The sequence below is a fragment of the Globicephala melas genome, chromosome 15 (genome assembly GCF_963455315.2).
Source record: "Globicephala melas chromosome 15, mGloMel1.2, whole genome shotgun sequence".
Classification (NCBI taxonomy): Eukaryota; Metazoa; Chordata; class Mammalia; order Artiodactyla; family Delphinidae; genus Globicephala; species Globicephala melas.
The window spans coordinates 80794149-80936155 of record NC_083328.1 but is presented as its reverse complement, the minus strand read 5'-3'; the positions used below and the strand labels follow the sequence as shown (position 1 = coordinate 80936155).

Here is a 142007-nt window from a genome sequence, read left to right as displayed (position 1 = left end):
ACTCCACAGGAACAGAAGCTCCTTTATAATAAACCAGCAAATGTAAGTAGTCCTTGAGTTCTGTGAACAGTTATAGCAGATTACTGAACCTGAGGAGAGGGGTCATGGGAACCCCCAATTTATAGCTGGTTGGTCAGAAGTGCAGGAGGTCCAGGACTTGTGTTTGATATCTAATGTCAGGTTAGTCTTTTGGGACTCAGCCCTTAACCTGTGGGGTCTAACTCCAGGTCGTTAGTGTCAGAATTGAATTGAATTGTAGGATACACAATTGGTATCCAGAGAGTTGGAGAATTGGTTGGTGCAGGGAAAAACCCACACACACATTTGGTGTCAGAAGTGTTGGGAGTAGAAACGGAGCATATAGTTGGTGTCAGAAGTGGGATTTGTTAGAACAGCCCTGGCTCATGGAAACATGTGGCTTGAGAAGAGAGAGGATGGAAGGGTGGGGGATGAGGAACTTTTGATTCCTGGGTGGCCACGTGGTCACCCACGGTGTGGAACAGCAGGAATGCTGCAGTCAGTTACTAAAGATAAAAGTTGCTCATGGAATTCAGAGTTGTATCCAACTCCTAGGGAGTTTGTTCACTGGATGCATCAGGAAATGTAAACTAATAAGAAAAAAAGCAAAATATATTCAATATAATGCTTTGGTTATTGTTGTCTGTAAGAGCTAAAATGAAATTAAAAGAGAATGCTGGGCTGGACCTTGATGCAAGACAAAGCTCAGATTTCAGTCAGTCTGTGCTTGGCTACCACCCTCAAAGCCACCCATAAAAGGAAAAATTATGTGGGGGCCACAGAGAGTACCCCCAAGGCCTCTAGTCACCAAAAAAGGAGTCCATGTGAGGGGAGGGAAGAGTCAAGAAACTTTTGAAACCAAGGGGGATAGTGTGAAGGAGTTGTCTCATTTTGTGGATCAGTGTCACCAGATTCCTGAAGAACCTTAACTAAAATGAATTTCGAGAGTGATTACCTCAGGGGCAGTAGCCTCAGTTTGTAACACTGCAGAGTAGAAGAGGCTCTTCTGATGGGTGGTCTGGGTGCTGATATTGGAGGAGGCCAGGGTGGCTGGGACATCTGGAATGGAGTAAGAGCAGTAAGGGCGGCCAGAGAGGCAGAGCAACTGTGAACCGTGGCCTGGGCTTCTGGAGGAGGCCAGGGCCACCATCCAGGCAGAGGTGACGGGGGCCTGGGTCTGGGTGCAGGCGTGAGAGGTGGGTGGAGTCAGAATATACCTTGAAGGTAGAGGGGGCAGCACCTGCTGATAGACTAGGTGTGTGAGAGAGAAAGAGAAGGCTGTTGTTTTGTTATTCCAAGTCCACAGCTAATAACTTGCAGAGGGGGGACTAGAGGTCCAGGCTCTTGACATTGGTCAAATGTTGTCCACCGTTCATTCATTTCACAAGCATTGATTGAGTGCTTGCTGTGTGCCTGTGCCTGGCGCCGAGTCAGACCTGCTCTGCTCTCATACAGCTTACGTTCTCGAGGGGAAGGCAGATTCCAAGTCACAAGTGTCCTAATGGCTACTATAATCACGTGGATGTAGAGAGGTGGGGGGTGCCCCAGGAATACAGAGGGAACCTCCTTACCCCAGGCTCCCCTGGACCTGCCGAAGGACAAAGCTGGACCAGAAAGATAGCCAGCGTCTCCTGACCTCCTCCCAAGGGCTGGGGAGTATGCAGAGCAGCTTGCATCCGGGATCTCATTTTAATCTTGGTAAGAACCCTAGGAGAAAGGAATTATGTTTATTCCCCTTTTATAGATGAGAAAGCCCAGGGTTCGGGGGAGCAGCGCAGGTAGCTCAAGGTCACACAGCTGGCCGCGCCGAGACTCAAATCTCGAGATCTGGATCCTAGGTTTCACTGTCTTCTCTGCTCAGCGTTCTCTGATATCAGCCCCTTCCCATTACTTCTTGGAGCAAAAGGGAAGTGATTAATAAATCAATATGTCACATAATAAGCATGGTTTACCTCCAGACAGTCCCCTGTGATAGAAGCAGGTGTGTTTTTTTGGGAGGGGGTGAGCATGAGGGAAACTTGATGAAAGTCCAGAATTTTCCCCACAAAGTCCACATGACCTTTAATTACTTACAGATTTAATAGAATATCATTCCACATGATTTATTCCACTGGAAGATTGATTAGTAATATAACTTGAATTGTATTGCATTTCCCCATGCAATTTAAGATGATTTAGTGCCAAATAAAGACTAACCTCAAAGCCCTTGCTTCAAAGAACAGCAGTCCCCCTTCCTGTCCGAATGCATGTGGGAGGGAGAAATTGTGCCTTCCCCCACCCCCATCCCCCCACCCCCACCCCTCCCACCCCCACCCCCCACCCCTCCCACCCCCCCACCCCCCACCCCTCCCACCCCACCCCCCCACCCCCCCCCCACCCCCCCCCACCCCCATCAGAAAGCAATTCCATCTCTCCTAACCTTTAACTAAGTGAGGATCCGGATCCTTGCAATCTTGGCCGTGGATCTGGGTCACTTTCTCTTAGCCCAGGGTTTCTCAGCCTCGGTACTGTGGACATTTGGGTCCGTTCCTTCTCTGCTGTGGCCTGTCCTGTGCACTGTAGGGCGGTGAGCAGCACTCCTGGCCTCTGCCCACCAGGTGCCAGGAGCACCCCCTGCAGTTGTGAATAACTAAAAATGTCCCCAGGGCTTCCCTGGTGGCGCAGTGGTTGGCAGTCCACCTGCCGATGCAGGGGACACGGGTTCGTGCCCCGGTCCGGGAAGATCCCACATGCCGCGGAGCGGCTGGGCCCGTGAGCCATGGCCGCTGAGCCTGTGCGTCCGGAGCCTGTGGTCCGCAACGGGAGAGGCCACAACAGTGAGAGGCCCGCGTACCGCCAAAAAAAATAAATAAAAATGTCCCCAGACATTGACACCTGTCCCCTGGGAGCAGAATCTTCACCCCTGGCTGGGAACGACCGATCCAGACTTCACTGATGTGGGGAGAACCAAAGTATGTTCTTTAGAAAAGAACAAATGAGCACAGTTAAAATCTCACTTGCACATGTATAATTAAAAGAGGGGAAACTCTCTCGGAGGGATAAATCACACCTTTTGTTTCTTGTCTCTCTGGTCCCTGTTGTTACATAGACAACATCCTTCAGGTCCACCTGGGAGACCCTCAGAGGACACTCAGGTGGACCTCAGGTTTTAACAGGGGTGTTGAGCAGGCAGCACGTTGTGACATGTGAGTGGCTGGTACATTTCAGTCTGTTTCTTCCCTTCTATGTCAGATCCTGCGGGAACCAATGGGACCCCGAGGCCTCCACATGAAAGCACAGTGGTCAGAATGTGGCTCCCCCAGTGCAGGCTGAGTTCTCGGGCCAGGGAAACACATGTTGCACTTAGTACATTGGCTCTACCAGCTCCTGGGTTTTCAGCTTTTGGGAACCCCTGTCCCTCTGGGATGACATTTGATGTTACTGTGTGTGTGTGTGTGTGTGTGTGTGTGTGCGCGTGTGTGTGCGTGCACGCATGTTTGAGTCTCTTAACACGTTGCAGACACTAATTATGGAAATTTGTGGGACAGTCCGCCTCACACCAGCCCCCTTCCCTTTTCCATTTTAGACAACAAATAAAACAGCCCTGTTCTCCTTTGCGGCAGGACCACCAAGGCTGAGCAAAGGGCCGCCAGCCCCTCCCAACGGTTCCCTTGTGCTCTGCCCCGCTTGGCTCTTTCAAGGACGGCTCAATGAGTGGCCTTGTTGAGACTTCCACTAAGGCCCGGCCTAGAAGGGACCATTAAAAACAGTTTAATCAGAACAAAAGAAGTTCTGTTCTTATTGTCCCCCTGGTTGCAGTTTGGATGCAGCAGCTGAAAATCTATCTGCACTAAGCCACAAATCCGGACCCAGCCATGCCTCGAAGTTCGCCCTCCACAGAGATTTCTGGGTGGATCTTTGGAGCAGATAATTTACAACGAAAGCAAAATGCAAGGAGAAGCCTTTTTATTTGGCACAAATGTTTCCCATTAAAAGCCTTCGAAAGCCCCTGGTAACTGGAGTGCTCCTTTCGCTGCCCCAGCTCAAGGTGATCATGTTTATGCGTACAGAGCACCTTAAAAGAATTCCTGGCTTGGATGCCCATCCTGTCTGCGAGGAACAGTGTGGAACCCGATTGTGAAAAAGTATACAGAGGCAGAGGCATGTGAAAGGGAGTGTCTTTCGGTTGATTTTAAATGCCTGCCCTGGAAGCTTTGCGGTCAGTGATTTTCTGCTGCTGAGAAGTTCCAAACAGGTAGGGGCATTTGTGGTAAACTTCCTGAACCGTCCGGAAACAGGGAGAATTGCCCCGAAGTGGAGCCGCTTGTGTGTCGTGAGGGGATGGGAATTTTTGTGGCCGGCTTTCTGGGACACAAAAGAAGCTCAGTGCTGCCTATTCTTTGGAATAGACCATCTAAAAGAGGTTATTTTTAAATTTTTGGTTTTCTAAAATTCGTTTTTAATTCTATTTTTTTTTCTGTATCAGCAAAGATGAAATTCCTAGGGAGACAAGGTTCAGAAGCTCATCTTATTTGACCTCGAGGTTCCTCGTCCAGATTTTTCCAGAATGGGCAGCTCGTGGGGTTGTGGGCTCTTTTTGCTGTGCAGGGCCTAATGCAGCTCAGAACCGTTTTCATCCCAGCTCATGAGTAGCTCTGAACAAAAGGAGTCAAAGGAACAAGTCTTACTGTTTGGGCCTCAACTTGGGGGAAAATGTGTCTGTTAAGGCCCGAGGAGGACCCTCCTGTGCAGACATCAAAGAACTAGCCAGGAAGCAACACGGGAACGGCTGGGTGGAAGCATTTCCGTGTGATGTCGAATAAAAGCCCCAAAGGGAATTCAATGCCAGGTGGATGTTTCTCTCCTGGTGCCCAGCAGCCCCAGAGTCCAGGCCCCTGTCATTCTTTATCCCCCGTGGAATTCCTATGTGCCCATCTTGGGCAGTGAGGGTTATGAGGCTGTCATGAGACCAGTACTTGTGATTAGTCACCATTTCTGGTTTTTTTTAATAAATGTATTTATTGTATTTATTTATTATTTTTGGCCGCATTGGGCCTTTGTTGCTGCGCGCGGGGGCTACTCTTCGTCGCGGTGCGTGGGCTTCTCATTGTGGTGGTTTCTCTTCTTGTGGAGCACGGGCTCTAGGTGCGTGGGCTTCAGTAGTTGTGGCACGTGGGCTGAGTAGTTGTGGCTTGCGGGCTCTAGAGCGCAGGCTCAGTAGTTGTGGCACATGGGCTTAGTTGCTCCGTGGCATGTGGGATCTTCCCGGACCAGGGCTCAAACCCCTGTCCCCTGCACTGGCAGGTGGATTCTTAACCACTGCGCCACCAGGGAAGCCCTAGTCACCATTTCTTTTTTTTTTTTTTTTTTTATTTATTTTATCTATTTATTTTTGGCTGTGTTGGGTCTTCGTTGCTGCGTGCAGGCTTTCTCTAGTTGCGGCAAGCGGGGGCTACTCTTCGTTGTGGTGTGCGGGCTTCTCATTGCGGTGGCTTCTCTTGTTGCGGAGCACGGGCTCTAGGCACTTGGGCTTCAGTAGTTTGGGCATGAGGGCTCAGTAGTTGTGGCACGAGCGCTCAATAGTTGTGGCTCACGGGCTCTAGAGTGCAGGCTCAGTAGTTGCGGTACACGGGCTTAGTTGCTCCGCGGCATGTGGAATCTTCCCGGGCCAGGGCTCGAACCTGTGTCCCCTGCATTGGCAGGCGGATTCTTAACCACTGTGCCACCAGGGAAGTCCCTTAGTCACCATTTCTTAAGTAATTAGCATATGATGGGCACTTTCCATGGATTTTCTCGCTGACTCTTCCTGGCAACATGGGGGAGATAAATGAGAGAAGTAAGTCTCCCCATTTTACAGATGGGAGAATGGAGACTCGGCAAGGGTCAGTAAACTGTGCAGGCCCCCACGGTGAGCAGGTGGACGGTTCTGACCAGCAGGCCTGGGTGGGCTTGAGGTTCTGCTCCCAGTGATGCCGGTGCTACTGGCCCACCAACCACACGTTGAGAATCAAGGGTTTAATGCAGGACCCGGTCAATGTTTTCTGTAAAGTGTGGTTTACAGATTGTAAATATTTTTGACTCTGCAGACCATATGGTCTCTGTCCCAGCTATTCAACTCTGCTGTGTAGCATGAAAACAGCCATAGATAATACGTAAACAACTGGCGTAGCTGTGTTCCAGTACAACTTTATTAACTAAAATAGGTGACTGAATGTGGTCTGTGGGCCTTAGTTTGCTGACCCCTGACCTAGTCCCTAGACTAGATGCATAGTCTGCACTTCACAGAGATGTAGGGAGGCTGAAATGAGTTCGGCCTGTGATGTGCTGAGGCAGATGCTGCTGGTTGCTGGCCCTGTATCCCTTCTTCCCTCCTTCCTTTCTACCAGAACCAACATGATGCCAATTAAAAATACCCGCTGATTAGCCTCTGTTGCAGCTAAGGATGGCTGTGTGGCCCTGCGATGGCTGATGAGATGTGAGGATGAGATATGTTGCTATCAGGAAAGGCTGTTGTTTCCCCTTGTCCCCCTCCTTCTTCCGTTCATCCTGCCTGGAAGACTGATGTGATGGCTGGAGCTGGGCAACCGGGAGGACACTGAAACCATGAGGAAGCAAACTACAGGCTTCGGACAGCAGGGCAGGAAGCTTAAGAAGAAGAAGGTACTTTTCTGAGAAGCTACATCAACCTTGGACTTCCTACCTGTACACTTCCAGTATGGGAGAAAACCACACCCTCTTTTGGTCAAGCCATTATGGGCAGGTTTCTGTTAATACAGCCACGTGCAATCCTACCAGTCCAGTTCTGGATGAATAGTGAGTATTTAATAAGTGATTGATATTCAGTGTTGGTAATGTCAGAAGTGAAATCTTTGACCTCTTGGGCATCTTGAATGATGGGTAGGGTGGTAAGGTGGCATGTTTTGTCATGGTATCAATTTTAATGCCTTTTTTCCCCTTTAATTCAGTGAGCAGTTAGGAGGTTGGGTAAAGAAGTGGAAAGAACAATGCCTTTGTATTTTTCATGCTGTCATAATGTGCCTGTTTCTCTCCTTTCCCCAAAGACACAGTTGACCTCTGTCTGAATCATCCCTGTGCCCCTGGGTACTGGTACCTGCAACTCACCCACCACATGCTTGTAGAGGCTCGGGGGTGGAGACTTCTTGCCCAATGTGATGGTTAATTTTAAGTGTCAACTTGACTGGGCTAAAAGATGCCCAGACAGCTGGTTAAACGTTATTTCTGGGTGTGTCTGTAAGAGTGTTTCTGGAAGAGATTAGTATTTGAGTTGGTCAACTGAGTAGAGATGATCACCCTCACCAGTGGGGTTGGGCATCATCTGACCCATTGAGGGTCTGAATAGGGTGAAATATGGCGGAAGTGCCAATTCAGTCTCTGCCTGTGCTGGGACATCCATCTCCTGCCCTTGGACATCCTCACTCCTGGTTCTCAGGCCTTCAGACTCAGACTGAATTACACCACCAGGGTTCCTGTTTCTTTAGCTTTCAGAGGGTAGATTGTGGGACTTTTTGACCTCCATCATTGCATGAGCCAATTCCTACAATAAATATCGATAAATATTGGTTCTGTTTCTCTGGAGAACCCTGAATAATACACTCCTATGGCATCACTGTTGTTTGTCCTTCCAGCAGTCCCTCTCCACCTGCTTCTTACAACAGCACAGGAGCCAAACCTCATACTTATTTTCCCAGCCTCCCTTGCAGCCAGGTGTGGCCACGTGACCTGCTCTGACCAATGGGATGAAAGGGAGGTCCACTGGGGACTTCTGGGAAAATCTTCAGTCCCAATAAAAAGAGAGAGGGGCAGAGGAGAGGTTTCCATGCCCAATCCCTTCTATCTTTGGCACAGGTTGTGTGAGGGCATAATACCTGGATCTGTGGCAGCCATTTGTGACCTTAAGGTAACAAGTCAGAGAAAGAAAAGCCAACCCGATGAGGAGGGCAGAGAAGGGAGATGGAGACAGCCTGAGTCCTTGGTGACTCTGTTGAATTTCTGAGCCAATTCTAAAACCATTTTCCTCCTTACCTGTTGTTCTTTGAGATCATATAATAGCTGTATCATTTAAGACACCAGCCAGGGTTTCCCTACAGCCAAACACATCCCAAACACATCACCTTCCATGCGGTACCTTTTTAAGTTTAGTAAGCGGAGCTCTTCACAGAGTCCCCCACCCCCCAACCTCTTCTTCCTCCCCGTTCCCCACCTCAGTCCATGACACCACCCTTTACCTGGTAATTCAGGCCAAAAACCTTGACATCATCCTTAGTCTCTCTTTCCCCCATGCCCTACATCCAGTCCATCTGGAAATCCTGTTATCTGTCTTCAAAAGGAAACCAGAATCCAATCAGTTCAACATTCTTACAAACTTAGTGACTTAAAATAACACATGTTTATTATCTTTTAGTTTCTGTGAGTCAGGAGTCTCTGTTAGCCTAGCTGGGTCCTTTGCGGGACGGCAGTAAAGGTATTGGCCGGGGCTGGGTTCTCATCTGAAGGCTCAACTGTGGAAAGATCTGCTTCCAAGTTTATGTGGTTGTTGACAGGACACAGTTCCTTGCTGACCGTTAGCCAAAGACCACCCTCCAACTTTGTTCCCTAATGCTCCAGCCACAGAGACCTCTGGCTACCTTCAACACATAAGCATGTCTTGCTTCAAGGCCTTTGCACTTTCTGTTCCCTTGACCTAGAATGCTTTTCCGCAGGGATGTGAGCAGCTCCCTCCCCACTGCCTTCAGCAGGCTCTGGTCAGACACATGTCCTCCAGGAGGGTTTACCTGACCACTGTAGCTAAAGTAGCACTCTTGTCTCTCTCTGAACCCACGCTCTGCCTCACTGGGTCTTCTGTCTGACAGCCCCATTAGGATAGAAGGTCAACAAATCAGGAATTGTATTTGCTCCTTGTTGTTCACCCTGTACCCACCATTCTCAGGAGAGCGCCTGCTGGGCACACAGTTATGCTCCATAAATATTTATTGCATGCAAACAGGCTGAACCTCTAGAAGGATGAACCCTTGCTCTTGAAGAAGAGGAAGAAAAGAGTTTTAAGGTGCAAGGTAGGAGCAAAGACAGGGAAAAGCCAACCAACACACAAGCAAAAACCACTGGCACATGACATCCGCCCCTAATTAGCATCTCCGACCATGTGCCAGGCGCTGTCCTCAGAGCTCAAGGCAGGTGGACTCTGCTGTTTTAGCGAGGGAGGTGGACAAGAGACCAGGAGCTGCACTGAAGCGAGCTGAGTTAGGCTGTGGCAGAAAAAGCGCAGGGGGCTCTGCATCTCCTCTGTCAAGCAGGTATTTATGGAGCACTGACTGTGCAGGGTCCCTAGTTAGACACAGAAAGTATAAAACAACGGGATCCAGTGTGCCTCTGGGACCTCAGAAAGCAATGGGCGCGAGGCGTCCACCCCTAACGTTCGGCCAGCAGTCAAGCAGGGCTGGGATTTGGAGGATGGAGAGACCACGTGGCAGTGATAATTCTGGCTCCCCAGGGTGTCTGTCTGTCTGCAAAACCCCAGCTCAGCTGGATGCTTGACCAGAGAGGGGATTCTTTGATCAAAGGTGGTGCTGGTATCTGCTCTTTCATTTTCACCCACCTGGCATCCCTTCCCCGCTTTTTCTAGTGACAGCATCCCCTTGTTTTGGAGGGAGAGCTGCTGCCCCACGGCAGGCACGGGTCTCTGTTGAGGCTTTCAGTACCTTGATCCCCACCCTGACCCAGGGGCAGTCAGGTGACCCAAGTCAGGAAATCCAGGTGCTCCACTAACTGGTCCACAAGGTGAGCCAAGATCTGGACATCCTCTCCTGGGAGTGGATCCCCCCGCCCCGCCCCCAGGGTCACCAGCCAACACTGTATGGTGGCTGAGACCCCCTGCCATGCAAAGAAAGCTTGTCTGTGGTAGGAAAAAATGAACATTCAGACAGATGCTGAATCAACAGAGAGAGACAGAGAGAAACTAAGCCACAGAGAAGAAAGCACGGTAAGCCCCAGTACAGCCCAGACAGAGCTCCCTTTAGCGGCTCCACTTGGATTTGGGCTGATACCACTGGGACTTGAGAGACCCCCCGACTTACTGTAACAGCTCAGGGAAACTCTGCACTTTAATTAAAGACCGAGGAGGCCCGCAGTGAAGAAACCTGTTTATCTTTCTTGAGCTCATCATTTCTTAAACTTACTTGACCAGAAATTCCTTTTTCCGCAGGACACGTGCGGACATTTTGATGACCAGGGAGAAAGAGACAGCATATTCCAGGTGATGAGACAGCAGAGGTGTGGAGGTAACATTTGCAACATAAAAACTCATCTGGGCAATGGGGCTTTGAGGTAGCTTCTTGAAGCCAGAAGTAGGGAATTATCTAAATCCCCCCAAACCTTCCTGCCTCTTGTAGGGTTCACTTCCCGAGTGAAGAGATCTGTGTCCACATGGGACCATTTTTACAAGATGACTTCTCTGAGTCACATTCCGTTGTTTTATCTATAAAAATTCTGCCTCGGAGACAGACCAGCTTTTTAAACACAGGATGGTTTTATCTCCTTGGCCTGTTTATTGCTTAATTCCAAGAAGGCTTTCTGAAGACACAGATGGCTTGAACTAACCTCCGAGCAAGGGGGACTCAGTGTGGTCACGCTCAAAGGATTTTTTTTTTTTTCCTCTTTCAAAAATGGAAATGAAAGAACCGAAAGTCTGTAAATTAAATTTTCTGGTTATAATAATGCTTTTGAACCACTGTAAATCATCCTTTTGTTTCTCGGGTTCCCACCTCCCAGCCCCAGCAAATTCCCACAAGGCATCTGGGAATCAAAGAATATTACCCCATAAAAACAAAATCAGGGCCATAGTGCCAGAGACATGGAGGGACGTGGGAGCCACAGATGACGGTGGGGATGGGGGTGGCTGGAGGCACCAGCAGCTTCTACCCTTCACCGGAGCCTAAAGAAAACACGTCAGACTCAGTGTCTAAACAGCAGCTGCAGGAAAAGGTCTGGCTCTGAGGTGACTGCAGTCTCTGTAACCTCTTTGATGTCTGGGAACATCATGCTTCCTGGCTTTGCAACTGCAGATCGCTAACTGGGAACACGGTCTTCAGACGTGGCTGGGCAGGGTCTGGCTGGTGAGGATGCTCAGCTTCAGACCAGAAGAAATGGACGAGCACCCAGCAACACCGAGTCTGAACTCTGCTTGGGGACAGAGGCCCAGGCTGGTTTGGGCTGAGTTCTCTTGGCTCTAAGAATTAGGCATCTGCTTAAGTCAACCCAGGGAATATGTTGGTATCGTAAAGACACTCGTGTCCGGGGATCTGGGCACAGGGAACCATCAGACCCCAGGAAAAACTGGAGTTAGAAGTTATTTCTGGAGTTAAGCAGCCCAGATGCTCTTGAGATTCACCTCAGGGCCTTTGCACTGGCTGTTGCCGCTACCAGGAGCAACTGTTCCCTGTTTGTCACATGCCTGACTTCTTCTCAGACATCTGCTTTTCAGACAGGTCTCCCCCTTCTGTTTCCCTCAGCCTCTCTCTTGGCTCTGTTTTCCTCTTTGGAACTTCTCACTCACTCGTTTCTCGTCTGAGCCCCCCCAACTAGAATATAAGAAATTTTGAATGTCTTTCCACAGCTGCTACCTCAGGGCCTGTATAGAGACTGCCACATGGTAGAAACTAAATACATATATGCGAATGAATCATGAATAAATAAAGTCTCAGGGCTGCCAGGTACAGTCACTCAGGGTGTGCACTGCACAAGTCCAGAGGTCACCACTCGCAGACAAGGATGGGCATGGTGATCCAAGGGAATGTAGTGCACAACCTCTACCTCTGGACATGGAGGCCCAGAGCTCCTTTGCAATGCCGGCTTGCTCACAGCCCATCATGGCTGTGTTCACTTCACTTTCTACCTCCTGACCTGGACTCACTCCCATTTTCTCATGATAGGCCTCATTTTTCTGGAATTTTCTACTTTGAATACTCAAGAGAGTGAATCTGATAAGCCTGGCTAGTGTCTTGCTCTAAGCCATGTCATTGATCACTCTGGCCAGCATGGAATGGTGGCCCTTAGGTGGCCTCCTCTAGCCTAATCATCTCTGGCTAGAGAAGGGACAGGGTTGCCTGTGGTGGGCACTCGGGCCCATGGAGGTACTTCACACAACATCCCAGCCAGGTGGTACTGTTATTAAACCTATTTTACAGGTGAGGAAGTGGGCTCAGAGCCTGATATCGGGCCATCTGAGCTCATGTTTGATTTTATTGCTTTGTGGTAGTGCAACCCTGGGAAAACTGCTTACCCTCTCTGAACCTCAGTTTCCTCATCTGTAAAAAGGACTGATTTCAGAATACTGATTTCCAAAGTGCTATGACGACTAAATGCGGACATGCAGGCAAAGTGCCTGGAAACCTAGACTATTTAGCTATTGTCGATAAGAATGTCTGGAAGTGTGTTTTCCTTCCATCGGACACGGAAGTGCTTCACACTCTTGTCTGCAGTGCTGCTGGGGGCGGGCAGCTTGTACACACTCAGAACATTGGGTAAAAATGGGAAAAGTTGGCTTTTAGGGTTTGTGTCTCCAGGACTCAGTTGTCTGGGGACACGAGCCCTTGGATGAGAAAAGGAAACCGCACTCGAATACTTGAACATGTTGCTTTTCTAATGTGTAGCCACTGTTGAGGTGGTTTTGTCACCTGACCTCCCCTGTGATGCTGGGCTATAAGGTGACATTAAGGACGGTGCCTCGGGGACAGGGTACCAGTGACAATGCCAGCTCCTGATTCTGAGTCCGGCAGTGTTCCTGACAGAAACCAAGAATTGCTCTCAGGGAGTGCATTCATTTACTCAGCAACTATTTGTGAGTGTCAACTATATACGAGACGCTCTTCTGGGGTCTAGTGAACAAATCAGACCAAAATCTGCACCCACATTCCAGTGGGGGAGAGAAACAATAAACATGTGACTATATAATATTTCTGGTGGTGGTAAGTGTTATAGAGAAGAAGCCTTGAGAGGAGGAAAGGAAGGCAGGAGTGGGGAGAGATTGATTCTGGTAGGGTGGGCGGGGAAGGCTTCCATGACATTTGAGCAGAGACTTCTTAAAAATATTTTTTCCATTTCTGTAGTTTTATTTAAATTAAATTAAATTAATTTATTTTTTGGTCTGCGTTGGGTCTTCGCCGCTGCGTGCGGGTTTTCTCTGGTTGCAGCGAGTGGGAGCTACTCTTCGTTGCGGTGTGCGGGCTTCTCATTGCGGTGGCTTCTCTTTGTTGCAGAGCATGGGTTCTAGGCCTACGGGCTTCAGTAGTTGCAGCACGTGGGCTCAGTAGTTGTGGTGCACTGGCTCAGCTGCTCTGTGGCATGTGGGATCCTCCCAGACGAGGACTCGAACCTGTGGCCCCTGCATTGGCAGGCGGATTCTTAACCACTGCGCCACCAGGGAAGTCCTTTGAGCAGAGACTTGAAGGAGGCGAAGGAGGGAGCCGTGGGGATATTGGCAGATGAGCCTTCCAGGCAGATGGTGCAGCAAGTGCAAAGGCCCTGAGGTGGGCATTTTACTACAAGGCAGAACCTCGGACACAACTGATGCTTCTTGCTTTACCCAGAAGAGCCCCTTAGTGTAGAATTGGCAGACATAAAATACGAAATGTCCAGTTATATTTGAATTTCAGATACTCAATGACTAAGTTTTCGTATAAGTATGTCCCACAGAGTTTGGGACATATTTATATTTTAAAATTAATCATGTGTATCTGAAATTCAAATCTAACTGGGCGACCTATATTTTTATTTGCTAAATCTGGCAACCTTACTCAGCGGTCAGTCATTGTGTGAGCTATGGAAATAAAAGTAGTGGGCTGGCTCTATGGAGAGGTATGGCTGGAAGAAATAAGGGCGTCAGAATCAGGCTGCCCGGGATTTGAATGCTGGCTTTGGCCTTCACTAGCCATGTGGTCTTGGCCAAGGTCTTTGATGTCGGTGCCTCCGCATCTTCATCTGTGAAATGGGAGACACGCATCTAATTTCAGGGCCATTCGAAGATTCAAGATAACCTGTAATAGGAATTCCCTGGCGGTCCAGCGGTTAAGACTGGTGCTCCATGGCAGGGGGCGTGGGTTCATTCACTGGTCGGGGAACTAAGATCCAGCACGAAGTGCGGCGTGGCCAGAAAAAAGAGATAATCTGTAATGTGCTCAATTAATGTCATTAATGTAACTCTCGTTAGTGTTAGCTGTGTCATTAATGTTACTCTCATTAGTCTCACTGTGTGATAGATGAGCTGAAATCTGTTAATCTTCCCAAATTATCTTTTTACATGAGTCAGGACTAACCTATTTAGAGTGAGGCTGTGCCTGGTAGGGGAGATAATAAAGATAAAACCCAAAGTAGAAGACAGAATAATTAAAAAACAAAAAAGGGGGGTCAGAAACAGAGTGAGGGAGGGAAGAGAAGGAAGAAGAAACAGGGACGGAGAGAAGCATGGTGCGGGGCAGTGAAGAGCTCCCAGGACCCTGAAGGCCAGGGGCCCCAGTTCGAATCCCAGCTCTGCCCTGACTTGCTATAGGGTTTTCAGCCCCACAGTTTTCTTCTGGGTCTCAATTTCTCTATCTTCAGGATGAAGGAAATGAACCCCACACCGGGAGGACTTTGGTTGTAACTTACTGGAAACTCAGTATACAGCGGCTTAAACTATCAAATGTCTTTTTCAATAAACAAAGAAATAAACTTCCAGCATAAGTACGTCCCAAATAACACATAGGACATACTTAAACTAAAAATTATTCCTTGTTTATCTGAAATTCAAATTTAACTGGGCATCCTATATTTTTATTTGCTAAGTATAGCAACCCTAGACCCCTTTCTTGCTCTATTGAACCAGAGAAGCTCTGTTTCTGTTTTCTGTGTTGAGCATCTGTGAAAAGCTTCTTGACCAAAAGTTTCAGCTGCTGAAAAAAAGAGAAGGTCTGTAAGCTTTAGATCAGCATGATTTCCACGGCCCCTCCCAGCTCCCTGATGCTGTATTCTGCAGGGTTCATAGCTGTGGGCAACAGAAACCATCTGGGGCTAACTGGTGCAGAAAAAGTGCTCAACAAAGGATCATGAGAGGCTTACAGGAGGCCCAGAAAGGCCAGGGAACCAGGCTTGGGGGCTCTGCAGCTGGGAAGATGCCCCCCAAATGCTCTGCAGGATAATAGCTTCTGGGGTGGGTGCCTCTGACTGGCTGAGACTTGGTCACATGCCAATGCTCTGTCTGCAAAGCAAGCTGGGGCAGTGCATGTCAGGGTGTTCAGCTCCTATTTGGGGATGGGGGGGCAGGGGCTGCTTCCCAAGATGGGGAATTCCCAAATATAAGAAAAGGTTCAGGGACTTCCCTGGTGGCGCAGTGGTTAAGAATCCGCCTGCCAGTGCAGGGGACACGGGTTCGAGCCCTGGTCCAGGAAGATCCCACATGCCACGGAGCAACGAAGCCCGTGCGTCACAACTACTGAGGCTGCGCTCTAGAGCCCGTGAGCCACAACTACTGAGCCCACGCACCACAACTACTGATGCCCGCGCGTCTAGAGCCTGTGCTCCACAACAAGAGAAGCCACCGCAATGAGAAGCCCGTGCACCACAATAAAGAGTAGCCCTCGCTCGCTGCAACTAGAGAAAGCCCATGCGCAGCAAAAAAGACCCAACACAGACAAAAATAAATAAAAAAATTTTTAAAAAAGGGTTCAGATGTAGCTGGTAGGAGGGAGGTGCTTGGAAGCAACAATGACCAACACTCTTGCTCCTAAAGAAAGAATTCTGAGTTTTGATGTTTCTGGGTGAATTTTCTGACCTGGGCGGGAGGGTGAGTTTATCCAAAAATCAGTTAGAGCGGGAGTGCCAGGGGGAAGCGACTCTGGAGAGGGTGAGGGTCTGACTTTGCCTGGAGGTGAGGGAGTGGCAGGTTCTGTCCTTTCCGCCTCTCACTCAGTGTTCCTGGAACAGTGAGTTAAATGGAGCTGCTTAGAGATGCCCCAGCCTCGGTGGTCCTTTGACTTGGGGCAAGGGGAAGGCTGGGTTAGCCCTTCAAATCCAGCAGAGCCCGTTATAAGGCCAGAAGCAAACTGGGTTCCTGAATCAGACTGGTAGATGGGTTTTCTTTGGTCTAACAGTTCAAAAACAAGTGGAATTAGTTGCCAACAAATGCACATTGAGAGTTTTCACATACAAACCCAGATTTCCAGCTTCTCTTGAGAATTAGGACTATCTGGTAACATTGGGATCCAATTCCTGGATGGCATCACCCATGGTAATGTGGTTTCCAGTTCACCTTGGTCCCTACCCCTCCCCTGTTGTATCGGGGCCCCGGGTCCCTCGCCACCTGTCAGTATGTCTGTGCTTATGGTCCCCTTTAGAGGAAAGTTAGCTGTAACTTCAGACATGTACAGCCTTGCCCCTCAGTGTAGAATCCTCAGACCAGCAGCATCGGTCCCCCCTGGGGACTGGGTCAAAGTGCAGAATCTCAGGCACCACTGGGACTGGCCGTGTGGGAATCTGCATTTTGACAGCTCCCCAGGGGTGTGTGTACAGTCCGGATGGAGAAGTGTGGCTTTAGGATCAAGCAGGGGGGAAAAGATCACGAAACCACCAGACGGTGAGGAGTCTGGGCTGTGTAGACGGATGTGGCTTTGGATAAGGGTTCCGTCGTAGATGAGCTGTGTGACTTTGGGCAAGGCGCTCTCGGAGTCTCGATCTCCTTCCTGCGGTCTGAGAAGCCGAATGGGGCCCTCTGTGCCGGAAGGTGACATGAGCTAAGGCAGCACTGGGCTTAGCAGGTGCCTGGCAGAAGGGAAAGCCCTGGACTTGTCAGCAGCTCTTATTCATGTCTGGGAGGGAGGAAAGGGCTCCCTCTAAAGCCGAATTGAGAATCGTTAAGTTCTCAAAACCAAATCAGGTTTCCTCCAATCGGAAGAACTAACAGCCATGCTGGTAATAAACAAAACCGCAGCTTCCCACTAGCTGTTTGGGAGACCCTGAAATCCCTCCTTGGGCATCAGCTTTCTCTGGAGGTGTGTGTGTGTGTGCGTGTGTGTGTGTGTGTGTGTGTGTGTGTGTGTGTGTGTGTGTGTGTGTCTTTGTTGCCTGTGTTTTCCATTTGGAGCGGTGGCTACTGCCACGTGTATTTAAGACTGATAAAAACTGTTTAGTATCTTACTCCTCTGTTTAAAAAATTGTGCAGAGCAAGTCCCAGCATGAGCGAGCATGAGTTTATCTCCAGTGCAATGAGGGATTTGCACGGAAAGCAACATTGAATTATAGGTGTGCTAAAATCATTTCCTCTCTAGGGTAGGTCTCTTTGCACACAAGGATTTTAAAGCCTGTGCGTGAGAAGGCTCTCGGCCCCTCTTCCCTACTGGGGTCTGAGGCCGAGGTCGTCAGGCCTTGGCCAGGTGGGTGGACAGAGGGAGCAGCCCTCAGGCTCCCTTGGCTGTGTAAGGCGCCCCCAGGGAGCCCTCAGGCCTGCTGCGCTTCCTCCAGGGCAGATGGTATAAGAGTTCTGCCCATGAAGATGAGGTCCCTATCTCCCGCTGAATGTGCGTGTCAGCAGAATTCTTTTCTTCTTTTTATTGCTTTGGAGACATATGCTGACTTGGTCAAAATCGCTTCAGCAAGATGTGACTGATGATGTATGAAATGAAAACTGCTTACCCAGTGCTGGGAGGCCGGCGAGTGAGGGCTGTGGACACTCGGCCGGGGCTGGCCAGACACAATAACACCCCTCACGTTTCCAGGCCATCTTTCATCTGGGAGAAGCTGGCCCTGGGGTGGAGCAGATTGGGGAGATCGGGTTACCGCCCAGGAGTCCAGTGCTGGGTGCCCCGGCTTGGGGAACCACAGCTGGGGTCGGGTGGCTGGGGGCTGTCTGCTGGGGAAATGAGATAGGCCCCAGGGAAGTTCCTGGGCCCCGGATGGCATGGGGCAGGAGGAGGGGGGAGCTGGGGGACAATGAGACGGATCAGAATGCGGGGATCCCCCTTTCATCTCTGATCCCTTCTCCCTCTCTGCCCTGCTCTCTCCTGCTCTCACGCTCTTGCCCCTGCCCTGGATCTCTCCTAGTCAGGATACATTTGCTTTCCTCTGTTTGGCCAAAAAACAGACCATCATGAAAAGTTGCATTGTTATTTTTAAGCTTAGGAGGCTTTCCTGTTAACATATTTTCCTTTTCATCCAGATGGTAACTAACATCTATCAAATGCTTTCTCTGTGCCCCAGGCACCTTGCGAAGTCCTTTACATGAGTTGAATTAACTTCTGAATCCTCCCAGCAACCCTAGGAAACAGGTGCTATTTGTCCCCCCATTATACAGATGGGGGAACTGAGGCACAGAGAGGTTAAACCCCTGGTACATGGCTGCAAGTGGCAGGGCTGACGTGTGAACCCAGGCTGCCAGCTCCCACCCAAGACTTTCTCTAAACAATCTCGAAGCCTTTGCTGGTGGCCTCCGCTCCCAAACCAGCATCTGATGTGCTTCCAGGCAGATATTCTTGTTTGCATGAGTGCATTCATTCATTCAGCGATCAAGCAAGCATTCAGTGGGGGCCTGGTGCAGCCTGGGGGACTCCTTTAAGGGAGGAAGCAGGGAAAATAAAGAGCCCCCCAACCCCCGGCGTGAATCACAGGAAAAATCAGGTTAAATAGGGGGTGGTGGGAGTTCAGAGGGAACCTGGTCTCTTCCGGGTCTCAGATATGGAAAGCGTATCGTCTCCGTCTCGCAGGGGAAAAGATGGCATAGCAGAGCAAGGGGGTGGGGTGAGGGCTCACAAGATGCCTTAGCCTGGTGCCTGCGCAGTCAGCCCTCAGTCCCCTGTGCTCTTCAGGTATTGGCTGTGCTTCCTGCTCTTCACTCAACAGGTACTTCCTGAGCGCCTGCTGTGTGCCAGGCTCGGGTGAGAGGCACAGAAGGCCTTCCCCTGACCGAGGGCGAACAGCGCAGACGCCAGCCAATCAGTTGTTTTCGTTGTAGACTGGTAGCACCAATACCTGCGGCCTCCACCCCCAGCCTCACTTGCTTGTTAAAATCCCCCCCAAGAGATTTGACAGTGGATTAAAAAGCAGAGAAGGCTGCTGCAGAGGAGTAGTATTTCAGACTGGACGAAAGTAACCTACTTCATCCCAGCTGGCATTGGAGGTGGCAGAGCAGTTGCAGTGGCTTTGCCCCGGGGGCACAGGGAGCTCTGGGGAGACAGCCTGGTGGCCGCTCCTCGCTCTGCAGGGCCTGTGTTGCACTTGCTGCTCTCCCTGCCTGGGGTGCCTCTCCCTGGCAGAGCCGTGTCTTTCTCATCCTTCCAGGACTCAGGTCAATGGCATCTCCTCCAGGAGATCCCCTTCCCACCTCCCTCCACCTCTCCCTGTTTATTCACTCCTTCACTCTATCACAGGCTGACATGATCTGGGTTGCATATGCTCTGGTGGACACTGGACCAGCCAGTGCCCCTCTGACTGCCTCAGCAGGTCCCTGTGTTGGTTCTCACTCTCCACAGTGCCCACCCGGGGCTCTCCCCCTCGACCCTCCTGTGTGCCCCGCTTGGCCTGGCTCCAGCAGGTGAGCGCACTGCATCCTGCCTGAGAGAACCAATGGCCCAGCATAGCCTCCCCTCCCACCCCTAAACCATGTATCAGCTTCCCGCTTTGTCTCCCCTGGCCTGAAAGCCAGCTTCGTGGTGGAGGCCACTGGGTGAGCTCACTCTCTCCTGTCCCCTCCAGCCCAGCACTGTGCTGGCACTGGGATGGGCCACATAATTTGCAGGGCCCAGTGCAAAATGAAAGCGGGGACCCTTTATTCGTAGATCACGAAGAGCTGCAATGTGGCCATAGCAGAGCATTAAGCCAGGTGTGAGCGTGGGGGCCTGGGCACCTACCGGGTCACACGCCCGTGGAGCCCACCCTGTGTGACGCCCAGGAAGTGCTCAACAAACCTTTGTTGAAGGAAGGCGGCAGTGGAAGAAGGCAGGTGGAGGGGGCTTTCACAGTGCCTTGATTGACAGGTGGGCAGAGGCCCAGCCCTGGGCCGGGGGCCCAGGACCCGCTCCACCTCACAACCTGGAGCCTGTGTAACAGGGCCGGGATGTGATTGAAATGGCTAGGACCCACAGCCTTGCATCTCTCTTCTCCTCACCTGGCCTCTGGCCTCTCCTGTCTCCACCCATGTGGACCCTCAGGCTGCCATCTTGTCCAGAAGCCCCCAAAAGGCTGCATGGCAGAACCACCTATGCTGCAGAAAACTCCAGAAGATCAGGTTCCTCTTTACCAGCCCTGGAGCTTCTGCCTCCCCCAAGTGAGGCTTAGCCAGATCCTTCCCCCTAAAGGACACCCCTGTCCCCAAACTCAGCCCTTCACCTTTCATCCCAGAGTCCCTCTGGTCACCCTTCATCTAGCCCATCATCGGGCAACCACTGGTTTGTGGGTTTGCCTCCTTGGGGCGGGAAAGGGCGGAGGCAAGATTGAACTTGATCACGGTACTCACTGCCACTCTGAGTCAAGTGTTATTTTGCTCCCAGTTTTACAATGAAACTGAGGCTCTGAAGAGCAGTAGTTTACTCAAGGTCCCACAGCGGGTTCTGGGTTGTCTGGGGCGCCTGTGTGCCATGCCCGGTGTGAGCTGGGCCCCAAGTGGGCAGCTCAGTGTCATTCGTGGGATGAATGAATGAGGGGACGGAAGAAAGGAGGCCAGGAGCATCTGGTGAGGTCTCAGGCACAGACACTCAGAGGTGAACTGGATGCAAGGCCAGCTGTGCGCTTCTCAGGTGTGGCCAGGCAGGGGCTGGTGGAGAAGGTCAGACAGTGACCGAGGGAGTTCCGTGGTGGTCCAGTGGGTAAGACTCCACGCTCCCAATGCAGGGGGCCCGGGTTTGATCCCTGATCGGAGAACTAGATTCCACATCCGCGTGCATACCGCAACTGAGAGTCCACATGCTGCAACTAAGAGTTCGCATGCCGCAACTAAGAAGTCCGCACGCCACAGCTAAAGATCCTGCATGCTGCAACTAAGACCCGGCGCAACCAAAATAAATAGATAAATTAATAAATAAATAAGTATTTTTTAAAAAAAGAGGCAGTGCCGGGCCGGGATATCTGGTCTCAGGCTGAGGAATGGTTGGGCCCCCAAGGAGGGAGGTGGGGAGGAATTCTCCAGCTCACACAATTTCAGTCATCCAACAAATAACGACTGTGCAGCCACAGTGGCTACCAGGCCCTGGGCTCAAGGACATCTGAGAGAGTCCCACCTCGGCCCCCAGGGAGCTCTGTTTCTAGTGGGAAGGCAAGACAATAAAGAAGGTACGAATAACTCAGTAATGCCAGACGGTGGGAGGAGGAGTTAAGGAAAATAGAACAGGTGTGCGCGGGGGTGACGAGGGGAAGGGACCTTATCTCCGACGGTCTGGGAGGAAGTGGCACCTGAGTGGCACCTGGAGGTGGAGGCTTGGCCAGATGGCAGGGGTGGGGAGGGAGACTGGGAGGGGAGAGAGTTCCAGGCAGAAGGGCTGGCAAGTGCAAGAACAAGCTGGCAACAAGTTCGGGGAGGGATCCGCGTGTCTGGAGTAAGGCGGGGAAGGGGGGGCAAAAGGCGAGAGGGGCTCGGGTGCCACCTCCGCCAGGAAGCCTTCTCGTATCGCCGCGCTTCCTCCACGCTCCCCCAGCTTGCTCTACCGCAGCGCAAATCCCATGGGTGCCGCTCAGGCCTCCTTCCCTGTCCGGACTACGAGTGCGGAGAAAGCAGGGCCGGCTCGGATTCCTCTCTCCGCATCCCCGCGGCGCCCGGCCCGGCGCTGGGCACCCTGTGGGCACTGGGTAAATATTTGCAGAGCGCACTAGAAGGAATGAATGAACCCATTGGGCGCCGCTGGGGGGAGGGCGGGGCCGAGGGCAGGTGGGAGGCCGCCGACGCGGGAGGGGCCCTCGGAAGCCCGTCCTCCTCCTCCCCCTCCCCCTCCCAGGCCCCAGCGCGCACCACTCTGGGGCTCCCGAGGCGGCCTCTCGTGCGATCAAGGGCGCGCAGGGCTGGGAGAGCGACCTGGGGCCCCTCTTCTGGGCGCCGGAGTTCGGAAGAGGGTGGGTCCCCGCCGCCCAAGAGCAAGAGCGCGAGAAGAGCCGGAGGAAGGAGCGCCCGCTCGCCCGCCGCCTCGCTGCCACCCCGGCGCTCGCTCTCCCGGCTCCTAGGTTTGCTGGCTGCTCCTCCCACCCGCGCCCGCCTCTTTGCTCGCGCTCTCGCTCGCTCAAGCCGGTTTCCGAGCCCCACGGTGCGCCCGGGCGAGTGCGGGGCGAGGGGCCCCGGGGCCAGCGCCGAGCCGGGGGCGGGGGTCCGGGCAGAGCGCAGCCGGCCGGGGAGGGGCCATGTCCGGCGCGGGCGCAGAGGGGCCCGTCTACAGCAAGTGACCGAGCGGCGTGGACGGCCGCCTGCCCCGCTCCGTCACCTGGGGCGGCTCGGGCCCCGGTGCCGGGTGCCCGGAGCCCGGGTCGCGCGTAGAGCCGGCGCGATGCACGTGCGCTCGCTGCGCGTCGCGGCGCCCCACAGCTTCGTGGCGCTCTGGGCGCCCCTGTTCCTACTGCGCTCCGCCCTGGCCGACTTCAGCCTGGACAACGAGGTGCACTCAAGCTTCATCCACCGGCGCCTCCGCAGCCAGGAGCGGCGGGAGATGCAGCGCGAGATCCTCTCCATCTTGGGCTTGCCCCATCGCCCGCGTCCCCACCTCCAGGGCAAGCACAACTCGGCGCCCATGTTCATGCTGGACCTGTACAATGCCATGGCGGTGGAGGAGGGCGGCGGGCCCGACGGCCAGGGCTTCTCCTACCCCTACAAGGCCGTCTTCAGTACCCAAGGCCCCCCTCTGGCCAGCCTGCAAGACAGCCACTTTCTCACCGACGCCGACATGGTCATGAGCTTCGTCAACCTCGGTGAGTGAAGGCGGGAGGGAGGGGTGCGCGTCTCGGCCAGGAGTCGCTTTGGGACAGGGAGGGCGCCGCGTCTTGCATCCAGCCCGCCCATCTTTCCACTCCCGGTAGTTTTCAAAACGGCAGTGCCTGGCCGAGGGTCTCCCACCCCCCTGCCTTAGTGGACCCCAAGCTGCGCGCGCCCCAGGTAGGGCGAGCCGGGCTCATCTGGCCTGTGGGAGTGCGGGGGAAGTAAGGACCGGTCTGAAGCCTGCTCTGGGTTTAGTCGGCGACTGCACCTCTGGGGCGGGAGGCGCCGGGCGGGCCGCGGCTCAGTTCAAAGCGCGGGGCTCGGTCATGTGAGCTGTGCCTGTACGGCTGGGCCCGCGCTACCTGGATTTAAAGGGCCCTGCTCCGCGAAGCTGACTTCCCGCCCTTTCTGAGCCCCTCTCTGCCCTGCCTGGCCCTGGCATCGCGGGCGTTGCGCTCCCTTCCCCGCCCTGGCAAGCCCTACCTGTCCCCTCGCGGTGCGCCCGCCGTAGCGTGCTGCGCGCCCCGAGCGCCTCGGGGCCCCTTTCCTGACCGCTGGGCGCCCCTCTCGCGCTCAGCTCTCCTGGCTGGAGCTGGGGGAAAAAACGTTGCCATTGCGACCTTTCTATTTTAAATATTTAATGATAGGTCCCGGACTGGCAGAATCCATTTTCAGCGTTTATCACGTGTGGCGCGCAAACCACGGCTTCTGGCTATTGGGTGGCGAGGGATCTCCCAGCAGACGCCGCCGGGGGAGGCTAGGGGACCCGGCTTCCGACTGGAGCCGCGACGGCCCCGGGGATCGGAGGCTGGCGCTGCGGCGGGGGTGGTGCCCTCGCTCCATCTGTGCACATTCACCAGACTTGCTCAGACTAACCCCCGACTGCGCGCTATAGAGCTCATGATCAAATATTTGGTTTCTGAGATAACACGCCCCGATAGCGCTGTTTCCCGAGCCGCTTTCATTCTACAAGTGTCACTTGCTGCGAAAATGCGAACGAAGTCAAGACAGCAAACTCACGCCCACCGGCGCTGTGTCAACAGGGAAATAATGATCCTGAAGCCCCCCGCGGGGCACCTGGGGCGTGGATGGAGGGCGCCGGGAAGCGCGGATCAACCTTAATGCTTCCCGCGCCAGATAAGGTCCCTGGAGTTCCCGGGACGCCATTGTCTGTCCTTAATAATAGCCCAAAATCAAATAGTGAAACGAGTTTCAGCGAGCAAGGGGTGGGAGGTTTAGATGCCAAAATGACTTCAAGAAAGTTTAAATTATACTAGGCAGCCTGTTAGAATGAGACAGCTCCATATGTCCTGATTTAGAACAATCTCCAAGATGTATGGGGTGGAAAAAAGCAAGGTGCAGATCAGTGAGGTTACATACGTGCTTGTATATCATGCTTTCCCACTGCAGGAAGACGCCATGGATTGGAAATAGATTTTATGGGGGCAGGGCAGAACTGGGGCTGGGGCCTTAGGGATTTGGGAGCTGGGGCCTGATTTTTCATTGTCTGCAGTTTTGTGTATGATTTTTTTTTCCATGTGTATTTGTGACCTAAACTAGAAGCTAAAGAAAAATCCCAAATACGTACATATAAATAAATTAATTAAAGCAGAGCTGTGTCTCCATCCTGAAGCCAGGGGTTAACCAGGCCCTTTCTCTGGCTGGGGATTTATGGTATCTTCTGTTCTGTCGGATACCTGTGACTCCCAGTGAATGCCAGCAGGTCCCAGTGGCGGCCTTCAGAGCCTGGCTGAGGTCATTAAAAAGGTATTTGTAAGCCCTGGCTTCTGTGGAGGGCTCTGCAAACGCAGTGCAGAAAGCACCCCGCTGCTTATGGACCAACCGCGTGGCCAGACACGGGCTCCTCCCATGCCCGAAAAGGACCAGGTTGCCAACTGGGCACCTCTGGGAAACTTGGGGCAGGGCTGTTTGCTGCCCCTTGGTAGGGGGGAGCAAGCTGGGACTTGTTTGGGAAGACCACAGCTGGGTGGTTTTCCTCCTCTGGCTGTACACACACCTTTCAACCCGTTAGTCCCATTTCTTTCATCTTGAAAAGACAAAGACCGGCTTGTCTGAGCCTCTTAATCAGTCAGGCTGGCTTTGGGCTTTGTGGGACAGTCCTGACTTTCTCAGGTCTTGCTTTCTGGAGCATCACTCCAAATTAGATGGCAGAGTGGCTTTTAACAGAGAGCACTGACCTTGTTTGCTTTCTTTCTCAGTCCCTAAAACTTTCTCGGTAATTAGTTGGGTGAAGACCTGGACCGCAGTTGGGCAAGACTCTTCCTGTAGATGTTTCTAAGGTTGCCCTTTAATTTCTGCTCGGCAGCAGCATGGGAATAAACCGCCTGTCCCTTCCATTTTGTGGGGTTCTGGGATTTTGCCGCAGGAGGGGCCGGGGGGTAGCAGTGGGGTTGGAGGGGGCGTGTAGGAGACCTGCTTGGAAGCTGAGAAAAAGCACACGATTTTTCCTTGGATTGCAGATCATACTGACCTGTAACATACAAAGTTTTCTAAAGATGCGTTTAGTCTCACACTTTTACTAAGAGTGAGAAAAACGTCGTTTGTTCATATGCAGCTATTACTTGTTACCTTGCAGGGGACCTGGGGGAGACCTTGAAGGGAGACTGACTTTCTCCACCACCCTCTCCTCCCCTCAAAGCCCCCTCCTCCTTCCACCACCCCCTACTCCCTCATTGCATACCGCTGCTGTCCTGCAGTGCTCTGGGGGACTTCGGCCTGAAGTCTGAAGGCTTTTGCAGAGCTGGTGCGTTTATTCTTCCGTCTGCAGCCAAACTGGTTTTTGTTCCTCTAAGTCGTTCTCCTCAGAATTCAAGCTTTTTGCCAGGCTGAGTGGGATCTAAACTAGAGAGGGAACTAGAGGAGAATTTATGACAAAACCAGGTGCTGAGAATGAGGACCTCAGACCGCACCTTGTGACAAAGACCAGCCTGTACAATAAAGCCCCTGTAATGCTAGCTGAGCTGCCGGAGGGAGACTTACATCTTCCCAGGCTGGGCCTCTTAAGTTCAATGGCCAGATTTGTAAACTGGTTTGGATTAACAAGCCCCCAACTCCTCTGTGCAGACTTAAGTTTGGAATTCAAAACAGGCTACCCTCTCTTAAACTGTCCCCAGGCAATGTGAGTTCTGCAGACTGAATCCTGAAGATAGTTGCCCTCCCCCCGCTTCTTTCTTTGGAGAAGTCCAGCAGCTCCTTTTGGGATCTTCTAAAGAAGCCCCTGGCACTGGGGGTGTGCGATCCACATTTATCTCTGGTCCAGGTTCTGAAGGAACCAAATTTGTTTAATCTTTGAAGCTAAATTGAAAAGAGGGGAAGTTAGAAACCTATCCTTATTGGGCTCAGTGTCTAAAAGTGGCTTTTGTTAATGTAGTCGAGGAGTGGGGAGAAGGCCGTTCAGTTTTACTTTTATTTTATACCATCTGGCGATCCTTTTTGTTGACAAGTGTTTGGCATTAAGATCTCTCCTTTTGCCCCTTCAGAACAGGCCCTACCACTGTAGAGTATTAGAAAAAGATTCTGTTACAGTTTAAAAATTTCCTTCAGGGAGTGCTTGCCGAGGGAGCACAGGCTGCAGGCGCTCGCAGCTGTAACCTGGCTTGTGTTAAAATTTGGAAGGGGCTGCCCCACATTCCAGCACTGGAGTGCCGGCCCTCACTGGTGAGCAGCCAGAGGTTAATATAGATGTCACACAGCCTTCCCTCCTTCTTTCTTTCTTTCTCTCTTTCTGCAGTGTCTTCGCTATAGGAGTGCACCAACAGCTGTGTTTTTAGTAACCCTTTCAACATCACTTCTTTTAAACCTCATTTTCCTGCTTATATAAATCAAAGATCTTCTCCCCCCTCCCCCCAAGGATATATGTGACCCAGGTTTGAACTTTGGGGGGGTCTTTGTATTTCCCTTCTGGAATCAGAGCAGGTTAAGGCCGAAGCCTGGATGCCAGCTCGCGTGGCCAACAGTTTTGGTGTTTATTCCAGAGTTGTCACTTGGTTGTGGGGCGGCCCTTGAAGGGGTAAGGGAGGAGGCCAAGGGAAGCGAAGGGGGGGCTTCTCTGAACGCACAGAGAGAGGAAACAGCTTCTGAGATGCAGCTCCTGCGAGCTTCGGGTCGGGGCCTTCCGTAGCGTCGTAGCCTGTCAAGCCTCTGCCGGGATAAACACAGCTGGCCCGCGAACCCTTGACCAGCAGCGTGCCTGCGATGTGAGCGAATATCACGTGTCCACTGAGCTCGGAGAGGATGATGACTTCATTCCAGGGAGAGCCTCATCTAAGTTGATTGATCACCCCTATCGCTTTAATATCTTTTTTTTCCCCTATTGGGTAAGGTCATATTTGGCCCATTGCAAGAATCAGAGTGTCCTAACACTCCCCCAGTCTCCACCCTTCCCCAGCCTGCCCATCCATTTCACCAGCTGACTATTTTGAATGGAGAGCCCTTTGCACCAAGTGGCTGGCCACGTTCATTCTTTGGCGATCACTCTTCAGACCTAGCTGGGGGCTGTCGGCACGGCTGCTTTTTGGCCGGCCTCTGCGTTAATGCACTCTGGCAGTGTCACCGGGCTTAGGGCACAGGCAGGGATGTGTGGGACCTGTCACGTTATTGTCAGAAGGAATGCACGGATTAGCCTGTAAAACGTGGCGGTGGGAGAGCGCTGCAGCTGTGTACACTTATTATAAAAGATTTAAGTCCCACTGGTAAAATCAGTACGTTGAATTGCATGACCCTCTGCTTTTAATTAGTTTAAGTCAAATGCGCCGGTGCCGTTTTGCCCCCTCTCGCCTTCGTGGGGTGAGGAAATACCAATATTTACATAGAAACTCTTAATTTGTGGTAAAAATGATAACACATTTAGCTTTGCACACCCAAAGTGCTCCAACTTGATGGATCCCGGATCAATGTGGAGTCGTGGGGTGATGTCACCTGGGCGAGGGGGCAGGGCGGCCACATCAGTGATGTTTGTCGCCTGGACCCAGGACCCAGGATGTGGTCGCAGGTGCCTGTACCGGTGGGTGCAGTGCGTGAAGAGGCTGGTCTTTCAAGAAACTAGCCGACTCTGTCTTTGCAAGCCAGATACGTTGCGATTCAACCCCATGATGTAAAATCTTTTAAGCATTCTTACAAAATTGTGAAGCGAAGCGGCAGTTGCCTTTCTGGTTGTTTTGCGTCTGTTCTCCCAGCATGCTGGGTCCTTTGTACTGGGCAGCTCAAGGCACAGTACTTTATTTATTCCAGAGCTTCAGATGCTTTTCTTTCCAATTCCTGAAACAGTTTATAGAGGAAGGGGGGTGCTTTCACTGCAAATGATCCCATGTACAACCACAGCTATTATGTGAACCGTTCGGTATTAGCTGTGTGTTCAGCTGCACTTGAAATCTGGGTTTTGCAGCAAATGGCATTTGACAAATAATATTTGACAAAAAATGTGACTTGGTATTTCTTAATATGGAACAGATATTTCCCAGTTAACCTTCTGCGGGGAAAAATTGCTCTAACCCGATGTGAAATGGCAGTGCCGATGAATACCAGGGCTGCCGCTGTGTGCTTCCCCCGCTCTCCAAAGTGGAGTGTTTATGATTTGGGGGCATATTAGCAGTGCATGAGGCTTGACACTTACTTATGTGAAACTCAGAGTAGCATGTGCGATGCCGTCCTTTCAACATTTGTGTCGGGAGGCATTGCTGGGAGCCGAGAAAAGCCTTTGCTGATCCGCGTGGAGTGGATTGAATTAATGACAACTCCAAGAGCACCAGTTTTAGGGTAAATTGCTTTATTGTTTTGGAGCCAGGGTGCTTATAATCCGGTTCCTGTACAAACATGTTTAACGTGTGTTAATGCATTTGCAAACCAGGGCCTCTCAGCACAACCCTGCTTTTCATTAATTGATGTCGGTAGCATGGTACAGTATTTCAAAGAGCTGGCCAAGTATAAACTGTGTTTCCAATTTCCTTCCTTTCCTGTGTTTGGAATGCCAATGTTAATTTGTTCCCATGCAGGAGCAGGGGCTGCCAACTGCGGCTTTCTATAAAGGGCTTCACGGTGAAGGCTTCCAGCCCTCGCTGATGCTTGGGCCTGCCTGGCCAAGTTTCCTGACACTTTGCAGCTAATTCTGGGTGATATATGGAGTGGGGGGTTGGGGGGCTTCACTGCCGTGTAACGGAAGTTCTCGGTGACAGCAGAGGGTGTGACTTGGCAAGAGAGAACAGAATGGCATCCACACTGATTCTCTTTAGACACAGCTTCAACCCATGTGTCTGTTTCCACTATGGTTGCCTATTAGCTGTGTGACCTTGAGCAAGTTACTTAACGTCTCTGAGTTTGTTTCTTCGTCTTAGAAATCTGGTTAAGAATCCGCTCCTCCACAGACTCTCATGAAGACAAAATCATATCTCTCTTGGGTAGAGTCGGGCACCAAGTAGGTGCACAATAAATGGTAAACCTTGTTTGTATTTTGGTGGCCAGATCACTATTCACTTCGGTATCATAGTCCAAATTTCCCTTAAGTACTTGATCTTAAAGTACCAAGATTAAGCCACCCATGTTGTTTTAGAGATACGAAGAAAATGACCCCAAAGATGTATATCTTTGTATATATGTGTATCCCCCGCTCCCCAACGACACATGCATTTTCCTCCTCTTCAGAGATCAGTGACATTTGAGCACACCAAAGTCATTTGAGGATAAGTAGAGTCTAATGCTGACTTTCTCTTGATTTTAAGCATCTATGGCTATTTAAAAACTTTCCTACTAGGGAACCTAAAACTCGTATGAGGGGTGTACAGGAACTCTCTACTATCCTTGCAACTTCTCTCTGAATCGAAAATTATTCCAGAATAAAAACTTTTAATTTCAGAAACTCGCATTACTGACATATTTCTTTCCACCCCTTCCTGGAAGGTGGTCAAAGTACAAATTGTCTTTTCCTTGATTCAAGGGAGTGACAAGCCCAAAGCATTCATTAACAGACCAGCACAACTTCCCCACTTTTTATGGGAGCAGGTGCAAGACTGCCCGCCCCCCGCTCTCCCAGCTGCGGTTGGGATAACAAAGTCCCAAGTGGATTCAGTGCCTTTAGAAGCCTCTGGAGACCAGAGGATGGTGAAGGCCTCCGGGGCCCGAGTCTCGGGGTGGGCTTTCTCACACAAGGTTTCCCATAAATTCTCTTCAGCTCTTTCTGTACCGTTAGAAAACTCTGACTTAGCGAGTATTAAGGTTCCCACATCTTTGAGGTCACGTGTTATTCTTTCACATCTTTATCTCCCCAGAGTAGCTTTCAAGTTTCACTCTTTTGTTGTCTGGCTTAATTAAATTTGGCTGTGAATAAAAACTTGCACTGTTTCCAAAATTGCGGACTTGCATGTTTTTAAACATTGGAGTTAGGCCTGTACCGTCTTGTAATGCCAGCCTCTCTCTTGCCTTCATGTAGTTTGAAGAAAAAAAAAGAATCCAAGCAGTTAGCATGACCATCTACCTAGAATGGCCCCGGGGCTCGTCTGCCCAGCAATTTAACAACTCACTCAAAGGCAGGAGGGTTTTTCTGTGGTTTCGATGGCTTGTGTTTTGGCCTTTGATAAAGGACTTTTTCTTGACTATTTTCTCAGACATTCTCCCGGTCCCGCTCTAGCACTGCCTTGCAGAATTCTCATGGCACAGAAGGTACTCGCACACTGGCAGCTTGCGTGCGTGCAAGGGGTGAGGATGTTCCACGGCAGCGTCTTCAAGTGTGTTTTGAACTTGCATCCCCGCTAGGAAACCTTTGAGTACACACCCTAAACAGAAATAGATCGTTTAACTACTCCTGTTTTAGGATGGTGTGCACTTTATAAAACAAAGACTAAAATAGAAGTTTAAGTAGGAGGCACTAAAGATAAAAAAATACAAAATTCTGATGTTCATTAATACACATTTTAACTCATGCATCATTAGTAATTAAGGCAAAGATTACAAGTTTAATTCATTAGCAAGACAAATGTAATTTTGCTGTCCCTAAGATTTTCAATGTGATGGAATTTGATCTTTCACAGCTCATGGTTCAACAGTTTGGGGTCAGCGAGCTAAAGGTCTGGTCCTAAATTTTGATTATTTTGATCCTTCGTCTAGTCAGCATCAAGAGTTCACAAAGAGCCCCACAATCTCGGTAGCTTGAAACCACAGAGCTTTGTTGTTCTTTTGTTATGGCTGCATCGTGGGTTGGCAGGGGGCTCTGCACACTGGCCGGGCGGGAGGGTGTTCAGATCTCCAGGCCGATGGAGCTGCCGCCCTCTTGAAAGTCACCAGTTATGGTCCCAAAGGGAAAGACAGTGTGGCTTGTGCACGGGCTTTTCATCTTGCCAGCAGGAAGCTACACGGGCGCTTCTGCCTGCATTGCATTGGTCACAGCCTGTCACATGGTCAGACCTGACCCAAGGAGGCAGGAGATGACAGTCCCACCCCAAGCTTGGAAAGGGGAGCACCAGAAAGCGCCTGGGAAGTGGCACTCATGACGACCACACTGTCGCAGGCGAAGGCTCTCTCACGGGGTAAAACGATGGAAACAGAACAGGTGAATTGCTGGCTGCGTTACTGAAAACAAGGTCTGTGCTTTTCAGTCTCATCCATCAGTTATGCAGAGACGCTTGTTGAAGCCCAGCCAGGAAGTCCCCATCTTCCCTGACGCCCGTCAGTCCTTGAAATTTACTTAGTTGCGATTATAATCTTTCCCGCCCCACGTCCCAGTGGATCCCTCTTGCCCCCCCTAGGTGCTTGCACCCCATTTTGGAGACCAGTGTTTCTAGAATCTTCCTGATCACTGAGGTATTCACGTGGTTCAACAAGAATAACCACTTCTCTCCATTCCTACTTGTAAAATGACTCGCCTCTTTAGGACTTGTCTTTCAGCAAAAGCACGCTTCGGCGGCACTCGGGTTCACTACCCAGAGAATTAAGGAGCCTGACTCTGGCCCCAGCTCAAGAGGCCCTTGCCCTAGCCGGGGTCTGTCCGGGCTGTGCAGGTGACTGTCTTGTCATGAGGTCTTGCTTTTTCTTCCTGGGCTTCAGAGGCACTTCCTCGTCCAGGCAGGATCTTGCAAGGCTGAACCTAGAAACTGAATTCAGAGACTCCTTCATTATCTAAATGCATCGCTGAAGTAAATCACAGTGATCACGTGGGAGGGTTGTGCTCTTTCTGTAGCACTAATGGATTTATAACAGCCTCCCTTATCAGGCTCCTTATTTAATTCTCTCAGGTTCTGCAAAGCAAGTCGTAGCATTTCCATTTTAAGGAGGAAGAGACGGAAGGGCCCCGAACTTGCAGAGCTAGGAAGCGGTGGGGTTGGCATTTGAAACCAGCTCTTGCTGAATGTAAACCCATTCACTCTTCCTCCCGGCCCCGTGGAGGTGCGTGAATGGGGGAGACGGGGCACAAGGGCAGCGGTGATGAGACCACCAGAACAGCCTCCAAGCCCTTGACCTTGACTTTGTGGTTCTGTGCTCTGAAGAGGAAGATAAAGATAAGTTATCCATCCTGCTTGTGGAAACTCCCCTCTGCTCTGTCTCTATGGCTTAAGAATTATCGACGGGGCAAAGGGCCCCGAGTGCCCATGTACTGGGGCTCCTGCATGCACCCCACACCTACTTGATGGGAAAATTCCAGAGGCAGCTAGGGACTGGTATTTTAATAGCGATACCTCAAGACACTGTATTGAAAAGATCATGGAGGTGGTTTTTACCATATGTACTGGAATAAATATTGCATATTGTTTGTAATAGCATCGTCACCACCAGCCTAAATGTCCACGAGCAGGGGATTGGAGAAATACATTTGTAATAAATTTATTTATAAATGTGTAAGAAACCAGAAGGGAATGCAAGAATTTCTTTTTTATGTATCCACTTAGACTCGGACGGAATGTCAAGAGGGAGAAAGCCAGTTGTAGGAGGATGTTTAGGGTGTAAGCGTTTGTCGTTGTGTCAAAACAGACACACACAAGAGCATCAGATAATACTGTGTATCGTTTGTGGGCTCATATATGTGTGGTAACACTATGGAAACATGGCGGTAGGACTCACACCAACCGCCTTTGGGGAGGGAGGCAAGGGATGGGATTGGGGAGAAATTTTAAATAAATTCCAACTGTTCTGGTCAAGTTTCCTTTATTTTAATAATAAGAAACCATTCGGAAGTGCAGTGTGGTATCCTGGACTGGATCTTGGAACAGAACAAGGGCAATAGTGGAAAAACTGGTGCAATCTGAAAAAAAAATCAGGAGTCTGGTTAATAGTAACCCATCGATATCAAATACTTATTTTTGACAAGTGTCCCACGGTTATGGAAGATGTGAACCTTGGGGGAATCTGGGTGAGGGTCCACGGGAACTTTATACTGTCTTTGCAACTTTTCTATAAAGTTATTCTAAAATAAAAAGTTTATGGGAAAACCAGGAAGCAACCGTGATATTAACTCCTGCAAATTCTTAGTTTTGTGGGTACCTGGATATGAGTTACATTTTCCTCTGCATTCTTCTTTGTGATTACATTTTTCCAAGCACCGGTGAATCAGAAATCTCTCCTACTGGAGACAAGAGAGTCTTGGCCGGAAGCTCAGCCCTGAGGTGGCTCTTGGTGGTGTGGCCCCAGGGAACCCGTCTTAGAGTGTATTCAGGGTATCATGCCCCAAAGGCCAATAACTCATCAATCCACAGACCCATTAACATGACGGGGCCTCAGCCGGCAAATGAAAACCCCACGTGGCAGTGTCCCGAGACCTTCAAAACTCTCCCTGCCTCGGTTCACGAGGTGCCCCGTGTAAGGCAGTCCTCCGTTTATAAGCAAGAAAGAGAGGGGAGGGGGTCGTTTTAGGTCTTTCAGTTTTCCTCTTGGTCCTGAACTTTGTGAAATGTCCCCCCACCCTCTTCCGTCTTCTCAGGTTCCATTTTCTGACTCACTTGACCTAACATTTGTTGAGGGAGAAGCCCTTAAAAATGGCAGTGGGGCCTCAGAACCTTCCAGGGCTAGTAAACGTTTATGGGGTGGAGGCACCCGTTGGTCATTTCCTTTAGGAGGAGACAGTAAATGAAGCCACTTGCCTTATACCTGCTCAAACCTGGGGCTCCTAATTGTCTTAATATACTGGGGGGGGGGGGTGAGGGTGCGGGGGGATGGGAGAGGAGATCCAGAAATCTCTGGTTCTCATGTGCCTCAAACACCCTAGGAACTTGGAAGTGGCCCTTTCACGTAGGTGTAGAGCAGGGTTTCCCAGCTGCAGCGCTGTTGACATTTTCAGCCCGACTCTTCTCTGCCGGGGGGCATCCTGGGCGCTGTAGAATGTTGAGGAGCATCGCTGAGCTCCACGCATGAGCGGCCAGGAGTGGCCTCCAGTTTGACAACCACAGTGTCTCCAGACATAGCCAGATGTGCCCTGAGGGGCAGAGGAGCCCCCGGCGGAGAACCACTGGTTTGGGGTAACTCTCCTCCAACTGGGAAATTGACTTGGGAGCCTGTGCTTCAAACCCATTGGCCCATGGCCGTGAGCGGGGAAAGCGGCATTTTCGGATGGATGGATCGTTTTCCGGTTGAAAGGAAGACAGAGTGCAAGCAAAACGTGAGCCCTCTCCTGGGGACCCAGCTCTGCCTGGATTTGAAACAGCCTGGAGACGAAAAGGAGGTCAGATCTCTCAAGAGCAGGCATTGTCTCCCGGGAACCAAAATATTTTTACAGCACCTTTTGCCCGATGATACTAAAAACTTATTAAACACACACTTAGAACTGGTCTCTCTTTATTCCCCTCCGCCAGCTTCTCAGGAGGAAATAGGGCAAACCTCTCTCTTACCTTGTTCCCCTCCAGCAGGTAACCTGCTGGGGGGAGGGGCGTGAGCCAGGAAGCTGCATTTTCCATTTCTCACTGCAGCTCAGAGCTACGATAAATAAAGCAGGGAGACCCGCTGATTTTTGTGCAGACTGTGAGCCAGAATGGCTTTTACATTTTTCAAAAAGGATGATTAAAGAAGAGTATTCCATGATGTGAAAATGAGATGAAATCCAGACTCCAGTGTCTATAAAGCTTTATCGGAACTCGTTTTGTTTGCGTCTTCTCTGTGGCTGCTTTCATGCTCCATCCACAGAGCTGAGTGGTTGCAACAGAGACGGTGCGGTCTCCAAAGCCTAGAATATTTATTATCTGGCCTGCTATAGAAGTTTGCTGACTCCTGCTTTAGACTGCCCATGCCCTCTACCTGGGGAAGGGTAAATAGTAAAAAAAAGTCTGAGTTTTATCTGACCCCTCTGTCCTCTGCAGACGTCCAGTGACACATAGACAACCCTCTCTCTTCCCGGATGTGGGAGGGCCTCCTCTGAGTTTGCACAAACTCTTAGTTAAACAGATTGCTCCTCTGAAGACTTCCTGGCATCCTTCATGTGGGTCGTGCGTCACAAGTTCCCACCAAAGCGATCAGGTAGACTGCACAGCTTTTCCTAAATTCGCTTCATCCCAGCAGCCCCGTCCCATGTTCTCTTTTTAAAAAAATTGTCCTAAGACGTCTCAGGTGATAGTTAAGACTGGCTCTGGGGTCGGACCTGAGTCTAAATCCCACCTCTGCTACTTGTTAGCTCTGTGACCTTGGGCAGGTTATGAAACTCTGGGTCCCCATTTCCTCCTCTGGGTTCGTGTTGGTGCCTGCCACCTGGGCTGCTGTGAGGATCCGTCCCCTCCGCGGTGGCGGGAGGAGAGCTGAGCATGGTGCCCACGTGGCAGCTGGTGCCCCATACGTAACGTTAGTGGCCGGCAGCAACGCTGTCACTTGCCTGGCCAAAACTCGGACCACTCTGGGCGTGGCCTGCCTGTGCAGGTCCTCCGTGCAGGTCTCCGTGTAGGGCAGTGGGATGCACCGCCCGGCACCTTCTGGGGATGGGAACGGCGTGGGCACGTGTCCCACGAACTGAGTGCTGTGGGATTTGGGTCGGGGTGGTCCTCCCTTAGCCGGGATGCCCCGTGATGAAGCTGGAAGCTGGCCTCTGTTGACTGGGCACGAGGCAAAGCAGGAAGCTGGTTTTGTTATTACGAGTCCTGTTATACTAGAAAGTTACCTCTTGCTGATTATAATCTGTGTTTATCTGTGCAGAGGTTTAAGGAAACACCAGATCATCAGGACTAACCCTCCGCGCGTCCGCCAGCTTAGGGCACAGACAGCCCCTCAGATTTAGACACTTGTCTATGGGCGGGCCTACTCTTAAAAAAATGAATAACAAAAATTTCACAGTAAAATTGTACCCTTTTCTCTCTTTTTTTTTTCCCCCTGAACTCTGTTTATGTCAGACTTAGTAGCATTTCCTGTGCCTGACTTTTTTTTTTTTTTTTTTTTTTTTTTTTTTGCGGTACGCGGGCCTCTCACTGTTGTGGCCTCTCCCGTTGCGGAGCACAGGCTCAGGACGCACAGGCCCAGCGGCCATGGTTCACGGGCCCAGCCGCTCCGCGGCACGTGGGATCTTCCTGGACCGGGGCACGAACCCGCGTCCCCTGCATCGGCAGGTGGACTCTCAACCACTGCGCCACCAGGGAAGCCCCCGACATTTTTTGGTATGGGCAACTGACCTCCACCTGAAGTGAGGACCCACCCATGCCGGTCATTCTTCAAATAGCACGATTTCCACATTTATTCTTATGTGTGAGGAAACTGGGACGCAGGGGTGACGAGTCATTTGCCCAGCTTTGGGGACAGCAGGTCTGTCTGGCTTTGAGTCCCGGGTCACTGGTGTGTGACCTCATGCAGGTGACCGGAGGCATTCAAGTGCTCTGGGACCCAGCTTCTGTCTTGGTCAGCTTGGGCTCCCGTAACAAAACACCATTTTCTGGGTAGCTGAAACATCAGACGTTTATTTCTTGTAGTTTTGGAGGCTGGAAGTCCGAGATCAGGGTGCGTGCATGGCTGGGTTCTGTTCTCTCTGGCTTGCAGACGGCTGCCCTCTCGCTGTGTCCTCACATGATGGGGAGAGGGGTCAAGTCTCTTCCTCTTCTTATACGGGCGCTAATCCCATCGCTTCATGACCTCATCTATACCTGATCACCTCCCAAAGACCGCACCTCCTAATACCATCGTGTTGGAGGTTAGGGTTCAACACATGAATCTGGGGGACCCAATTTAGTTCATAGCAGTTCCCCTCTCATATGGTGTGGCTTAGGGCCCAGGGCAGCTGGGATTAAATGGGGTGATGGCAGCCATCTCTCAGTAAACAGGGGCTGCCCCGGTACTGCCTTTGGAGCCCAGTCTGGCTGCGGAATCTCTTTGAGGTCCTTCTGTAAACACGGGTGTGGCCCGATGTCCTGACTTGTCCTCACTGGGGATGCCTGTAAGTTCCTCTCCAGGTCCTCACACTTAAGACCCAGCATTTTCCTAAGTAGCTTCACGTTTGAAAAACCGTATTTATATTATTTATTCAAATCCCATTCTAGATTTTGACGAGGCCTGGACATTTTAAGAGCAGTGTGATGCGGCATCTGCCCCTTTTTGGGGGCAGTGGGTCAGACAGAAACTGGGCAGAGTGGACATGACCTTTGGAATCCCTTAGGAAGCTGCCGTGTTGGAGATGGACACACTCCGTGTAAGTCCCTGCTGCTGGTTTTGCTTCCAGCATTGGGGTAGTTTGCCACTTCTTCCGTGGCCCATGAGATGAAACAGTTGGCTTAAGTTTAGTGCCATATTATACCAAAATACCTTTTTTTTTAAAAAAAAAAAACATATTATTTATTTATTTATTGGCTGCATCGAGTCTTGGTTGCAGCACACGGGATCTTTCGTTGGGGCTCGCGGGCTTCTCTCTCGTTGGGGCTTGCGGGCTTAGTTGCCCCGCGGCATGCGGGCTCTTAGTTCCGTGACCAGGCATCGAACCCACGTCCTCTGTAGTGGAAGGCAGATTCTTAACCACTGGACCGCCAGGGAAGTCCCCGAAAATACTTATTTTTAAACACTAGCACCACTCTCATGAACAGGAAGTGCTGTAAGATATATACGTCCCAAAGCCTGCTCCTTGTTTCTGTGGAGAGGAATGATGTCTCATTTAGGACTTGTTCTAAGTCACAGTATACCTGCCTAACAGTGGCTTCAGCATTAAAAACATGTCAGTATCTCCCATAACAGCAATTCTGCGAAGTGATTCCAAGTTTGGAGTAGCAGCTCAGTAATATCATCCAGCTATCCATGAGCTTTCCCCCTTGCCTTCACCGTCCTCTAATGTCTTATGTCTGTTACCTCACGGTTACAGGATGGCTGCTACAGCCCCAGACATCACATCTTCATATAATCTCACGTTCAAGGCAAGAGAAAGGGAAAGGGTCCAAAGAGCTCTCCTTGCTTATCTGTCTCCTGGCTTCCTAGACATTCCCTAGAAGTCTTCTCTGTAAGTCCCCTGGCCCAAACTGGTTCACAAGGCCAGATCTTGCTACAAGGAAGGATGGAAAGGAATGAAACTGGCTTCTGGCCCACACAGTAGGAGGGAAAACTTGGGGAAGGAAAGTGCATTGGAAGTGTTCGTTATGTAGCCACATTCAAATAATCTAAGTTGTTTCTCTCTCCCTCTTTGTCGTTGTTGCCTATGTGGTGTATAGGTGGATTTACAGAAGTTATTTGCACATGTGATTTGACTCAACTCTTCACTATGCCCAGATAAATGGGGACCCTGAGCTAGTTTCCAAAGTCTCCAAATAATAGCGTGCCGCAGTGAATATATGCAGAAGTTGGGTTGCATGTTGGCATTAATTCAACCAGACCCTCTGCAGCCCATGGAGGGACTTCAGTTCCTCTTTAAACTCGAACCTGTGAGTAGGTATACCTCTCGCCCTGACTTTGAAGACTGCGTGGGATTCTGGCCAACAGCCAGTTGCCTGCTGAAAACTATCTATTTTATCACCATCTCCTTAGACAAGTGGCAAAACTTCTTGAAAATGATCTGAAAAGGTCAGAATCATTGTCCCATGGAAGAAAACAGAGGCCAGGTCTGAGCTCTGCTTGTGGGACAGGTGGCTCCTGTTTCCCTCTGGGTAGAGGATGAACAGATCAAGATACTCAAGGCATGTTAAGAATCTGTGTCTTTGTTGGTAAGCCGAGGGTGGAGAGCTACTTGGATGGAAGCCCTGCTATCCTGGTAGAACCTTGTTTGTACCCTGAAAGCCTGTAAGAACTTTTTCCAGTAAGTGGGTTCTGGGCACATGGGTTACTACTGCTTGTTTCCAAGAGAGACCGATGTGAGAGGGTCTGGGTATATCCCTAGGCCCACTGGTTGGAAGAGATGATCAGTGGAAAAGGAGGTAGAAGGTGTTTTCAGGTATTATTTCTGTGCAGTGTGTGTCTGGTGTGAACAAAATTATATGTAACAGAATTTTTGGGTTGCAGGCAAGAAAATATATTCAAACTAGTGTAAGGAGAATAAATAGGAAATCGATGCATCCCCAAGACCTGGGAAAGGACATAACAGCGACTAGAATGTCCTTAGAGAGTCCAGGGGTTATTCTCTCCATGTCCCTCACTGAATAGCTTCCCTCTGACCTCTCTGTCCCACTGGATTCCTCTGCTACCTTGCCTATTGGGAGAAAGATGGCCGCCCACAGCAACTTGTAGTCACAGCTCTCTGGCTAGCCACATACTTGCCTTACCAGCTTCCCTAGCAGGATGGAATGGACATGGGATGGTGTTCTAACCCGTGAAGCGCCAGAGGAAATCTGCTGGGAGTAGAAAGGGATGGGAGATGGTTCTGAAAAATATTTTGCTTCCTGATGAGTGACAGATGAACAAACAGAACAGTGTATCCTTTTCTCCCTTTTCTTACCTTGCATGTGGTTCTGTGAAGATGTGATGTCTGGAGCTGTGGCAGCCATCTTGTGACCATTAGGCAACAAGCGTAAGGACTGAACATCAATGTGCAGGCGATGGCAGAGCAAAAAGGTGGAAGAAACTTGAGTTCTTGATGACTTGGTTGAGCTACTGCACCCAAATAAAATTCCTCGGGAGGGACTCTTAGCTTGAATTACATGTTCAGTCATGAATCGGTTGGGTCTAGAAGGTAGATCATGCTTCATAAATAAGGTTTCTGAGAGTCAGCCTTTGGCCCCCTGTGGCTGGGTTGGGGAGTTGGGGGTGTGTATACGATCTAATTATCGCTAAGTTAGCCGTAAAAATAATAATAATCTTTGTAGCTAACACTTGTGAAGGGCTTACTATGTGCTAAGTACCCTTTATCCTCTTTACCTATATTACTAATTTAATTCTCATAACAGCTGTTTCAGGTGGGAGCTATTACTATCCTCCTTATTTTAGAGATGGGAAAACTGAGCACAGAGAAGTGAGTAGCTGGCCCAGAAAGTGTATTTGAATTTGGAGGTCCAGTTACTGAGCCCTCCCTCTTAAACTTGATCCCGAGCTGCTCCTCAGGCTTGAAGGATGGGTTTGGAGCAGGTGAATAAACAGCCTTGCTAACGGGAGGGTCATAGGTCAGGGCAGTAGGATGCCACATACACGTTTCCCAATTAGGTGCTTTAGGCATAACATCCCATTTCTTTGATTATCGATGCTTCTGAAACCAAGCTGTCTTAAAATTGATAAAGGTGTTAGTATCTTTTCCCCAAACAGCTGGCATGAAATTGCTCTTACTATAGGGGGACTATGGTGACAGATACTTCTTGAGTACAACTGGAGATGGATAAAGCCAGCCAGTACGTATTGTTGATAAAACTGTTTATTGAAGTTTAACTTGTGTACAGAACAGTGCACGAATCTAGAACAGTTAGGAATTTCCACAAAGTGAACACACCCAGGTACCAGTGCCCAGAACAAGAAACAGAACGTGACCAGCTGCCAGAAGCCCCCTCACAGCCTCACCCAAGGGCGACTGCCATCCTGTCTTCTAACGCCATAGACTAGTGTTGCCTGTTTTAAAACTTTATCCATTTAATTGTACAAGTGTTCCCTTAAATCACTACCCATCATTTCCAATTATTTGGAAAGATGACTCCATTTAGACCTGTTTCAAGTAAACCAGAGGAGACTCACTTTGGAAATCTGTTTGCCGCTCTGCCGGTTACATTCAACAGAGGATCCAAACCGTAATTTCAGAACCATTGTTTGGTTTGACCTCGGATTCTCCTTCACTTACCAGAAATAGGTTCAAGGGACAAAAATGCAGTTTTAAGGGTGTTTTGATAGTTCAGCTTGGGAAGTCAAGTTCAGTTTGTTGCAGTGTGAGCGTGAAACGAATGAAGGTCTTGAAGTTTGCTGGTTTCCACCAAACTCCCCCCTGCAAGCCCCCGGGGCGGCTTCTGAGCATCTCTTTACAGTCCTACTTGCAGAAGTGGACGCTGATGCCTCTGTGATGAGTGTTTTGCTCCATGTAGGGGGTTTAGAGGAGACTCTTATTGTGAAAGGGAGATGGGAGTCCAGCATGAAGGAAACGCAGAACAATCTCTTCCTTAGCTGCACCTGCACTGCTCTGGCCTAATGAGTTTAGGTTGATGGAACCCAGACCTCAGGAAGGATTATAAATTCTCATTTGATTTGATTTGCTTCTAAAATACCTTAAACCAGCTGTGCCTGCCCAGCTGACCCAGGAGTCTCTGGCTGCTTTGGGGGAAGGTCTGAGCAGGCACCCTCCTGTCCTGGGGAGGGGCCCGTGGGCTGCCACACTGCCCCTCCCACCCCCGGCCGCTCCCGGGGCCTCCTCTGGGTCTGGCGCTTGTCCTTGTCATGTCCCATGATCGCTGGCCTCTGTCTTCTTGAATTCTCATGACGGCCCCATATAACTGGGGACCTCTTCGTGTCCCCATTTTATTGAAGGGGAAGCTAAGCCTCCCAGAGATGGGTTAACTTGTCCTGAGTCACTGCTGGTGATTGGCAGAGTCCGAGTCTGAACCCAGGCCATAGGGCCCCATCTCAACCCCAATTCTCTGCTGCTTCTAGAGCTGAGTGAGACCGAGAGGGGCTTTTCTGCCCTCCCAAGGGAACCCGGGGGGAAAGTTTCCAAAGACTGTTCACTGAGATACTTGAGAACCTGCCCAGGGCCACGCAAGTGAGTATGGTGGGTGGGACAGTGGAGAACCACAAAACAATCAGAGCTGACATCGTTCAAGACTCTTCTGCGCGCCAGGGACTCCACGGACGGGCTCTATTCTGGCGGTTCTCAAAGTGGGGTCCCTGGACCGGCGGCATCGGCATCTCCTGACAACCTGTTAGAAGTGCAAGTTCTTGGGCCCCACCCCAGATCTCCCACGTTACAAATACTGGGAGCCGGTCCAGTGGTCTGTGTTTTGACAGGCTCCCCGGTGGTTCTGGAACACGCCGAAGCCTGAGGATCCCTGGTCTGTTTTAATCCTACACCGACCCAGTGAAGTCAGTGTTATTCTCATCGTCCTCGCATTTGACAGATGAAGAGTAACTTGCCCCAGCGCCCCGTGGGTGGCAGGGCCGGGACTCCCCCCCCCCCCCCAGCCTGGCTCCACGTTCAAGCCTCTTACGTTCTGTACCTGACTTCTCTCAGGTCTTACTCTGGGAGTTAAAACCTAGAAAAGAAGATGGTTAATAAACAGGTCAACGGGCCAATCAATCAATTCCTTAAGCCCTAGGAAGGACATGAACGGGGAGGGGCGGCTGGGAGGGAGTAAACGGCCCAGCTCAGCCAGCCGAGGGGAAGGGGTCTCGGGGCCGGGTGCGCCTGAAGCAGAGCCCCTGAACTTGCTGGGTCTGATGATTACCCAGCCTGATGTCACTCAGCAAGTGACAAACTCCCAGGTGGCCCTGTGACCGGGGCAGGGGTCGTCATTCCTATTTTACAGACGGAACCGAGAGCCCAGGGGCCACCAGCGTCCGACGCAGGCCTCTCCCACAGCTCCGGGATTAAGTTCTCCCTACTTCCATGGAATTTCTCACACTGGGAACCTGTTTCTGAGGAAGAACCTCCCCGTCTCTCTGAGAACACGTATTTGGACCCTGGTTTGTGAGAAGCTCTTTATGTCGTCACGCTGCTATCAGAAACCAGCGCGCCGATGCTGCAGAGCAGCGCTGTCCAATAGCACGTTCCCCGGTGATGGAAACGTTCTGTGTCTGCCGTCCAGTACGGGCGCCCCTGGGCACGTTTAAACTGATGACACTGAAATCAATGGAAACACTGCCACACCGGCCACACTTCAAGTGCTCTGTAGACACATGCAGTTAGTGGCTGCCATACTGGACCGTGCAGATGTAGAATTCAAGTTTAGGTCGAACTACATATAGGTCAAAATTGGTGGAAATTTCACAACTTTTTATGGTACAACCTAACAGAAGTGAAAGGGGACTTCAGGCCAATTAAATCCATTCTCTTGTTACTGAGGGAAGAACTGAGGCCCACGGAGCTCAGGTCCCATGCAGCCGATTGAGACCCCAGGTGGGACCCAAACTGCCTGGGTCTCAAGAGGCTTGTGTGTCTGTTAGCTCCCGGATTCTCAACTCGGCGTGGTTGACAGTTGAGGCTGGACCACCCCCTGTAGTCGGGGGCTGTCCTGTGCACTGTAGGATGCTTAGCAGTGTCCTGGCCATTACCCACCAGACTCCAGTAGCACATGCTCCCTAAGCTGTGACAAACAAAAAGGAATGCAGGCATTGCCCAAGAGCCCCTGGGGAGGGGAGGGGAGAACAAAATTGCCCCGGCTAAGAATCACTAGTTTAGCTGAAATAGTAACTAGTTTCCATTCTGTCCCCTCATTTTCAATTAGCTAAGGACGGGGTGGGGACCCAGAGGTCCCTAAGGGCTGGGCTCCCCCGCTCTGGGGAGACGGGTACCCCTGGATGAAGGATGACTGCCTCGATTTATGGCGGAAAGGTTGATGTAAGCTCACAGCCTGTTTTTCTTTTCAGCTCTACCAGCGTCTGGGGCTTTTTAGGCAAACAACTGGCTTTGGCCCTAGAGATAATTAAACCCATCTTTTCTCCGTCTCCCCGCCCCATCCCCTAAACCCTTTGGTCCATTCAATTCACAATGATAACATTGTTCAGGCAACAGCGCACACATGTTGACGCCGGGGTGTTTAATCTCGCGGGGCAGCAATTCTCCGCTCCACCCCCTCCACATCTGCGCGGCTGCCACGCTTATGACAAAGCGCCTGGCCGCCAGCGGGCTCGCCTCCGCACCCGCGGCTCGGGACGCGGCCCCCTGCGTCTAACAAGGAGGCAGTGTCTCGGAAGACCCTCTCGGAGCGCCCGGCGCTGGGGCTCCAGGTGGTCTCGCTGGCAGCCAAAGCATTTGGTGGAAAGTTCGAGAGTTGAAGCGGCAGTTCAGGGGAGACAATGCCGCTTGTGTGCCCTCTGCCGGGCGGGGCCCCGCCCCCTGATTTGGGGGGCTGGGGAGGGAGGATGGGGAGATGGGTTAAGGCTACACCACCTTCAAGCGGTCGGCCTCCCTCGGGGCGACTCTAGCACCAGCAGGAGCAGTATTTACAAACCAGAGGGACCTGAGAGGAATGCGGAGTCCTCGCTCTCTGAGTTTAGCGTTTAAGGAGATTAATGTTGTGACCGCGTCGTGTGTGCTGAGAGCTTGGTGTGTACTTCAGGGATGTCTTTATTTAATCGTCTCCATGGCTAAGAGGTTGGCGGTGGCTCCCGGCATGAGGGAGAGAGTGCGGCTAAGTGGTGAAGCATTCAGACCAGCTGTGTGGCCGTGGGCAAGTGACTTTACCTCTCTGAGCCTCAGTGTACTCCTCTGTAGAATGGACACGATGCACGTGCTTACTTCTGAGTGGGGGGTTTTATAAGGATTCGAGGAAATGATGTGTGTGTGACACATGTGATGGGGTATCCAGGCCAGTGGGAGGGCTTTGATGATGGTACCCGTCCTCCTCATATCGTTAGGATGGCTGCTATCAAAACAAAACAAATCGTCAGAAAATAACAAGCGTTGGGGTGAGAGAATGTGGACCAATTGGAACTTCTGTGTGCTGTTGGTGGGAATGTAAAACGGTACAGCCTCTATGGAAAACAGTATGATAAGTCCTCAAAAAATTAAAAGTAGAAGTACCATGTGATCCAGGAATTCTGTTTCTGGGCATATATCCAAAAGGATGGAAAGCAGGGTCTCAAAGAGAGATCTGCACACCCGTATCTGTAGCTGCATTATTCACAAGAGCCAAAAGGTGGAAGCAAGCCAGGTGTTCCCTGACAGATGACTGGATAAACAAAACGTAGGGTATCCACACAATGGAGTATTATTCAGCCTTGAAAATGAAACAAATTCTGAAGCATGCTACAACATAGATGAACCTGGAAGATATTGGGCACGGTGAACTAAGCCAGTCACAAAAGCGTGGTTCCACTGTATGAGGTACAGAGGGCTGTCAGAGTCCTAGAGACCGAAAGTAGACTGGTGGATGCCAGGGGATGGGGTGGGTGCAGATGGGGAGGCGTGTAACGGGGCCAGAGTTTCAGTTCTGCAAGAGCAAGAGTTCTGCGTATTGCTTGCGCAGCCATGTGAATGGACTTAACGCAACTGAACCGTACACTTTAAAATGGTTAAGATGGCAGATTTTATGTTGTGTGTATTTTTACCACAATTAAAAATAAAACTTTTAAAACGGTGGCTGTTACCTAGCTCAGAGGTTGGGTAGGTGACAGAGCTGCAATCCAAGTGAGCTTTTATCCACCTCTCACCTCTAGCAGGTCAACAGAGGGCTCTTTCCCCCAGAGCGGGCGGTCAAGAAACACTTGTAGAATGAATACAGTGGGGGTGAGGAGACACCGAAATATTTTCTTGGCAGTGTTTATCATGTTAGACTTTGATGCAGTTTTCCTCTTCTCTGTGTTTAGGACCGTCTCCCTTCTTCTGTAAGAGCAGCACAGTGTATCAACGCTCATGTTATTAAGAGAACATTTTCCTGTTAGGGTCATTGGTATGTCTCTTCAGTTCTCTAGGACTCCCAATTTATGGCATGCCTCTGGCGGCTTTTTCAAGCTCCTTAATCTAGCCGTGTAAATCTTGGAATGAATGAAGAACCATCATCAAATTTCACATCCCTGAAGCTGCACAGCCATAAATCGCCGAGTGACAGCAGCCTTGGTAACATCAGCTCCAGTGAATTCTGGCGTGGGCCAGAACCTTCTGGATGAATTGTATCCCCGTAGGACAGGAAGGAGCCTGGGGTGAAAGTTTCAGAGTGAAATCGGGGTGGGGGGATGCTGGGCCACAGGATCCTAAGAAGTCAAGGGTCTTTGAAAACTCAGCTCTAGTTTCTGGTTATATTTTGGACTTTGGTTGGTTCTCAGAGCCTCGTGAAAGGCGTCCAGGGGTCTGCCCCCAGCCCATAACTGGAGCTCGTGGTCCAGTCTAAGCTCAGGGAAACCGGACGCTGAGTAAAGAGCAGACTTCCAATGCTGGACTTGCAGTTTTTACTTGGAAAGTGTCACTTTGCTTATAAAATATTTAAGTCCTCTCTCATAGTTTGGTGGCATCCTTTGGGGACAGTCAGAGGACCACATAGTCTGGAAAGTTAACTAAGCTTTTTCTAAAAACCATGAAATTTTGGAAGGAACAGTTGGGCCATTAACTTGCTTACTACTATTTATCAGGTCTTCCTAGCCCTAGCCGGGAGACCGGCTCAAGGAGGGAATGAAGGCAGCTTTGTACGGGCTGACAGTCCCCCCTCCACGATGCAAATGTCTGTCCTCTGCAACTGGCCATCTCTTCGCTTCTTTGCCTTCTGTGCACGGCTGTCTCCACCATTACCACGTCCTGGGGTCTCTAAGCAGCTGATGATCAAACCCCGTGCGTGGCCTCCGTATCCCTGTTACCTGACGCTGGCCACCACCTGGTCATCTTATCCTGCCTGTCTCTGGTCCTGTTCCTTCCCCTGGACCGAGGTCTTGCGGTGGCCGTGTCTTCCATCTCCCGCACAGCCCCCCAGTAGTGGTCCGAGGCGGTGCTCATCTTTCTCATTGGATGTGCATTTTTCCCACAAAACTAGATGCATAAGTGCAATTCAGCAGCCCCCAACTGGACATTCAATTGTCCAGTCAAATTTCCCACTTGGATTTCCCACAGGTCGCCTCAAGTTTAGCTTTCTGCATCTACACGTGTTTCCTTCTCTCCTACTTCACCTGTGGAGCTCTTCCTCCTGCGCTTATATCCACCACTGGCATTATTGCCCACGAGGCGTTCCTAGCCAGCACTGGGTAGCCCTTCTCCATCTCCCTCTCTTCAAAATGCTTGCCCTTGACCAGTCTTTGGCTTCTGTCCATTCCCACTCCTGCTTCGAGGTGTTTACCCAATAGAATTGTGTTCACCAACAGGAAGGATGTTCACTGTAGCCCGATTTGTAATAGTCCCAAACTGGAAACTCCCCAAATGCCCATAGAAAAATCAGCAGTGGCCTATTCATACAGTGGGGTCCAGTACAGCAGTGGAAATGAGTGAATAACCGCTCCGCATAGCCACGGAGGGTGCGCGCGGACACAGTTAAGTGAAGGAAGCAGAGGCAGAAGGGGAAGCCCCAGGCAGGCAGGGTGAGTCTGCGGTGTTGGGTGTTCGGATGGTGGTCACCTTTGGGGATGAGCAAGGGGCTGGTGTTTGGGAGGGGCCCGGGAGGGGCCCGGGGGGGTGTCTTTGGTGCTAGTAACGAATGTGCCGTGTCCTGCTCTGGGTGCGTTTGCATTGAGAAATTTCACCAAACTTCATGAACATGTAGGATCTGTGTGCTTTACTGCATGTATGTTATCAATAAAATAGTTGACTTAAAGACTAGAAGAGGATTACACGAAGTAATATATTGAATCCAATAGACTAATGGAGCCCTACTAACCATCAGGCTGTGCGGGGCACTGGAGGCTCACGATCGAGACGTCATTGCCCCTGTTCCCAGAGCTCCGTCAGGGGGTCATCTTGTACTTGGAAATTATCCACATCTGAAGAAAGCAGCTTTCACGGCAAGTGGTCACCTGGGCATCCCCACTATTACCTGGGTGTGTTTCCTGCCCATCCATTTCTGGGTGTGTATATAATTGGGCTCGATTGTTTTGCTCAGAACTGCCTTGGTTGCAAAGGACAGCAACCTGACTCTAAGTAGCTTACACGGGACTTGTCTGAAGGGTCTCCACGTGACTCACGAATTAGAAGAACTGAAACCTCAAACTTCAGGGAGGATGGGGACCACCAGGCCAGGGGATCAAGCCTGGAAGGCTTCCCCCTTAATTCTGAGCTCTGTCCTCCTTGCCTGGAGTCTTCTCACCGGCCAGCTTTCTCTGTGCGGTGATGGTGTGAGGCTGCCCAGAGTGCCACATTACATCCTTAGGGTTTAAGGCAGAGAAAACAAACAGGGCTCTTTCCCACCAGGTGCCAGTAAAAATAAAAGAAATCTTGTGTTGGGCCCAGCTTGGGGCTCGTTCCCTCCCATCCCTCAGCTCTGGGGAAGTAGGTCATGGGACAAGGTGGTGGCTCCCTTGGGACCACTTGGCTCGATTGCAAGAGCCACGATGAAGCTCTCCCAGAGAAGGAGATGGCGTGAACGTGGCACCCACGGGTGACATCACAGTGAGCTGTGTCTCAGCACGAAATGAACCCTTAGGGAGCAGGAGGAATATTGCATCTTCTAGAGCTCTTTTCCCAAGAGTTTATTGTATTCATTTATCTTTGTGTATTATTGTGTATGCACATCAGTATGTGTATATCGGGGGGCATACCCCTAATTTTTAGGGTGTTAAATACAGTTCTATAAAGTGTGGCTCTGGAAACCTCCACCTAGGTACCCTTTATTTATTTATTTTTAAATTTTATTTATTTTTGGCTGCGTTGGGTCTTCGTTGCCGCTCACAGGCTTTCTCTAGTTGTGGAGAGCAGGGGCTACTCTTCGTTGCGGTGCGCGGGCTCCTCATTGCTGCGGAGCACAGGCTCAGGTGTGCGGGCTTCAGTAGTTGCAGCACGTGGGCTCAGTAGTTGTGGCTCACGGGCTTAGTTGCTCCATGGCATGTGGGGTCTTCCTGGACCAGGGCTTGAACCCGTGTCCCCTGCACTGGCAGGTGGATTCTTAACCACTGCGCCACCAGGGAAGCCCCACTTAGGTACCCTTTAAATGCCTGCTGCCCTCTGCAAGTCTGCATGGCAAGCTGCCTTTGGTTATCGTAATCCGCTTGTGCAGAGGACCCTAACTTAGTGAGGGGCACACTTGTACGTATCGTGTGACTGTAAATGGGAGGAGAACCCCTAGGTGCTGAGAGGAGGCAAACGCGCTTGGGTGATGCTTGGGGATCAGGCTTGACCTGTATGTGGGGCAGAGGTCTTGCCTGACATGTCAGAGGGTCATGAGAGGGGATACCGCCTCCTGTTCCACCTGCCTCTACCCTTCATTGGCACCCTCCAGCCCAAAATTTGCCCTCCCGGGGCCAGCTTTGGGGTTATCATTTCAGGCTTTTGTGAAAGAAGGACATCAGAATCGGCTTTGGGGACAGTCGTGAAGCTGGTTGCTGTCAGGATGGTTTTTCTGGAATCTATTTTCTTTGGACTTAGCTTTTGGTTCTCAGGGGTTTGGACTTTTTTAATCTTTTGAAGATGAAGGTCCTTTGTTCATTCCTGTGAGTTCACTCAGTCAGTGGTGTTCTAGACTATAAAGGGCAGTGGGAGAAAAAGCCGGTTTCCTAGGTTCTGGGTTTCCTTGGGTTGCTTTTCTTAATGGGCTCAGGGAGATATCAACTCTAAACATTTATTTTAAAACTCGAGTCTTGGGTAATCAACTACAGTAATTTAACAACAAAGTGTGAAGACAGTTTTCTCCCTAAAATGCATGCATGTTTCCATCTGCTTTAGTGGTGACTGTTAAGCCATCTTTTTTTTTTTAATTAATGTATTTATTTGTTTATTTTTGGCTGCATTGGGTCTTCGTTGCTGCGCGCGGGCTTTCTCTAGTTGTGGCGAGAGGGGGCTACTCTTCGTTGCGGTGCGCGGGCTTCTCATTGCAGAGGCTTCTCTTGTTGCAGAGCACAGGCTCTAGGCACACGGGCTTCAGTAGTTGTGGCACACAGGCTCAGTAGTTGTGGCTCACGGGCTCTAGAGCGCAAGCTCAGTAGTTGTGGCACACGGGCTTAGTTGCTCCGTGGCATGTGGGATCTTCCCAGACCAGGGATTGAACCCGTGTCCCCTGCATTGGCAGGCAGATTCTCAACCACTGAGCCACCAGGGAAGCCCTGTTAAGCCATCTTGATCCCTGAGACTGAAATGGTGTAGACTCCACACGGTGGAGCGGTTTCCATATTAAATGGAAACCTTGGGAAGAGGAGATTTGGGATTTGCTTTGAACTTTGAATTAGTCGCTGCTCTTCTTTTAAAAAATGACTGTTTTTTCTTTGATAAATCACAAGATTATGTAGGTTTCAGGAAGAACAGAATAATGACATGGTTCATCCCTCTCATTGTCTTAAAATGATTAATGAAAAAATTTCACTTAGGAAGCCATGCCAAAGAGCCTGTAAATGTTTGCAAGAAATTTAGTTGGACACTTTATCCATTTATCTTTTTTTAAAAAAGAAACCTTATAACCCTGATATCTTAATTGTCTTAGCAGTTAAGATACGTTTTATCTTACACGTTAAAAAAAGTTACATATACACCTGCTGCAACAAACTATATTTGTGATTATATATCAGTGTTTTCTTTCTTCATTGCCTGTGACATTAGTGACTGTACCTGTGTTAATGTCATGCTTATCCAAACATTTCTTTTCTGTTTGATCTATTGTAATTTTTTTCAAATAAAGTTATCATAGCTGAACTATGTAAATACCCACACGCACATATTATTTTTTCTGTACTGACTGTCACTCTTACAGCTCATTGTTTGAGAGGCCCTGTAAAAATGACCCATACAAATTACTCCCCGTTCGCCAGGCACTGTTGTAAGTGCCGCCTCCTGTGAGCTTCCCTATGAGGAAGGACCAGTGTAATATCCCTGGAGGAAGGGGATACGCACAGAGGTTAAGTAACTGGGCCAAGACCACAGGCAGTGCACAGCTGAGATCTGAACTCAGGCCACCCGGCTCCAGGGAGTGTAAAGGTCAAGAGTGGGGTTTCGGCGCTCAGGCACTCACCTAACGTGTGGCCTCGGGCAAGTTACCTTTCCTCCCTGAGCTTCAGTTTCCTCATCTGTCAAATGGGGCTCAATCCTGCCTCGCCTGGATCCACCACGTGATGGCCAAGAGTGCTCAACGCGAGAACCGTCACGGAGCACGTGCCTTTTTGCACTTCTGGGTTCTTCAGCCATCTTCATTTGTAAATTGTGGGTCCACTGTCCCATTCTCTGCTCTGGGTTGATGGCTGTGTTTGCCAGTAGGAGCTGTGGTGAGGCATGGTCTGTCCCCGCGCTGGGAGCAGGGGCACCGGGGTCTGTCGGGGTCTCGCCGAGTCCCAGGCACCGTGCCCGAGGCTCCTGTGCACAACGGCACGAAGCTGGCTTGCTCGCTCGCTGAATACTGAAGCATCGCACACCTCAGGGGTTCTTTCTGGCCTTTGGGGGTTTGGCTCCGCTGGGGGGGAAGGGAAGACGGTTGGAAATAGAGACTGTATCTGTGTAGTCTGTCAGCATGGGGGGCCACTCCTGGTGTTCCTTAGCTGCATGTCAACTCCTGTAAATGGAAATATCTAAGGGGATGTTTCAAGGAGTGGCCAGAAGGATGGGGCGGGGTGGGCGGGAGACAGCCAAGTGTTCACAGTGAAGGGGACTGCAGGAGGGCAAGGTCTGCCGAGGCTGGAAGAGCCACATGTTGGCCGCTGCTACCTGGAGGTCCAGAAAAATGGTGACCATAGGGTGTCCTTTCCATTTGGTTGTGGGTGGTCTCTGGTGACCTTGGCTTGGGTGGGGTGCTGGGGCTGGGGCCGACACGGCTGAGTTCACTGCGAGGGAGCTCAGGGGGGCAGGGGTGCACCCTCCGGCCGCTCACTGGGGCGCAGGGATTCTCTCCAGGAGTTGTCGCCTCCCCCTCAGCCCCCCACCCAGAGTCCCCTGCAGAAAAGTACCTGAGGAGAACAGGAGTCATCCCCAGACTGTGCCCACGTCTTTGGCAGGACAGACTTGCCTTCTTCCATCACCCCCGCCCCCCGTACATAAAAGTGCTCGGGCGCGATATCGAACACGCACAGCTCCACTTCCGGGTGTGCCTGCCCCCCCCCCCGGAAATACGGGTGCCCGGATGTGCACAGTAGCGCTGCTCGCAGAGCCCCAAACTGGAAACTACCCAGACGCCCGTGTCCTGTGGGATGGATCCGTGAACAGGGCTGTAATCGAGCTGTGGAATACTGTACAGCAACGAGGAGGAATGAACGTCCACAGCAACGTGGATGAATCGCACAAACGCTGTTGAGTGAAAGAAGCCTGGCACAGAAGAATAGATACTGTATTATTCCCTGTTTATAATGTTCAGAAACAAGCAAAACTAACCTCTGGTTTGAGAAGTTGGGGGGAGAGGAAGGGGGCACTGGTAATGTTCTGTTTCTTGATCTGGGAGAAGGTCCCATGGTGGGTTCACTGTGACAGTTCACTGAACTGCACCCCTATGGTTGTGCACGTACAACACGTATGTTGTAATGCAGTGAAAACATTCTAACAGACACGCCAAGGAACTCCCCTTGCTGAGCTGTCAGCACTGCCACTGAGATGTGTGGTTAAGGCCTCGGGTTGGGTGGGACCTCGGTTTCAGTCTCAGCTCCCCGACCCTGGGAGGCCGCACCACGCCTCTTGGGTCTCAGGTGCACCCCTACCCCTACCGACGCGGCACTGTGCTCACCTCCTAGGGTGACGTGAGGGCTGAATGAGCTAGAAGGGTGACCAAGACTGGCCCGGGGCATCTCCCTAGTGACAGAGGCCCCCTTCCCCTGGGGTCCCCTCCCGAGGCTCCCTCGATCCCCCGTGGGGGGCACTTTGCAGAGGCTGCCGCAGTAGACCCTGCATCCTCATCTTCTCCATAAATCAAAGTGGAAATGCCCTGGGCCAGTCATATTGTTAAGGTTTAAAACAGATTTTTGGTTTTTAAAGGGCCTTTGGGCTGCCAGTGCTGTGAACCTCCTTCCTCAAAGGCATTCACGCGTTCTCGTCCTGCTTGTACCTGTGGCAGCCCTAACCCCCCAGCCTGAGGCTTTCACGCTGAGAAAGCTGAAGCTCGCTGGTCATGTTTCTCCTCCCTTCTGGCCAAGCTGGTTGCACTCTCCCTCCCTGTCTCTCTGGTTCCCCACCCCCGAGGCAGGAAGTGGAGATTGGGCTGTATCTCCCAGGAGATGAAGGGTACCTGCAGATGCTGCAGGCCCACCTGGGCTTGGCCATCCTGCATCTTTGCAACACCGACGATGCTCACCTTCGTTGCTGCTCCATGTTAGTCCAAAGGATGCACGATCCTTGGGAACCAGGGGCCCACTCCCCGAAGCATCGCTCTTGCACTTACATCCATCTTGGTGTTCGCCGTCTATGAAGTGGACATAATGGCTTAGTCTAGTGTCACTGCCAGTATAAGGGAGAAGGGCTTGGTCCCTTGACCTTGTTTTGTCCTGAAGTCCTCTTCCAAACCCCCCACCCTCCCCGCCAAGATGCTGCCATTCACCTCTTTTTCTTCTTTTTGTCTAAGGCTGTGTAAACCCTGGCTGCTGTTAGAGACATCTGGGGTGCTTTAAAAAGTACAGGTTTCTGGGCCCCTTCCCCAAAGATAGTGATTCATTTGGTTCCGAGAGGGGCAGGGTACTGGAGCCCACTTTGTGCCAGTCTGCCCACCACTGTTCTCAGTGACTTCACTTTGGTAGCTTGAAATCTTCCAAGATGAAAATTGGCAAACACCGCAGATCGGGTCCTAGAGAGCCGGTTATTAAACGTTTACCAGCCCCCACTGGGCTAGGGCATCAATGTGTTCTCAAAGTTCCCATGGTGATTGTCACACGCAGCCAGGGCTGAGCACCACTGGCCTAGGTAACCCATGATAGGCATAGTAAGGTTGACGTTTACACTGTAGCTCACAGCTATCCAGCCCTTCCAGTGGTTAAGCTATTTATATGAATTAGATCACTTAACTCTCACAGCAACCCATGAAGGGGGATTATTATTCCCATTTTTCAGATGAGGAAACTGAGGTCTGGATAGCTAACCTGGCGCTTGTCCAAGCCCACCCAGCTTGGTAGTGGCTGAGTCTGGATTTGAGCCCAGGCCTGAGTCCCCGGAGCCCAGGCCTGTCCAGGGCCTCTGGGATGACTTGGTCAGTACCCCACTCTCCCCAGCAAGTTGGTGCAGAGTTCATTGTTCTTATTGTCCAAGGTGACCACGGGGTCTGAGCCTGTGACCTGTAGTCTGCTGCAGGTCAGCCTGGAACAGGCAGTCATCACCAGGGGTCACCGGCCCTGGGCAAGTCTCCATCGAGCTTAGGCAAGATGCTTGGACTCTGAGCTGGGAGAGTGAAACCCAGTCACTAATGAGCTTTTGGTGCCGATGTGTGTTTTCTCCCCTTTGCAGTGGAACACGACAAAGAGTTCTTCCACCCACGCTACCACCACCGGGAGTTCCGGTTTGATCTTTCCAAGATCCCAGAAGGGGAAGCGGTGACTGCAGCCGAATTCCGGATCTACAAGGACCACATCCGGGAACACTTCAGTAACGAGACGTTCCGGATCAGCGTTTACCAGGTGCTGCAGGAACACTTGGGCAGGTGGGTGCTGTACTGGTGCCTGGGAGAGGTCCTGAGCTGCTTCAGCTGCAGAGGAGCTGGTGGCCAGAGGATGCGACCAGACTGGTCATGACCGCTCCCCCCGTGGATCACCAGCCACGTGCCCTGGATGGAGTATCTTTTTTTAGAGATGGTGTATGGTGTATGTCTCCACCTCTTAAAACTATCACCGTCAGCAGATCGAGTTAGGAATAGGGGACAGCCAGGTGAGCCAGGGATTGGGTGGCCCCCGTGGGGAATTATGGGTAGTCTGGGTCAGCCTGTGTTTAGGGGGAACGAGGGAGAGGAAGAAGCGTTTTTGACGGTCTGCTTCTCTCCCATGTGATGTCAGGCCACCAATGAAAGTGGCCATTTGTAATAAAATGCTAGGGGATAAAAATCCCCAAATCAAAAATAAACGGTCAGAGAACTCTGAGCCTTCCAGGAATCTTGAGGTCAGGAACGAAAAGCTTGGGTTGAAGGACTTTCGTTTCTTGAGACCCTTCCGTTTCGTTTCAAAGTCCTCTGAGAGGTGAGAAGGCTGAGAGAATGGGCTGGAACTTCTTTTTTTTTTTTTTTTAACATCTTTATTGGGGTATAATTGCTTTACGATGGTGTGTTAGTTTCTGCTTTATAACAAAGTGAATCAGTTATACATATACGTATGTTCCCATATCTCCTGCAGTCCCGAGGTGGTGCTGCCTGGTGGCTGGGTTTTTGGACATCGCAGGCTCTTGGACTTTTACTCCCACCGGCACCACCTGCCACTCCTCATGACGGAAGAAAGGTGGTGTGGACGCCCCCTTCTGCTGGGCTGTCCTAGCGTCTTCAGCAGGAAAGGGGACCTCGTAGCACGTTTGGGGACATAGCGACTCTCAGCACCTGGCTTGGCAGGCACTGTCATTTGGAAGGTCATCTTAAATACTAAGAAAACCAAGCTTGTCTTGAGTGTTTCCAGTGTTTCGCCTTCGTTAACTGCCTCTGCGCCCAGTTTCTCGCGTTGTCTCAAATCAGCAGATACGTGTGCATTTATATCTTTTCACAAGTGATATCTCGTCATAGAGTCTCTCCTGCACCTACTTCTATCACTAAACCTTGACAGTCTTGACAGTAAACCTTGACCATCCTTCCACGTCCCTTCCCAGGGGGCATCCTCGTTCTTTTCATCACCACGCGTCTCCAGTCGTGTGGGTTGTGCTCTAAGGTATTCAGCCAGTTTCCTGCGGGCACAAGGTGGATTCTCAACTTTTCCGAATTATAGACGGTGTGGGTGGGGCGTATAACACACGTGCTTGTCTATCAGTCGGATATAGTTCTAGAAATAGAATTGTGGGGTCGGGGGCGCATACCTTGGTGACTCTGATAGATTTTGCTGAACTGCTCCCTTTGGAGGCTGTGTCAATATATACTTCTGCCAGCCACATGGAGGGGGCCTGTGGCCCCATGTGCTCCCCAGCATGGGCTGTTATTGCACTGTTTTGATCTTAGTCTGTCTGATGGGTGACACGTGGCGTCTCAGTGTGGATTAAGTTTGCATTTTAGAGCGCCCGCTTGAATGCACTGCCCTGTACTGCTCCCCTGCTAGAGAGGATGGCAGACCCTCCCTGAGGGGATGGCACCTTTCTGGAATGTGGGTGTGGCTCGGAAGGGGGTGCGGGCAGCAGACAGCCTTGGCAGTCACCTCCGAATCTTACTAAAGGCACTCAGGTGCCCCACTTCACCCTGGTGGGCTGGACCCTGGCCCCCAGACCCAATTTCAATAAGAAGCATTGAGTTCAGTCCCCCAGGGTAACATATGTTTGCTCTGTACTCTGACGGATCCCCCGGGACTCTTGAACGAGAGCACATGTTTGGCTGTTTTCTCCTGAAGGCTGACCAACTGGGGCGAGGCAGGTACCCAGAGGCTATCTGTCAGTAGCACTCGATCGGTCCACTTGTGCAAAAGCCAAGCCCTGCTCACACCCCAGGGCCTCCTGGCAGGCTCCCCAAAGCTGCCTCAGAAACCTCCACCCAGAGGTTTAACCTCAGGAACGTAGCTGCCCCGATGGCCTTTGGCTGAGCGGGACCGGAAGGGTTGGCTGGTGTCGTCTGTGCAGCTCTTCCCCCAAGTTCTCCACGCAGGAAGGCATTCGTCCTCCCTGGCCGGCGGTCTCTGGGGTCAGCTGGGATGCTGCTGGCGTGGGCCCCTCCCTCACGTGCGTGGGAGCTTTCTTCATGTCTGGAGCATCCTCAGGCCCCGCCCTTGACGCGAGGGGCACCCCACCCCTCGGCCCCACGCCTGCCGTGTGCGCCCGCTCCACTCCACGCGCCGGGAAGAGCAGCGGAGACCCAGCAACGGGCGAGACGGGCCTGGCGTGCACGTGCCTCCCTCGCGGGGCGGGTGGGCTGCGCAGAGGCCACTGCATTTGGAGAGACCCGTGGGAGCCCAGCCATTTGCTTATTCAACCACTGCTGCTAAACCGCTGGAATAAACCAGCCCGGCTCACGGGGGCAGGGACCTCGTCTCAACTCTGTGTGAGGGGTGTACCGGTTTCCTGCCCTCACGAAGCACCACACACTGGGTGGCTTGAAACGATAGAAATGTGCTCTCTCACAGTGCTGGGGGCCGGAAGTCTGAAATCAGGGTGTCAGCGGGCTGTGCTCCTTCTGAAATTTGCAGGGGAGGATCCTTCCTGCCTCTTCCAGCTTCTGGTGCTGCCGTCGATGGCGTTCCTGGCGCTCGGCGGCGCCGCTCCCATCTCCACCTCCGTTGTCACATGGCTCTGGCATCCTCTCTGTGTGCCTCTCTCCTCTTCTGATAAGGAGACCAGTCATCTTGGCTTAGGGGCCGTCCTGCTCCAGCATGACTTTTCATTACTTAACTGATCATGTTCATAAAGACCCTAATTCCAAATAAGGTCACATTCAGAGACACCAGTGGTAGGACTTGAGCGCATCTTCTTAGGAGATACAATTCCATCCATAACAGGGGGTGAAGACGGGCAGTCAGCAAATAAGCAAATAAATAGGCCCACTGGCCAGACAAGGTGACTGGTGGTCCTTGACGGCCTGTTGAGCTGGGGATATTTGAAGGACTAGAAGGAACTGAAATGGGGTGCGGGGAGAGTATCTCCGGGGAACCGCAAGGGCCACCGTCCTAAGGTGCAGACAAGCATGTTTGTTAGAAGGACAGAAGGGAGGTGATGATGCGGGGGTGGGTGTGAGCCACTGGGTCCTCACTTAGAAGAAACACAAGCCTTTGGCTTCCCTAGTGCCTGCTGGCAGCCCCTCAGCCTTCTGTCTGTGTCAGCCTGCTGACTTCGTGGGCACTGGTCCCATAACAGTTTGAAGTGGCTGCCTCCTCAGCCCTGCCTTAGCTCCATGGGGTGGATCCAGAGGCCCTGGGAGGGGAGAAGGCCTGAGTCACTGTGGTTGGGAGAGGGACAGGCGGGACAGGACAGCTGTCAGTGGCTCTGTGGCCGGCGTGGCAGGTTGCCCCGAAGAGCAGCTTGGCCACAGGCCACCTCTGGGGACGCTCAGGCCAGCGTTGGGAATTCCTGCCTCGGGGGGCTTTGGGCTTTGCTGGGAGACCGAGTCCCCCCTCAGCAAATGTTTGAGTACCTGCTGTGCTGGGCGATGGTGGACGTGACCAGACCCCAGTCCGAGCCCTTGAGGAGGTCACATTCAAACAGAGGAGGAGACGCAGGAGGACACGGCAGGTGCAAAGCGTAAAGCAGAGCAGAGAGTGGACCGAGAGGCCGCAGGAGGGCCGCAAGGGGCTGCTTGCTTTAGATTTCTAAGCTTCCTATCTATACTTCTTTTTCTGGAATTTATTTATTTTTTATTTATTTATTTTTGGCCGCGCCGGGTCTTCGTTGCTGCGCAAGGGCTTTCTCTAGTTGCGGCGAGCGGGGGCTACTCTTTGTTGCGGTGCGCGGGCTTCTCATTGCGGTGGCTTCTCTTGCGGAGCACAGGCTCTAGGCGCACGGGCTTCGGTAGTTGTGTCTCGTGGGTTCTAGAACACAGGCTCGGTAGTTGTGGCGCACGGGCTTAGTTGCTCCGCGGCATGTGGGATCTTCCCGGACCAGGGCCCGAACCCGTGTCCCCTGCTTTGGCAGGAGGATTCTTAACCACTGCGCCACCAGGGAAGCCCCCTATCTATACTTGAAAGAAGGAAGCAAGGCCCTCATGCTCCAAGAGTTAAAAGGTGAACATTTTTTCCAAAAAATTACTGATTTTTCTTCTGGGTAGGTTCTGTTTTTGACTCCAGAGCAAAATGATCCTATTATGTTGTTCCCCAGGTGGGATAACCCAGCTTTGAAGAGTATAGATTCGCATCCCGACATTATGTACCAGTGTGACCTTGGGAAGTAGTAACCCCTCAGAGCCTCGGTTTCCTCCTCTATACAATGGGGATAATAACTGAATCTACCTCCCAGGGCTGTGGTGAGGATAAAGGGAGTTACCATACCTACTTAGAACATAGTAAGCTCTCAATAAAGGCTTCCCCGCTATTAGAATCATCACCATCGCTGCCACCATCACCACCATCCTCACCATCACCACCACCATCACGGGGAACGCAGAGACCTGCTTAGGAAGATGAAGGGCTCCAGGTCTGGGTGGTGGTACTGCCTTTGCCCTCTATGCTAAATCCCTTAATTTCGCCGTTTCTGATGGGGATGCAGGCCTAAGCTTGCTTGGAGGTGGAGCGCTTGTTTGCGTTTCCACAGCCTGGACCACACATCCTCTTCAAGCAGAAGGCCTTTGGCTCATCTGAGCCCGAGAGGAGTTCTGATCCGGCCCCCGCCACCCTGCTGTGTGGCCCCCTGCTCCCTCTGCTAAGGGAGCCGTGGCCTCCCTGACACCGACCGCCCAGCTGCGCAGAGCTCGGAGCTGGGACATCTGGCGAGCCTCTGCCTGAGCTCCAGGAAAGCCCTGGGCGTGCCGGGGCTTAGCTGGCTTTGGGTCGGCCTCAGCATCGCTCCCCCTGTGGCAGCCACTTTCTACAGACTCCTCTTGATCTCTTGGAATCCAGATTAAATTCCGATAATGAGCCGAGCTGGAGGCCTTCCACGGCCTTTGGGCTCCACTTGCAGCTGGAGAGGCCGCCCTTGGCCGGCTGTGGGGTGAGCGGGGGCCGAGAGGCAGGTCTGGGGATGGTGGCCTTGGCTCCAGTGGCCTTGCTGGGGAGGGTGGGGGGCGGCGAAGGGCTTGGAGTCTTGCCCTCCTTTTAGGAACCCTGGGTCAGGGGCTGGCCAGTCGGGGCTTGGCTTCCAGGAGCTGGTCCCACTTCTGTCCCCCTTGGCTCTAACCCTGGTTCCAGCTCAAGATGAGGCTGTTTGAGGTGGGCGTCCTGCAAGCTAACGGGCTTCATTCGTGGAACTCAGGCTGGGCGTTTTCCAGCCTCACCCCGCCCCAGCCCTCTCCTCGCAGGTCCACGCTTTCTCCCTGCAGTGCGGCCCCACTGGTAGGGGGTCCAGCTGGTCAGTGAGACACCCTGGGGCCCGCGGGCCAGCAGAACCCGCTTGCAGGGAGTCAGTCACTGCCAAGGTCGAGATGAAGTTGACAGCTGGATAAAAACTGTCCCTCGGTCTGTCTCAGGGACCTTGGCTGCCAGGAGGTGACCTCAGAGTGGTCTCTGGGGCCAAGATTGGATCAGCCGTAGCCTGAATCACTCGAGGAAGAGGGAACCGTCCCCGTGACGGGCCGGAGGGGGAGGGGGGCCGAGGGGCTGCTCGCCAGTTCCCTTCGCCCCAAGGCAGCCGCGGGCATTGAGGAGGGTGGAGGCCAGCGCTGTGCCCGTGCTGCCCACGTGGGGACCTTGTAACCTGCAGCCCCGCCAGCAGCCCCGCCCCAAGGCTCCCAGCTCCCTGCACAGAGGAGGTGCCACGGGTCTCCTCAGCCGGTGTCCCCACCCTCCAGGAATTCGCACGCCTGCTGCAGCTCCTGCCTTCCCTTGAGAAGGAAGCTTCGTCCAGAGCTTCCCTGACCCAAGCCCAGGACCATCCTCGCCCTTTAAAAGCTCAGCTCAGTGACACGGCTCCTCCGGCATCAGATGAAAATGCAGGTTCCAAGTCAGGTGGCTGGGGTGCAGCCTGAGCTTCTGTGTTTCTGACAAGCTCCCAGGGGATGCGATGCACAGAGGCAGGCGAGAAGGCGCCGGGTGGACAGGGCCCCCCACTGTGGGGACATTGTGGTCCCCATGCCCCAGGGTGGCCTCAGGGCGGCGGGTCATCGGACCCTTCCCAAGTCTTTGTCGCATCAGATAAAGGTAAAGAACTTGGTAACGAGACTGCTTTTTTTTTTTTTAATTATTTTATTTATTTTATTTATTTATTTTTGGCTGCGTCGGGTCTGCGTTGCTGCGCGCGGGCTTTCTCTAGCTGTGGCGAGTGGGGGCCATTCCTTGTTGCGGTGCGCAGGCTTCTCATTGCGGTGGCTTCTCTAGTTGCAGAGCACGGGTTCTAGGCACGCGGGCTTCAGTAGTTGTGGCTCGTGGGCTCCAGAGCGCAGGCTCAGTAGTTGTGGCGCACGGGCTCAGTTGCTCCGCGGCACGTGGGATCTTCCCGGACCAGGGCTCGAACCCATGTCCCCTGCATTGGCAGACGGATTCCTAACCACCACGCCGCCAGGGAGGCCCACGAGACTGCTTTTTATCTGACTTCAGTCACCATGAGCATGTCTGGACCAAGGGGCGTGGTCGCACCGCAGGGCACTTCACCTTCCTTGAGGACCTTGGAAATGATTCTGCGAAGGCTTGATATCCCCATTTTACAGGTGTAGAGACCGGCTCAGAGGGGAAGTAACTTACCTGAGATCCCACAGCTCAAATGGGGCAGAGGCGGGACTTAGCCTCAGGTCTCTTGGACTCCAGGGCTCGTGTTCCTGGCCACGGCAGCACCCTGGGGCTTCTTGCTTGTACGGATTTCCTTCCCTGGAGTAAACAGGCTCAAACAGGGCGACTGTGAGTCCCCAGCTGCGGTCCTCACCCCTGGCCGTGCATTAGAATCACCTGCGGGGCGGGGGGGGCTTTTCCGACTCTGGCTACATCAGGGTCTGGGGTGTGGCTGGGCCTCAGTATTTTCTGAGCTCCCAGGTGCTTCTCTGTGTAGCCAGGTCTGAGAACAGGTGGCTGAGCTCTCTCTTCTCCCTCCCCTGTGGGCTGTCCTATGCGCCCAGGAAAAAGAAGGGGAGAGATTTCTTCTAGCCCAGGCCCCCAAGTTCCTCTTGCCTTGGTCTCTCCAACAACACTGTTTCTCTCCCATTGGACTGAGCCCCAAGTGTGGTCCAGGCCCTGATTAACAGTGTCAGTGGCACAGGGAAGGGGCAGGCTGAGGGTGGAGGTCCTGCGGGCTGTGGTTCTGAAGGCTTCCGGAATCTCCTGGAGCCTTCCTGCTGAAGGCCCGCGTGCCCGGTTCCACTCTCCTGGCTTTCACCTTGCATCACAACCCTCCGCCGCAGGGCGTGAGCTCCGCAGAGGGCAAGGAGGGAGCACTGACTGCCCAGGCACGGCCGGAACGTCCTGGAAGGTCCAGGGAGAGCAGCTTGGTCCAGGGCACCCAGGCACTTCTGGCTGCCTTCCCCCAGGCCCCCTCCAAATCCCAGCACAGAGCGGCTCCAGCAGGAACCAGGGCCCCTTGGGATCCACTCAGGTGTCCAACAGGCTCACTCTGGAAAAAGCCTGCATCCGGCCCCCCCCCCCAACCCCGCTGAGCAGATGGCAATCTGCTGTGTCCAGCCCCCGCGTCATGCCAGTCAAATCGCAGTTGGGCTGCCCTGCTCGGCAGCCCGGGACCAAATGTCCACATGTCCATCGGTTTCCTGTCCTGCAGGCTAAGGCCATCGTGGGCCTTGTTGCTTTTTAAAATCTCGGTGCCTTTTGTTTCCTTCCGTAATTCATCCCCTAACTGGCTTCACAGGGAAGATACGAGCGGTGGTCAGGGAGTCGGTGGCGACAAACTCTGTGCGTCAAGTGCTTGCAAGTTGCACGCACGCTAAGTCCTCACGACGACCTTGAGACGTCTATATTCTCCCGTTCTGTGGATGTGGTCATTGGGGCACAGAGAGGTCAAATGACCCTCCCAAGGTCCCACCCTCCCTGCAATTCAAAACCAGGCACTAGGTAAAATTTCGGGGCCCCACCCCCAGAATTCTGATGTAACGGGTCCCAGTATCGCCTTGACACTGGTTTTTTTTAAAGTCCCCAGAGTGGACTTGATCCTGTCCTTTCCTGTTCCTTTGAGGATCTGTGGGACCTTGCAGGAGTCACGTCATCCGTTCAGCGTGGGTGGAGACTCCTGCCCTGCGTCCCCTCCCGGGAGTGCGTGAGATGTGGTTGATGCTGGTGAGTGCCAGTGTGGGATTCCCCAAGGTGAGCGGATGGCAACCTAGATGCCTCTTTGGGAGAGGAGGTTACAGACGATGACGCTGGGGAGCCTTTAGGAGGACCTTCTTCTGTGCCTGCCCTGTTCCCATCATTCCATATGGATTTAATGCTTAATGACCGTGAAGGTCAAGGAGACCAAATGTCCCGTCAGTCAGTCCCCTTGCAGACCCGCCTTGTGGAAAGGGCCGCTCCTTTACCTCTTGTCCATGAGGCAGATGCCTTCGAATTCACGATGTAATATACACGCTCCCAGGTGGATAACAGTTCTCTGAACTGAGAGAAGAGTTGGCTGCCTTTGCTGACGGTGACGATGACAAAGCTGATTGTCCAGAGCACTCTGTCCTTCCCACCACAACCCCCTGAGGGAGGTACCATCACCCACCCCATTTTACAGGCAAGGAAACTGAGGCACAGTAGCAGGTTAGGGTTAAGGAAAGGAAGTTTGCATCTGTCCCCAGTCACATCTGGTTTTCCTCCTTGGCTGATGGATACACATTTGCTTTTCCCTTCATGGCAATCCTAGGAATTGGGTGATGGGAGGGAAACGTATTTTCTGCACAAGAAAACTGAGGCCGAGAAGGTGGAAGACCTGCCCCGCTTGCCCCAGTGATGCTGTGTGGACAGCTGGTAAAGACCAGGGGCTTTGGAAGCAATTGGATTTGCCTCCCACTCCACCACTTGGAAGCTGCGTGAACTTGGGTGGGTCGTGGCCCGCCATGAGCCTCATCGGGCTTTTCCGCAAAGATCTGAGTGGGAGCCGTGGTGACCGTGATGGTGGCCCAGCAGCAGGGCCAGAGACGATCTCTCCATGAGGGCAGGCGTCCAGTGTGTTTTGCTCACTGTTGTATCCTTAGTACCTGGAAGCTGGCATATAGTAGGTGCTCAGCAAAACACGTGTGCATGAAGGATCTGCCCTTCTAGCCGTGGGCTTCCTGACTTGACAGACTGTGGCTGCGTCTTGCACAGAGGAGTTTCAGTACCAAGCACGGAGGCTGGTACGAGACCGTGTGAAACAGGTCCCTGCTGGCCGGGGGAGCGCTGGCCCTCCTCTCACACTTCCCACACCTCCCACCTTGGGCCCGTCAGTCCCAGCAAGCCTTCCAATGTGTTCTCTCCTCCAGAGCTGAAACCCGAGAACACCTCGTTCGCAACCTTTCCTCAGCATCTGAGCCCAATTTCCAAAAAGTGAAAATTGCCCGTAATTATAATACTTTTCAATCCCAGGGAAGTTTCCCTGTGATGATTATAATTATATTATTTTGAGCTTGTGTGCCAGTGGGTACCCAAGGGTGGATTGGTTCTCGTCTGCAAGTAGGGGACATGTCAGCGTGTGTGCCATGGCCCCGGATTCCCTACACTGGAATGAATTTTGGAAGAATGGGCTTCAGTATTGGGGGCTGGCTGTATAACTTGATCCCAGCGCTTTAATTCCAAAAGCACTTCATACTTGGACCTCTGCTCGTCCATAGGAGTCTATTTTTCCAAATGTATTAACATCTGTGTTTCATATCAGGGCCTGTAATTGCTTTAGCCTTTTTGGCAGGAGACAGAGAGAATTAATATTTTTCAGTTTGGTCATGAGCAGTGGGTCATCTGTAGCTGGGAAGAAAAGTGCCTGCTCAGATGTGAACTCAGTAAGGATGGGAAATGCAGGCTCACCGGGAAAGGGACGTTTTAAAAGGAGTCAACCATGGTTATTTCAAGTTCAGGCTGGAGGTCAGCATCTGGGTAAATGCTCAAGGTTCTTCCAGACACTGGTCCTTCCTTTGTCTTCCTACCACCAGCCCCCAGCAGCACCATTTTCTTCTTTTCTCCACAATGTCCAAGGCTTTGCCTTTTGTCACTCCAAAAATGGAGGAAGGAAAGCTGACACCGGGCCTGCAGTCCAGCGAGCGTGCCACCGCACCCCCTCAGGGACCCAGGGCAGGAATCGCTAATAGATCACAGAGCTCCTTCCTGCCTACCCGGGCCTTGGCCTGAATCCTCAGTACAGCTCCGCTAGCTGAGGCAACTGCTGCTAGTTGAGTGAAGCTGCCGTCGAGTGAAGCTGCCGTCGAGTGAAGCCTGCTGGCCACCCGTCTCAGGTCAGGCTTCCCTGAAGTCAGACCCTGAGCTGAAGACTGTGTGAAGGTGCACGATCAGAAAACGTTTCCAGAAAAAGCAGGTGCATGGGGAAGTGGGCCTGGAAAGATAGGCAGCCAGGCAAGGGGGTGGTGCCAGGCAGAGCCCCGCAGAAGGTGACTTCGGCTCCCTCGTCCTGTAGGGACTTCTGGAGGGGTGAGTCGTACCCCTCCCTGCACTCACGGGTCAGGGAGCTGACGTGCTGCTACCTCCTCATCCGCCATTGCTGTCTGAGGCAGGTTTCTCAACCTGGCATCACGGACACTTGGGGCTGCCCTGTGCACTATAGGGTGTTTAGCGTCCTCCCTGGCCTCTGCTCGTGAGATGGCACTGCCAGGGTGCGACAACCCAAAACGTCTCCAGACGTTGTCACATGTCCCCTGCGGGACCCCTGGGGAGGGGGAGGTGCACTTCCACCCTGGATGTTCACAGGTGAAGGGGTGCTGGCACCTGGGAGGGAAAGCCCCCGGGAGCCAGGGAGCCCAGGCAGAAGCACCTGAGATGCTGCGCTTGTGGATAAGCCGGAGGGGGTGCTGCTGGCCCTGACCCAGGCTTGAGTGGGGAGTCCCTCCCCACCCTGTCTCCTTCCTGCCTCCCATTCATCGTGCTCACTGCTATCCTCCCCTAAAGCCCCACTAAGCTCCAGCCACGTACCTGCTCACACGGGTCCATCCATCGGCCCCATGGTCTGGGATGGGAGGGCCCAAGCTGAGCTGTTGTCAGGACCCCCTGGGACCACGTTTAAAGAGAAAAATACAGATTCGTGTGTTTAACCACAGCCAATCTGGTGTAGGGACCGGAAGTCTTCGTTAGCATTCTTTTTTTAAAAAAAGATTTTTTTTAGAGCAGTTTCAGGTTCACAGCAAAATTGAAGGAAAGGTACAGAGACTTCCCCTATAGCCCCCATCCCCACACGTGCACAGCCCCCCCATTATCCATATCCCACACGAGATGGTACATTTGTTACAACTGAGGAACCTCCATCGATACATCATTATCACCCAGGGTCCCTAGTTTACATCAGGATTGACTCTTGGTGTACAGTTTATGGCTTTGGACAAATGTGTATGACATGTATCCATCGTCACAGTATCTTTATGTAGAGTACTTTCACTGCCCTAAAAATCCTCTGTGCTCTGCCTGTTCATCCTTCCCCTCCCCTCAGCTCCTGGCAACCACTGATCTTCTTACCGTCTCCATAAATTTGCTTTTTGCAGAATGTCATACAGTTAGAATCATACAGTATGGAATTATTATTATTAATTGTTAAAAAGAAGCTCCCAGGACTGGTCACATACTTTGTGAGACCCAGTGCAAAACGGAAACATGGGACTACTTGTTAAAAATGCATTAAAGGGGACTTCCCTGGTGGTCCAGTGGTTAAGACTCTGCCCTCCCACTGCAGAGGGCACCGGGTTCGATCCCTGGTCAGGGTAAGATCCCACATGCCATACAGCGTGGGCAAAAAAAAAAAAAGTGCATTAAGGATTTCAAGGCAGTGACTGCAGAGCATTAAACCAAGCACGAGCCCTCGTATGTGTGGGCTCCTGGGTGATTGCCCAGGTCACATGCCCATGAGGCTGGCCCTGCAAGCGACCTGGGTATAGATATCTGTTGTTGTCTATACACATATGAATGCTTCTCATCTGTACCTTGAAAGTCCAGTGCTTTAGTGCAGGGATGCACACCTGCCACAGTCCAGCTCCAGCCTCACCTCCAGCTGCCGCCTGTATACACACACACACAGAGACACACAGGTATACATACAGACATATACACACACAGAGATACAGGCACGCAACACACACAGATACACATACAGACGTATACACACACAGAGAGACACACAGGCACACAACACACACACACACACACACACACATGACCTGTGGTCCAGCCAGCTTGGCTCTCGCACACCCCCCTTTTCTCCAGAGATACCTTGTTTTCTGGCCTCTGCTTTCCCCCAGCTGGTCTCCCTTCCCTGTCTCTTCAGTCCTCACTCTAGTTTAATCCTTCCACCCCCCTGGAAACCAGAGTTTAGAAAAACATAATTTACTTTTTATTACTAGATCGTACTTTTCAGAATGGGTTTAGATTCACAGAAACATTGACTAGGTGGCACACAGAGCTCCCATACGCACTGTAGCCGGGCTCCCCTGTTAACCTCTTACATTAGTTTGGTGCATTTGCTATAGTTAAGGAACCCATGTTGATGCATTATTATTATGAACTGAAGTCAATAATTGACCCAGATTTTCTTGGTTTTTACCCAGTGTCTTTCTTCTGCTCCAGGACCCCTTCCAGGACATCATATGACATTTAGTCATCACGTCTCCTTGGGCACATCTTGCCTGTGGGTTTCTTAGGCTCTGCTTGTTTCTGATGACCTTGACAGTCAACCAGCTTTTTTTTTTTTTTTTTTTAATAAATAAATTTATTTATTTATTTTTGGCTGCGTTGGGTCTTCGTTGCTGCGCGCAGGTTTTCTCTAGTTGGCAGTGAGCGGGGGCTACTCTTCGTTGCAGTGTGCGGGCTTCTCATGGCGGTGGCTTCTCTTGTTGCAGAGCACGGGTTCTAGGCGCGTGGGCTTCAGTAGTTGTGGCGCACGGGCTTAGTTGCTCCGCAGCATGTGGGATCTTCCCCGACCAGGGCTCGAACCCGTGTGCCCTGCATTGGCAGGCGGATTCTTAACCACTGCGCCACCAGGGAAGCCCCTCAGCCAGCTTTTGACGGAGCGTTTGTACATAATCCTCTCCCACTGTTGCTTCGTCTATCTCAACCTTACCTGTTTCAAACTCCAACTCGAATCCCACACCCTCTGAACCTGGACGCAGGTGGTCAGGATCGCTAGGTCCTCAGCCTGGAGCGCCCTGTGGCCTCTGGGGCTTTCGACAAGTGCACACCACCCCTTTCTGGTGCCTGGCACAAAGCCTGTGGTTTCCCTTCTTGCATGGAAACTAGATTATGAGAGCCTTTTCGGAGTTAGGATTTTAAATTTTTTTGGTTCTTCCTCAGAACCTAGTTAGGGACTCTTTTAAAGATGACACTTGGGTCCAAAAGCAGACTTCTTATTTCCCCTTGATGTGAGGTTAGGGATTTGGGCTCAACCTTTGGCTCCAGGGTTGGGCCTGTAGGCTGGGGAAGTGTAGGAGTGCTGGTCTGTGAGCCAGGTTTTCGAGCGGGACTGAAAATGAGCAGCCTGCAAGGGAGTCGGTCATTGTCAAAGGGAAGGAAATGGGGTTCTCCTTGGACAGCGCTTTCCAGCAGAGCCCTGCTTTGTCAGGCATTACACGTGCAGCGGATCGGGGTGCATCCCAGTGACCCTGAATTCCCAGGAGAAGAATCTGTGAGGCCCATAGTCTTGATTCCTGGGCTGGAAGAGGGACCGCCCACCGGCTTCCCCTTCAGCGCTGGGTCTTCTCTCCCAGGTCCCACCCCTACCAGCCATCGTGGGAGGGGGGGGTCCTTGCAGTTTCTCCTGCAGCCCATGTCTGGCCTCCAAGGGTGGGCAACTCCTGCCGTGTTGGCCTCACCAGCTGTGACCTGGGACAGGGCCTCCGTCCTTCCTCACTGCAATGGCTGACGGGCGCTGCCCGCGAGATACTTCCGCTCAGCACTGGCCTCTCCTGCCCAGGGCTTTCTCTGCCCCAGGAGTGTGTGCAGCTCACTGCAGAGTCAAAGCCCCTCACCTTCCATTGCAGGTGGATATATAGCCCAGCCTCCTCGCACCCAGGAAGCACCACGCTGAGCTGTGTTCACGCAGCGCCCCGGGGGCCCAGCGGGTGTGAGCCCCAGAGGCCCACAGCTCCGTGTTTTGGCCCCTTTCCATCCCTGCCTCACTTCCCGCCCCGCTTCAGGTGGTTCCTGGGGTCACTTCTCAGACGAACCACTTGCATTCAAGTCCTTGACTCAGGATCTGCTCCCGGGGGGCCCCAGAATATGACAGAGGACGAGAGAGTGTGCACCTGGTAGGCTGTCGGGGGTCCAGCAGCGCAAGGCACCTGTGGCACCTGGCACAGCAGGTGTGTCCTCAGCCTCGCCTCTTCCTGCCGCCACTCATTGGTTTAAGGAGCCACTGGTCTCAGACACCCCCTCCCTCCTCTGCATCGAGCTTCGGGTCTGGCCTTTGTTCTCGAAAACCTTGACTGTGGTGCTCAGGACACTTGCTTCTGTCTGCAGACTCCACTGCTGAGTTCATTTCCTCTCTCCCTTGTCTGCCTGGTTCACTTAACTTTTCTTCGCCTGGGTTTGGAATCTTAAAACAGCCTGTGGTTGTTTTTTAAAAAAAAAAAAGTAGGAAAGATGACACAGCACAAACACTGGGTTTGTGCTGGTGTGTTTGTTCCTTGAGTGTGCATGAAAGAGGCTGCACTTACCTTGTGCTATTTCCGTCCGGAGCTGGAGGCCGGAGGAAATGGGGCAACCGGGGAAGGTCTTGAAAAATGAGTCTCCCGTCCTGGGCGTCTCGCCCGCCCACCTCCACGATGCCAGATGCCGGCAGCTGCCCAGCCACGTGGGATTTCCCATCTCAGAGCTCCATGGTGCTCCCCACAAGGCCTGGTTGTTCTGGGGCAGCCCCGGGGACCTTCATGTTTCACCTCCGAGCACTGAAATCCCCAGCGCGGCTCACTTCTCATCGTTTGGTTTCTGTATGGAGCCCACCCAGGGTGAACAGAATGCCAGGTCTCCAGGGTTCTGGAAAATTCTGGGGCCCAAACCTTGGGATCTTAAGTAAGGAGGAGTAACAGTTGGGTCCCAAAGTAAATTTGAGATTGACTTTCTTCCCAGCCGCAGCCCCCTGCCTGTCTGCGTCCTGTTGGTTTCTCCTGACAGGTGCAGACCAAGGAGCTGACCTTGACAGGGTGCTGAGGGCATAGAAATGGAGGAGGTGAAGCCCAGGCAGCCGGGCAGCCTCCAGCTGGGGGTTGGCTGGGGGAGGTTTGGCCACCCTGTGATTACCTAGCCAGGACCTGTGGAAGGTGGGGAGCGTGGAGGTGCCTGGGGACGGACCAGTGTGTGTGACCAGGCAGCCTAGTGCCCGTGACCTGGGAGGGGCTCCCGGTGGGTACAGGGTGGATGGTGGGCAGAGGCCCAGGGCACTGGAGGCAAATGCATCTCTGGAAGCACCTGAGTCAGTAGAAAAAACATTCACTCTTCCTTTTTAATAACACAAACTACAGAGAATGACATCAGAAAACCTCCTTGGCTGATAGAAACTCCAAAGATACCAGCACATTCATTCAGAGGTCTTCTATTTGAGACCTACTGTGTGCTATGTTGTTTGCTAGGTGCTGGGACTCCGACGGAGGTGAGCAAAGTAGGACTGGTTCTGGCCGATAAGGAGCTTAAAATGTGTTGGGGAAAGAGGAAAACCCAAAGAACCACATGAACACATTTAAACTCTAGCCTGAGTGCTGGAAAGGAGAGGCTGCGAGGATGTATAATGAGGACCTACCCATCAGGGTGTCAGTGGAAGCTTCCCTGAGGAGCTGCAGGGTGCCCAGGGACGACAGAGGCGAAAGGACAGGGAACAGTCTTCCAGGCAGTGGGAACAGCATGTACCAAGGCCTGGAGTGGGCCAGAGTCTGGTATAGATGGCAGCCTGAAAGGAGGCTGGAGTGGCTGGCCCTGGGGGGCAGGTGGAAGGACAGTGGAGTGAGAGGAGGTGTCGGGGAGGGAGGGGGGCCAGACCACCCAGAGCCTATAGGGAGGGTGACTAAATGCCCCCATGTGCCCACCTGGAATTAATAATGGCCTCCTTCCTCTCCCCAGAGTCTCCCAGTTTGGACCGGCAGTTACATCATCTCCCTTATCATGGAACACATTAGTGAATTTTGGCTTTTTTATCCTAAGACCTAATAAAGGGTTTAGGGCAGGGCAGTTAGCTGTTCAGAATCGGGGTTCTGACAGCCTAGCCGGCTGCTGGGGACAGACGGAGTGGGGGAGGAGGAGGGTGGAAGGAAGGCTCTGAGGTTCCTCCAGGTGGCTGCTCTCCCTCCACCCCGGGAGCGTTTGGAAGCTTCCCTGAGCCTCAGTCTCCCACCTGTGCAAGGGGACAACAGCACCTGCCTGCCTCTCAGGTATCGTAGGGTTCGGTGGGCCATCTCCACGCCAGACCTGTTCTATGATCATTGCCTCTCGAATGAGAGTCAGAACGATGTGGTTGTGAGTGAATCTGCTGCACCCTGGAGCCTTCAGCCTTGAGTCTTCAGCTCTGTGCCGGCATCTCGACTGTCCCATCCCAGCTGATGCATTCTTAGAACAGTCCTCATCGTTACCCCCACATTACAAACAAAAGAACCTGAAGGACAGAGGTTGGCTTGCCCTGGGTCACTCCACAGGGATTTGATTTCGGCTTTCCTAGGACCCAAAGCCTTGTGTCGTCATGCATACATCCCTGACCCCCCAAAGTGTGACCCAAGGGCCACCCTGGCGACGTCATCACAAAGAGGCTCCTGGGCTCCACTTAGACCTCCTGACTGTTGCCTCCTGCTGGGAGCTGCATCCCATTTTTAGGTGCCGACTTGATCCCTTTCCCCTCCTGCCCCTGTGACCTGCTTTCACACACGAGTTGGAAAGCCTCTGCAAGCGCACTCCATGGCTGGAGGAGACATTTCCTTGCAGCAGGATTTCTCAGAACCTTTAACGAGCCAGTGTGCATTATGAAATCTCTCAAGAAGCAGTGATCACGTGATGCTTCCTGATCTTACTTGAATACAGAGCCTTTGTGATTTTCAGCCGTGTCATTTTACCCCCTTGGACATCTTATTCATGGGAGGCAGGTTTTTTTTTTAATTAATTAATTAATTAATTTTTGCCTGTGTTGGGTCTTTGTTGCTGCACATGGGCTTTCTCTAGTTGTGGCGAGCGGGGGCTACTCTTCGTTGTGATGCGCGGGCTTCTCATTGCGGTGGCTTCTCTTGTCGTGGAGCACGGGCTCTAGACACGTGGGCTTCTGTAGTTGTGCTGTGCGGGCTCAGTAGTTTTGGCACGCGGGTTCTAGACTGCAGGCTCAGTAGTTGTGGGGCACGGGCTTCGTTGCTCCGCGGCATGTGGCATCTCCCCCGACCAGGGCTCGAACCCGTGTCGCCTGCATTGGCAGGCAGATTCTTAACCACTGCGCCACCAGGGAAGCCCGGGAAGCAGTTTTTGAGACCTTGGTAAACTCCAAATCCTTCCTCTTGCAGACGGACAGGTTGAGCCCCAGGCCTTAACGGCTGCTGATTTGCTCTCTGACTCCAGTGACACAGGCCTCTTGGACCCTGGACAGGGGTGTTCTTGACCCTTCTGTGAATGCCCAGGTGGAGGATGGGGAAGGGAAGAGAGGAGGGAGAGACAGACAGACAGACAGGCAGATAGATGGTCCTGGGGCAGGGATGCTGTGGGCTGGTGACTCGGGCTCTGGCTGCGGGAGGAGAATATTGTGCTTCTTTGTGTATTTTTCCACCTTTCTCCCCAAATGACTTAATTTTAGTCTTCCTGGACAGGCGCAGCCTTAAAAAAAAAAAAAGTGTTTAAAAAAAGCCTTGGACCTCTCTGACTTCACCTTCCCGCCCCGGGGACACCAGGGACTGTCTGGGTGACTTGGAAGAAGGTGGGGCATTCCCTGAAGCCCCAGGTGGGGTGCGGGGACCTGGGCTGGGTCCTCCCTGACCCGGGAGCCTCATGACAGCCACGCCCTACTTCCTCTGCCGGCTCCTTTGATCTCCTTCCCGGCTTCCCTGCAGGGCTGGTGTTTGCAGGCTGGGCTGCCTCCAGGTGCACAGCGGGCTGCTGGCTTCCCAGCCTGACTCAGCCTTAGCAGCGCCATGAATGCCCCGCTCCGTGACATCATGTTAGCCTGGGAAAGCTCTGGCTTCTCCATCACTCGCTGCCTTCTGAGGAATGTTCTCGAGGCCCAGAAGCGGTTTGCAACATGCAGGGTTTTAAAATAAAATGTCCAGCCATGCAGTTTCCCAAAGAGCCACAGGGTGAGGGTCAGAGCAGGGGTGAGGGAGAGTTTGCCCAAAGCCAGTATTTTCCACTCCCTGGTTAAAACTCTTGCCAGCCTCTCAGTTCTCCCAGCATCTGAACCTTCCCGTGGCCAGGACGCCCTGCAGTTCCGTGCCGCCGCACGCCTCTGTGCTCACCAAGTACCTGCACCCCCTCCACGGTAGCCTCTCTCATGAGGCTTTGCGAATTCTGTTCCCTCTGCTGCAATGCCCTTCCTGCCCTGTTGGCTGCATCGGCCTTGCTCACCCCTCTGGCCTCCCTCAGGAGACACTTCCCTGGACAGCCTCGCCCCCCGCCCCGCCCCCTCGCCCAATCCAGTGCTTTGCTCTGTCTTGGTCACGCAGAGGGCACTTCCCCTCCTCCACTCCACTTAGTCAGTGTTTACTTGCCCTCACTATGGGATGCATTCATGGCCCATGCACCCAGAGCTCCGTCTGTGGCTGCCTTTGTACCTCTGGTTCCCAGCAGAACTCCTGAGACATAGGAGGTGTTCAGAGTGTGTTTCAGGAGGGAAATTCTTAAGTTCTTCTGGCTGCTGTAACAAATTACCGCGAACTTAGTAGCTTAACACAAATTTGTTATCTTTTAGTTCTGGAGGTCAGAAGTCTGAAATGGGTCTCGCTGGGCTAAGAAGGAGATGTCCCCAGGGCTACCTTCCTTCTGCAGGCTCTACGGACAATCTGTTTCCCTGACTTTTTTTTTTTTTTTTTGCGGTACGCGGACCTCTCACTGCTGTGGCCTCTCCCGTTGCGGAGCACAGGCTCCGGACGCGCAGGCTCAGCGGCCATGGCTCACGGGCCCAGCCGCTCCGCGGCATGTGGGATCTTCCCGGAATGGGGCACGAACCCGCGTCCCCTGCATCGGCAGGTGGACTCTCAACCACTGCGCCACCAGGGAAGCCCTGTTTCCCTGACTTTTCCAGCTTCTAGAGGCACCTGAATCCCTCGGCTGGTGGCCCCCGCCAGCAGTCACATCACTCGGCCCTCTGCTCTGTCTGACATCTCCTTCTCTGACCCTCCCGTCACCTTCTTTCACTTATGAGGACCCTTGTAAAATTACACGGGGCCCACCTGGATAATCCAGGGTCATCTCCCATCTCAAAAATCCTTGATGTAATCCCTTTTGCCATGTAATCCACGGGTTCTGGGGATTAGATGTGGGTGTCTTTGAGGGGGGTATCGTTCCGCACACCCCGTAATCTCAAGTTCTTTTCCCTTTTTCTAATGGCGTTGGGGGGAACCTTGGCACTGGGCCAGCCGCATTCTCTCTTGGATCCTCTCCACCTCCTCTAACCTCAGGGAGGGATTCTTGGCTGGGGGCACCGATGTGAAGAATGGGCCCATGTGCTTCCTGTCACTTCCGGTCGGGGGCCGGCCGGTCACTAGCTGAGGATGCTGTCTTAACTCCCCTGCAGCTCAGTTGTGTCATCTATGAAGTAGGGGCTGTAATTATGTCTACCTGGTTGGAAGAGGAATGATTAGGTGAGAGAACGTCACTCAAGAGCTTGGCGCACAGTGGGTGCCCAGGATACGGAGCTGGGGTGCTGATGCCCCCTGCCACCAGCGAGGCCTCCTGGAGAGACCTTGGGTGACTCCGAATGTGGCCATTCCGAACCCCAGCCTGCGTCTGCACCCTGTCGGTGATGGACTGTGTCCGAGGGATCCTGGAGGGAGTCAAGCTAGGTCTCGGCCTCCATCACACTGGCCTAGACTGAGGCCCAGGACTGGGTTCTAATTCCCGTGCAGCCACCAGCGGCCTGTACACCAGACTCTGGTCTTCCGGGCTGAAAATTAAAGCATCTGGAGTGGATTTCCAAGGTCCTTTTTGGCTGTGAGGACCCTGCACTGCTGGGCCCCACTGGCAGGTGGAAGGCGGTGTCCTTCCTACAGCGCTATAGGGTCAGGGGGAAGGAGAGTGAAACTGGATGCTGAGACTGGACAGAGACAGTCCCAGGTGACCAGGCAATGGGCACTGGGTGACCCTGTTGGAATCTGTTTCCCATGGGTCCTGCTCCTGCCTGGAAAACCCCAGGGGTCAGAGGACTCCCCAGGCTTCCAGTCTCAGTCCCGGGGCTGTTTCCCTGGGAGCTGAGTGTATGCAAAGCATTAACAATGTCTCTGAGGCCCTGGTCGGAGCCGGTGGCGTCTTGCGTGGGGTCTTACTGCTCCGGGAGAGGCTCGTGGGCAAAGGCCCTTGAGATCACAGTCTCTAAATAGTCTCTAAGGAGCCAGAGGGCAAAAAAAAAAAAAGGACTTTCCACCTTCCCACGTTGGAGATTTTAAAATACCCACTTTTCCGTTGTGGTTGGACTTTCCAGGGGAAGGTGGGCTGAGATGCTGGAAACTAGGTCAGGTGATGGTGTGGGCTTCCTCCTGCTTCCCCCATGGGTTAGATTTCGGCCGCTCTCATGGTGTCCCTGGGATGAGGAGCCCGCATGCCCCAGCAGCACTGTGTCCCCAGGCCGGTGGTTAAATATTAACGCCCCTTCTGCCACGGAGTTGGGGTCACTGGCGGTTCACGCCTCGCGGACAGCAGGGCTTTGGGGGAGGCTGGGTTTCAGGAGGGGGTGAAGTCTGCCTTCTGGGTCTCCCCCGGCTGCCTGTGTGAGCCTGGAGGAACGGGCAGGACTGTCCCCAGGAAAACATGGAAACAATGTGGACCTCGTACTATCTCACTTCTTTCAGAAATAGATTGTGCTTGCTGACTTGCGACAACATTGATGTGTGTGTAGAGGCGAGAAACAGCCTCGGGGGGGGTGTTGCTGCAACTCCAGAGTACGTGCCTCTAGGCTTTCCACGCATAGGTGTGTTAACCTTAAAGAAATTGTTAGCATCGTGACACCGTGCCCTACATTTTGGGCTTATTCACTCTTTAAAATATAGCTTTATTGGGATCTATTTCACATCCGATCCACTTCAATCTTGCAAAGTGTGTTATCCATTGGTTTTTAGTATATTCAGAGCTGTGCTATTTAAGGTTACCCTATTTAATCTTAGATGATATTCACCACCCCAGAGGAAACTCCATACGCACTGGCAGCCAGCCTCCCCTCATTTTCCCCCATCCTCGGCTACTGGCAGCTACTAATCTCTTCAGTCTCCATGGATTTGCCTGTTCTGGACATTTCATTTAAATGGAATCCTACAATATGTGGTCCTTTGTGTCTGACTTCTTTTACTTAACATAATGATTTCAAAGTTCACCCATGTCGTAGCATGTGTCAGTGCCTCATTCCTTTTTACTGCCAAATAGTATTCCATGGTATGGGCTTACCATGTTTTGTTTATCTGTTCATCACGTGATGGATATATGAGTTGTTTCCATTTTTTTTTTGGCTCTTATGAGTAATGCTGCTATGAACATTCATGTATAGGATTTTCATTTCTCTTGGGTAGTAAAATTATTGGGTCATTTGGTAACTCTATGTTTTACCTCTTAAAAAACTGCTCTTCTGGGCTTCCCTGGTGGCGCAGTGGTTGAGAGTCCACCTGCCGAGGCAGGGGACACGGGTTCGTGCCCCATTCCGGGAAGATCCCACATGCCGCGGAGCGGCTGGGCCCGTGAGCCATGGCCGCTGAGCCTGCGCGTCCGGAGCCTGTGCTCCGCAACGGGAGAGGCCACAACAGTGAGAGGCCCGCGTACCACAAAAAAACAACAACAACAAAAACTGCCGTTCTGTTTTCCAAATTCACTGCACCGTTTCATGTTCCCACCAGCAGTGTCTGAAGGTTCCAGTCCCTCCACATCCTGGCCAATACTTGCTATTGTCTGTGTTTCTGGTTTTAGCTATCCTGCTGGCTGTGAAGTACTAACTTACTGTAGTTCTGATTTGCATTTCCCTAATGGCTCATCATGTTGACCCTCTGTTCATATGTTCACTGGCCATTTGTATATCTTTAAAGAAATGTCTGTTGAAACTGGCCTTATCCATCTTTGGAATCAGTAACATGCTAGCTTTACAATACTGGTTCTTACTTTTCCCTCTTCCATTTTCTCGACCAATTTGTATAAGAAGGAATTCTCTCTTTTTTAAAAAATTTATTTATTTATGTATATATTTTATTTTTGGCTGTGTTGGGTCTTCATTGCTGCACGCCAGCTTTCTCTAGTTGCGGCGAGCGAGGGCTACCCTTTGATGTGGTGCACGGGCTTCTCACTGCGGTGGCTTCTCTTGTTGTGGAGCGCGGGCTCTAGGCGCACGGGCTTCAGTAGTTGTGGTACACGGGCTCAGTAGTTGTGGCTCACGGGCTCTAGAGCGCAAGCTCAGTAGTTGTGGCACACGGGCTTAGTTGTTCCGCGGCATGTGGGATCTTCCCGGACCAGGTCTCGAACCTGTGTCCCCTGCATTGGCAGGCGGATTCTTAACCACTGTGCCACCAGGAAGTCCAGAAGGAATTATCTCTTGATAATATGGCAAATATACAGTATAAAACCATCTGGGTGTGGGGAAAGGCCTTTTATTTCAATTTGTTAGTGCATGTTGGGTGACTCAAATTTTCTATTTCCTTTTTTTTTTAACCAATCTTAGCATATTGTATTTTTCCAGAAATTTGCATACTGTTTTATGACCCTTTTTACTTAATACCGTGTTTCCCTCTTGTCAAGAAGTATGGATTTATATGGTCCTTTGACACAGCTGTGTAGCGCTTGGATACACCCCCTGTTTTTACCCGTCCCTCTCAGTAGATGGTTCGTTTTCAGTTTTTCTGTTCTGAACAGTGTAACTGTTGTTTGGGTTCTATCTCCGTGGTGAACAAACCACCTACAACGCAGTGGCTTAAACAACAATCATTTAATTGCTCAGGAATTTGGGCAGGGCTCAGCTGGGCAGTTTTTCTACTCTTGGTAGCGTCTGCTGTAGTCCCTGAGGAAGCTGAGAGCTTGGCTGGGGCTGGAACACCCTGGACGGCGTGTCTGCTGAGGGCTGGCTTGGCTTTTCTCTCTCTCCCCTCAGAGACCCCCCTCCTCCGCAGCCTCTGCCCCTTCCCCTTCCATGTCATCTCTCCCGCAGAAGAGTCAGGGTTGCCAGTGCAGTGGGCAGCAGAAGCAGATCTGCTAAGCCTCTTGCGTCTTCCTCCTGGACATGGCAGGGCCTCCCTGCCACTGAGTCCACGACAAGTCGGGTGGTCAGTGCAGACGTCAGAGGTGGAGCAGACCTCCCCGACTTATGAGAGAGCTGCATGTGGGGAGGGAGGGGAGGAATTGCTGACGGCCGTATTTGCAGAAAATCTTCCGACTGCGAACACCCGGAGACCCTTGTCTGATGAGTGCTGGCATCTAAGGCGAACGTTGTTTGAGTGGATGTGTGGTCTGTTGTTGCATGGATCTTGGGCAGTCATGTAATGACTGGGCCCAAGACAGATAAAGTTCCCCTCCCAGAATTTCCTACCGTCCAACAGGGAGTGTACACCGGCACTTACATGACTTGTAGTAATTATAGCGTTGCTCCAGGAGCCCTGGGAGTTTGTCACTAGGCTAGTCTTCAGTCGGCTTCCCCAGCTGCTGAAGAAGAGGGCGTTCTCTCCACTTTACAGAGGAGGAAAGTGAGGCTCTGGAATGAGCTAGCTTGCCCTACTTGCCTTCTCTATTCCCTGCTACCTGGACGTCATCCCCCCTCTGGTATTCTCTCTACTCCACACAATGTTGTGACAATAACATGCATCGTGCAGCATTGAACAACCTCCTGGGTCTCTTGTCCCTTGGCCAGAGGGTGAGTTAAGGAGGTGATGGGGCTTAAGTACCAAGTCCTCAGGTCACGCTTCCGGCGCTGTATCCTGGTTCTGTCACTTAGAAGGTTTATCGATGGGCAGTGGGCTTCCCCTCTCTGAACCTCACTTCCCTCATCTATAAAGTGGGAACAATAACCTGACTGTTGGAGATCAGGGAGCTGGTGCGTGGAAAATACCTAGATTCTTAGCAGTGGGAAAGGGGAAGGAGTGCATTTAGGTTCCCCGGGGCTCCCACCCTGAGCCGTTCTGCCTCTGCTGTCACCTGGGCTCGTCAGGGAGGCCAGTATGTTCATGGTAAATAAAAACATCCCAAAGGGCTTGTTGGTTCCTCCCAGTTGTGAGAACCATTGTGTTCGAATAAGGTGCTGGAGGTGGCAGCGAGGCATTCCCACTTTCCCAGCCGTCAGTCCGGACACGGCTGCTGGGTAATTGCTCCCTTGTCCTGTTCACGCGGCCAACCTGGGGCTGGGCTTTCTGTCTCAAAGCAGAGTCTGTGTTAGCATCTCACTCCTCCCGCCTCGACAGGGCTTTCCTGTCCCGATGCCTTCCACGAAGGTTTGGCTCTTCCCAGCAAGCCCGGAACGCACTGCGAGCTAGGACTCAGGAGAGGGAGTCCGCACACGCACACATGTTGATTCATGATGAGTCAACGCGCGCCTGTAACATCTGGCCCGCGGTGTCCTGGCTGTAACAAGAGAACGTGTAGTACCGTTTGGCAAGGCGCTCACTGTTCAAAGGCCCAATTCCATTCCCTAAGTTGCTATTCATTGTTTGACTGTCAGTCAGGGCCTATCCAGATATCTGGTCACACCTTCTGGCAAATAATTTTCCAGCGAAGTTGCCACCCAGGTCTGTGACTTGTGCTGTGCTGTAGAGGCTTCCGACCGGGGCCCTGGGTGCCTGAGCGAGGGAGGGAGTTGTTTGGTTTCGGAGTGGTGCTGCTTCTCTCATCTGTTAATTATCTAGAGCAGCGAACGCGTGCGTTCACAGTCTTGGTAATCTCCACAGCCAGGAAAGCCATCAAGGCAGATTGGAGATGAAGACAGTGGAAATTCTTGTTTGGAAGTTTAAAATCTGTGTGGACGTGCCCCCAAGACAGTTCTGAAACTACCTCTGAAAAGGCACTGGGAAGAAGTAGAAGTAAACGGGTCATGAAAGATTGTCTCATTATTTTAATTCAGTTTGGCCATGAAAGTGAGTGTCCTCAAAATATTCGGTGGCTCTAAAAAGACGTCCTTGCCCCTCTGATGTCTCTGTATTACAGAGGCAGCAAGGGACTGCGGTTTGGCTGGTCAAGAGACCATGCACTGTCTTGTAGTGTGGCTCCGTTCTGCCGGCCGTACGATCAGAAGTCGTATCTCGTTCACATGCGTGGCATAATATAATTCAGCATTTTCTGAATTGGGTTCCGGCGATTACTGAGTATCACTTAAAAAGTGGGATTTTGGGGGGCGTGAGGTGGGGATAACCCCTGTTTCCATCTTGTGGTCCCGGTGATGTTGTCCATCACCGTGGAGTGCTCAGCCCTCCCGTGGCCAAGGGCGGGGCAGGGACTTGACGAGGCCAACTAGATCCTCTGCCCTCAGACGTTTGGATGGAGACGGTCAAAGAGGGAAATACAGCTCAAATTCATTCCCTCACTCCCCAGAGCTGTGCCTTGATGAGACAGCCCTGTACCCTCACACCTGTCTTGGCTCCTGTCTGCTTCTGAGCCTGCTTCTCCAACCTGTGTAGACTTCTCTGAGTGACCTGTTAATCGCCCGGTGCATTTCCACTGGGTTCCGAGTGAAAGTACACTTGAGACACTGGGTAACATTGCCAGTTTGTTTTCTGCATGCATGCCTTCTCTGAGTCTCATACATTTTAATATGCTTGGTAAATGTCTAATGTGTTATGATGCAACAGAGACCTCACCAACTTGGAGGTCTGCAGACCACACAGGAAAGATGAAGAGGTGGTCAGCCCTAGTTTTTAGGAGAGAGAGCGGGGGATGGGGTCAATAGGGAGATCGTGCCTCATCTCAAGGAGCGGGTATCTGCCGCTCGCTTCGGCCGAGGGCTTAGTGAGTTATATACGATGGGTTTAATTCGCCAAAGGCTCTGAAATGATGACAGCTACACTTGAGCAAAGGCAGCGTCCAGAAGACCTTCTCTTCTTGTATGGTTGCAAGCCTCCCAGGGGGCCCGGTGGGCTTCCAGTCCTGCCTCAGCTGTGTGCTAGCAGCGTAACCCTGTGCTAACATCTTTGCCTTTCTGAGCCTCGGTTCTGAGACCCGCACAGGGGTACAGTTAATATTACCCACCTCAGAGAGTTATTGTAGGAACTCAGTGACATGATCTGGGCAGGCAGTGCAACCCGGGGCTTGGCAGGTGGTAAGTGCTCAATCAGTAGTTGATACATCTGATAAGGTGTGAGCAGAGAAAATTCACCTTAATTCCCAGGAAAATTAGATCCCTCCAGGTACGACAGAGACTGTCAGTACCCTGGGGCAGGAGCTGGTTGGGTGCTGTTCATCTTTGTACCCACAGCCTGGTAGAGTGTAGGAGCTCAGATATTCTAACTGACTATCGAAGGACTCAGAATATTTAAACTTTGAATCCTTATAATTAAAAGTGCAAAAGAGACATTAAGATATCTTACATACTAGAATTCTACTACCTAGGAATGTAAAAATCTATCCATCCATCCTTCTGTCCATCCATCCATCCATCCATCCATCCATCCATCCATCCATCCATCTTCCATCTATCCATCCATCAATCTTCTATCCATCCATCAATCTTCTATCCGTCCATCAATCTTCCATCCATCCATCTCTCCATCCATCCATCTCTCCATCCATCCATCCATTTCCATCCATTCATCCTCCATCCACTACAAGGTCAATTGTGGTTTTACCCATTTTGCTACTACAAATCTGAGGAAGAGAGAATTAAAGGACTCCCTCTATTAATGATGTCAGTCTGCATGGGGGTCCACCTCCTAACACGTGGTGGGCTCATGAAGAAGTGGCACAGTGTGGAAATGAGGCGCGTTTGCACTGGTGCTCAGCTGCCTGGGCTCCAACCCCCAGGCTAGCAACTTCCCGGCTAAATGACCTTGGGCATGTCATGGTTTTATCATGGATTCATCGGAGATGATAGTACTCCCGCAGCTTAGGGTTGTGAGAACTGAATGAGAATGTGCGTACCACACTGGGGACAGCGCCTGGCAAGTGGTGAATAAGCCAACGAAAGGGGACTTCTGTTTCCTGAAACTTGTGGCATCATGGAGGCTGTGTAATTGCTGCCTTCCTGTGCTCTGTCTCATTGGCATCCCCCCTAATGAATCTGAAGAGCGCATCGGTCTCGTAGCGGTGCGTCTGTCTCCTGCACGTATCTCTTTACACCTCTTCTGCACTCTGTCTCCCCACCACGGCTGCTACCTGGGGGTCTCCATGGCTGGATCTTGGTCTGATGAACCCACTTTGGGGGGACTGGCAGACCTCCTGCCAGCTCCCCTGCCTCACAAGTTCCTCCTGTCCATCAGTGGCTGGCTGGCTGACGGTGGGCGGGGGGAGACCGAACCATGACCTGCTGACCCGGAGCCTGTGTCTCTCTCCTCTCTTGCAGGGAGTCAGACCTGTTTCTGCTCGACAGCCGCACCCTCTGGGCCTCGGAGGAGGGCTGGCTGGTGTTCGACATCACGGCCACCAGCAACCACTGGGTGGTCAACCCACGGCACAACCTGGGCCTGCAGCTCTCGGTGGAGACTCTGGATGGTAAGTCCACACCAGCACCCCAGCTCGTGCCGGTGCGGCCCGCAGCCGTGGACTCGAGGAGGATCTCGGCAGTCCACGTGCTCGTCTCCATCAGGACCAGGCTTCCCCTGCCCCCTCCCCCATCAGTACTTACTGTCCAGCTTTTTGATCCACAGTGAAAGCAGTCCCTACCTCTTTTGCCTAAGATGATTACACAGTTGGCCAGAGCTGGGTTGGGTGAGGCCTCGTTGCTCACAGCAGCATGGGTGGCCTCCCCCTATTCGAAATGCAGACTCTCTGGCCCGTCCCAGGCCCGCGGCGTCAGAACCTGCACTTTTGCTGAGCCTCCGGGGATGCCCGAACACAGAACGTGCTGATGCAGGCTCCTCAAGCTCAGGACACAGGACATTCTGGGGCGTCCTGGGCATTGTTGGATGTTTAACAGTATCCCTGGCCTCTACCCACTAGATAGATAGATAGCCTCTTCCACTTGTGACACCCAAAAAATGTCTCCAGACGTTGCCAAGTGTCCCATGCGGGCACAGTTGCCCCAGTTAAGGACCACCACACTGATACGAGGCATTACCGTCTTCCAAGAGATTGGACGTGGTGCCGAGTCCCAGATACTTGGAGAATGCGCTGTCCGCCCGCCCTCCCCCAGCCCCTCGCCCTCACCCCACGCCCATCTTTTCTGAGAAAGGCAGACAGGAGAGCACGTACGGGACTAGGGTGGGCCCGGCTGTGCCGATTTCTCCTTCCCCAAAGCGTATTTCTTATTAAGTGGGGATGCCTTTAGGGTGTGGGTAACTTCTTCCTTACACCAGTTTACAGAAGAATTATTTTAGGATAGGTAATACATGTGCCTGGTTCAAAATTCAAAAGTTACAGCCGTGTGCAACAGTGAGTAGTTTCCCTCTGACCTCCTTCCTCCAGCTGCTGAGTTCCACCTCCCAGCGGCAGCTATCTCCATGTTATTGGGTGTCTTTCTGATCGGAGATGCCTTCTGGGTATCTAAGCAATTACATATAGATTCTGCTGTCCTTTTTTTTTCCTCCCACAAATACTATCATAGTATATACAGTGTTCTTCACTTTGCTTTTTTCACCGGACAACGTATCTCGGAGGTTGGTCTTTTTTCCACTGTTACAGAACTTCCTTAGTCTTTAGAGGCTGTTGTGTTTTTGTATACATGTGGAGTGGATGCAGCTCTGCCGCTCACCCGCTGTGTGACTTTTTGGACAACTTCGCTAACGTCCCAGAGCCTCCACTCCTCGCCTCCAACCCTTGGGTAATAAGAGAGCCTGGGTTATTGGGTTGTTCTGAGAATGAGTGAGTTAATACAGGAAGAGTTTTAAAAATAATGCCCTAAGGTACAAAGGAATTCCTTGGGACTCTTGTGAAAATGCAGATTCTGTTTCAGCAGGTCTGGGACGGATGGGAGGCTGTGGTCCAAACAGCCCCCAAGTGATGCAGAGGCTGCTGGTCCCTGGACAGTCCTTTGAGTAGTGAGGGCTGAGAACAGGACCCGGCTCATAATACACATGCCCTAAATGAGAGGAGGAGTTGTTGTCGTTGTTTTTGTTGTTTTACTACCACCAAGAGTAACTCATCCAGTCCACCGGGATGGACGTCTAGGGTTTTTCCATCTTCCGCTCCTATAAACAGGGCTGCAGTGGAGAACCTCAGCGCACGTGTCCTTGGACACTTGAGTAGGTGTAGGTCTAGGAACAATTCCTGAAAGTGGCATGTCTGTAGTTTTTTTTTTTTTTTAATATTTTATTTATTTGTTTAGGCGGCACACAGGATCTTTTAGTTGCGGGACACAGGCTCTTCGTTATGGCACGTGTGTGGGATCTAATTCCCCGACCAGGGATCGAACCCGGGCCCCCTGCTTTGGGAGCGCGGAGTCTTACCCACTGGACCCCCAGGGAAGTCCCTGTTTGTAGTTTTGATCGGTATTGCCAATTTACCCTCTGGAGAGGTCTGTCCATTTGCGCCCCCACTGGCAATGCACGAGGGCACCCGTGTCCCCTTCTTCGTCGGGACAGCCTCTCAAATGTACCTGTCTTTGCTAATCCGATAGATGATGCGTGGGATCTTGTAGTTTTGCTTTGCTTTTCTCTCCTCTGTGTGAGGCTGAGCCCTTTCTCGAATATGCTGTTTGCAGTTTCCTCCCTGGGAACCTCTGTCTCCTCTGCCCATTGCTCGCATAGGGTGTCGGTCTTTTTCTACTTTATATTTTAGGGACATTTTGCCCTTTGTGATTTGAGCTGCAGATATTGTTCCAGCTTTTAGTTCTTCTTTTTACTGTGGTTAATGCTGGGTTTGGCCAAGTGGATTTGGAAAATGTAAATAAATTTTATAATTTTTTCCCCAGAATTATCCGCCTAAGGTCACATGCTGTGTGGGAGGGGGCCACAGAGTTTAGGACCACACTTGTCTTCTTTCCAGTCTGGTCTTCTTTCTACTGATGGTCTCCCCCAGGCTCCCCAGCCCCCCAAACCTTCCCCTTTTCATGCCCCTGACACTTTATAGTGAGGTCCTAGAAGATGCTGGAGTTTCCCATTGCTCTATACTGGGTTGGCAAACTATGCACGGTGGACCAAATTCAGCCTCCAGACTGTTTTTGGGTGCCTGTGAGCTAAGGATAGTTTTCAAATTTTTAAATGGCTAAGAAAAATTTTAAGAAGAAGAATATTTTGTGACACATAGAATTATAGGAAATTCACATTTTGGTGTCCATAAATAAAGTTGTATTAGTACACAGTCACACTTACTGGTTTACGTATCACCTGGTCCTGCTTTTGTGCTGCAGCAGCAGAGTTGAGTAGTCGTAACAGACGCTATGGCCCACAAAGCTGAAAATATTATTTTTAGAAATACTATTTACAGAAGGAGTTTGCAGCCCCTGCTGTATACTAGAGTTTCTCAAACTGTGTTCCGTGAAGAGTCATGATCAGTTAAGTGCAAGAAATGCTAGGTTGGATAAACTAAACGGGTTTCACTGCAGGACTTATCAGAGCCTTTATTTTGCTGATGTCCATTGTGAATCTCCTGATGGGGTATACAGCATAGAAGAATTCCAAACTTATTTGGCGATAGAATCATTCAACTCTTGCTTGTCCTTGAAAGCCCCTGTGGAACACAGTGGAGATGAGGCACAAATGAGGCTAAGGGAGACTTGATTGACCTTTTCAGAGTGACCCTTTCCCTGAACTTGTGGGTATTGGCTTGACCTGCCAACTTGATCCAATGGGTCACGTGCTCCTTTATCCTGCCTGCCTTTCTGGCTCAGCGTGGCACAGGTTTGGTTTTTCTCTTAAGTGACACTCAGCCCAGGCCTGCCATCCCCTTTCTCCCCCACAGTCAGGGCCTTTGTCCCCCTTTTGCCTCTAGCGTCTGCTCCCCCCCAACCCATGGCTGAGGCTCAGTGTTTATTGACGTGGCACAGCCTGATGGTTACGTGGGCTTGGGCTCAGGAGCTGGCCAGACTCCCCAGGTTCAAGTCCCAGCTCTGCTGTTTCTAGCCACATGACGCAGGGTGAGTCACTTAATGTCCCTCATCTGGAAAATGGGGTTAATAATAGTTTCCACCTCCCAGGGTGGTTGCAAAGGATTAGATGAGCTCATGCAAGTGAAGAGCTTAATTGCTTAGCGTGTGGCAGCTGCTAAGCACAAAGTTAAGTGCTTTCTGCCATAGTCTCATGTGATCCTCACCGTTACCAGCGGGGTAGATGCTATCATTAACATCCCCGAGGGGCAGGTGACGAAACTGGGGCCCCTGAGAGGTGCTGAGGCCTGGGGACCCCTCTCCAGCCAGGGGGAGCGTAGCCTAGTGGCCGCAGGATGCTGCCTAGAGCCAGGGTAAGGCTTAGACACCATGCCCCAGACTTGAGGCCCCATCTCCTCCCCTCCTAAGTGGGGCCCTGGGGGCTGGGCATGGATGCCGCCGCCCTGAGACCCGGCCTGTCCAGGTGCTGTGCACGCCGACGCAGCAAGTTTAAGCTGGTTGCCCGGGTCAGGGAAGGATCACCCACCCAGACCGTCAGGGAGGAGGAAGGTATTCAATGGCCAACTGAGGGTATGAGTTTTTGCGTCTTTGGGGGGATGAGATAAGAAGCAAGTGAGCCCAGCACTTCTGAGACCACAGGCTCCTGGCTGGGAACTCGTTTCCCTCCATGGTGTTTCTCCCACGTGTTGTCCATCACAGTCCCCCTGGGTGGCACGTTGAGCATACAGATTCCCGGGCTCCACCCCCAGACCCACTGATGGCGATTCCCCAGGAATGGGCCCAAGAATCTGCCTTTTCTCACAGGCTCCTTCTAACTTGGGGTCTGGCCCAGTGATAACACTCCGCCCCATGTTTTGGGGTACCCTGTTTATAAGATGGTGCCTGGGCTGGCCAACTCCATTCAGCTCTAAACCTGGGTCAGAACCTTTTCACATTGGATGCCTACACAGGTGAAAGACCAGCAAGGCCTGCTGGGGAGTCCGTGGACTCTGGGGTGCATTTGATGGGCCGGCTGATGCCCACATACTGTGTGCCAGCCCTGTGTTGCCTGTAGGGACAGCCTGGCCCCTGCCCTGGGACCACCTACTGGCATTAACATAAACTCCTACAGCACCTGGAGAAGACGGAGTTTCAGGGCGTGGCACCCGTGCCCAGCTCCCAGTGCCCCGTCTGGGAGGGGAGGAGATGGGGCACTGAGTCGGGGTGCAGCATCTTGCAGCCACTGGGCACCTGCCAGAATCCGGGGCCTCGGTTTCCCCACCCGTACAATGGGCATGTTGATGACAGTAATTCGGACCAGCTTGCTTAGTGAGGCACAGACGTCACAGACCCTCTCTCCTGATGTTTGGTGCAGCGTGAGGTGAGCCCCGGCTCACCGGATCTCCACACGCTGCCTGAGACCACCCAGGAAGCGCGTGTCTGTCCCTTCTTCCTCCAGCTGCGGCCCTCCTGTTGGTCGCCCCTCGGAGCGGAGCGGAGCGGTGCAGCTGAGGCCTCCGCCAGCCGGCGAGCCTGTGTGGGGAGAAGCCCATAAACTCCCCGGGCACCTGGGGCTCGTCAGGAGCCCAGTAGGGAGCCTCGTCTCATCTCCGAGGACAGGACGCTGCGGGAAGGAGGGCTGGCGTCTGCTGTCTTTCCTTGTACAGAGGACAAGAGGAGAGGCAGCCCCTCCACCTCCCAAGCCACACAGGCTGCGCCCCCCCTGAACCCCCAGGGCAGTGGGAGAGGGGAGAAGAGGCACCCTGAACAGAGGGGACCTGACACCAGTGTGGAGGGCTCGCCAGCTGGCAAGGGGGCTGTGTAGGCGGCGCTGGTGAGAGCTGCGCCCTCGCTGCCGGCCAGGCCCCGTGCTCAGTTCCGGTCCGGGACCAGAGTGGGGGCATTCTGGCGGCTCCTGCACCGACTCCAGCGCCCGATAGCCTGACGCTCCACGGGGCGGCCTCGTGTGATCTGGGACGGCTGGTCCAGCCTCCTGATGCCTTGTCCCTTCATCTGTTCCTCGGGCATAATTATGGCTGGGAGGAAGAAAAGAGTGAATTCATGTAAAAGTGCTGAGCCCTGGGCCGGCACCCTGTCCACGCTCGTGAGTGTTAGATATTATTATTGCTGTTATCGATGTGTTTAATTCTCACAATGACCCTGCCCAGGTAGCACGTTTGTTGTGGCCAGCATCTTACAGATGAGGAGACAGAGGCCGAGAAGGCCAAGCAACTTGACTAAAGTTACTCTGCTCCCAGGGTAGACCTGGGCGTGGCTGCAGATTCTGACTGCAGACTTGCTCGTTGCTGGAAAGCCTTCGAGGAATGTGGTCACCAGCGGCCACACCTTGAGGGGCCGTGTGTAATTAACAGGCCCCTGCTGGGTGCATGGCTGGGCCATCCAGACAGAGAGCCTGGGACCCTATAGCATCCTGGTTTCTGCCTGGCTCTTCTCTCCACATCCCCTTTCCTGCGAAGAGGGTTTGAAAAAGGACCCGGAAGACAGTGGGCTTCCCACAGGGCTAACTGGAGGAGCCAGCGTCACAGAAGTGGCCGGGGGGTCCTCCCTGCATTCAAAAATGTTAAAACTTGGTTTATGACCATCTTGATATAACGATGAATATAATCCTGGCTGGATTAAAAATGAAAACATTTTCTCCAACACTAAAAAGTTCATGTTTTTTCTTCTGATTTTAAGAGACACTATAACGTTTTCCCAGGTCCCTAAAAGTGCTGTGGGTCTGGCCGTGGTGCCTGACGGATCCCAGCTTGCAGAGCAATGCTGAACCCTCCCAGCCCCCACACCTGGTGGTCAGAACCGGCTTCCTACCGTCAAGAGCCTTTTGCCCATGTTGAAAGCACTCAACAAACATTCACTCAACAAACATTCACTCAACAAACATTTGTGTGGAGCTATGATGGACCTGGGACTGTTGCAGGCACCGGGGCTACGGCTTGGATAGGACAAGGCTTGTGCTCACATTCTCATAGGAAGAGGCAGACCGTGAAGGGACCATATGCTGAAGGTCAGGGATGAGGCCATGAAGACAAGTTCTGAGGTTCCGAGGATGGCTCCGGAGGGCTTCCTGCACACTGTGTTCCTAGTGCCGCTGTCCGTCCCAAAGCGGCGGGGAGGTGAAGACTGCTTTGGGCTGGAGACTCCATTGTCTTTGCAGATACAGAAGCACCTAGTCCTTTGTTCCCAAGGCGAGGACTCCAACATCTTGTCCTCGTTGACAGGGTCCCCCTCCTCTCCCTTGTCCACAGAAGAAATCACTTGACGGCTCAGGAGGCCCGCGGTGTCGATCAGCCCTGGCTCTCTGACCCAAGAAGACGACCTGGGGGCCTCGCTTCCCCCCTCACACTCCCTTGCTGGGGGCCTCCAGCCGCTGCTCGACACCCCCGGAGCTCCAAGACCAGGAGGGCCCCTTCTTCTCCCTCCAGAAGGGCAGATACAGGCACATCCTGGACGTCTGCATGCAAAGAGGGCCTCGGGCTTCTCTCCGGGGCCCGTGAGAGCACATATCACTGTTCTTGATCATCCCAGATGGGATCAGATGGGATTGTGAGGCATTTAAAGGATTGAGGGCGTATGCGGTGCAAGCGTGATGCCGGCCGCGGCAGCTGAGGACGGGACCGGGGGCGAGCCTTCGCCCGCGGAGGCTGCGGAGACTAAGCTCCGTAAAGCCGAGGTTGGCGAGCGATCCCGCCCACGGCACAGCTGGCTCCCAGGTGCCTTTGCCCTTGCGGTTGCTTCACATCCTGTTCGTCCAGAAGCCGAAGCAAGAGAGCAGAGAAGAGGCCCTGGTGACCCAGAGGCTGGGATGGGACCTTCCAGGGCCGGTGGGCAGTGGCGGCTGCGGTGGCCTTGGGTAACTGGGCCAGGCAGATGTCACAAGTATTAACTGCGTTCTCACTTGTCACTCAGGCCTCGGTCCATCAGGAGAAGTGGCTGGAATTAATGCGTTTTGCACAATTAAGGAGGAACATTCTTATGCTGTGGGCCTCCTAGGGGCATCCGATGGCTCTAGCCCTGGAAAACAGAGAGACCACAAGAAAACCAAGATGCCACCCTCTCTTGGGCGAGTTACATCCCCTCCTTCCCTAAGAGGCCCCATTTGTGCTCCCTGGCTGCTCCGGGGCTCTTCTGGACTGGGCATGCTCTTTCTGCCCGGGCCACCCAGGCCTGCCAGTGGTGGCCCGATGCACTGGCTCGACCCTGTCCTCAGCTCAACTTCCCAGAGTCCCGTATCCACACCCCTGCCCACCTGGTTCGCCTCTGGGAAGGGCCTCCCCTCAGAGCCTCGGTGGAGCCTTCCTACCCCTGGAGGCCCCCGTAGGCTGCCCACATCCATGCCTGGGCAATCTCTCCTTTCTGCATTTCCATCCACCTTCCCTCGGCAAAGGTTTGGGGGTCAAGTTCGTAGCCTCGAGCCAGCTTTCCCCGTCTGTAAATGTGGGGCCAGTAGTCCTGCCCGAGAGCGGTGCAGGGGGTGGGCTCCGCACAGTGCCTGGTACAGAGCACACACTCAGTAATCTTCGCTGTGAACCAACAACGGGCAGAACCCTCTCTGCAAGGAATACGTTCATTGGCAAATAATAGATAGTAAAGGCATCTTATCTCATCGGGACACTTTATGGCTTTCTTTACAAGTCTAGAATTCAGTGGATCTGGGGCTGGTTAGAGCAGAGGTCAGCAAACGCCTTCCCTAAAGTGCCACATAGTAAAGGCTTTAGCTTCGCGGGTCAGACACTCTCTGGCCAGGTTCCTCATCTCGACCGTTACAGCGGCAGTACATACGTGCGTTAAAGCGGACAGTACGTATGTGCACGGGTGTTCAAAGCTCTGTTGCAGTAAAGCTTCTTTTTTAACTTTTTATCTTATATTGGAGTATAGTTGATTAACAATGTTGTGTTGGTGTCAGGTGTACAGCAGAGTGATTCAGTTATACACATAACATGTATCTATTCTTTTTCAAATTCTTTTCCCATTTAGGTTGTTACGTAATATTGAGCAGAGTTCTCCGTGTTACGCAGTAGGTCCTTGTTGGTTATCTGTTTTCAATATAGCAGTGTGTACATGTCAATCCCAAACTCCCTAACTATCCCTCCCCCGCCCCACCCCATAACCGTAAGTTCATTCTCTAAGTCTGTGAGTCTGTTTCTGTTTTGTAAATAAGTTCATTTGTATCTTCTTCTTCTTTTTCTTTTTTGATTCTGCATATTTCTCTTTCTCTGGAGAGAAAGAGAAATGTCCAATAAAACTTTATTTGCAAAAGCAGGCGGTGGGCTGGATTTGGCCCACGGGCTGTTGTTATCAACGCCTGGTTGGAGTGTGAACAGCAGGCAGGGCTTCTCCCCCGGCCCCTGTCTTGCGTGTCTGGAGACCCACCTTAGCGCCGCTGGCAGGTGGCTGTCTCCACGTGCCCAAGCCTGGAGGAGGGGAGCAGGGGCCGGATGAAGGCTGTTCTCTGCCTCTTTAGGAGGAGCCTGCAGCACCCATCCTAGAAGGAGCGGCACAGGAGGCTGGGAAGGGTCTCCTTTGCAGCCTGCTTCGGTGGAGGAGGGCCAGGCAGGACGGGGCTGGGCACGGTGGCGGGCGCGCTCCTGGGGTCGGACCTTCCCGGCTCAGCTCTGCAGCCTCCCCGGTCTCTCCAGATGGCAGGCGGGTTGATTCCAGCACCGACGGACACCTCGAGTGTGCGAAGACTGTGGGGAATAGGCCACACCAAGGATTTCACCTCTGCTTCACGTCACGGAAATGAAAGGGTAGGTCCACACAGAAACCTGTACGGGAACGTCCGTCATGATGTTCATGCTTACGCACACTGGAAGCAGCCGGGTGTCCTTCGGCAGGTGACTGGGCCACCAAACGTCGTGCATCCACACTGTGGACCGTGAAACATGCAGCACCGCGAGTGAATCCCAAAGACACGTGGGTTGAAATAAGCCGACGACAAAGACTGTGCGTCCATGTATATGAAATGTCTAGAAAATGCGAAGCTGTAGGGATTAGAACAGGTCAGTCGTTGAGAGTCTGGGAGTCGGGGAGGGGGTGACCGAGAAAGCAGGGTTTCTCCCCCGCGGCACTGTCGGCGTGCTCTGTGTGTGTGTCGGGACGGGGTGCGTCCTGTGCACTGTACGATGTTTAGCAGCATCTCTGGCCTCCACCCGCTTGATGCCAGTAGCACCCCTGCCCCAAGTTGCGAAAACCAAAAATGTCTCCAGACGTTGCCAGTGTCCCCTGGGGTGGAGGGGGAGGCGGGCTCCCCCCTGGTTGGATGCACTGAGGTAAAGCAGCACGAGCGAGTTCTTTGGGACGCAGGAGCTGCTCTGTATCCTGAGAGGAGTGGTGCTAACATGAACCTACGCACGCATTAAAACGGACAGATCTGGGCACCAAATAAAAGTCAATTTTACTAGATGTTAATGTGAAAACTAAGATTTAAGAAAAGCCAGAAAACAGGAACAGAAGCAAAGCACTCACTCTGCTAGAGGCAAAGCCATGAATCCTAAGGATGAAGAAATCAGCAGAGTCGTTACCTGCTTGTTGGGTGGGCCGGAGACCCCATCATGGTTGCTACAGTGTAGCAGGGTCAGTTACCATCACAGGCCAGGAAAGGCTTTCTATCCTGACTTAAGGAGCACCTCTTGGCAGATAAAATACAGATGCACGCTTAAATTTGAATGTCAGATGAAACAACAAATAATTGCTTAACGTAAGTTTGTCCCACGTATTGCAAACGTTATTCATTTATCTGAAATTCAAACTTAACTGGGCATCCAGTATTTTTATTTGCAAAATCGGATAATCCCATCCTTGGGCAAACCTTCAGGGTTTTTTTTAACCTATTAATCCTTGTCTAGAATATAAATCTTTTTCAAAAATACAGACCTCTGTTCAGATATTACGCGTATCTTTTCTTCCTGCCTAGATGAATGAATTCACCCACCTCAGCCCCTCTGCCTGATACGTTTGGCCTGGCTCCCTATTCAGTGTGGCTTGCTCTGGAGGTTTAAATACAAATAATCCAAACAAATACTTGCAAGTGCTAAGTGAAGCCTTTATATTGTAACAGCATAAAATGAAAAGGAATTCCTCTCTCAGCTAACCCACACGTCTTCTCCCCCAGTGTAACCTTTCTCTGCCCTTTGTGGGAGTATTAAAACAGAAATAAACTTTCTGTATATACATATCCACATCTGTTGGTATATGCTTCAAATTTCTTTTCTCCCACGTGGAATCACACTGTATCATGTTCTGCCCCTCACTTGGCAGCCCTCCCTTCTGTCCGTCCCACGAGAGCCTGGACCTGTCTTGTCCCCGTGGTAACCCCCAGGGCGCAGAGCTTTGCTGGGCCCGGGGCGTGTGAGCCAGGAATATTGGTAAATCGATGAGTGAATTGTTTAGGTGGCTGGTTGGTACTTCATGCCCGCACCCCCTCATTTAATTATCCTGTCGTAACAAAGCACCACTTTGTCTGTGGGTTGCGCAGCGAAAACCTTGACCACAGTAACATATCTTCGCACGTCTCTGCTGCCTGCCTTACTTCAGGAAGGGTTTATGTAACACCTGGCTCTCGACCTGGGACGTTTTGCCTCCCAGGGACACTTGGCAAGGTCGGGAAACATTTTGGGGATGCATTTTGGGGAGCAGCCAGGGACGCTGCTGCACATCCTACAGTGCCCACGACGGCGCCCCAGAGGATCATCAACCCGAACGCCCGGTGCCCGGTGGAGAGGCCGGCTGTGTTTGCGATCGCCTGCTTGGCGAACGTGCTTTGGGCCCCATCTTAGAGCTCTCACCTGTGCAGGGACGGTGGGTGAAGGGGACCATCCCTGCCCTGAGTTGCTGAGCCTTTGGAGGAAGGCGACATGTGTGCAGGGCCCCGAGAGGCCGCCCTGAGCGTTACGGGGGTCCAGAGGAGGGCGTGGTGGGATGGGGCTGGTTTCTGGACCTCCACATGGCTTCCTCTCTCCCCACCCTATCTGTTCGCCACACACCAGTCCCAGGGGGCCTCTCATCACAGAACTCTGGCCACGTCCCCCTGCCAGACCTAGAACATGAACCGAGGCCCCGCGTGACCCGGCCCCTGACCAGTCCCCTCTTGCCCCTGAGCGCATCTCCCTCTCTGGTCAGCTCCTGGGGGCTGTCACCCCGCACCTGGCACGGTGCCTGGCACACAGAGGGGGCTTCATGAATCGTTGACTGAACTGCTAAATGGATAAACAAGTTGTTTGTTCAAGCCTGGGACGGAAGAGGATGAGGCAAAGGGATTTCCAGACGCGAGGCCCCTTTGCAGCCGCAAGACACGAGATCAACGTGTGTTTCATTGACGAGGGAAGATGCCCACAGTACGTTGCCCCCAACCCAGGTTTATGTGAATCAGCAGGGACACACATCTCAGTTATGAGGAATTGCACACACGTGTTTCCGTGTGTCTATACGTGCATGACGGGAATGGCTTCACGGGTGTGTGACCCGCACAGGACCCTGTACTAGGACCCCACGCTGGGTTTGATGCTCTGCTGTCTCCGTCTTGCGATTTTTAATAACATTAGGTCAAGGGGTCCTGCATTTCCACTTTGCACTGGGACCCGCAGATGCTGCAGCCAGTCCTGGTGCCCGGGGATGGCTGGGAGGTCAGTGCATCTTCTAGAACCCCAAATGGGCTGTGAACAGCAGGGCCCACTCTCTTCTCTGCAGTTTGCTCCGGTTGCAGACACCAGGCAGAGTTTTTATAACCCTCCCACCCCAAGAGGAAGCCGGGGGGATGAACTCAGTTCAGGGTCCTTCTTTCCACATTCTTCCAAATGACCGTGGTCGCATAGTTGACCTTTCAAGGAATACCAGGGAGGTGAAGACCAGCCTGGGAGAAAGCTGTCTCCTCTCCACCTCCAGGTGGCTCTTTGAGATGCGGTCCTGGGCCAGGGGAACCTCCGAGCTCACATGCAGCTCCCACCCTGTGTTGGGGAACCTTGACCCCTTTTTAGCACATGGGGCAGCCCAGGACACACTGGTGTGAAGCTGAGAGCTCAGACTTCGGCTTCCAGCAGAACAGGGTTCGAATACTGGCTCCACCACTGACCTGCTGCAAGACCTTTATCGCGGGAGCCTGTTCCTCTTTGACAAGTGACATCACGATGTCTGCCCCGTGGGGCCGTGGAGAGGGCTGGCTGGGCTGTGAGCTCTCGCCCCACTGTTGGCACAGGAGACGTTTGTTCATTTCGTAAACGGTCCTCAGGAGCCCACGAGTGCCGGGCACTATGACGGACATCCTTACACTGTTTATTAGCAAAAACTATCCCCCGGGGTTTGGTTGATGGGTCATTCCTACTCCTGTTTTTTTTTGTAATTTATGTACTTCAAAAGTTAAGATACAGTTCACATTCATGGAATTCACCATCTTAAAGTGTACCGTCTAGTACTTCTTAGTACATTCGCCTTGTTGTGCAGCCATCCCACTGAACAATGCCAGAACATTTCTGTCATCCCCAGAAGAGACTTGCTATCCATTAGCACTCCCCCCATTCCCTGCCTTCTCCTGGGCCCTGGCAACCCCTAATCTACTTTCTGTTTCCATGGATTTACCTGTTCTGGAAATCATACAACATGGGATGTTTGGTGACTGGTTTCTTTCACGTAGCATAATGTTTTCAGAGTTCATACATGTCGTACCGTGGATCCGTACTTCATTTCTTTTTCTGGAGAATAATATTCCATTGTCTGGATACACCGTGTTTTTTTAATCCACTCATTAGCTAATGGACACTTGGGTTGTTTCCACGTCTGGCTATTATGAATAATGCTGCTGTGAGCACTTGCGAACCTATGTTTTTAGTTCTCTTGGGTACGTACTTAGGGATGGAACTGCTGGGTCGAATGAGAGCTCTCCGTTTAACTCTTTGAGGAATTGCCAAACCGTCTTCCAAAACATCTGCGGCATTTTTATAACCCCATCAGCAGTGTAAGAGGGTTCCACTCTCTCCACATCCTCAACAGTACTTGTCTTTTGTCTGCCTTTATTTTAGCCATTTTAGTGGGAGCGAAGTGATATTTCACTGTAGTTTTCCGTATCCCTGTTTTTTGTTGAAGGTGAACGTCTGTTGTGGTGACAGTTTTACCTTGAAAGCGCTCATCTTTTCTCATACTTGGTGATAGAAGGGGAATGATCCGTACCTGCCCTGTGAGTGCCTGCTCTCTACCAGGCCCAAGATGGCTTGCTACCCTGTTCCCTAGTTCTCCAGCCTCTGAAAAAGGGGCAAGGATGACCCTAAAATGGCAACTTGGACTGAACAATCAAAGGGGTTTATTCGTTTGGCTGGCCGGGGCAAGAATTCAGCTTCAGGAATGGTGTGATCCAGTGGCTCGGTGATACCACCAGAGATCACGTGTCTGTTTGTCTCTCTGCTCTTCCCTCCAGCAGGTCAGCCCCATTTGGAAATGTGGTCTACTCGTGGTTGCCAGATGGTAGCTGTTTCTGGGACTCTCTCCATCCCTCCTCCCTCAATCCTGTCCAGGGAAAGAGAGGGCTGCTCTGGACTTGGAAACTTCTAGGATACCTGTGCTCCATTCATTGACTAAATTGGGTCACGTGCCCACTCCTGAACCAGTCGCTGTAGCTGGAGGGTTGGTTGCCGCGTATAAGGCCGCGGGTCCTGCCCTCTATAGCCAGGCTGGAGTCACTCTAAGGCACGGCTGCCTAAATAAAAATTGGGTTGGGTAGAAAAAAAGAGGGCATGGGTGAGACAGATGGCATCATCCCTATTTCACAGATGAGGAAATGGAGGCCCCAGCACGTGACTTCCCCTCTCTCAGCCCACACAGGCTGGTCAGCAGCAGATGTGGGTTTCAACCCCCTGGAGACCCTCTTCTTTCCTTTCTGTCTGCCCATTTCTCAGCTGAGGCTGTGCGTCCCTGGACGTGCCTGTCCTGACAGTGGCCAGATCGAGCCAGACACCCTCCCTCAGATGCCCAGCGACTGCCCCCAGTGCTTGGGTTTACTGGATCTGGAACGGGATCAGGTTTTCAGGGAGGCATTTTTATTTTGCCCTAAAAGCCTTCCGGGGGGGACGCAATTCCTAAGGGCTCGGCTTTAATGGTTTCTTTTATAGAATCATTCAAATTATAGATGGGTGAACTCGAGGAAACCCCACTAAAGAATGCAGGAAAGCCGGCATTAAAAGCGACTAAGGTAAAGTAGTGGTGAGTGGAAGAGCTCGCCCTTTAAACATTTGTTGTTAAACAGCCAGAGAGAACCCCCGATGCTGGTCTGGTCCTTGGGAGGCCGGGCTTCGGGACATCTGGCCCGTCTGGAAGGCTCCAGGTGAAGTCGATTCCAGATGTGGACGGGCCCAGGGCCTTCAGAAGCACTGCTTTCGCTGACCTCTGACTCTTCTCACCCAACTTGCCGGCACCATATTTGTTGTGGTTAAGCAGCCTCCCCTGGGTTCAGATTCGGCTTCCCTGCTTCCAAGCTGGGTGTCCTTGGGCAAGTTATTCAGCCTCTCTGAGCTGTTTTGTCATGAGTGAGATGGGCTTTCTTTGTCCTCTTGCTTTACCTTCCTTTGGAACACTTATCACCACCAGATGTGATGTTAAGTATATACTGGCCAATGGTCTCATCGTTGCCAGAGCTGGTAGCCTGTTCTAGGCCCCTGTCACACTGGACCCGCCCGCAGAGCACAGGACACTATGACTGCTTCATCCGCCTTCTCCCCCAGAACCCAGAGCCCCACATCCTCCCGGCATCCCCCTTCCTCCGTTCAAGCTTCTTCCAGATCCTTCCCCGTCGGGCACTCGTGCACAGCCTCTGCCGCATTCCCCGGATCTCTCAGGTGGAGACGGGGCATCTGGGCTCGGTCCTCACGTTGCTTGTCCAGCTACACGCTCTCCCCGGGGTGCAGTCTCCACTCCGGCCTGGACCGCTGCCCTTAGCTGGTGGTTAGTGAGCACTTCCGGCGTGCAGAGCTCTGCTGGGAGGAGCATCTGTGTGTTGAGTGGCAGAGGTGGGGCGTGAACAAAGGAAGGCGGGCCCCGGGCCAGAGCACGTCTTGGCTCCAAGGCTGTCTCTCTCCCTAGATCAGGAGCCAGGCCTGGGCTGGGATGTCCTGCTGTCCCCTGCCCGTTTTCCTCGTGCGTCCGGTGGGGATTTCAGAGAGGAGCTGCTCAGTCGCACTGTTTCGTCCTCTGTCCTCCACTTCCCAGGTCTTCTCCCCACCCCTACCCTCCGCCTTGGTTTCCCCACCTCCTGAAGGGTACATGGGGCCTCCCTGTACACTTTTATCACAATTTCCTGTGAATCTGTAATTATTCCAAAACAAGACACTGAAAATAAAATAAATTCTAAAGATGAACTTCAAAATGAACCATCGAGGGTCTGAGGGTTTCCGGCCGCCTCTGCCCTCACTGCCCCCCGTCCAGTGCCTGTCACGTCTTCCTGCGCTATTCCGTCGCCCCTGCCCGGACTCGCACTTCCAGCCTCGCCCCCTGCAGTTCAGTCTCCAGCAGTGGCCTGGGTTGGTCTTTTACAAACAATTGCAGCTGCCCACTCCTCAGCCGAACACCCCGTGGTTTCCACTCATGCAAACAGGGTGTGTGTCCTGGACTCAAAGCAGCACAGCTTTATTCTGTCACGGTCAGGAGGCTGCAAGTCCAAAACCAAGGTGTCCTGGGCCACACTCCTTCCAAAGGCGCCAGGGAAGAGTCCTTCCTGGCCTCTTCCAGCTTCTGGTGGCCGTCGGTGTTCCTTGGGCTCTGTTTTCACAAGGCTGCCGTGTGTGTGTGTGTGTGTGTGTGTGTGTGTGTGCGTGCATCTCCGTGTCTTCACGTGGCCATCAAGGACACCAGTCATTGGATTAGGAACCACCTTAATCCAGTATGATCTTAACTAATTACATCTACAAAGATGCTATTTTCAAATAAGGTCGCATCCTGAGGTTCTGGGTGGACATGAAGTTGCGGGAGTAAACGGAATAAAGGTAAAGGGCTCGCTGATGCCCCCAGGACCCTGCGTTGCTTCTGCCCCCTGCTGTGCCCACCACTTTTGCCCTGAACTCCCCCGGCCCTCTCACCCTTAGTCTCTGCTCCAAGAGGAGGCCAGTTTTCTCACTGCGCCCCCGCCACCTCCGGGCCTTTGCCTTTGCACTGCCCACTTCCCTGACATGTGGCTCCCTCCCTCGCTGTTACCCACCTCTCTGCTCAAGAGGTCCCTCCGCGCAGAAGGTGGCAGTCACTGGGGCTGCTTGTGACTGTTCCCACCCACCTGGGCACCAAGCGGGACTGACCCCAGCCTTTGAATTTAGGTGGATCACATGACCTGATTTGGCCAATGAGATGCGAGTGGAACTTCCACCAGCTGGAGTCCTTCTGCAGACATCAGCGTCCTACCCCTCCCCTGCTCCGTTTGTCTCCACACACGTATCACCACGGGCTCCCTGCCCTGCGTGTTTCCTGGCCGCCTTCCCCACCAGTGGGCGCACCCAGCGGCCAGGGAATTTTCTCTCTGTGGTTCCCACCGTGTTCCAAGCTCCTAAAGCAACCTGGCGTAGGGTCAGAGCTGAGGCCACACTTGCGATGGACGAGTGGTGGGCGCCCGGATGGATCGCGAGCTTCGGATGAAACGGAGTCTGTGCAGCCCTTCCCACTAACCGCCTCTCCTGTAACCGCTCCTCTGTGCATTTGACTCCTTCCTGTCTAGGGCAGAGCATCAACCCCAAGTTGGCAGGCCTGATCGGGCGGCAGGGGCCCCAGAACAAGCAGCCCTTCATGGTGGCCTTCTTCAAGGCCACCGAGGTCCACCTCCGCAGCACCCGTTCCACGGGGGGCAAGCAGCGCAGCCAGAACCGCTCCAAGACACCCAAGAACCAGGAAGCCCTGCGGGTGGCCAACGTCGCAGGTACGCCTGGGGGCGGGAGGGTTAACACGTGGACACCCGCCCCCCCGCCCCCGAGGAGCCCACAGGGGGCCCCCTGTGGGACCCCAGCTGGGGTGGGACTCAGAATCCACGCATGTGCTTGACAGATGGTTCTGGAACCAATGCAGCAGGAAGCACAGCCCACAGAATCCCTTCCACCCCAGAGCTCACCGTCTTCCGGGTATAAATTGTGTCATAAATTCATTTCGAAATGCAAGTAGCAAAACATGAGTGTAACAAGATGCCAATCATGTAAATTTCTAAGCGGACGAAACAATAGCTCCAAATAAATAGAGGGAGGGAGGCCGCTGCCCGGGGAGCGGGGAGGAGGAAAAGGGGGGAGTGTGCTGCACCTTTAGTTTTATTTCTTCAAGTGAAAAACATTTGAAACTCATGGCAAATTTTAACACTTGTTGAATATGGCCGGTACGATTTTCCTGTGGAGCCGTCCCGGCTCTGGGTTCATCGTGAGCTGGGAGAGGGCTGGGGCTGGTCGGAGGAAGCGTGGAAGGGAGACATGGGGGGTGTTTAGACGGGTGATGGCGAGGTGGGAAAGGGGCCGCCACCCTCAGATTCACTTATATTGTCAATGGCTTCTTCTGCCTTACCTGGACAATTTTGAAATTTCTGTTCATTTTCCTTTTCGAGGAAAAAGAAAATTACAGTTACTGCGGTTGGTGACGTTTTCGAGAGCAGGGCATCCTGCTGGGTGGGTACTAGTGGGTACGTGTGGCTTCCGAGCTTGTGTGCAGAGCTTTTGAATCGAAAAGGATCTTTAGATTCTTTTCTGGCAGGTGCATCCGTTATTCTTTAGGCTGCTCCGAGGGAATCTGTGATCCCCCAAATTAAAGCCCAACTGAATCTCTTCATTTGTATTAGGAGCCTCCTCTGCGCTGGGCTCCTGGGGGCTGGGATTCACCAGTGAAAGCCCAGCCGTGGTGCAGAGATGATTCAGGATGGGCAGGAGGCGGCCATCATTCACAGCCACACTGACACCAGGCCCGGGAGTTGGAACGTGGTGACGAGGGACTCTTGAGGGGGTGGTTCAGAGAAGACTTGCCAGCTGAGAGCTCCGAGGCGAGCTGGTGCCCCAGGGGCCAGGCCCGGTGGGCAGGAGGCCAGCGCTGCAGGCAGTGGGACCTGCAGGTGGAGGGAGTTTTCGGGGCAGCTCTGGGAGGGAGGGTGGAGGGGGGCAGGCCATGTGGCTGGGCTGGGGAATGAGCACGGTCAAGTGTCCTCTCGGGAGCCACATCTTGAGTTTGAATTTCATCCAAAGCAAATTTGGAAGCCTTTGCAGAGTTTCCAGCTATGATTCGGGGTGGGGTTGATAAGAAGCTCATTCTGGCTGCTCTGAGAATGCTGGGGAGCAGGGCGGGGCACTCAGGGAGGGTTGGAATAGGAAGATTTATGAGAGGCTTTTCTATATCCATCAGGCAGGAAGGGCTAGCAAACGTCATCCTCGCGGAGACTCCCGTGGCTCGGAGGTCTGTCAGGTGTAACGGTCTAACCGAGGTAGTGAAAGGGGAGGGACTGGTCTCAAAATCTTAAAATTGGACACTCAGCTTCCCCCACTGTGTCCTCTGGTGAGGACCCCCATCAAGTCTGTACTTACATAACCCCACAGGACGGAGCTCTCACTATCTCATGTGGTAGCTGTTCTACCTTGCCTGGGATCCACTTCCTTGCTCTGGATTTCTACTTCCTGGCCCTGTTTGAAGTTCACCTAAACCCTGCCTGGGAGTTTAATTTTAAAAGAATACCGAAGCCTGGGCCCCACTGCAGGCTTAGTAAACCAGAGTCTCTGAGTGTGTGTTTGTACACACATGCCCGGTTGAAGTGCTTTGCCTCCTGTGATGAGCTGGGAATCCTGCTGCAGGGCCACATGAGTAGAATCCTCTCTGCTGTGGCAGCCCTTGTGTGCTAGAGAGACACGTCCTGCAGGCCAGCCCCACCCCGCAAAGGCCTTCAGCTGCTCTTCAGACCGTGTGGTTTGGGGCGAGAAACTGGGTCCCTCGCCTCCCTTCCACTTGCCTCTCACCCACGACTGGACCCAACTCCCTAGTCATTAGCCATTTTCACCAGATGACCCACGGGGGTGGGAGCTGAGTCCCAGCCCCGGTTGTAACTTCTCAGCTGCTCTGGCCGGGTTTGCGGAGGTGGGTGAGCAGTTGCCTCTCCACTCCTGCTTGCCTGCTGCTGCGGCCTGGGATGGGTGGGCAGGACAGGAGGAACAGGGGAACTAGGATTCTACTTCTTGAGCATCTCTTTTCTTCCCTTTCCTCGTCTTTCTGCTAGTAAGAGGTCAGAGTGAAATAGGAGTTCCAACCACTTCTTCCTGGAGCAGCCACGTTCCAAGGAGGCCTGAAGGACCCAGGTGTCTGAGGTCCCTGATGGCAGGGCCAGGGCCCACCCCGTACTGATATGCCCACAACTAGCTTCATGAGCTGCTCTTGTCCTTGGTCTGTTGGGCCTTGGGCTTCAACATGAAGCCACGTATCATTGCTTTGTTTTCAGACAGGGCTGGGAAAAGTGGCAGTAAGGTCCCTACTCGCCCTTCCTCTGCTCATGGCAGACATTGCTAATCAATCCTGGCACATTCTTCTCACTGAGCCCACACAAAGCTTCAGATCCTTCTTTACTCAGGGCAACAAACAGCCAGCAGTGTTGGCCCTCCACGCACAGCTTCTTTGCCACATCCCTGGCCTAGGCTAACGTGCTCAGACCTTTGTCTTGTTCAGGTTGCTTCACACAACATCACTGGGCTGAGGGCTACTCCCCCCCCTCCCCTCTACCTTCTGCCTCCCTACAAGGAAGGAGGGGAAGAAGGCTTGGGGGGTGGCCGCCTGGGGCCACAGGCATGGCCACAGCAATGGAGGCCTTCCTGGATTTCCACTCAGTGTCTGTGTCTTCCATATGGCACAGTGAATGGTCCAGAAGTTTCCTGGGCTCGCCTCTGATGGTTCCCTTGAGCTTGACCTTTGTATATCAGTGACCACCTGGCCCTCCAGCAGCCCTAGTACCCCTGCAGCTGGTTTTCTCTATCTCAAGGCCCTCAGGCTAGGTCCCAAAGTGGGGAAGGGGGGCCCAGGACTCCCCATTCCTGCTCCATCCTCCCTAACCTCCCCACCCCCCAGCCGTGGAGCTCAGTCCAGCGAAGCAGACCTCCCCCCTGCACGCCGCCGGCCGCTGACCCCAGTGCTGCCTCCTCATTCCTGGAAGGCTCTAGTGCCTGCTGCCCGTCCCTCTGCCAACTGCCACTCCTGTCCTGGTTCTTGCCGACTTCCTAACCCTCCTCTCCATCCTGCTCCGTCCTCATCCTGGGACCTCCTCCCTTGGATTCCTCCCTGGCCCGCCCTCTCACTTCCTTTCGTTCTTACACGAAGAACATCACCTCCTCGGAAGGCCTTGGTTAGCGCCCATGGCACAGACCCCTCAGCCCGCCCTTCCCGTCCTCCTCTCCTCCCTTAGTTCCTCCACGGCGCTCATCTAGATGGAATGGAATTGGTGTTTCCTCATTTGGTCATTATCTGCCTCTCGCTGGAGGATAAGCCCCTCAGTGGCAGGGCTTTGTTTTGTTCACACCTGTAGCTCCACTGCCCAAAACAGCACCTGCAAATCTGTAGACATTAACAATTTGTATGAATGAATGAATGACATACCAGGCCCCGAGGTAATGAGGGCCCGAGATACCCGAAGGTGGCTGTTCCCACCCCCCCCCCAGTCCTGGCCCCCCTCACTGAGATCCTCTCACTGGTCCTGAGTGTCTCCTAGGAGCCAGGGTCCCTCCTAGAAAGACACATGCACTTCTGTCATCATCAATTGTGTCCTTTCCTCATTGGTTTGTACATTTTTAAAAATTGCTCTTCTGAACTCTAGATATAAAGATACATGTACAATTGGGGATATTCAAAAAGGCTGATAGGAAGCCCCTGGGAAGTTTTAGGCGGAGGAGAGACAGGTCGTGGTTAAGAAAAAAAATGAATCCCTCTAGCTTCTGGGTTCAGGGGAGGTTGTACAGTGGCAGCTGTGTGTGTGTGTGTGTGTGTGTGTGTCAGAGAGAGACAGAGACAGAGAGAGACATAGACACAAAGAGAGAAACAGATTTCTACATGTTTACAAGGGCTCAATTCCTAACCCAAAGTTCCTACAAACTTTACATACTTCTGGAAAACCCCAGTGCATCATTTTCGTTCCTCAGAGAAACCTCAGTATTGTTTTTCTGGAAGGTCAGCGGGGCTTGACTTTTCGCCCTGTCATTTCTTCTCGATGGTGGGGTTTGTCCCAGGCCCTGTCCGTGTCTCCTGCTGCCCGCTCCTCGGGGCTGAGCATCGTGAGGTGGGCGGGCCTCACAAAGTGAGGTTGAGTGGAAGCAACCCCTCCGAGCAGTCTCTTGCAGCCAGCGTGTGGGATGTGGACGGAGATGGACTCCCACATGGAATCCACGCAGACGTCCACATCCAGACAAGAGAAAACAGTGTCCACAGAGGGATCCAGAGAGAGCTGTGAGCTAAGACTGCGTGAGAGAGACGGGGGCGTGGGGGCCTCCCTTACAGAGGCCGTTTGCTGGGGATGGAAATGAGTTTTGAGGCTGCAGGTGCTTGAACGGCTTCTGTGTCAGGAAGGTCACCCTCCAGCTTTCAGAGTTTGCTGGGATCACACCGCTGTCTTAGACTGAGGAAACTCTAATCTGTGTGTATTTCCTTTTCCTCCCCCCGGTGCTGCTCCTCAGAAAACAGCAGCAGCGACCAGAGGCAGGCCTGTAAGAAGCACGAGCTGTACGTCAGCTTCCGGGACCTGGGCTGGCAGGTAAGGGCGGCGGTGGCTGGATCGGCCCCGGATGTGTGAGGCCTCCAGTGTGGGCTCCCCCGGAGGTGGGGCTGGGTCCCGCATGTGCAGTGAGCCGTGTTTCTCATCTCTTGAGACTCCAGTATCGCGTCCTAACTAGAGGCTCTAGGGACGCCCCATGAAACCCAAGAGCAGAAACACGGTTGAGACTCAGGCTAGACCCAGAAACCCAAACACTGTGGACTCTGAACCTCGTTCTCCACGTGAACCCCATTTGCATCCTGCACTGGCTGCTTCCCTCAGACGTGGCCGAGTCCGTGAGCTGGAATCCAGCTGCCTGGAGGACGGGCTATCCCCCTCTGCCCTGTCTGCTTCTCCCTCCCCCGTCTGTGATTCCAGTTCCCAGAGAAGGTGCTGATTGGCCCAGCTCGGGTCAGGTGCTTGTTCCTGAACCAATCAGCTGTTTCAGGGCTGGGGTCATGTCCTAGGACTGTGGCTGCCCCTCTGGAATCATTTGACTGGAGCAGGGCAGGGGATGAATCCTAGAAAAAGAGTATCTCAACTATTTATGAGTATCTATGACGTTCTGGGCCCTTTTCTAGGCACTAGAGGTGCAGCCCTGGGCATAGCAATGTGCCTGCCCTCACAGAGCCCAAATTTCCCCGGAAAGGGTGTTGTCATCGTAAGATCCTCAGGGCCACTGGTTTTGTTGTTCTCCCTTCAGCGAGCTTGTAGTTCAGTGGGAGGGTCCAGATTCTTCCCAGGTCATCATGTCCTCAGATACACCCCCAGGGCACTTGTGCACACAGCCGGCTTGGAGTCCTCCTGTGATTTTGTCCTCACTCTTATGACAGCATCCGTGGTCTAAGAGGCGCCAGGCCGTGCTTGCGTCCTAGTGCTGGGACAGAGCCCCAAATGCACTCGAGTCCCTGAGGGGCATATGTGTTGCTAGCACAACACTTCTGTGCTAACCCGACCACGTGCGTCCTTTACAGAGTCGCACACGTGTACCAGGCACTGTGCTGCGTCGGCTGTACTGTCATGTCTCTCCTGGGTGGGTGAAGTGAGGCCTGGAGGCTTTGTTTAAAGCAAACCGCCCACGGGTTACCACCTAGCAGGGGTAAGGTTGATGCCACCCTAATCACCCCTCTCTGTGCCACCTTCCGATGAAGAGCAAGTGTTCATTCTGGGCTCAGCCCAGCCCCCGGTGGTCTTTCCCTCACTCTGCAGTCTGTTGGGACCATGGAAGGCTGCCTCTGTAGGAGCCCAAGCTGCACAGGAGGAGGTGGGCCGTGCCTTTGACCTCTGGGAGCTTCGGAGTCTGGCCCACAGGAGGAATGTTTCGGCCTAGAGGGCAGGACCCTGCGGCTCCCACTTCCCACGTGGTTCTGAACCCGCCCCCCGCCTCGTCCTCCGCTCTCTCCCGCAGGACTGGATCATAGCGCCCGAAGGCTATGCCGCCTACTACTGCGAGGGGGAGTGCGCCTTCCCTCTGAACTCCTACATGAACGCCACCAACCACGCCATCGTGCAGACACTGGTGAGTGGCCTGCGCGCCGGCTGGGGTGTGGGCAGCTGGGGGAGCAGGGCCACCACATCCCGCCTCGTGCTCCTCCGAGCTGGGGCCACAGCAGGTCTCTGGCCAAGACCACGTCATGGCTTTCAGGAGCCCAGGGCACTTTTGCTTTCGTGGGCCCTACCTCCATAAAACAAGACTAGAAATTATAGTTAATAACATGTATTATAATCTTCGTGTATGTCTTCAACCCTAGAGCGCCCTTATTTCTCCTAATTTTAGAAGCAGTTAGAACAGTTCCGTGGGCTCCTAAAGGTATCGTGGGTAAAGGCCACTGTGCGTAACGGCGGGCGCCCTGGCCCTGCCTCCGTCAGGCGACCGCTGTTCCTGGTCGTCAGCATCCACATCCACAGGCCCTGCAACGTCTGGGCTTCCTCCAGGTCGGGTAGGCTTGAGGGCTCATCCCCTCCCAGAGCTCGTGGCTTTGCCTCCTGGCCTTGAACTCTGTGGTTCAGCCATTCAAGGGTGTTTATTGAGCATCTACTACATGTAGACCCTGCGCTGACAGCTGGGGACGCTGCAGGGAACAACATACAGGGAACATCACAGACGTGGTCCCTGCACTCAGAGCCTCATTTTCCAGGCAGGGAAACAGTCAAGTGAACAAATGCGGGAACTTCAGGGAGAACAGAGAGGGGAACGACAGGAAGGTGGCAAACAGGACAATAGGGTAGAGAGATGGGGGGCAGCCATGGGGCTCTTTGAACTTTCACGGGGTCATTGGAGGATTCAGTGTGATGATGCAATTAAAGCTCTTAACGGGGTATCCAGCACAGAGGACACTCAACAGATGTTATTTTTACTACTTTACCAACAACAAGAGTGATACGAGTTAGAGACTTTGTTCTTTAGCTTAGAAGCTGAGGCTCAGAGACGTTGTTTATCTTCCTCCTTGCTGTGAATGATCTGGGCCTTCCCTGACAACTGGTCATCCTCTCTGGCTTGAATGCTTCTAGTGATAGAGAGCTCACTACCCAGGCCCATCTCCTCTGTACCACGGGTCTGTCTGTTGCAGAGCTCTGTGCTTCTTTTGCTTAGTAACCTGCCTCCCTCTTCCCTGTCCCTGCCCCGTGTGTTACTTCTCGCTCCCCTGTTCCATTTATTCGGATTAGGCTCTGCCCTTTGAGGGAAGGCCTCTTTTTTGAAGCATTGCTTTGCCAGGACCCCCACTCCCACAGCAGTAAACTCTGAAGCCCTATTCAGGACTGAAGGTCTTCAGGCTGGAAATGAAGAGTCACCCCAGCCTGTTCCTTGGCCTGAACTTGTCCCCCGTGCCAGTGTCCCCCTGTTCTGTCCTGCTCCGAGGACCAGAGTGACAGGGGTGTCTCCCAGGCTGCCAGGAGCACACCTCCACCCTTCTTTGAGCCCTGCCCACGGAGCAGAAGCCCGGCCGCCTTGTGACACTCTCTCCATCTGCAATTCACCAGAAAGCTCTGGGATCAGAATGAGTCCTTTGATTATTCTGAAACGAAGGTCATGTTTGAAAAGGAGGTGAATCCCTGCTTTCTAGAGAGTCCTAATGAAATACAGAGGAAGTGAGCTAACATCTGGGATTTGCTTTAACATTATTCAAGGATGGAGGAGATGGGGGAAGGTTTAGATTTGTAAGGTTTGAGATTAAACATAAAAAACAGTTTAAAAAGCACGCTGACCTACGTGGGAGGTCATAGACTGGGGCTTGGGGGCGGAGGGTCATCCACAGGGTTTCCGGTTGGCCCACGTGGTGTGTTGGAAACCTGGAAGTTTCTCATAAAAACAAAACAGGACTGACAGCTGGCCTGAGCACTCGGCACATCCGATCGCACTGGCTTTGGGCAGCTTGTGTCCATCTCCCTTTGGTTTGCCCCGGTCCTCACCGTCCCCTATGGTCTGACTCCTGGCCCAGTTTGGTCATCCGTGGCGCTTGCATGGCCGCTGCCGGCGTTTGAATTAGTTTGTCCCCGAGCCCCACCACCTGTAAGGTGCGTAGGCGCCCACGAGCCAGACGGAACAATAAACCTGGGCAACTGGCTGACTCCTTTCCTCGTTCTTACCTCTGGACCTTCTCCTTTCTTGTGGACGTCCACCCAAGGGTTTGCCCAAATTCTTTGCCTCTCATTTTTATTGCTTAAGATGCAGAACAGTCTAATATAGTCTAGACTCACACCATCCAATACAGTGACCACTTCTGTGTGGTGCCTCTTCAGTGAGTACTTGAAACGTGGCCAGTCTGAATCGAGATGTTTTGCAACTACAAAATACACACTGGGTTTTGAAGACTTAGTATAAAAAAAAATGTAAAATATCTCATTAATGATTCCTTATGCTAAGTATACGTTGAAATGATAATTTTTTGAAATCTGGGATTAGAGTAAACATACTGTTTAATTTCACCTCTTTCTTTTTCACCTTTTAAAATGTAGCTACTAGAACGTTTTAAATTACACATGTGGTTTGCGTGATAGTTTTCTTGGACAGGACAGGTCTGGCCCAGAGGTTGGCAACCTTTTTCTGGAAAGGGCCAGATAGTAAATATTTTCAACCTCGAGAGCGGAAAGTCTGTGCTGCACCTCTTCACCACAGATGCTGTGTAATGCAGAAGCAGAAGCAGCCACAGATGACGTGTAGATGAATGGGCGTGGCGTGTGCCAATAAAACTTTATTCATAAAAACAGGCGGTGGAGCAGGGATCGGCCTGCAGGCCAACCCTCGTCTAGCCCAGTGGTTCTCCACTTGGGGCAGTTTTGCCTCCCAGGGGATATTTGACAATGTCTGGAGACATTTTTAGTTGTCACGATGCGGGGGTGGGGTGGAGTGCCTCCGAATTCTAGTGGGTGTAGCCCAGGGATGCTGTCAGACATCCTGCCGTGCACAGGACAGCCCCACATCCTGGCCCCAAGTGTCTTCCTAGCCATGTGCTGGGTGACCCTCTATGCTTTGGTTCTCTCATCTGTGAATCAAGAATAACCCCAGAACTGAGTTAGTTACCCAGCAAGTGCTTAGAACTGGGAGTGACCGGTGAGTGTCACCTGCGGGGGACTTTTGTCCAAGCAGTACCTGTACCTTTAGGAATACTGAGGCCAGGGAGGAGTGACTCACCGGCTCTCACCACTGCCACCGTTTTGGTGTGTGTTCCAGGTGCACTTCATCAACCCGGAAACGGTGCCCAAGCCTTGCTGTGCTCCGACGCAGCTCAATGCCATTTCCGTGCTCTACTTCGATGACAGTTCCAACGTCATCCTGAAGAAATACAGAAACATGGTTGTCCGGGCCTGTGGTTGCCACTAGCCCCTCCTGGAAGTCAGACGCTTCGGGGCCACGTTTCTCCAGATCCTGGGCCCCTCGCCGCCCAGCGTCTCCCACCACCTCGGCGAGGAGCCCGCAGCCCAGCTGCCTTTCGCGAGGCCTTCCCGTCCCCCTCTCCAGCTGCAGCGCTGTAGGAGCGTTAAGGAATCTGAGAGGCAGATGGCTTTTGATCCGTTTTTCGTTGGCATCCTACAGACAAGATCCTACAAGCTGCTGCAGGAAAAACCTAACAGGGAAAACATATATCAAGAAAAATTGCTGGGCCCCGATCGCTGGCTGTGAAGTCTCAGCTATGCACCGACTCGTTCCCAGGGGTAATGATGACACCCTTCAGCCCGGCCACCAGCAGCGGGGGGAAGGGGCCGCGGCCAGGGGTGGGCACGTTCGTCTCTGTGCGAGAGGGAGACTAACGCGGAAGTCCCTGTAATAAATGTCACAATAAAACGAATGAATGAAAATGGTTAGGATGGTAGAGATATATTTTCCTAAACAATTTATCCCCATTTCTTGGTTTACTCTGATTTCATAAACAGAAGCTGTGGCCGGCGGAGGGAGGGGAGGCCCCCTCTCCGTGCCATTCCGGTTTCATTCTGAGGCTTGCCCAGGCCCACTGTTTACGTAAACTCACCCAGAAGCCAAGATTTGGCCAGCAGGGGAGAGGGAAATTTTCTGCTTGGAGTTGACCTTGAAGAATAAATAGGTTCCATCATTCAGCTGAGTGCGTGGTGGCAGAAATTAAAACAGGCACGTGAAGCACCGGCAGACGCCTGGAATTGGTTTTCCAACGCTTCCCATGGTAGGAAGTGAGGGAGGGTTGGCAGATGGAGGCGGACAGCTCAGGACAGAACTTGCAGCTTGATCCTGAGTTCCGGCCACCATAGCCCTACTTTCAGAAGCACGCTAGCCTTCAACAGGGGTGGGTGGGCAGGGGGACCGTCAGTCCCCCAAGCCAGCTCCTCCGTTGGTCATCGATAGCAGCGTCCTGGAGTCTGGGCTCTGATGAGGGCCTCCATGGTCGCCTCTTTTCGTTCGCAGACCCCTTTTTGAGGACTCTGCACAAGGATCGGCCCCTTGAAGTAAGGGAAAGGTGACACAGTGGGAGGTCTGCTGGATGCAGGGTGTGCAGATGTGAATCTCAAACAGAAGCCTCCAGAAGCTGTCGTGAGAGTGTCCTGACTCGAAGTTGCCATTTCTGACGCGGCTCTTGGCGTGAGCCTCCCTTGCCTTAGCCGGTGGGTCCCCTAAATGGCGTGCACCCAGCCTCCAGCTGCAGTGCAGCCTTGGAGACGACCAGGCTCTCTGTGAACAGAGAACAGGGTTATCCTGGTGAGGCCTGTGGCCCCTGGGATCTGGTCTAGTGGGAAACTGCTTCTCCATGTTGATTGAGTTGGTTCCTGGAAACACAGGGACGCTGTTTTCATTTTCTTTTATGTTTTCTTCTTCAGTAGCTTGGGCTGCAGCCTTCACTCTGCCTGGTCAATGGGGAAGAGTCGGTGTTTTTGTTACATTTTGTTTTGTCTGTTGACAGATCTGGGGGTTTTGCTGTGATTCCCTCTTGGTGCAAGTTTTGTCACCACGTATACCCCAGCCAACATCTGGCTCGCATCATTTGTACACTGAAGCATGTAAATAGTTGTTACTAAACAAAGAAATTATTTATGTCCGTCTGAAGCTCATTTTAGACCCTCTCCAATCCCTTGTTCAGGACGATGAGCTTACTCGCTTCCCTCCAACCTGTTTATTTTCTTATTTAAGACTATTTATTAATGGTCAGACCGATGTACCTTCAGCCGTTGCATAGAGCAGTCCTCAGAGAAAATGCTGTATAAATAGACAAAATAAAAAGCGTTCTGGTTTCGGGCCTGTGTATGTCTGTGTTGTTTTTTCTCTCAGCGCCTGGATATCGGAGTTCTCTTGGTGCGCTGAGAACTCTTTGCCTTGGCCTCCACCATTAACACGCTGTTTATCATTCAGGCCCTGGGGAGAGAGGGACGCTCGTCAATATTTGATGCAGCTGTGCGGGGCTCCGGGCAGGAGAGATGGAACCAAACAACAAATGTGAATTTGGTAGGCTCGACTACAAAGATCCTTGATTGAATTACAGTGCAGCTGTCAGCAGCTGTTTCAAAGAGGCAGGGGGTAAATTAGCTGTGTTTACTGCTAACATAGTTGAAAGATTTAGTCATCCCAATAAAATAGAGGCACAAGAAAGAAAAAGAAATAGTCGTGGGGGTAGGGGGAGTGTACACCCAAAACTTTAAAGCAGCACGGACCCCGGAGCCAGCACTGTCCAGCGCAAATTATTTTGGCGGCTCGGGGGCTGCTGCTGGCTCCCGGCTTGAGCCATAGGTGGCCCACAGCGGGCCCGGTGAAGGGAGCCAGGGGCCCGCTGTGCATGCAGGAGCATGCAGCCGTGCAGCGTGGAGCAGCGTCTTGGGTCCCTTTCCGCTTTGAAGTGCACGCTGAGGTCACCTGATGGTGGTTAGAATCTGGGCCCATTCCCTGGCCGGCTGCTTGCTCTTGCCCTGTTGTCTCAAATGAAGCAGCCGCTCCTAACAAGTTCCAGCCCCTGTGATTTCCAAACCCTCCTGTCATTGTCCTGATGCGTGATCTAGCTTTTGTTCTGTTTCCAGGCTGAAGACCAGAGCTGCAAACCAGAGGGCCAGATGCAGCCTGCAGACGTATCTTATTCCTCCTGCATGGTTGAATTCGTTGCCAACACATTTTTGAAACTTAGAAGATTGGGGTGAAAAAAACCTCAGATTCTGCCTTCCCTTGAGCAGTCTGCAGATCTGGCCACCCTGGGCCCCGTTCCTGCGTGGCAGCTCCCGGCTGGAGCCAAAGAGCAGTTGTTGCCACAGTCTCCACTGCTCCCTGTTGTCTGTCTCATGAAGGTGCGAATGTCAGTTGCTGTTTTAAAAATTGTAGGTATTTATTGATTTGTACCCACGTCTCTATTAAGAGTAGGAAAGTAAAGCCTGGACTGAAAGAGCCATGCACTTTGGGGGCAGAGGAGAAGCCTTTTGTTCATTTCTGGCTCACTTTCCCCTTTCCAGCTGGACCCCTGTAGGCAGGCGTGTCTGTGGCTGCAGCACCGCAGGTGGCCTCATCTTTGGCCTTCACCTTGCCCTTCCTGGTTCCACCTCTCTTGCTCGTTGTTACCTTGGAGCATTTTGCGTTGGTGCCTCTCCTCCCTGTCCCACTTACAGAGCACCTCTGTCAGGGACCGTGGTTCCCACCACTTGGCCTGACATCGTTGCTGGCCGTGCTGACAGGGCCTGAAGAAGTGAAGGAATTTACTCAACGTCACCGGCTAATAATTGCTGGGACTGGAATTGGGACCCAAAGCCTGGCCTCGATCCCATGCTCACCTGAGTTAGTCTCCTGGGTCTGCTCACGAAATGTGGAGATTCCCGGCCCCCAGCCCTGCCTCTCCAAAGGACCTTCCCCAATTCCTTACGTCCATCCCTGAATCCGTGCCAAGTTCCTGGAGCACAGGCTCAGGCTTTCGGTCTCCCTGCTGCTTCCAAGCAGCTCTAGGACCCTCCTCTGTGAGCACGTTGCTGAACTTCTAGCTCCCCCCCGGCTGGGCCCGCCAGCCCTGCCTGCTGTGCATATAGCTCGCCTCACCTCTGATTTCTGCTTCACTGCCTGGTGACGGTAGTGTGTGGACCTTGCTGGGAGCCTGGGAGGGTCAGCAGTGGTCACTGGGGCCATCTGCTTAGAAAATTCTCACATGTGGGTCCTTCCCTCTGTCCAGATCTTTTGGAGAAGCTGAGTGTATTAATTTCCTGAGGCTGCCCTCACAAAGTACAAACTAGTGATTTAAAAAACTAGAAATGTATCCTCCCAGTTCTGGAGGCTGTAAGTCCAAACTCAAGGTGTCATTGGGGCCGCGCTCCCTACAGATGCTTCAGGGGAGGAACCTTCCGTGTCTCTTCCATCCTTTGGTGGCTGCCGGCAGCCTTGACTTGTGGCTGCATCTCTCCAATCTCCGCCAGTCTTCACATGGCTTCTTTCTATGTCCTTCCTCCGCATGTCTCTTACAAGGACACTTGTCACCGGATTTAGGGTTCACCCAGATGATCCAGGATGATCTCACCTTGAGATCCTTAATGACATCTGCAAAGACCTTTTTTCCAAATAGGGTCACATTCCCAGGTACTAAGGACGAGGATGTGGACATATCTTTTGGGGTAGCACCGTTCGGCCCCCCGTCATGAAGCTACACGTCCCGCTCCTGAGGCCTTGCCCCCACTTTCCTGCTGCAGAGTTTTGGGACCTCGTAGAGCACTGTGGTCCTCAGAATGCCCCTGGCCGCCATCCGCGCTGCTGTGTGAGCTCTGCAGCTCCGTGTCTCATCCCACGACTAGAAATGGGCTTGGGAGCCCAGCCCAGCTTCCCCCCAGTTCTGAGTCTTCACCCAGTCATGCTGCAGCCAGGTGCAGCACAGGGTGCCGGGCCGTGTCAGCTCTGGGGGAGTGGGCAGACCATAAACAAGGACGGCTGAGCCACGGCGCCCTTCGCAGGTGCAAAGGTGTCTCTGAGGGCTTCACAGGCTTCCTCTTTGGCCAGAAGCCTTCATTCACTCATTCACTAGTTCCTTGCGCGTCCTCTGTGTGCCGGACTGCGGGCACTGGAGATACAGGAGCAAAGCATCCGCTCAGGGAAGCACATGTTCGAGGGCACAGGAAACATAGTATCTGGTACCGCACCATGGCTGCGTGGGCTTCTTCCTCCATGTAAAATAATACAGATTTTCCTTCATGATTGCGTTGGTATAGAGATGAATATTAACCAGGCTGCATCATATTTTTTTATCTTCTCATTTCAAAAGATATTAAAATATTTTTGTGGGCTCCTAAAAGTACCGTGGTTCCCGAGCACGGTGTCTGCTGTGCCTGATGGGCAAGCCGGCTAGGGGTGACCCATTTAGTGATGAGTGCTGGGAAGAAAGAGTGAGCCAGGGAAGGGTGGGTGGTGTCAGCAGAGAGGCTCTTGGAAAGCATGGTCAGGGAAGGACTCTGAGTGGGGAGCGATAGGGGTCCCCATGGGGGAAGAGCATTTCTGCCTGAAGGATTTGCACATGCAAAGGCCCTGAGGTGGGACTCGCTTGCCAGGTTGGAGGAACAGCAAGGAAGCCTGCCCTTGTGGCCGGGGCAGAGTGAGTCAGGCAGGAATGAAGTCAGCGAGGCAAAGGCTTTGAGGGCCCCAGAGGGACTTTGCAGTGGGGTCATAGGACGTGCTAAGAGCAGGAGAGGACTTGATGGGAAGAGCTGGAGGGTGGGTAAGGGAATAAGGGAGGGCTTCAAGGAGGACGTGGCATTTTAATCTCCCCTGCCCCAGATGAGCCTTTCCCGTCTCCCATCTGCAGAGGCTGGAGGTGGGGTGAGCACTCAAACCCCTCTGCCTGGTGTTTGGGATGGGAAGTGGCACCCGGTCAAGGTCACACACGGAGGCAGCTGAGAGCACGCTCGCTTCCCCTGGGAGAAGGCCTCTGCTGCCTTCTTACACGTATTTATTTGAGATGGAGGTGAATCCTCGTGCCACAGAGGGAGTGCATGCTGGGCAGAGGGGCCTGGGATCAGCGCCAGCTCAAAGCCTAACTAACCAATTTTGTTAGCTGTGGGACCTTGGGCAACTTCCTACCCTCTCTCCCAGGACCCAGTCCTTCTTGGGGCCCCAGCCCTGCACTCGGGTTGGAGCCCGTCCACCCCTTCTAGGGATACTGACCGTGACCTAGACATGCTTCCCCTCTGCCTGTGGATCGGGTCCTCCTGGCTCAGACCCCTTCAGGACTCTGGCCCCAGCCTCTCTCGGTCTTAGATTTGAGGAAATAAAAATAGAAGAGGAAAAACACAGAACTCTCCAAAGTCTATGGATTTGGGACAAGAAAGTGCACCTGGCCTGGGAGGACAGCGCTGCCTTCCCTGGCACTCAGTCCTCCCCCCCGCCCTCTCCCAGCCACGGCTCCCTGGTGACAGAGGAGGTGGCCGAGCGGGGCGGGGTCTCAAGCCCCCACTCCATGGGCCGCAGGCCCTGGGCTGGCCCTGCTTTAGTGCTGTGAGCCCTGCAGTGTGGCCACAAGTCATGTCCCAGCATCAGCGGCCAGCGCTGTGAAATGGTACCAGCTACCCGCCCCCCTCCCCACCACGAGGGCGTGTGGCCTGGGCAGTCACCCGGGGCTCTGTGCCCCAGAAGGCCCTGCGTCTCCATGCTGCTCCAGGTCCTGAAGCTCCCGTAGCCAGTCCTGTGCCCAGTGGACAGAACAAGAACTTTGGTGTCAGGCCCAGGGTCCGATATGTCCTCTGCCACATCCACTGTTCAACAAGACATTTGGGACGTATATGGGCTGCGGACAGTGTTCTGGGCACTGAGGATACGCTGTGAACGGGGGAGGGGGGAATGAGGCCCCCCTCTCTTGGATGGCGCATGCAATGGCAAAGAGAGCAGGTGAGCAAATGAATGGTCAAGGGAGAGGCCAGACGATGGCCAGCGTTGGGGGAAGGATTCGCACCAGCTGAAGAGATGTTAGCCAGGTGTGCGGTCCAAGTGTGCAGAAGCCCCAGGTAGAAGGCCCTGAGCCCACGGAGCTGAGGACAGACCCCAGGGGAGAAAGCCAAGGCCGGCGGAAGACCTGTGATGGGAAGAGGTTAAGTGAGGGGACTCTCAGCCTCGGCACCACCGGCGTTTGGGGCCGGGCATTCTCTGCTGCTGGGCCGTCCTGTGCATTTTAGACCGCCACCCTCTAGCCACCAGCAGCATCCCCGTGTTGTGACAACCACTAATGTCCCCAGATATTGCCAAATGTCCCCCGGGAGGCACGATCGCTCCCAGTGGAGAACCACCGAATTACGGAAACTGAAATCAAGCCAACAGAAGCCTGGGAGCTATGGGGAGATTTTGAGGGGTGGGGTCCACTTACTTAAGAACTCACAGCTGAAGAAGGGAAGGAAATGGGGTTGGAGCACCCCCATCCGGCCTCCTAGAGACCCCCCCCCAGTGATGTCCAGCCCTTGGACTGGCGCTCAGGAGTCTGCCCTCTGGTGTTGTCTGCCTCTTGGGAAGGGCATCTGCAGGAGACAGTGACGGGGGAGAGGAGAGAGCTGGGCATTTATTTTAGGAACAGTTGAGGGGAAACTCCTACAGTGAGTGGGGCCACTAAACAAAGGATCCTGTGTGCCCCGTTAAACGATGAACTTGGAGCCTCTCATGAGCTGATTGACCTTGGGCACACCGCATAGCTCCTCAAGCCTCAGTTTTCTCTTCTATCAAGTGGGCACAACGATAATAACTTCTTAGGCTTGCTGGGAGCATTAAATGAGATGAGGTAAGCAGAGCACACCTTGGCAGCCAGAGTGATGCTGTTAAACAAGAATTCTCCGCTCAAAGCCCCCCACGGGCTCCCACCCTGCTCAGAGTAAAAGAACCAAAAAGAACCTACAGGATCTGACCCTCGCCCCCGACCAAGTTTCCCGTTACCAGTGACCGCGGTAACAAACTACAGTCGTGCCTCATTTTCCAGGACCCCTCTCTGTATTTGCGTGTAACCTACACACCTCCTTCATACACTTTAAATCATCTCTAGATTACTTAAAATACCTAATACAATGTACATGCTATCCACACGGAGCAAGTTCAAGTTTTGCTTTTTGGAACTTTCTGGAATTTTTTTCTGACTGTTTTTGATCCATGGTTGGTTGAACCCATGGATACAGAGGGCTGAGTGTACCACAAACTTAGTGCCTTAAAGCAACACAAATGTATAGTCCTAGAGGTCTGAAGCCTAAAGAGGGCTGGCGCCTTCACCATCTCCAAGGCCCGCAGGGTAGCATCTTTAGATCTCTTCACATCTCTTTGTCCAGCCCTCCTCCGTCTTCCAGGGACCCTGTGGTTACCTCAGGCTCACCCACACACCCGGGAAAATCTCCCCATCTCAACATCCTCACCCACACAACCCGGGAAAATCTCCCCATCTCAACATCCTCAATCACATCTGCAAAGTCCCTTTTGCCAGGCGGGACATAATAGGAAATAAATATTTGGTCTTTGGTCTCTGATTCCTGGCACAGAGCTTCTAGATGCCTTGGAATTTCCTGAGTGCCGGGAAGAATAGGAGCTTTAGGATGGTCTAGTTTTCGTAACTAGCTCCTTTCAACCCTACCTGAGTTTATGCTAATGAGGTGACTCCTGACTGAGCCAAGAGACTCTGTGATTGGAGGGTCGAAACCTTCAGCCCCACCCCTGACCTGAAGGAGGGTTTGGAGAGCTTCCAGGTTGGTGACCGCGTGGAGGTGAGGGGCAGTGGCGGTTGGGAAGGCCTGGGGTCCACGGGCTCCTTGTCCCACTGCACTTTTCCCTGACCATCTCTTTCATATGGGTGATCCTGAGTTGTATCCTTTATAATAAAGTGCAAAGCACCTTCTTGAGTTCTGTAAGCTGTTCTAGCAAATTATCAAACCTGAGGAGGGGTGTGTGGAAACCCCTGATTTATCGCCAGTCGGTCAAAAGTGCAGGTGACAACCTGGGATTTGCATTTGGTGCCTGAGCCCTTACACTCAGGGTCTGTGCTAACTCCAGGGAGATAGTGTCAGAACTGAATTGAATTGTAGGACACCCAGTTGGTATCCAGAGATTTAGAGAACTGGTTGGTGTGGGGAGAACCACCACCCCCCCCCCGCCAACATTTGGTGTCAGAAGTGTTGTGAATGAAAATGGTTGATACAGACCAACGTACGTCACCTTCCGTAAGGTAACATTCGCAGGTTCCAGGGATTAGGACATGGCCATCTTTGGGGGGCCATCATCAGCCTCCGTCACCCCCACTCTACCGCCCCTCCCCTCACACACTCTGCTCCAGCTGCAGCACCCCCGTTGCTGGTCTCCACATCCCAGGTGTGCGCTCCTGCCTCGGGGCCTTTGCACTTGCTGTGCCCCCCAGCCAGGAATGCAGTTCCTCCAGATGGCTGCAGGCTGTTCCCTAAGCTCCTTCAGATCTTTTCCCCAGATCGCCTCGTCCCCGAGCCTTCCTCTGCTGCCTGCTGGTGATTCCACTCCCCCCACCCCACCGTTCCTGTCCTCTTCCTTGCTTACTTCCCCTCCGTAAAGCTCATGGCCACCTGACAAACTGAATGTTTTTACTTATTTATGTGGCTGTTGTCCGTCTTGGTCTCCAGAGGACAAGGGATTTTGTCTGTTTTGGTCACTGTGGTGTCCCCATGCCCAACCCAAGTCTTGGTGCACAGCAGGGCTTCCTTGACACGGTTTGATGAATAAATGCCTGTATTGCTATTAACAAGCCCGGAATCAGGAGACCTGGTCTCTGCTCCTCGTAGCTGAAGGGCCTTGGAGAGGGCTTTAACCCTGGCCCCCTGGGCCTCGCCCTTTCAGAACAAGGTTAGATCAGGGGTGTCTGCCGGCGCCACCTCATTGGTCCCTTTGGCATCTGGGCAGCGTCTCGGGATCATCTGTGAGACGTTTTCTCAGGTGTACCCAGGAGTGTGCTTTACTGGAACGGTGAAGTGACCCTCTGAGTTTCATCCCAAACCCTGTGGTCTTTTCTGCTTTTCCTGCTCTAGAAAAGGAAGGGGCTGGGGGAGTTTAGGAATGATGACTCTGGCCTGAGATCCATGTTCTCCCACACTCGTGTCATTATTTAATGGCACAAACAAGCCGCTGAGCGACAGACTAAATAATTCCCGAGAAAAGTTGGCGCGTGTGTGCTGGGGTGGGGGTCTGGGACGGTGGCGGTGAAGGTGGAGGTCCGGCGGGCGGGGCGGGGCGGGGCGGGGAGACGCGGCCACCATTTGCTCAGAGGCCCACATCCTTGCCCTTGACCCTTGATGGTGCGCATAGAACTTAATCACGTTATAGAAATGCTGAATAAAAATGGTTTCAGCTGCTAAAGCCAAAGAGAAACTGCATATCTGGGCTCCGACCCTTCCTAACCAAGTCCAGATCCAGATCTCTCTATTTCAGGACGTCTTAGCAGAAATCATCTCACCCTTTTTGTCCAGCCCGGAGTTGGGGAGCAACGGCTTTGCGCCTCCACCTGGCAACCCACTTGGCCTGGGGGTGGGGGGGTGGCCCAGAGGTGCCCTGAGGGGGACGGAGAGTCGCTCTGAGCAAATTCCTTCCCCGGGTGTCTTTGTGGAGGATAATTTTCTGGCTCGGTGGCCTCTCCAGCCCTCCAGACAAGCACTGGTCTTTGTTCCATTCTTGTTTCGAGTGTTGATGAAGGGAAGGATGACAGATGACCTGGGCCTCCCTCTCATCCTGTCCTTCTGAGTGGTCCCTAAAATAACACCATTAGTGGGCCAGGCGGAGGCTCCTTATCTTCAGAGGGGTCTGCTGATAACACCAAGTGGGGCTTCTCGGATGCCCTGGGCTGAGACCAGGCGGCGGCCGTGGCCTTGATGCATTACAAGGGTCTTCGCTTCCCGGCGGCCTGGTGACATTCCAGGGGTATAAATAGTCCAGCAGGCTGGAGGCCTGCGTGCACGGGCGTGATGGCGGCGGCAGAGCCTGGCACGCCTGGTTCATGACACCCGCCGGCAGTCACGTGTGTACGCAGACCTGCCACTGCTCCTGCCCGTGTGTCCTCAGCCAGGTGGGGCCTGTGAGCAGCGGGGTGTGGGGCAGACTCATCTGGGCAGCATTTCTTCCCAGCCCTTGCCCAGCCGTGACCTTCCATCCCCGCCATCGGCTACGGGGTGCTCGACTTCAGCGTCATTCCTTAAGCCTTTCTCTGGCCGCCTACGGCTCATCCTCAGAATGCTACTTTGGCTAACATTGATCGTTCCTGATCAGAGATTTGGAAATAAAGAACAGCTCACGGGAAAAGGTAACAAATGACCCATCAATCTAATGTTCTCCCCCTCCCTGGATGTAAACAGGACGCACGTTTCCACGCCTCTGTTCTGTGGGCAGCTATCTGACTAGTCCGTTCAGCATCTGACACTCACAAAGCCTCCTTCAGCTCTGCCTCTGCGCCAGCCGCGGTTACGGAAACGACACAGAGCAGGAGGAAGGCGGACAGGCCCCTGCTCTCCTGCGCTCACAGGCTGGGCGGCGAGGCAGGCACGACACACTCAACCATCGGCACCAGACCGGCAAGTGACAACCCACCAGCCAGAGAAAGCAGCCCTGAGAGAGACAGTGACGGGTCAGTAGAGAATTCACAGGCTGTGTGGTGCCAATGGCCGCTTTGGGACAGGTTTTCAGAGGAGGCTCCTCTGAGAAGGCGACATTTCAGCTGAGACAGGATGTTGGGGAGCCTGGTCTCCACAGCCCTTGGATGAGGGAAACACGATCGAGATGATGTGACTGTAGTTACTTTCAGTTTTCTACTGAAGTATGATATCCGTGCAGGATGTGCAAAATGTGAACACAGAGTGACAGTTTCTGCACCTGGAATAAATCAAAAAATAGCATCATGGTCCCCAGAGTTGCCCTTCTAGTATCACCCCGGCCCCCCAGAGTAACCACTGCCTGCAACTCTCACTCCGTAGGTTGGTTTTGCCTATTTTAGCAAGTTATACAAACAAAACAGTATAATACTTGTTCCACTGCACCTGGCCTCTTTTCCTCAATGTCATGACTTACCCATCTTGCTGTGTTTGGTTGTAGTTTGTTTCCTTTTCGTTGCTGTATAATATTCCATTATGTGAACATAGCAAATTTGTTTCTTCATTCTACTGTTGATGGGCGTTTGGTAGTTTCTGTCTAATAAGAAAATGCGGCTGTGAACACTCTTGCATATGTCCATGCATGTCTCTGCTGGGTCTCCTCCTAGGAATGGACTAGCGGAGCTGGGTCACAGGATCTGTGAAATGTCTGTTCTAGCTGATTCTGCCAGACTGCTTTCCAAGGTGATTGAAGCTACATCCTCACCACCAGCAGGTGAGAGTCCCATCTGCTATACATCCTCGCCAACGTTTTGTTTTTGTTTTTGTTTTTGGCTGCGTTGGGTCTTTGTTGCTACGCGCGGGCTTTCTCTAGTTGCAGCGAGTGGGGACTACTCTTCACTGCGGTGTGCAGGCTTCTCATTGCGGTGGCTTCTCTTGTTGTGGAGCACGGGCTCTAGGTGCGTGGGCTTCAGTAGTTGTGGCATGAGGGCTCAGTAGTTGTGGCTCGTGGGCTCTAGAGCGCAGGCTCAGTAGTTGTGGTGCACTGGCTTAGTTGCTCCGTGGCATGTGGGATCTTCCCGGACCAGGGCTCGAACCTGTGTCCCCTGCATTGGCAGGCGGATTCTTAACCCCTGCGCCACCAGGGAAGCCCCCATCCCCGCCTACATTTGATGTATCTGGTGGTTTTGTTTGTTTGTTTGTTTTCACTTTACAGATGCTCGTGAGCCATTCAATTGAATTTTGAATTTGCTAGTTTGAATTAATTTTTTGAGGGGGATTCACAGTCACTCAAAAGTATTTAAGGGCAGGGGCAGGACCAGGGATGGAAAAGAGAAAAGGTCTCTGCTAGCTGCTGCTTCGTGCACTGCAAACCTCCTGTGAGCCAGGAGCTGGTCTGGGCAATTGCACCCACTGTTCCAGTCCACGCTGTAAGGGAGGTGCTGTGACGGCCCCTGCACTTCGGGGACCAGAGAAAAGGATTTTGGCCCAGAGACACTAAGCGACTTGCCACTGTCACACAGCTAAGGGCGGAGATTTGAACTCAGGCTTGTCCTGCTCCAAACCTTGCTCCCATTCCCGGCACTATTCCACCCGTGAAGGCGCTCACCCTGCCCAAGAAAGGGGAGACCAAGATGCTTCTACTCCCACAGACCAAAGGTTGTTTCTTGTTCCTTTTGGCGTCTGCCCCAAGCCTTGAATGTCACAAATGTGGGGGCCACCATGTGAGAACTTGAACCAGAATCCAGGGAGACAGCTTATTGCCCAAACCTGTATGCGGGTGAATTAAAACCAAAACAAGTGACCTCCTTGGTCATTTACCAGGCACAGCAGGAAGAGGGGACTTGGCAATGTCCTGCTCACTGACCAGTCTAGAGGAACAAACCTGATCATTCAGGCTAAAGAATTCACTTGCTTCATCAGTCCTGACCCATCGGGAAGCCTGGCAGCTCTGCCAGGAACGCTGCTCTCGCCAGGACAGCTGTGGGAAGGGGAGTGATGTGTTTATTTATTTCGGATTTATAGATGCACTGCTTCCCAAAAAGGTTTTGTGGGAGGCTTAACAAAAAACTTAAACACATGAAAAAACTGGAAGATTTAAAATAAAATTGGAGTAAGAGGTTTTAAAAAAAAACCAATGAATTTAACAGTGGTGGGCACCTGGCATGGGACGACCACACAAATGTTCGAGGGGCCACCTTGGGGAATCTGAGCGAGATGCTGAGCCCGAGGAAGGCAGAGCAGAGAGACAGAAAAACTGGGCTCTTGCTAAGGTGACCAACCATGCTGGTGTGCCTGGGACAGACAGCTTTCCCTGGAGCGTGGACATCCCTGTGCTAAAACTGAGATCGTCCCAAAGTGGGTTGAGTTGGCTGCTCTAGCCCTTGGTGACGTCACTTGAGCTGCTAAATCCAGCTGTGCTTGAAAGCAGAGCTCCCTACCATCACCCCTTGCTTTGCCGACGTATATACCAGTCAATTCCTCTTATTCCTCTTTTTACCCATAGAAAACTATCCTTTTGTTACTCATTAAGTTTAATTTCTATTTGTGCAGAGGTAAATAAAAAGTTCAACTCTAATACAAGGTTTATAATAAAGAGCAGCTGTGCTCTACCCCCCTCTTCAGCACTGGCTCCAACTCCCAGTGGGGATTCAGATCAATATTCATCATTTTGAAATGTATTGTCCTGGGTACTTGATGGGCACCTTAAATCTGGACATTAGTGCCTTCTAGAAGAAGCACCTTTTCTTTCTACTCTTTTAGCTATTTCTTCTCATATAAACCTCTGTATTTCTAAATAATATGCTCATCCTCTCCTTTCTTGATTTCCTATTTTAGACATTAACCGTTGACCTCTCATATGGAAAATGAGAATTGAAAACCTAACACCACTTCCATAGATAGACTTCCCACATCCTCTTGATCTATTGATCCAAATGTTTGGCAAAATGAACATTTAGTGTCTATGTAATTCTGGCCTTGCGAATACTGTTTACCTCTACCCAGTGTAGTATGGTATGACATCATTTCCTTTCTGACACAACCTTTTGTTTTTCCTGGAGTTTATAATTACCTTAAGAAAATAATCTGCTTAGTTTTCTTTGTATCCATCATGTGTCTTTCTCCAACCCTCCAAAAGAATTCTAAAACTTTTCTCAGCACGAACATATCAGGTAATCTATTGGGTGATTTTTGTTTGTTCATTACTTTTCAGTTATTCCTCCTGGTTCCCAGTCAATGGCTCGCAGGCCTGCTGCAGCACCGGGACTTCCCCTCACACCATCCCGGGACTTGCCCTCACCTCCCTTCTGCGATGGGTCGCCAATTCCAGGATCCTGCGCTTTCCTCCTTCATGGTTTACACTACTGTGTGATTGGAACAGGTTCTCTAGGCGCTGCCTGGCATGAGATACAAGGGAGGCAACTTTTTGAAACATCTAGTGTCTGAAAGCATCATCATTCTATCTCACACTTTGATTGTTTAACCTAATATAAAATTCTAGTTTGAGAATAATTTTCCTCCAGGTATTTGAAGGCTAATAAGGCTTGGCGCCGTGCACTTCATAGTTGCGATACTTCCAGCGCTACTGTTAAGAAGTTCGGGGCTATTCCGATTCCTGTTCATTTGTACATGACATTTTCCTCTTCTTTCTCTTTGAAAACTTGAAGTGTCTTTTTTTTTTTTTTTTTTTTTTGCGGTGCGCGGGCCTCTCACCACTGCGGCCTCTCCCGTTGCGGAGCACAGGCTCCGGACACGCAGGCTCAGCGGCCATGGCTCACGGGCCCAGCCGCTCCGCGGCATGTGGGATCTTCCCGAACCGGGGCACGAACCCGCGTCCCCTGCATCGGCAGGCGGACTCTCAACCACTGCGCCACCAGGGAATCCCGAAGTGTCTTTTTTAATCTCCAGTTTTCTGAAAAATTTTAATGCTATGACAATTTCTTTTTATTGACGTATAGTTGGAATTTGGGTCCCAGGGTGGAACCTCTAATTTTCTTATCTCTTACTTCTGGTTTCCATCTCCATATTTTTATGCCAAGATTTGGGGGTATTTCTTCACCTTTATTTTCTCAATTATTCTACTGATGCTCTTTTTACAGCTTTACAAGAGTGCATTCTTCTCTGAAAAAAAACTTTTAGGTAGCACTTTCTTCTTGTCTCACCCATTCCATCTTTTATCTCTGTGATAATATTAGCCATGTTTTTTGTTTTTTTCTTAGGCATGTTTCTTCTCTCTGCATTGTCTTTGTTTCCTTATGTCCTGTTGTTTTCTGCTGTGTGTTTCGGTTTCTGGCTTTGATGTGGAGGTGGTCCCCGTGATGGGAGGAGCGAGCGTGAGGCTCACCATTTCCCACACGGACTCTCACTTAAATATACCGTTTTCACAACAGGGTTGCCCCTCTTTCTCTGTGCTGGCATCCCTGGTTTTGGAGTCTCAGGTTTAATCTCTGCAGGGTTGATCTCCCATCTCCTTCCAGAGAGGGGCTAGAATTAGGGAGCCTAATTTTCTGGGCCATGCTTCTTAGAGTTCAGCTTTTCTGCTGGCCTACGTGGGTCGTCCCCATCCATTTGACTTCCATTTTCAAATATTTTGTGGGCGTCCTTCAACTGCTGTCGTCCTCTCGTCTATTCATATTGTTCTTTAGGTTTATACCTTTATTTAAAACTTCATCTGTGGGCTTCCCTGGTGGCACAGTGGTTAAGAATCCGCCTGCCAATGCAGGGGACACAGGTTCAAGCCCTGGTCCGGGAAGATCCCACATGCCGCGGAGCAACTAAGCAGCCCACACGCCACAACTACTGAGCCTGCGCTCTAGAGCCCGCGAGGCACAACTACTGAAGCCCGCGTGCCTAGAGCCCGTGCTCCGCAACAAGAGAAGCCTGCGCACCGCAACAAAGAGCAGCCCCTGCTCACCACAACTAGAGAAAGACCACGTGCAGTAACGGAGACCCAATGCAGCTAAAAATAAGTAAATAAAATTTTTTTAAAAAAAGCACCAAAAAACTTCATTTGTTAACCTTTTTAGCATGGTCTCTGGATGGAGCAAAGACAAACACACATGTTCAATTCCCTGGGTTCACCAGGAATAGGGTAACCAACTTATCCTGGTTTGTCCAGGAATTTCTTGGTTTTAAAACTGAAAGTCCTCCTGAGTCACCTTGCTATAGAGCAGAGATTGTAAATCAACTATACTTCAATAATAAAATTTAAAAAATAAATATCAATAAATAAAACTGAAAGTCCTGCATCTCAGGAAATTCCTGAGTCCTGGGAAAACTAACTTCTCCAGCTGCAGCTTCTGAGTCTCCTTTACCCCATCGATTGTCTGAACCCATCTGTCTGGTATTCCCTGAACAGCCACTGAAAGTGCCCTGGCTCATCCGGGGGTGGTCCTCACAGCCTCGGAGAATGACGCGGACTGAATCACTCATGTTACAGGCACTCACAAGTGTCTGGAAAAGTCCCTGTATTTCTGGAAACCCCAAAGATAAACGGCAGGCATGACTATCATTACTGAAATTGCCGGCTGCAGCGGAGACGTGCAGGTCTGGTGGCCGCCCGGAGGTGCAGCCCCCGCCTGCGCAACCTCTGTAATTATGAGAGAGCATTTTAAATTGTTCCAGTCCAAACAAGACCTGGAAATGCAGAGAGCAGGCTGGTCGTTAGGGCTGGAGAGGAACGGTCTCCATGGGAGAGCCTGGAAGGGCTTACTCACAACACAGGGCAGGGCTGGAGGTGATGTTCTCACCGTCTCTACAGCAACAGGGGTTGTAGTTGGAAGGGGAGTCGGCGGATCTTCCTCAGCACCCCCAGTCTGTCCCCTGGGAACAGGCATACGGGAGGTGCCTTTTCGTTTGGTCGGTGCTACGCTATACTCCACCAACTAAGCATGCATTTGGATGAACTAGCATTTAAAATTAAAGGCAAATATTTTTATGATGAGTTGAGCTTAGCAGTCATCCACACATTAGCATAAGTTAATTTACACAAAGAGGGAGGGGAGCCCAGCACAAGGCAGACGCTAGAGGGCAGGCAGGAGGGTGGCTGGTGGAGAGTGCGGACCAAGGTGTGTGTCTTCATGGTGGATACCACTGTGGCTAAGTCCCAGTGCCACCCACTTATTGGCTGTATTATCTGGCCTCCCTGAGCCTCGGTTTCCTTATCTGCAAAATGGGTATAATTATAGCATGGACTGCATAGCGCTGGTGTGAAGATTAGAAAGAAAAATAAATACCATGTGCTTGGCATGTTATGATAATGGAACATGATAAGTGCACAGTGACTGGTGTTATTACTGCTGTTGTTGTAATTATAAGGCTTATTTTGCCATTCTCGAGGGACCCACCTGGCTCTGAAGGTGGGAATTAACAAATGGGGAACAAACAAGGACTTGCTCAGCAGATCCTGGGGGAGGGCGGAGCCCGGCCAATGTGGAAGCATGTCCACCAGCCTCCCTCACTCAAGGTGATGCTCCAGGCTCTGTAACAGCACAGGTGCTATGGGGAGGTCCAGTCAGGCTTCATGGGTCCTGACCGTGGAGGAGAACCAGACCAGGGTATCACAGCAAGATTCCAACATCAAGGGGTCATGGAGAAAGCAATGTTCATTATCTCCATCACCTCTGGCCCAGAGATTTCTGACTGTTTGAGCTTTTCTTACCCAGGATCCTCCTCTGGAAAGCATCACGGCACATCCCTGCATTCTTTCATTTGTCTAACGAACAGGCAGCACACTACACTCCCAATTTTTTTTTTTTTTTTTTAGGCCACGCCGTGCGGCACGTGGGATCTTAGTTCCCTGACCAGGGATCGAACCCGTGCCCCCGGCATTGGAAGCACGAATTCTTAACCACCGGACCGCCAGGGAAGTCCCCTGGACGCCCCAGTCTTAAAGAAACTCCAAGAGCCCACAGTCTCACAAGGAGGTTGACAAGTCCAAGGCAGTCACATCACCATCTGAGGAGTCCCTTAGTTCTTGCTGAAATGAGGGAGGGAATCAATGGGGCAGTGAGAGAATGAATGAATGAATGAATGGGCTTCCCTGGTGGCGCAGTGGTTGAGAGTCCGCCTGCCGATGCAGGAGACGCGGGTTCGTGACCCAGTCCGGGAAGATCCCACATGCCGCGGAGCGGCTGGGCCCATGAGCCATGGCCGCTGAGCCTGCGCATCGGGAGCCTGTGCTCCACAACGGGAGAGGCACGCGTACCGCAAAAAAAAAAAAAAAAAAAAAAAAAGAATGAATGAATGAACTAAAACGCTAGTTGTGGGTGGCATAAGTGCAGGTTTGGTGGAAACACAGGGCTGAAGGACTGGGACTGCCACAACTGCCAAGACTTCCCAAGCTGAATTAGTCCCTCCCTCTCCCCTTCCTGTGCCTCCTGCATCGCCAATCCCTCTGCCTCTATCTATTCTCCCACTTCTATTTCACAGAAGCCCAGGAACAGGCTGGGCACTCCATTTAGAGCAGGAAAAAAAGGAGAAACTTGAGCAAGCAAAGTATATAATCCTCTTTCGTTGTGGTGGTTTGGGATTCTTTGGTAAACGAAGGAACACTCAAATATTTATTGATTTGTGTCTCTGTCACAAATACCTGGAAACTATTTTGAGGCATTGCTTAACGTTCCTTCTGCCTTTCCTTCCTGCCTGGAACGTGGATGTGATGTCTGGACGCATAGCTGCCATCTTACAGCTATGAGGTGATCAACATGCTAATGAAGGGAGAACCAGGGAGAGATAGGGAGAGAATCAGAAGGTCAGAGATGGACATACACAAAAACTGGGGAAGAGAGAGGGAGAAAGAGAGCGAGAGGAGGAGGTGGCCCCACCTAAGTCACCACAACGTTATTTGAATGTTGACTGCTCTGGGGAGCCCCCCATCTGGGCACCACTGTCCTCAGCCCTCTGTCATCTGCAGCCTGAACCAAGGCGGGAAAGCTGTTCACCTCCTGAGAAGGTCGGAAAGTCATCCCTGCCCTGGGGAGGGTCCAGAGAGTCCACATCACGTGACCCACCAGAGTCTCAGTGAAGGAGGGATTCCTCCTGGCTGGTGTATTTATTCGGGACCTCTCCCTGGAGGACCTGGCAGCAGATGTGTTTTCCCAAAGGTGAAGAATAAATAGGGAGAATCCAGCAGGGGAGTAGCGCAGGTCGGGCACACAGGCAGCCGGGACCCGTGTGTGCCTGTGGGTGTGAGTGTGTGTGCACATGCATGTGAGCACTGTGCTGTGATCGTCATCATAACAGCCACTGTCCAGCCCTTTGGAATTTACGAAGCAGCTTTTAAATATAACATCCGTACAAGTCACCCACTTAAAGTACACAATTTAATATTTTTAGTATTGATATATTCACAGAGTCGTGCAATCACCACCACAATCCTAGGGACTAGTCAACCTGTGATTTGCATCCAGGCCCTCTGGGTCCAGAGCCCGTGCTCCTAACCTCTGCGGGGCGTAGCCCCTCAGGCCCCTTTGCTGCAGTGGTGAACCCGCTGACCAACGAGCCTGGGTTCTCAGTGCCGTCCTGGACCTGCCAACATCGCTGCTGTCCCTGTTGCTGGCCTGGGCTCTGTGCCCGCAGACGGTGGTGGCTCTGTAGGGCCTGGGTTTTTATCGCCGTGCTGTACACTTCCTTGGCCCCCTCCCACTCTGGCTGGGGCTCCTGCCACTTTGATGTGGTTCCTGTTTCCCGTCCTGCATCTGGCCTGCACATGGAGGGCCGGGCATCTGAGCCGGCCCACGCCCCCCACCCCGTGTCCCCTCTGCTGCTTCTCCGAAGCTGTTCACGATCCCAGCATCTTCCAGATTCTGTCTTCCCACCTGGGGCTTTGCATCTGGAGGGGCTTGGGAATCTAGGGAGGCAGCTCCTGGGGAGATACAGGAAACCCTGGCACCTGCCTGCTTTCGGGGGAGAAGAACTTCGGCTGCAGTGAAAAGCTGCAGGTAGGCAAAGAGCATTGCTTTGAACCCTCCGGGCATCCCTCCCATTGCCCCAGATCCTCCCTCACTGCCCCCAGCCCGGCATCTAAAGGGGCAGCATCAGCCCAGTGGGGCAGCCAGCACCATCTTCCTGCTGTGTGTTGCTAAATATTTTGAAAAGCACTTTGCAAAAGTGGGAGCAGGGTTGGGGTGGGGGGGACATGAGTCTCTAGGGACAATACAGAGCCACCAGCCACGGGCCATGGTGAAGGAGCTCCGAGCTCTGTGGCCATCGGTCAGTGGTGGCCTCCACGTGGATGCATTCTGGGGCTGAGTGTCTGGGTTTGAATCCAGTTCCTACTCTCAGGACTCTGTGACCATAGCCGGTGACAGAACCCCTCTGAGTCTTCAATTATGCATCTAAATCTGTTCATGGTAGCGCTGTCCTAGCAGGGCTGCTTGAAAGATCAAGTTAAACAGTATATTCTAGTAGCGCCCAGCATATAGTCGGCACTCAAAAACTGTAGCGTTACATACGAACTTCAAATAAATAGGGGCATCTGTGCTGATTTGTAACCTGCTTTGTAAACTGAACTCATGGAGTTTTCCATGCTAGTGGATGTATTTCCACAGCATGATTTTAAGCCATGGTGGCTGAGAGCACAGGCTTTGCGACCAAGCTGTGTGATTGCAGATTCCAGCCTTGGCAGATGGGAGCTGGGTGACCTTGGACAAGTCACTTAACCTCTCTGTGCCTCAGTTTCCACACCTATGAATTCTATTGAAATGGGAATAAAAACACTACCCAGATCAAAGGATTGTTGTGAGAGTTAAATTAATACATAGAAAATGCTTTGCCCAGTTTCTGGCATGAAATCAGCTCTTTGGACCAGTTGGATTTTTAAAAATTATTTCTCCATGGAATAGATATGCCTTTCATGTATTTAATTTGACTTCTCATTAAGCAACTTGCCCAGAGCTGGGATTTGAAGCCAAGACCTGTCTGTATGATACCGAAGCCCATCGAGCTAATCAAGGTGGAAGCCTAGAAGCTTTTAACATTGGGAAGGAGAGCTAAACGCACTGCATAGATACCTGAATTGCAAGAAAATGGTTTCTTGTAATAGAAAGAGCGTCAGACTTGGCATCTGAGTTCAAGCCTGGCTCTACCTTTAGCCAAATGATCTCAGTTGAATCATGCCCTTCAGTAAAATTAAAAAAAAAGAATCATGACCTTTCTCTGAGCCTCAGCTTCCCTCTCTACAAAATGGAGATAATGAACGTATCTACTCGTAAACCTATGAACCTGTGAATCAAAAGCAGTAACGGATATAAAGGCAGAGAGTAAATAAACCTCTCTGGCTTTAAGGTCACAAAGAGCTGGACTGGCTCCCAGACCAGCCTCTTCCTCGCTACTTACCAAGTCAGCCCACCTGTCCAAGCCTCAGTTCCCTTACCTAAAAAACCCGAGAGAAAACAACGATTTTCCTGAGAATCAAACGTAGGTCAGATGATGTGCTAACCCGGTATCTGATACTGTTGGCCGAGGGTCACTGTCACTGTTGGCCAGACCTCAGGGGCTGCGGAGGGCATGAAAGCTTCCCAGGATGGCTCAGCTGAGGCCCTCAGAGTCCCCATCACTCCGATCCCTGGGACGGCACAGCCCTTGGCTTCCGAGGCTCAGCCCCTCCCCCCAAGGTTAAACTGATTAAAGCTGAGCGCTGCTCTGTTGGGGTGTAACGCCATCACTGTGCTCACTGATGTTAAAAATAACCTGGAAAGTAAGAGCTGCTTAAAGCATGTGAACCATTAATCGTGTAGGTTTTTTAAAATACACTTGCTTTTAAAAATCATTTGGCATGTCACAAAGAACACACATTACTTTTATAATGAAATAAAATTAAATGAAGAGAATATAAAAGTTAACATAAATAAATGAGGGTTTGTGTCATATGATCTGTCTGCAATTTCTCCCAAGCCTCCTTTATGGCCGGCAGGGGACACCAGTGGTTATGGCCTCATGGCCTGGATTCAAATCCCACCCTAACACTTACTACTGAGTGATCTTGGGCAAGTTTACACCGTGACTCAGATTTCTCATTTGTCAAGTGAGCTTAAAACTGTGTCTAACAGGGCTTCCCTGGTGGCACAGTGGTTAAGAATCCGCCTGCCAATGCAGGGGACACGGGTTCGAGCCCTGGTCTGGGAAGATCCCACATGCCGCGGAGCAACTAAGCCCGTGAGCCACAACTACTGAGCCTGCGCTTCTGGAGCCTGTGCTCCGCAACGAGAGAGGCCGCGATAGTGAGAGGCCCGCGCACCGTGATGAAGAGTGGCCCCGGCTCGCCGCAACTGGAGAAAGCCCTTGCACAGAAACGAAGACCCAACGCAGCCAAAAATAAATAAATATCTTTAATAAGATTGACTATGTAGATTATAAAAAGTTAAAAAAAAAAGAAAAACTGTGTCTAACAGGGCTTCCCTAGTGGCGCAGTGATTAAGAATCTGCCTGTCAATGCAGGGGACACGGGTTCGAGCCCTGGTTAGGGAAGATCCCACATGCTACGGAGCAGCTAAGCCCGTGCGCCACAACTACTGAGGCTGCGCTCTAGAGCCCGTGAGCCACAACTACTGAGCCCACAAGCCGCAACTACTGAAGCCCGCGCGCCTAGAGCCTGTGCTCCGCAACAAGAGAAGCCACTGCAATGAGAAGCCTGTGCACCACAACAAAGAGTAGCCCCCGCTTGCCGCAACTAGAGAAAGCCTGCGCGCAGCAATGAAGACCCAATGCAGCCAAAAATTAATAAATAAAATAAGTAAATTTATTTAAAAATAAAACTGTATCTAATATAGTGTTCCCATACGACCGAGAAATTCCACTCCTAGATAATATAACCAAGAGAATTGAAAGCAGGTGTTCAAACAAAAGCATGTACATGAGTGTTCATAGCAGCATTATTCACAAGAGCCAAAAAGGGAAAACAACCCAAGCACCCATCAACTGATGAATGGATAAACAAAATGTGGTATATCCGTACAATGGAATATTATTCAGTTGTAAAAATGAGGGAAGTATTGACACCTGCTACCACATGGATGAACCTTGAAGCTAAGACGCTAGGTGAAAGAAGCTAGACACAAAAGGCCACGTGTGGTATGATCCCATTCACAGGAGTTGTCCAAAACCAGCGAATCCATAGAGGCAGAAAGTAGGTTAGTGGTTGTCAGGGGCTGGGGGAGGGGAAACGAGGAATAACTTCTTAATGGGTGTGAGGTCTCTTTTTGGAGAGATGAAGATGTCTGCCATTAGATAGTGGTGAGGGTTGCACCAGATCATGAATGCATGAAAAGCCACTGAATTGCACATTTTAAAATGGTTAAAGTGCTGAATTTTGTTAAATGAACTTTACCTCAATAAAAAACAAAAACAAACAATATCTACCCCCAAAGGGCTGAAACTGGCATGAAATAGCACCCCTGAAGCATTTGCACAGTGCCTGCCGTATAACCAGAACTAGCTGAACTTAGCTCGCTGGAAGTAAATGGTAAGACTCGTACAGTTCTAGAACCTTCCATTCGCACCACCCAGCCTGAAAATCCTGCTCAAACAAGGCAACGATCTGTGCTGGGAAGCCGAACAAAAGCCCACTCCATGAACCCCTCCAATCCAGTTCACATGGCACCCGAGGATGAAAAGGAAATTAAGGCCAAACAGGGCAACTGCAGGGGAAGTAACCGCAATAAAGGCGGACAACCTGGAACAGTGGTGCGTCCTCCTTCTTCATGAAGACCAGCTCAGGGAAAATAATAGTCTTGTGCATGGCATTTTCCCCCATCTAATAATAAACATCGTTAAACTGTGTCCCATAGAAAATATATACTCTGACAACTTGGGCTATATACTGTTTTGAACAACATTGTAGTCAAGCGCACAGGCTCGGGAACCAGAATGCCTGGGGTCAAATCCTGCCTCCAAGGCAGAGGCTGTGAAGCCTCAGGTGAGTGGTTTAACCTCTCTGTGCCTCAGAGTCCTCTTCTGTACCTACCTGATCAGATGGTGGTGAGGATTACATGCGAAGTCGTCAGGCCTATGTCTGGCACAACATGAAGGCTCTATAAACGTTTGTTCTTATTAACGATATTATGATAGGATGTCTATTCATGAGAAAACAGTCCCCATGTTTTAGCCAACAAAGTGTTAATTTCTGGGGAATCTTCAGGAATACGAGAGAGACAGTTTTCCAGTCCTTCAGTCTGAGATTTGATTTCGTGACGTGAAGTGGGACATCACTAGGGTGGAGCAGGGTCCTCAGCCCGGGCACTGTTGACGTTTGGGGCTGAAACCTTCTTTGCTGCGGGGCTGACTGTGCCTGGCAGGATGCTAAGCAGCACCGTTGGCCTCCACCCCCTGCTCGCCCACCCCCCCACCCCCATCCGTGACACCCAAAATGTCTCCAGACGTTGTCACATGTCCCCTGGGGGCCAAGTCACCCGGGTTGAGAACCACTGCTATAGAAGGAAAAATAAGAACAAAGTGATGAGGATCACATTTTATCGTGTTTTCTCTGCTTCTAGAGAAGTCTCGAGAAGCGCTATATTGGGGCAAGTTTGCAAAAATCACATTTTAGCGATAGAGACATCTTAGCCCAGTGAAGGTGACAGACTGTTGAACCGAGAGTTAAAAAATCCAGCATCTGGGTCCTGCCTCTTCATCACCAGACGTGCGACTTGAGGTGTGTATGTCTTGCTGCCCTCCCTCTGTTTCGTCACCCGTCACCTGGAGACAACAGCACATGTCGAGTTCTTTCTCTGCATTTGTAGCCATCCGTGAGCAAAGTGCTCTCCAAACTCAGTCACTTCACGATTTTTACCTGTACCCATAAAATAACCAAATTATCATTCAGCATTTTATATAAATCAACTGCACCCTCTCTTTTATTTTTATCATTTAAGTACCCACTTTAGTCTTGACTTAAGCAATTCATGTATTTGATGTACTTGTTATATTTTTGCCAATACAGTTAAAAGCAAATACGTAAAATTGTAAAAGTCTGTGTCCTACCTAAACCCATCTCATCACCAGGGATGTTCAGAACAGCCTTTGTGAAACCTGGACGTAAACTTGTACAGGTGAAAATTCTTTGCAATATAAAAATATTATTTTATGGGACTTCCCTGGCGGTCCAGTGGTTAAGACTTCGCCTTCCAAGGCAGGAGGGTGCGGGTTCGATCCCTGGTAGGGGAGCTAAGATCCCACCTGCCTCCTGGCCCAAAAACCAAAACAGAAAACAGAAGCGATATTGTAACAAATTCGATAAAGACTTTAAAAAATGAATAAATAAATAAAAATAATAAAATATTATTTTAAATGGAAGATATGACTTAATTCAAACCAATATCTGCTAACAAAATTGACTTGGCACATTTGAAATGAGACCGGCTGCTTCCTGTTCTGCTTTGCGGCCATTCCTAGCTCCCACCAGGACGTGGAGCTCTGACGGGGTGTCTGTCCGGCGCTGGGACTGCCGTGACCCACCTTTCCCAGGCTTCACACCCCAGAAGCTCTCCGGTGGACAAGAGACTCATCCCACACAGGGGAGCTGAACCAGCTTTGAAACCCTCTCTGACGGTCCCTGATCCTCTCCAGAAAACCTCTCATTTGCCTGGACGAGGACAGCAAATTTGATGAATCCGAGAAATTAAAGGGTCCCCAAGCAAGCTCCCTCGTGGTCGGAGGGAGGACGAAGCATGAGAAGCGGGCTTGCTTGTCCAACAAGGCAGCTCCGTGTGTGCTCAGAGCCTCTTCTGCATCCCCCTCCGCCCCGCAGCTATGGCTTTTTCTAAATTTCCCCAGCCTTCCCTAAATCCTAACCTCCAACTCCCCAGAAGCAGGGAATGCTGCTGTACAAAGCAGACATGGGTAGTGCCCCTCCAATGGCCTGGACCTGGTCTCCCCGATTCCACTGCCCCCACTGGGGCCCACAGTCTCGTCTCCAACCAGAGCCGGAGAGCTTTTCGAAACGAAAATCAAATCTCACTACTCTCACTCCTCTAATGGAGCCTTCACACTCAGAGCAGCAGCCGGGCTCTTGGCCTCCAGAGCCTTCCACATTGCTGTCCTTGTTTCTCCAGCCTCTTCTTCCACCACTCTGCTCCCTCGCTTGCTTCCAGCACCTTCCAGCGTCTTGCTGTAGCTTGAACACCCCCCAAGCCTAGTCGTGCCTCAGGGCCTTTGCACGGGCTTCAGCCTCTGCTGGAACATCCTGCCCCTGAGTGTTTGCCTGGCTCATTCCATCCTCACATCATTCAGGGCTCAGCTCCAGTATCAGTTCCTCAGAGCGGCCTTCCCCGCCCATCAGTCTTGATCCCTTTAGGGCTCATCTCAGCCTGCTTGTTCTCTCATTAGCATCATCGTGACCTAGAGGGTTGTTCTAAATAATTAACTTTTATTGGCGTAGAGTTGATTTACAGTGTTGTGTTCGTTTCGTCTGAACAGCAAAGTGTATCAGTTATACATGTACATATATCCACTCTCTTTTAGATTCTATTCCCATATAGGCCATTACAGAGTATTGAGTAGAGTTCCCTGTGCTATACAGTAGGTTCTTATTAGTTATCTATTTTATAGATAGTAGTGTGTATATATGTCAATCCCAATCACCCAATTTATCCTTCCAGCCCCTAGAGGTTTTATTATTATTATTTCTAAGTCTACTTGTTTCCTTATTAGTTAAAGTAGATTTGTCCAGAATGTAAGATCCACAAAGGCAGGGACCTGGTCTGTTCCCCACTGTATCCCCTGTGCCCAGCCCAACCTCTCTGAGTATCTTCAGAACGAATGAATGGAGTCCATTTTTCGGATGAAGAAACTGATTCCTGACTCTCCCCAAAGCTCTGAAGGAGTTTGCTCTGAGCTCTAAACTGGGACCCCCTTTTTCCAGGGAGTCCCTGGGATTTTCCATTTGAAGATTCGTGTCCCCCCATCATTCCAGCTCCCGCACCCTCTGTCTGGCTCTGATTACCGGTTGCTGCCACCCACCCGCAGACTAACAAACGTGGAACAGCTGTGCCGCAGGAAATCGCCTCCAACTCAACCCTGATGCTGCAGGGATGTCTTTCGTTAACGTAAATAGGCTTTTAACATTCATTTTTTTCTCTTTGTGCAAAATACCTATCATTAATTCTGACTTGTGAGATCAAACGGTTAACAACGTGTTGATCCTAGCTTACTTTCAAGTGATGTATTGTATCATTTCAGAGAGTTATGGGAGGTCGATACTTTCTTTGACAAACACTTCCCAGTCCACAAGAGAGGGCGAACCAGCGTCCTGGCCCCGGGGAAGGAAGCAATTAACAGCTCCATTCCGCGGGTTCCAGGCACCATTGCGTCATTCATCCACATTTTATTGAACACTGGCTTTTTCTTTTGCGTTCTGTTTTTTTTTTTTTTTTGCTTTTCCAACCAAAGGAAATGAGCTTCTTTAATCCATCACCCTGAGCAGCATCAGAGGTAGAGTGGAAAATAAAACAGCTTCTTTGAGCATCATTGAGGCTTTTTTCCCCCTTCCATGTTGACAAGGCCCTGCAGGCCTCTTTTGTGAATGGACTTTTCTTTCTTTCTCTTGTGGCCCTGTGTCTTCCCAAGGAGGACCCATGGCTTTTCAGCACTTTGAACTCCAAATACCAATAGTTTCAAGACAAGAACCCACACTCAATGCCCCCAGAGTCCAAATGAGTGTATAAGTCAGTGACATTGTCCAGGTATAAGACACTAGGGAGTGGTGGGGACTGGGGAAGAGTGCAGATCCCATGCCCAGCCTGAAGGGGCTGCCACTACTCAGAGACACACAAGGGCTATTTTGAGACCGTTTTTTAAGAGAACCTGGAAATCTGGATTTGTGTGTGTGTGTGTGTGTGTGTGTGAGTGTGAAAACTTAAAAATACTGCACAGGCCAAACAAAACCAGAGGGCCAAAGGCCACCAGTTTACAAGCCCTGCTCACTCTCTGACCAAACTTCTCAGGCGTGAGCGTGTTTGCTCTCCAGGTACGAGTCATGGTGAAGGATTTGGAAAAGCCCCCAGAGAAATGAGGCACATCCTCTGGGAAACTGAATTTTATTAGAAGTCTTTTCTGGGGGGAGACGGCGATTTTTGGAATTACTGATAGACAATTAGGAACAGTCTGAAAACAGGCTGAGAAATATTACAGAGTAGAATATAAAAATCAACTCAACATTAAAAACCAGACGCCAAAGAAATTTTGCGTTTGCGGCAGGTAGATTGGGGAGGCCCCTCCAAGTCCCCACTCTACATGCTATTTTCTTCTACTGTCAGGAGCACTTTGATGGAAACATTGAGAAACTCAAGAAGCTTGGTTTGCTCATCTGAAGACTGGGTCTAATAACTGGACCTGCCTTTTGGGGTCACTTTGAGGAATCAGCAATAAAGCATATGAAGTTTCTGGCCTCCCAACTTGTCACCTACCTTCTAGCTGTCCCTCTAGGCATGGCTGAGTCCCTTCACTGTGCCCACAGCAGCCACAGAGGACGAGCAGAGCAGGAGACGGTACTCGAAGCTTATCTTGGATTTGATCTTCTGTCTCCATGAGAAATTTGTGAATTTTAAAATGTCTCAGAACAAACAGGGGCACGACCGCATCTTAAGATCTTCGTCATAACAGGTCTCCCGTATTCCTGAACATCCTCCCCTACTTCCAGCTCCTGCAATTTTCTCTTTCTCTTGGCTGTAGAGCCAGGTGTTAGACACAGCTGCCCTTGGTTGTCTCCAACGCTCGGTGTGGGCTGACACACAGTAGGAACTCTCTGAGATTTGGTGGAAAATAAAGCATATACCAAATGAGTTTCCCAATCAGGCCATCTGCTTTAGTGAAAATCATTTCTGGCAGAATTTTGACGAGATTCGAGTATGTTGAGTGATTTATGGAGCTGTTAAACATACACTAAATTAATCTTGATCTTTTTTTTAAGGGTAGAGGTGGAGAAGTGACATCTTTCAGGGAGAAATAAAGTCTCGGAGCTAGGATTTGCAACCTGGGGCCTGACAAGGTCTCGAAAATGGTCACTGCTGTAACACGAACCTAGCCTGTCAATTTGAGTACGATAGTTTTAATGTTCCCCAAATCTTGCAAAATGTGTATCCAATTAACCACTATTGAAGGGCCTTATTTATAAAATAATACTTTTGTGGTCAGGTTGCACTTTTTCCATTCATTTCTGGTACACGGGCTCGAGTTGCAGATTCCGCCTGTGATTAATAGACACAAACATCGGATTTCTGCTGGCATCCGCGGTGCTGGGTGGAGTCTGGCCGGAGCGGATTTCCCTTCTCATTGCTGCCTCTCCTGCAAACCCCAGGGCTGAGGGAGGATTGTAAGAAGTGCTGGGCAGCAGGGGATGCGAACTCTAAGAGCAAAAGTCATTTTTCTTGGACAGGAGTGGGTACCAAAGCCGTGTGGTCCAGGCGGGTCCCTGACACATCCCGTTGGCTAATTGGAGGGGGAAGTCTGAAGAATTTTGTGGTATGTGGGAAATAGCTCCCTGGCCCACTCAAGGGTTTGGTTTCCTTTTATAAAGCCAATTTTATTCCTGTTAATGCTGTTAATAAATGCTTTTATAAAGCCAATCTTATTCCTGTTAATGCACTGTTCTCAAGCGTTTGTTGAATTACTTTAATGGAAGCAGAGTTCAGTAGATGGGGATTTAGAATTTGGAGCTGGTAAGAAAGTCAGCGACAGTTTGGTGTGGGGGTTGATAAGCTTTTTCTGCAAAGGGCCAGATAATAAACATTTTCATCTTTGCAGGCCAGACCCTCTTGCATCTACTCAACCTGCCTTTGCAGCCCTGGAAAATATGTAAACAAATGGGTAAGGCTGTTCCAATAAAACTTTATTTACAAAAGCAGGTGGTGGGTTGGATTTGGCCCACAAGCCCTAGTTTGTCAACCGTGGCTTAGCCCAATGGGAACTGAGATGCATAAAGTTGAAGCAAGCTGACCGCTTCACCCAGAGACTAAATAAATTCTCTGTCTATAATGGACGTGAGTCTGAGTCTACTGTCTATGATGTGCAAGGACTGTAACTCTAACTTAATTTCTCTTTCAAGTCCCTTGTGCTGGGGGCAGAAACTTAATTCGAGGGATATGGGGTCCTCCTTTCCCTGCAGCATAGCTTACGGGGCCCGTCTAGCCCCAGGTGAGTGAGCGGTATCTGGCCCGGGCTGTCCCAAGTGCCCTGGGCACCTGCTGCGCCAGCCCCCTTCCTCAGTTCTCAACAGCTGCACCTGTGCCCTCTGCATCTTGAGATTGAAGCCTCTCCAGGGGTCCTGGGTCCCTGGGCCACATCTAGCAGAGCGGCCTGAGGGCCCACAGCAAGCTTTCTTCGGATGCTGTGGGGTCGGAGCTGAGGAAACTCTGTGAGGCTGCCAGGCGCACCAACAGATGTTTCCTGCCCCTTTCCTGCCCCTTTGCGTGTCTCAGGAGAACTCCAGAAGCTGGCCCATCCCCTGGATCCTCTTCTACAAATGGGTGGCAGAGGTTTCCTGTGCTCTTAGATCCTCAAAGTAACAGAAGGTTCTATTGCTCACCTCTACCTAACTTTGGGAGTCCTGGGGAAGGGGAGAGTGCAGACCTGTGTGTGACACACTCGTCTTTGTGTCAGTCAGCTATTGACCCAATAACACACCATCCCTAAACTCAGTGGCTCATAGCTGGTTGAATGCGGCTCAGCTGACCTTGGCTGGGATCTGCTGGGGTCTGCTTCAAGCTGAGGGTCTGCTGCGCTGGGTTACAGGACTCAGGCCGGACTCACTCAGCTCCACGTGTGTTTGCTCTGGGGCCCAGACTGAAGGGGCGGCAGCCCATCCTGGGGATAATCTTCTGGTGGGTCACTGGGGCATAAGAGCCAAGCCAAAGCATATGCACGTGCGTTGAAGGCTGTTGCTTGTGACACATCCACTAATGTTCACTGGCTAAAGCAAGTCACATGATGAAGTCCACAGTCAGCTGGGTGGGGAGGGATGTCTGCCCATAGTGTGAAGGAGAGGGGAGTGATTGACGCTGAACAATAATCCAAATGATCACAACCGTCGTGCATATGTTAGAAATGTTTTCATCAGCAAAGAACAGAACCCATCTCAACACAGCTTAAATGATAGTTTCGTAATCCCACCAACCGTCTGGAGATAGAAGTTTCCAGGATCGGTTTGATGCCTTTACATTAGCAGTAGCCTCCGCCTGGGCCTGCCATCCGTGTGCTTAGTGCTGTCTCATGGTGGCAAGATGGCTGCCAAGCTTCCGAGTCAAGTATCCTTACAGGATGGCACTCCGAGCGGGAGAGCAAGGCAAGCTCTTCTCCCTCACACCTTGCTCTTGTCGGGGAGGAAAACCTTTGCTCTCAGTTCCATGCAGTCCCGACTCCCCGGCCTCCTGATGACTTTGTCTCAGGTCTGCAATTACAGAGTCTCTGAGTAGAGAATCATTTGAGATGAGAAAGGAGACCAGGAATTGCATCAGCTTTTGTTTGTCATATAGCAGTGTTGATGCCAACACCCAGTCCCCAGAACCTGTGAGTTGGTATGCTCCATGGTAAACGGCACTTTGCAGGCCTGATTAAGGTTTCGGACATTAAGACAGAGGGATTATCCTGGCTTCTCCGGTAGGCTCACTCTAATCCCATGAGCCCTTAAAAGCAGAGAACTTTCTCTGGCTGGAGTCAGAGGCGTGGCAGGTGGAAAGACAGAGATTTGAAGCAGGAGAGGAACTTGACCCACCGTTGCTGGAAGGGCCACCGGGAAAGCAAGAGAAGGAACGTGGGCAGCCTCGAGGAGCAGACACCTGCCCCCCACTGTCAGCCACGAGGGAACGGGGACCTCAGCCTGACGGCCACCAGAAGCTGAATCCAGGCCACAACCTGATGGGCTGGACGCAGATGCTTCCCCGGAGCCTCTAGGACAGAGCACAGCCCGGCCCAGCTGACACCTGGATTTCAGCCTTTTGAGACCTGCTGGAGGAGAGGCGCCTGCCTGACCCCGACCTGCTGGAAGAGCAGCAGCTTGCCAGCAACAAGCGATTGCTGCTGTAGCCGTTCAGTTCGTGCGAATTTGTTTGGGGAGCAGTAGCAAAAGAATACAGATGGCATTTCTCCCCCCCCACGTCCAGGGTGGCCAAGGGGAGAGTAGAGGTGTGACCCATGGCCGCTGCGAGGAGGGACGCAGCTCACGTTCTCTTCAGAATGGCCTCTGTCCGCTCTGTCTGCTCTGCAGCCCAGCATTTTTCAGGATGTGGTCTCTGCACCCTTCACTCAACCGCTTGGGATGATCGTGTGATGTGCTCACTTCTGGGCCCACCGCACACCTGCCAGTCCGACTCTCCGGG

The 142007-nt window shown here is 52.0% G+C and overlaps 1 protein-coding gene across 1 annotated transcript; it reads left to right on the top strand.

The window, feature by feature from the left end:
* The first annotated feature begins 22002 nt into the window (after window positions 1-22002).
* On the top strand, window positions 22003-111400 carry BMP7 (bone morphogenetic protein 7). The gene is made up of 7 exons (XM_030841706.2): window positions 22003-22917; window positions 54384-54576; window positions 82395-82543; window positions 99712-99909; window positions 104657-104733; window positions 106142-106252; window positions 109406-111400. The coding sequence occupies exons 1-7, from the start codon at window positions 22500-22502 to the stop codon at window positions 109553-109555; spliced, it is 1296 nt and encodes a 431-aa protein (XP_030697566.1). The 5' UTR covers window positions 22003-22499; the 3' UTR covers window positions 109556-111400.
* The last annotated feature ends 30607 nt before the right edge of the window (window positions 111401-142007 follow it).

Excerpts from the sequence above, each read along its gene's own strand:
- BMP7 (XM_030841706.2), top strand. The coding sequence starts at position 22,500 with ATGCACGTGCGCTCGCTGCGCGTCGCGGCGCCCCACAGCTTCGTGGCG. Across the intron at positions 54,577-82,394 it reads CTGCAGGAACACTTGGGCAG|GGAGTCAGACCTGTTTCTGC; the intron begins GTGGGTGCTGTA and ends CCTCTCTTGCAG. Across the intron at positions 106,253-109,405 it reads ACGCCATCGTGCAGACACTG|GTGCACTTCATCAACCCGGA; the intron begins GTGAGTGGCCTG and ends TGTGTGTTCCAG.